This window comes from Callorhinchus milii, unplaced genomic scaffold (genome assembly GCF_018977255.1).
Source record: "Callorhinchus milii isolate IMCB2004 unplaced genomic scaffold, IMCB_Cmil_1.0 Scaffold1, whole genome shotgun sequence".
In the NCBI taxonomy this organism is placed as follows: Eukaryota; Metazoa; Chordata; class Chondrichthyes; order Chimaeriformes; family Callorhinchidae; genus Callorhinchus; species Callorhinchus milii.
The window spans coordinates 26,762,539-26,875,046 of NW_024704742.1; the positions used below are offsets into that span (position 1 = coordinate 26,762,539).

The 112,508-nt window shown below is 41.8% G+C and overlaps 2 protein-coding genes and 1 long non-coding RNA gene across 6 annotated transcripts; 1 reads left to right on the forward strand and 2 right to left on the reverse strand.

Moving 5' to 3' along the window:
• Positions 1–15,771: 15,771 nt before the first annotated feature.
• LOC103181321 lies at positions 15,772–32,071 on the reverse strand. The gene is made up of 4 exons (XR_488199.2): positions 31,831–32,071; positions 31,251–31,438; positions 17,059–17,339; positions 15,772–16,399 (listed from the first exon to the last, which is right to left on the reverse strand). It is a non-coding gene; the product is annotated as an uncharacterized LOC103181321 (long non-coding RNA).
• Positions 32,072–35,815: 3,744 nt separating this feature from the next.
• Positions 35,816–96,006, forward strand: kiaa0232 (KIAA0232 ortholog). Of its 3 annotated transcripts, none has more exons than XM_042338863.1 (9): positions 35,816–35,877; positions 54,118–54,619; positions 58,483–58,623; positions 78,921–78,990; positions 80,376–80,460; positions 81,368–84,641; positions 87,941–88,052; positions 91,126–91,220; positions 93,415–96,006. In XM_042338863.1, the coding sequence occupies exons 2-9, from the start codon at positions 54,389–54,391 to the stop codon at positions 93,586–93,588; spliced, it is 4,182 nt and encodes a 1,393-aa protein (XP_042194797.1). In that variant the 5' UTR covers positions 35,816–35,877; positions 54,118–54,388; the 3' UTR covers positions 93,589–96,006. The 3 variants fall into 3 exon arrangements, with proteins under 3 accessions (XP_042194797.1, XP_042194803.1, XP_042194800.1); XM_042338869.1 differs by having other exon boundaries at positions 93,418–96,006; XM_042338866.1 differs by having other exon boundaries at positions 80,379–80,460.
• On the reverse strand, positions 47,319–48,518 carry LOC103181320 (actin-3-like). Of its 2 annotated transcripts, XM_042338877.1 has the most exons (2): positions 48,294–48,518; positions 47,319–48,191 (listed from the first exon to the last, which is right to left on the reverse strand). In XM_042338877.1, the coding sequence occupies exons 1-2, from the start codon at positions 48,435–48,437 to the stop codon at positions 47,319–47,321; spliced, it is 1,017 nt and encodes a 338-aa protein (XP_042194811.1). In that variant the 5' UTR covers positions 48,438–48,518. The 2 variants fall into 2 exon arrangements, with proteins under 2 accessions (XP_042194811.1, XP_007895919.1); XM_007897728.2 differs by having other exon boundaries at positions 47,319–48,518.
• Positions 96,007–112,508: the final 16,502 nt, after the last annotated feature.

The window sequence follows — 112,508 nt, forward strand, 5'->3', positions numbered from 1 at the left end:
ACTCAAGCCCACGGTCCCTTTGCCTCGCTTCCTCCCTTGCCTCCTTTAAGGCCAGTCTCAAGACCCTTCTCTTCGATCGTGCCTCTCTGCCTTCCCTCACCCCTACACCACCCCTCCCCCATGCTCGGGCCCCAACATCTGACTGTTCAGCGCTTTGGGACGTCCTCCTGACATGGAAGGCGCTCTATAAATGTAATTTTGTTGTTGTGGGTAAAACTTATGATGTTTCAAGTGGTGGATTTGATACTAATCAAAGACACAAAATGATACTTATCAATGATTTGTGTCTCAGCCTGACGCAGTGATAGCACTTTCGCCTCAGCGGCAGAAGGTTGTGGGTTCAACCCCGGGACGTGGAATCACATAGTCTAAGCTGACACTCCAATACAGTGCTGGGGGGTGTTGCATGGTCAAAGGTGCTGTCCGTGGATGTTAAAGATTCCATGGCACTATTTGAAAATACAAGAGAGTTTCTCCTGGTGTCTTGGCCAACAATCCCCCAAATAAAATTAAACACTCCTTGGCTGTTTGTGGGACACTGCTGTGCGCAAATGGCTGTTGTATTTTGCCCACACAATACACAGTTAATCCACTTTACGGTAAAATCCTGTGAAGTGGTTTGAAACATCTCAACAACGTGATTAGGCACTATATTAAATGCGAGGATTATTTTATTTATTATTACACTCAACTACCTGAGGTGTGTGAAGTGGTTATTATGCGCAAGTACTCTCCTGTATTGCATATTTCCTCCAATGCTACTGGTCATATTGTGCAGGAGTAGAGCAGGAAAGAGACCAAAATGACAGCACCACCACACACAGCAGAATGTGCAAGGGGCAAATAAAAATCGTATATCAGGCAGACTGCACCCCCATACAGCCTCAACAATTTCCACCCGTCCCCCCGAGTGTCAACCCGGCGCCTCCTTGCCCAGTACAGCCCAATGGTTCATTAATTCTGGTCACAATCTTTGCACCATGACTGGCTTTGCAATCGCTGCAGAGCCAGATCCACCTTTTGCAAGAACTACAAGCCAGGTGCTCCTGCAGGACTAAACTACGTGGAGTTCTCGCTGCTGGTGATAAAAGGGTGCACCTCCTACTGTGGCTGAGTGCAACCCCCACCCCCTGCGCCCCCACCCCCCGCCCTGATCATGTCATTGAGAAGTCTGAAAGCGTTTCACAGAATATGTTGTAAAATGGATTGACTGTGTATTTTGTGAGCATACGTTCAACCTCTGGGGAATACCAAGCAGTCTGCAGTCCTATTTGCATAACTCAGGCCCTCTCCTTCATCACCCTCAGCTTTACTTTACCTTTATTGCATTGACCCACTTTCCCGTTTGAATCTGGATTGTTGCTGATAAGGTTAGATCTAAATTTGGTCCCCTGCATCCTTGTGTAATTGGTGCATTTAGCATTCTATCTGTCTGTTACACACTGCTGGGGCTAGTAGGAGAATACAAGAATGAGGAAATAAATCAGCTCGTCCAGTTCTATTTATAGAGAATGCTGATTAGATTCAAGCTATCTGTGCCAGCACATAGCAGTAAAAGTGATGGATTTACAGCACTCCATGAGTGTTCTGTCGCTGGCAAACAATGAGCGAACAAGACAGTAAAAATGCTTTGTGCCCTCAGCAAGATTAGGTTTGCAGACCACCTGCTCGTTCATTGTTTTTGATCAGAATAAAAAGTACTGACGTCACTTAATGAACAATTTTGGGTTTGCTGTATGGATGACGAGCAGGAACTGTCAAATACCAGGGGAGAAATACACACAAGATCCACTTTAAAAGCATGACTGCATTGATCAGTGTTTTGGGGACAGGCTATTTAAAGACCAGAAGGCTTGAAACTCCCTATCGTTTCAGCCATTTTGGCGTAGTATTTAATATTGTGAAACAATTCTGAAATTAGTCTTAATTTGAAAGCTGGTTTTGAATAATAATTGGCTTCCAAATACTATACCTTTTGCTAGAACTATCAGGGCTATCGGGGTCCCGATAGGGTTAGGGTTAGCCCGTAACATAAAATTATGTGTTGACTTTCAGGCTTTAGACTATCAGACCATTTAGTCTGCCCCACCAATTTTCCACAAGGTTCCTTCAATAATTTCCTAACAAAAAAAACATACATTCACACCACTGTACAGTGAAAAGCTTTGAGATGTCTCAAAGACTGATAAGGCGCTATATCAAATGCAAGGATTATTATTATTATGAATGTGGCAACACTGATTTTTTTTAAACTGGAGTTTCTTTGTTCATTCCTTCACTTTCTGCCACACTTCTGTAGTAAAGCTTAGCTGAGTCACATCTATGAATTTGCCCTGTCAGTTTGATTTTTTGTGAAGTGGAGTGATTGTGTATTGATAAACGAACCCTGCCGTCCAATTGTGCACACCAATAGCCCACAAAGAGTCAAAAAAGAAATGTCCAATTTTATTTGGTCAGTACACGAGGAGAAACTCCCTTCCTTTTTTCAAGTTGTGCCAAACAGGCAGATTGGACCTCAATTGAACATCTCATCCAAGAATGCAAAACACTTGCACCACTGCACTGGAGTGTTATCTTAGACGATGTGAGTTCAAGTCCTGGCAAGGGATTTAATCTCACAAGCTTAACGTAACATAACATGACATGTAGGAGCAGGAGTAGGCCATTCAGCCCTTCGAGCCTGCCCCGCCATTCAATCATGGCTGATCTTCTAATCTAACTCCAACTAATACCATAACCTTCTGATTTAGAGGTGAGAGTGCTACCAACAGGAGGCTATGGGAAAATAAGCCACACTTGTTTGCAATACAAGGCCCCATTCTCTCCTGTTTTAAGCCCCCATGACACTATATGCATAAAGCATGCTATACAAATGCAAGTTGTTGTTGTTGAATAGCTGTCTTGAATTATTAGCTTGCAACTGATTTTTATGCTGCCATTCATTAAGGTATTTCAGTCTTTCTAATCTGAACTGTATTCTCTGTGTGATGGGAGCCAGTGGAGTCAGGCAAGGATGGGAGTGACCGGGTCATGGAGCCTGGTTCAGGAGAGGACACAGGCTGCAGAGTTCTAGATGATCAGCAGTCTATGGAGGGAGGTGTTGGAGAGGTTGACAATCAAGTAGTTTGCATAGTCAAGCCTCGATGTAATGAAAGCATGTAATAATAATAATAATTCTTGCATTTGATATAGCGCTTTTCACGTCGGGAGGATGTCCCAAAGTGCTTCACAGAATATACTGTAAAGTGAATTGACTGTATATTGGTGGGCGAACGCGGCAGCCAATTGCGCACAGCAATGTCCCACAAACAGTCGTAGATTGAAAATGACCAATTTATTATTGTTTTTGGTTTTGGAGGGATTAATTAATGTATGAGGGTTTCGGCGGCCTGCAGTGTGAGACAATGGCGGAGCCGGGTGATATTGCGGAGGTGGGAGAAGGCAGAGCGGGTCATGGCACAGATTGTTGGGTAGAAAGGATAGTTGTGTGTCAAACAATACGCCAATGGTCTGGACTGGCTTAGTAAGGTGGAGTGTTCAACCATGGATGGTGATGCTGTCAGCACTGACGGGAGCCAATCAGGAGGGTCTCGGTCTTGTTGACGTTCAACTAAAGAAAGTTAATTCTTACCCAGAACTTGACGTCTGACTGACATTCTGTCAGGACAGCAATGGTCCTGGAGTCAAGGGTGGAGGCATAGAGGTACTGTTGGGTGTCATCCCCACACATGTGGAAGTTAACCCCATGTCTGCAGATGATATCCACCAAGAGGGAGCATATAGATATTGAAGAGGAGGAAACCAAGGACAGAGCCCTGAGGAACACCACATGAGATGGTGCGGGGGCTAGAGGAGAAACCGTTTGTGGAAATGCTGGATGACGATAGGGTGGTCGATGGTGTCAGAGGCAGAGGGAGCCCTGGTCGCAGATGGACGGCATGTCATTTCTCACTTTGATCAGGGTTGTTGCTGTGCTGTGGGCGGCACAAAAACCCGATTGTAGGGGTTCGTGAAGAGAGTGGCAGGAGAGGAGGAGAGGAAGGAGCGAAGCTGAGAAGCAACAACTCGTTCCAGAACCTTGGAGAGTAAAGGCAGGTAGGAAATGAGGCGGTAGCTTGAGATAGTGATGGGGTCCAGGGAGGGTTTTTTAAGGAACACTGTATAAATGCAATTTGTTGTTTTTCACTATTCTAACTTTTTTACACAAACTTTAAAACTATCACTTACCTTTCATCTCTCTTGTTCCCTTGTTCCTACATCTGTTTTAGAAGTGTGATGACTTCAGTTCTTCCTCTGGTATAAATCAGTTTCTAGATTGCAAACTGACAGGGGAAATTCATAGGTGTGACTCAGCCAAGCTTTACTACAGAAGTGTGGCAGAAAGTGAAGCAATGAACAAAGAAACTCAATTTTAAAAAAATTCAGTGTTGCCACATTCATAATAATAATAAACCTTGCATTTGATATAACGCCTTATCACGTCTTTGAGACATCACAAAGCTTTTCACTGTACAGTGGTGTGAATGTATGTTTTTCTTGTTAGGAAATTATTGAAGGAACCTTGTGGGAAATTGGTGGGGCAGACTAACTGGACTGATACACTATAAGCCTGAAAGTCACCAAGTAATTCTGTGTTACTCTCCTACTGGAATCAAAGGGTTGTAGTGTTTATGTAATCAACCCTGTTTTACTGTCTTTTAATTGACATGAACTTTGTGGCTTTACTGTGTTCACTTCTAATGTACCTGATGTCTAATGTGCTGTATTCGGGGGCTCTCATTTTATTTTATTACAGGCTAGGACCAAGGGGGCACTGGGCTGCACACATCTCAGTACTCTTCCTCTCTTGAGTGACATCCTCCTTCCATGTTGTGCCAAGACCAATGCCTCCCACACACGTCCAATTATTTTTCTACCATGGAAATCCAAACGGCAAACACTGTATTACTGTATTGTGCTAATTGCCTGGGCCCAATGATTCACGCAGTCGGAATGAGTCACAAGCCCTGTGCAGCTTTGTAGAGCTTAAATTCCATAAATAAACTCCTGCCTGCACAATATAATTATACAAGTGCAATAAAATATGGACTGTCATCCCTAAAACTGTGATATAATTATACATGCTGAGCTGGGAAAAATAAATCAAAAAAGATTCCAACGCATACACTGGATTTGGACACCTTTTTACATCTCCTTAAATCCGTGCTAATTTTGCAGCATCATAAGTGCACGTCAGTGGAGCCAATATTGTCCCCTAATTAGAGGTACCTAATTGAATTTGTCACAGTTTACAAGCTCTTGTTTATGTGAGGGCAATTAGGTGATTTTGAACTGGGAGTTCAATCCAATTTGAGCTGTTAATTTGCGCGTGGGTTTATCAAGCCCTGACCCTCAACTCCAAGTGAGCTCCTTGCCCATACACTACCTTGTAGAATTTGGGGGCCCTCTGCTGGCCCAGGCAGCAATACACACAATGTAATTGCCATTTTTATTGAAAAGGTATGGAGGGAGAAAGGAAATAGGAACGTAGAAACAGGAGTAGGCCATTCAGCCCTCGAGCCTTTTCCACCATTCTATTAGATCATGGCTGATCTGTACCTCAACTCTGATTACCTTCCTTTGCCCCATGAAGACGCCTCGTATTTCAAAATGTTTCAAAGCCAATTAAGTTCTTGTTAGAGGAGTAATTGTTGATAATAATAGCTCCACACAAAAATTAAAGTTTTTAATTAAGCATTTTTAATACACTATCTACAATGTGTCAGCCTGGCTCAATCGGTAGCACTCTTGCCTCTTAAGTCAGAAGGTTGTGGGTTGCCAGGACTTGCAATTCAAATAGTCTAAGCCAACACTCCAATGCAGTGCTGGGGGTGTGCTGCATTGTTGGAGGTGCCATCCTTTGGATGAGACATTAAAAAAAACAAGGCCATGTCTGCCTATTCAGTTGGATGTTGAAGACCCCATGGAAATATTAAAAATGAGAAGGGAGTTTCTCCCGGTGTCCTAGCCAACAATCCCCCAATTTAAAAATTGGTCACTATCTTCATGGCTATTTGTGGGAAAGACATGACTGTGTGTAAATTGGATGCCATGTTCACCCACGAAACATATAGTCATTCCACTTTGCCACTTTACAGATTATTCTGTGAAGTGTTTTGAGACGTCCTCCTGATGTGAAAGATCCTATACCAAATGTAAGGATTATTATTATAGTGGTTATGCACCACATTTTGGGGGGGCAAAATTGGTCCTTTGAGAAAAAATACAGAAAACGCTTCCTTGATAAGAAAAAGTTGATATCAAATGCCTGAAATAATAATAATAATAATAATAATAATCCTTGCATTTGATATAGCGCTTTTCACGTCGGAAGGACGTCCCAAAGCGCTTCACAGAACACACTGTAAAGTGAATTGACTGTATATTTGTGGGCAAACGCGGCAGCTAATTGCGCACAGCAATGTCCCACAAACAGTCGTAGATTGAAAATGACCAATTTATTATTGTTTTGTTTTGGAGGGATTATTATTAGGCTCTGTGTGGAGTAAGGAAACTTGCCCAAGGTTTCGCCCTCTGCCTGGAATTGAACTCAGGTCTTTCGTTTGCAAAGCGAATGCTCTAACCACTGAGCTACAGGACTCCACATGATTTTTATTTGAAATACTTAGTTTTACACTGTCTTCCCAAAGCGTTCTTTCGTTCTTTCATTGTGAGAATCTAGCAGTCGAAGAGGTGCACACTGCCATTCTAATGCTGAATGGTGGAATAGGTGGTGTGCTTAGAGGAGAGGAAAGCCACCATCATCACCAAGATACTGGTTAGGGGGGCAAGCAAACTGTCGCCATCCACCCAGCAGCTACCCTCACTCCGAGCCTGGGGGGGCCGAAAACAGCCGAGATGGGCCATGGTTCAGATAATACCTATATGAGAGGGCGTGTATATGCCTTTTTGCATTGTTTTATGCTTTTTGCTTCTGGTGCCCCCCATAAATCAGTGCCCCTATTTTCCATGAAAATCCCAAGCCCTTTCGGGGAGTCAGTCCAACACTGCTCCTGCACTCACTTGGGAAACCAATAAGAAGTGGGTATTGTATTGATTGATGAGATTAATCAGTCTAACAAATCAGTATAACAGGGTGGTTGCTAGGATAAGGCCAGCTAATTCTTCTGCAAGTGTCAGAAAAAAATTGAGGTAAAACAGGCTTGACCTTCAGTTAGACAATCAGAGCTTAAGCACTTTAAGTGCTGGGCTTAATTTCCCTTTTAAGCTCTTCACTGCATCCACGTTGTAACTGCACCTGCCGATGTGATGCTTGGTCAAAGAAGGTTGACCTGGAAGATGTACACCTTTTCTGTAAGGTTGGGAAGAAATATGTTGTACAATTGACATGTTATTGAAGAAATATGTCATACAATTGACATGTTATTTGTCAGGAAGGAAATGCCATGTTGATTATAATATTGTGATTAATAGTGTTGTGGTAAGGCTATTGTACACGTGATTCTTTTTGGTCAATACCCAGCTTGATTCGAGTTACTTGCAGAATAGTAGAGTTCCCTAAATAATAATATAATAGTTCTTGAATTTGTCACAACTCCTTATCACATGATTGTGACATCTCAAAGCGGATCACAGGATTTTACTGTGAAGTGACTGGTATACATATAGTGTATGCCTTAATTGGAAAAATTAATGCGGGATTTGATATTCAGCAGGCTTTGCATGCCTGTTTTCCCATGAAAGCATTCTTTTCCTTTGGTCAGCGGGTGTCTGCATGTGTCAGACACCCGACTAACCGCAAAACATTAATGCTTTATGCTGATCTTTAGCAAAGTGTCAGCAGCAGGACTCTGTTTCTGCAATGCCACAACTGTCTCGCTAATGTGAAATCTCCACACACTGCCTTTGCTTTGAACTCGCAAAATCCCTGCAAATAAAATGCATTTTTACAAACCTCTAAAATCATGTCGCACAGAACCTAATAAATCTGAACCTGTAATCACCAGAATCAAATAGCACAAAGCAGCACACACTACTTTGCTGTCAACTTGTTACTTTCAGTAAATGAGAGCTTGCATATTTATAGCATCTCATCACATTGAAACATGCTTTATACAGCATTGTTAGATTGTGGCCCAGTTGTTCATGGGTTCGAGGCCATTCGAGGGCAAGTCTACTGTGGACCAACGTACTGGAAACACAGTGCACCCTAGTTTTGGTGCTAACTAGCTGGCTTCTGGGTCAAGCTACTGTTACTTCCTGTGAGCTATGCAACCTCACAATGTTCAGGAAACATCACTGGCATCATTTCTTGCATATAGCCGCAGAGTAAATTAACTGCCACTTTCACCCACAAAATACAATCATGCCATTTTACAGCGAGTATATCATGTGAAGTGCTTTGAAACAATGTGATAAGGAGCTACATCAAGTGCAAGGATTATTATTATTATAGTGTGTGTGTGTGTGTGCAACATGCAGGAAATTAGATCAATGATATTTCTGGTGCACCGGACCTGACAATCTGACCACCCAGGAGTTGGCTATTTTTCACCCTTTGTTATAATGCAGCGTCTGAGATATTGGATCCAGATGACTGCATTATAATGGGGTCACTCAGTAGTAATTAGTGTGAAATGTAAGCAGACATAGCAGATCTGGAGGATTATTAGCTAGGACACTAGGAGAAACTTCCCTTTTCAAATTATGTTATTGGATCTTTAATACCCACCTGAAGAACAGACATAAAAAATAACGAACCTTGCATTTATACGTGATACAACTTCTTTCCAGTAACATGAAGATGTGTAATGAGTTGTCCAAATACATGTAACATGCTGTATTTAGCAAAAGCCTATGTAGAGTGACACCAATATTTCTGATCTTATTGACTGTCACACTGTAGCAGTGAGAGATGACGAATTGTAGCTTTGGCTACATTCCGAACCCTCAGTGCCGAAGAAAACCTTGAAGTTAATAGATTTGTTTCTCCCAGTCCACTCACTGAATGCTCAAGGGTGTGCAGGATAATAGTTATAATAATAACCAGCCTTACATTTGATCTAGTGCCTTATCACATTGCCAAAACGTCTCAAAGCTCTTCACGCAATTTTATTGTGAAGTGCAGTGACTGTTTTCAACAAGTGCTCTGGGACACTACCCTGTGTGAAAGGTGCTATACAAATGCAAGTTGTTGTCGTTGTTTTTGCTGTTTAGACTACTCCAGCAGCCAATTTACACAAAGCAATGTCCTACAAACAGCCATGAAGCAAATTGTCAAATTTATCCAGAGGATTGTTAGCCAGAACATTGAGAGGGACTCCCTTCTCTTTTTGAATAGCATCAAGGGATCTTTAACAAGCACACTGAACAGACAGATAGGACCTTGGTTTAATGTATGATCCAAATTAGATCAAGTATACAGTTGATTTGGTCCTGTGGAACCTGAGACTTGGACCAGCTCAGTTTTGCCACCAGCAGAGAATAAATAGTATTGCAGCTTTTTATTTATAAAGTTGCTATTAAATGAGCAAAATCCATCAAAAAGATAATTTTAATATTTAGTTTATTGTTATTTCCTCTCTCTCATTCATTTTCTCTTCTGAGCTGATCTCCTGAAGGAATTTGACTCTTTTTCCTTATCCTAGAATATAATAGTAATAATAATCCTAGCATTTGTTAAAGTGCCTTATCATGTCTTTGAGATGTCTCAAAGCAGTTCACAGACTATACTGTAAAGTGAATTGACTGTATATTTTGTGGGCGAAACCCAGCAGCTAATTGAGCACAGCAGCGTCCCACAAACAGTCGTGAATTGAGTGACCAAATTTTTATTATGTTTTTATTTTTTAAAGGGATTATTACCCCCAGAAAAGTGATCCACCAATCGACTAACAACCAGATTCCTATTTACTGCTAAGGTAAACAGACGTGTGGAGCAAGGAAACTTGCCCAACATTTCGCCCTGCTGGGAATCGAACTCGGGTCTCTCGCTTGCAAGGCGAATGCTCTAATCAATAAGCTACAGTGGGTATGGTGCCATGGGGGTCAGTCACTCTTCATTAGATTTTTAATGTGTGTAACTCTTTGTTACATTCTTCCCTCTTTACCTTCCCTGTTCACTATTCATATTTCCCAATTGAGAAAACTGTTCCCTGACTTTGTTAATGCCACTAACTGAGAAGCTACCAGGAAGTGCATAGAATGGTAATAGGCATTTTTGCTGTCCTTTCACGAGCAAAATACAATCTCCCACAGCTGGCCTGGGTAACATTGGATGCTTGTCACATGATGAACCACATGAGTGGACTTGTATGTTCCTATTCCACATGACACTGCTCTGTAACACCAATACATCATTTCACTGTCAAAATATATTGGAATTGAAAATACAACATTTGCAAACTGGAAGTTGCTGTGTGAAATTTTTGGTTTTGAAATTGTAATTACCAAATTTGATTTGAAAACAAACCAACTATCACATCGATTGGTAAAGGTTTCACTTTCCAAACTTTTACCTGGACTTTCTCGGCTTTATCTCGGTTGAGAAACAGACTGAAAGTGAAACCCAGCCGTGAGTGTACATCGGAAACATTGGTGAATTTCACATTTTCAACCACAACGTTTATTTCAATAAATCTTTTTTTCCTTTACACTGTAACCTATTCCAATTAATGGTTGTGAGAAGCATGGACCGTGGTCATTCTTGTGACTAATGTCAACACTTCGACAAACTACGGTGTACAGTTCTGCTCAATGCATAAGGGGGCTGCCCTTTAAATAGAGGCAGTTCAGGGGATGATCTATGCTATGTGCAACAATTAGAAAGCTAGGGCTCTTCAGAAAAACTGGAGGCCTGTTAAAGAAATGAGCATCCTCCCCCATCTATCGACCTTCACCAAGGACAACATGCTTTCAGCCTCCTGCCAATGCAATTCAGAAACTAGCAACTAGGAGGTGTACAAGAATGACCTAGATTTCACTTTATGATGTTCCCTTCCTCACAGCAGCTAGTCTCAGTACATTGGGTCTCACAAGATCACAAGAGAGGATTGGATGAAGAAAGCCCTTTGGCTTGCTCCATCTCATCCTTCCGTCCTCCCATTACAGCATCAAGCTGTGGTTTTAATTTAGTCCAGCTTCCCAGCCTCAACCACTCTTCCTGGTTTCAGGCATTAATTATCCTCTGTGAACAAAAATAACTTCCTGATGTCTGTCCGGAAATTTGCAAACCTAATTTGAGTCCTCTTGTTCTATGCATCTGAAGCTGTTGTTTCTACACAGGCACACTACAATTCCAGAATTCTGCACTGTTAAACCAGGTGGCATTTTATGCCACATAAAAGACTTGTAAGAAAAATAGAAGCTCATGGTATAAAAGGGACAGTGGCAGCATGGATCCAGAACTGGCTGGGAGACAGAAAGCAGAGAGTTGTGGTGAAAGGTTGCTTTTCTGACTGGAGGGAAGTGTGCAGTGGCATCCCCCAGGGATCGGTATTGGGACTACTGCTCTTCTTATTATACATAAATGATCTGGACTTGGGTATAGCAAGTACCATTTCCAAGTTTGCAGACGACACAAAGTTAGTAAACAGTGAGAAGGATAGTAGCCAACTGCAGGAAGACATAGACAGAATGGTAAAATGGGCAGACACATGGCAGATGAATTTCAATGTGGAGAAATGCGAGGTAATGCATTTTGGAAGAAAGAATGAGGGGAGGCAACATAGGCTGGTAATAAAATCTTAAGGGGGGTGAAGGAACAGAGAGACCTGGGGGTTCAGGTAAATTAATCCTTGAAGGTGGCAGGACAGGTAGATAAAGCTGTAAAAAGGGCATATGGGATACTAGGCTTTATAAATAGGGTATAGGGTCAGGAGGTTATGATTAACCTATATAAAACACTGTTAGGCCTCAGTTAGAATTCTGTGCCCAGTTCTGGGCACTACACTATAGGAAGGATGTTAAGGCATTGGTAAGGGTGCAGAGGAGATTTACGAGGATGGTACCAGGAATGAGGGACCTTGATTATGAGGAAAGGCACGAGAGGCCGGGATTGTTCTCATTGGAGCAGAGAAGGTTACGAGGAGACCTAATAGAGGTCTTCAAAATCATGAGGGGATTTGATAGGTTAGAAAGGGAAAACCTGTTTCCACTGGTGGGTGTGTCGGTGATTCGAGGTCACAGATTCAAAATAGTCTCTAAAAGAAGCAGAGGGGAGGTGAGAAGAAATGTTTTTGTGCTGTACAATCCTATGATTCTATGATCCTCAGGAATAGTAAATATTTCCCCATTTTTAACATCATGTTTCTCCTAGTGGGCTAAGTGTGACATATAATTCTTCTTCCCTGCCAGAGCAATGGCTTTAGGTTTCAGCTTAGCTCAAGTGGTAGTACTTTTATCTCTGAGTGAGAAGGTTATGGGTTCAATCCCCATATCGGGACATTGAACTACTGAAAACTGCCATTTTAATATATCCCCGGAGGAACTCTGCATTATTGGAGGTGCTATAGTTTGGATGAGATGTTAAATGATGTTCCATCCATTTGTTTAGATGGATGCTAAGATCTCCAGGTGCTATTCTAAAAGAGAAGGAAGTTTCTCTGGTGTCCTGGCCAATAGTCTCCCAGAATAAAATTGGTGATTCACTTTGTAACTGTTTGTGAGACATTGCTGCATGTAAATCTGCTGCCAGGTTTACCTACAAAATACAAAGTCACTGCAACTTTCAGTAAAAATTAATGAAACAGCTTCCTGATACGAAAGGCACTATATCAAATGTGAAGATTATTATTGTTATTCACCCCTTTTTCAGAAACCACTGCCTACTTCCCCAATATGAGCTGTTTATTTTTTCCTGTCACTCAGCCCATGGGCTTCTCTCAGCGTCATTTACCAATTTAGTGTCAAATTATGAAAATTATGAGCAGTTCCGCTGGGCACCTGTGCCTATCAGGAACTAGGTCGACCCTGTTCAGACTTGTTTCATATAGGACGTACACAGCTACCAGTGACTTTAACCCTATAACTCTGGATTGGATTCAAATCTAGAAAAGTAAAGTCAATCAAGAATAAACATAGGAGACCATTTGACTCTTTGTACCTGTGCCATGTTAACTCTTTCACTGGAGCACACACTTCTAATATATTTCCCTGACAGTCTCCTGATTCATTTTAATATTAAAAATTATGACAAACATTGTACTTATTTCATTTCACTTGGTTGAGACAACGCACAAGGTTTTTAATGTGTCCTCCCAGCGTAAAATAAAATAAATAAATGCAATGTGTTCATTTGCAGAAAATAAACTGTGCAAGAACACATAATAATAATAATAATAATAATCCTTGCATTTAATATAGCGCTTTTCACGTCGGGAGGACGTCCCAAAGCGCTTCACAGAACACACTGTAAAGTGAATTGACTGTATATTTGTGGGCGAACGCGGCAGCCAATTGCGCACAGCAATGTCCCACAAACAGTCGTAGATTGAAAATGACCAATTTAATTCTTGTTTTTAGTTTTGGAGGGATTATTATTAGGCGTGTGGAGTAAGGAAACTTGCCCAAGGTTTCGCCCTCTGCCTGGAATTGAACTCAGGTCTCTCACTTGCAAAGCGAGTGCTCTAACCACTGAGCTACAGGACTCCACATAGTCTGTGGTAGATCATTTACAGTAAAATTCTATGAAACAGCTTTCTGATCATTTCAATCCACGTGTCCAGTTTTGTTTTTGAGGATGGTTATGTTGTTTTACAATCTCAGCTGTTGGTTGAACAAAAACTAGGGCAAGTTTTTGCTCTCTGAAAGTGCTAGTATAAATCACAACAGATTTGGCACAGTGGCATTTGTCACATGAGTATTCTGTGCTGTATGTCTGTAAGTTGTTTATCTGTACATGAGGGTATGTGATACTGCTCCATATTAATTAATTACTACTTCAATTAAGCATGATGATTGAATATAAAGCATGTTGTACTCACTGAAAAGCACTACCTCACTGAACATTACATTTTACAATACAAACCTGGGGAGACATCTCAATTATGTGATAAGCCTCCAAATCAAATGCAAGGATTATTTATATAAAGGGGTAAGCCTCCAAATCAAATGCAAGGATTATTTATATAAGGGGGTAAGCCTCCAAATCAAATGCAAGGATTATTTATATAAGGGGGTTGCGCTGATTAACATCAGCCCAAGTAGTGATGCAATTCAAACTTGTATATTTCCCATCTATGATGTTCAACAGGAAGCTCGCAGGGAGTTCCTGGTACTTGCCATCCCTAGTGAGGGCTCAAACCTATGCTCGTTGGATGTCAAATGACTAGCTAGTGATTATCCTCCTTGGGGGAGAGACAGTGGGGTATCTTTGGAGCCTAATTGCACCTTTTAAAAAAAACATGTTGGTGTATTGGAGTCTAACCATCTTAAAACCGCATAGCTTGCTATTGATATTGTTGTTTGGCAGCTTTCCCACTAGGATTACCCTACCCCTTAAGGCTTTGGCTTGCAGGGTTAACAGGAGCTGAATGGAATGATTCTCTGACCCCAGTGACTGCTCTACCCTTCCAGGTCCTGCCAAATCTAGCTCAGAATTTTACTGATAAAATTCACTTCACATTCACAGTACTCACAAGTGAGACTGCTTCAGACAGTCTTCTACCCCGCAGACAGAAGTATACAAAACAAAATTACTTCAAACTAAAAGTGCTGCCTTCTAAGAAATGACCTTATACAGCAAAATAAACTTTCACTTTCAAAACAAAATGAGCAACTAATTTGCTAACCGATGCTGGGCGCTGACCATTAAGTGTATGATAAATGAGGAGAACCTACTCTATGTCAAGATTTACTTTATCTTAGCATTTCAGAGCATTCATAATTTGTCAAATCGTCGAATTCAATCTTAACTTGAAGCCTGGTTTCTGCAGTTAAATTGTCTTAAAAATAAGAATTTATTAAATGCTGCACACTCAAAATGCTAGGAAAGTAGTATGAATTGTAACTCAATAACACAAGCGCTCACCTAATCAGCCTATGTGTCACATGGCTCGGTTGGTAGCACTCTCATCTCTGAGTCAGAAGATTGTGGATTCCAAGCCCCATTTAACAACGTTGAGCTCATAGTCTAGGCTGATACTCCAATACAGTGTTGAGGGAATATTGCATTGTTGGAGGTGCCGTCCTTTGGAGAAGATGTCAAATTCAAGTCTTGTCTGCCTATTCAGATGGATGTTCAAGATATCATAGATTTAAAAGAGAGAAGGCAGTTTCTCCTGGTGTCCTAACGAACAATCCTCCAAATAAAATTGATCATTCACTTCAATGCTGCTCTTGGGACGTTGCTATGTGCAAATTGCCGCATTTGTCAACAAATACACTGTCGCCACATTTTACAGAAAATCCTGTGAAGCGATTTGAGATGCCCTAACATAAAAGCTTCCATATTAAATGCAACAATTATTATCATTTATCATTTCAATTCATTGTCTGTATCGCATCAACATCAAGTTCATTCATCAACTATGAAAAATTAGTTATGTTGATCAGGGTACTTAATGTATTTCAAAATAATATTCCCCTCTATTACTTAGCAGTGCCTATGAGTTATCTATTTCCCAGCCCCATCTATTTCTTTTTTAATATCTTTCTTCCAGATCTATATATATATTGTCTTTTAATTCTGTGTCACAACAGCATGATATATAGTTCTGAAGAAACAATGCTATCAAGTACTAATTATTAACTCAAATAACAAATCCTTTGTGTGTTTAAATTTTCTGGGAATTTAATGAAACCTTAGGTAAAATGTACCTAAAATAACCATCAGCACAGATGCCAGGGATGTCTCTGCGGTGACTCTTAGGCATTAAATCTTGTCTAACCGGCAAGATTTGGCAACCTCCACTATAATTATACTGGTATTTCAGAACGACTCATGTGATATGAATTCTTTAAATGTTTAAACAATACAATGAAAGAATTCCACAAACAGGGTGTTATTGCAAGTAATTGTCTGCTTATAAATAGGGAATTTACTTGTTGGTGTAAAATAGTCACAAGTCTACTTTGGTGTCTCCTGCATGATTAAACTGCGTTAATCAAAACTGAAACCCAAGATAATAATAATCCTTGCATTTGATATTGCGTCTTATCACATCTTCGAGACATCTGAAAGCGCTTCACAGAATAAGATGAGGAGATTCAAGACGAGGAGAGGCACAATGTAAAGGAGCTTGGCTGCACCATACATGAACTGAGTTCACAATCTGTGTTGTCAAATAGAGGTGCTGAGGAGAAACCAATTTTGTTCCCCAATTGGGGTTGGGGGCGTCTGGCAGCAGATCTCCTCTCCCATTACCATCTTGGTGGGAAATTATTTCTAGAACAGGGCGACCTAAAGAGGAGAGGAGGTGAAAGGAAAAATATATCAACTAACTAATCGTAATTGGCAAATCCTTCAAACAGAAGGTAAAAACTGAATTAGCCTAATAAGAGAATTATACCATAGATTCTTCAATAGAAATTATGCTATTAGTGTTATTATTGAATATCCAAATAACTTGTCAAAGGCTGTGAGAGATTTTTTGGGGCAGACCAGGTGTCTGACTCTTGCAGAAACCCATCGCCATGCTTAAGAGTATTAAAACCAAACTGAGATTTCCATGCATCCCACCTACATCTGGAGTAATATCGTTGTTGCCCACACACACATATATGTATTTAGAATGAATGTATCTCTTAATATTGGACCACAACAAGGATTCAGTTTTGAAAACAATTGTGATCTCATGAAGCCATTCTAAGATCCTCTTTTCAAACAAAAGCTTGCAAGTGTGTGATTTTTCCAAAATAAAAGACCAGAGGTCAAATCCAATATTTCCAAAATGTTTGTGATCTTCTGGTAAAATAGTGCAGTTATGAGTATATTTGCCACTCAAAACAGTCACTCCACTTTATATATCCTATGAAGCACTTTGACAACCTCCCAGTGTGAAAAGCACAATTCAAATATAAGGATTATTGTGTCAGCTTGGCTCAGTTGGTAGCACTTACCTTTGAGTCAGAAGGTTGGTGGTTCAAGCCCCACATCGGGACTTGGAATCACATAGTCTAAGATAACACTCTAATGTAGTGCTGGGGAGAGTTGCATTGCTGTCCTTCGGATGAGACGTTAAACTGAAGTCCTGTCTGCCTGTTCGGGTTCAAGAGACCATGACTCTATTCGAAAAGAGAAGCGAGTTTCTTGTGGTGTCCTGGCCAACATTCCCTCCAAATAAAATTGGTCACTCACTCCATGGCTGTTTTGCGGGACATCGCTGGGCACAAATTGGCTGCTGCATTCACACACAAATGACACTGTCATTCACTTTACAGTATATTCTGTGAAGCGCTTTGAGATGTCCCCCGGTGTGGAAGACACAATACCAAATGTAAGGAATATTTCTTAAATCGCATTTATCAAAACTGAAACAGTTTTACTGCAGTCACATCGGTGTAAAGAAGGACTTCTACTTAGGTTTAGATTTCAGCATCTCACAGTTAGGAGCTTCAAGGGCTCTAAAGAAAAAACAGGAAAATTGCTAAAAAAAAGACAGGTAAGAACACATTTCCAGACATTACATGGCAAAGAGCATGATATGAGTGTAATTATCTAATTATTTGCTTTATTGTAGCAAAGGACTGAGCTGTGTTTATAAAGTGTCCGTAACTAAAACAAAGCTATGTCCTTGACTCAAAACCTGGAGCTGGAAATCTCTGAGCCAAAGACTGAGTAAAAATGAGATACATATTATAGTACTAAACACACAGTGAGAAACATGTAGCAAACCCAAAGCTCCAGATATGTGAATATTGGCAGTACTGAAATTATATATTTTTTAACAATTATAATTCAGTTATCATATACAATTTGCATTTTATGTACATCTCAAAACACATAACAGCTTAAGTGTTTAGTGACTCTATTTGTAGGCAACTAATTTGTTCACAGCGATATTCCATAAACAACCATGACGCTTTTTTTTGGTCAGTCCGGTGTCTGGCCCATCACCATGCTTAACAGTATCCGAAGACTGTGAGTTCCACATATGAATGTCCCCAACACATTGAAATGTTGCTACGTCAGCAATGGAATGCACATTCTCTCTCTGGAGAGGCACACCCTGCTTACCTAATTCCGGAGAATATTCAGTGCAGGTTGAAAAGAGTCAAAGCTTCGAGACCCCGTAGTGTGTTGAGGTAAGAAGCTAAGAAGCTAAAATCACATACGTTTGCCATCCAGAGATTTAGCAAGTTAACTGGTTTTTTTTTCCAGGTCGGAACACCTTACCCATTAATGCTTTGCCTTGAGGGGCTAACAGCAGCTGAGTGGGAAGAATGCTTCTAGAGATAGGTCTGCTTCTCTAGGTCCTACCGATGAGCCAAGCTGTCTGGTCTGTCATCTGTAGTACCCTGGTGTACTGTGGACTTAGCTGACTCAGGAACTACACTACCAGGACCACCACAGAGGATTTATTCAATTCCAACATGCCATTGCCAACCACTTTATCTCAGCCAACTCAGCTAGAGGGATCCATGAAGTGAATTTATTTGGAGATGCAGAAACTTTCAAAGCAGGACCTTAGTTTAACATATCATCTGAAGGACAGCACCACCAATAATAAAGCACTACCCCATTGCTGGGCTGCAGTGTGAGCCGAGCTTTTGAATTAAAAGTTCCAACCGGGTAGAGGGGATTGGAACCCATAATCTTCTGAACCAGAAGCAAAAGTGCAACTGACTGAGCCAAGCTGACACCATTTGAGTGTGTGTGTGTGTGGGGGGGGGGGGCGATGGGGCACAAACTTTTTTATATATTTTAAATATATAAATATTTTTAGAAATCTGTGTGGTAGAAAAAAACAACTATGCTGGCAGTGCAGCACTGTAATACAGTTGGAAGCTACAATAGTTGTGGAAAATGTTATAACCCACAAAAATGTATCTGTCTGCAGCATATCTGGAAAATCAACAAATATACGGAGGAAGCCCGGGATGTTGTGCTCTGACACTACTGACACCTCAGGATGGGTTAACAGTAACACTAACAACACTTTATTTTGCTCTTACCCTTATGAGGAGTGTTTATTAGGTGACAATATTCACAGATCTGGAGCTTTTAATTTGCTACATGTTTCTCACTGTGTGTTTATTACTATAATATGTATCTATTTTTTACTCATTCTTTGACTCAGAGATTTCCAGCCCCAGTATTTGTGTCAAGGACATAAAGTTTTGTTTTACTTACAGATACTTTATAAACACAGTTCAGTCCTTTTAACAGATTCAACAATTAGTCTTGTTTATACTTTGTAAAAATGAACTTTTTTCTCTTCTAAACTAAATTTACAGCCTTCCTCCCACCTTCCACCATTGAGTTGCATCATGGAATGAAGTGTGGTCAATCTTCAAGAATAGAAAGTACAGAGTACAGAGGTTCTGTTCTTTTGTTTATTGCTAAATTGTTCTGCGACAATAAGGTACAATATAGCAATATTGGTACTTCAGCTGAAATGATTCATTTTTACAAAAAACAGTTTGAAATATTTGTAAGGCTTATTAAGAACACTTGTGAGAAGACCCTCACTCAATACAACAAAGCCCTGTAGTAAATTTATAAAAGTTGATTCTTTTCCATCTCATGGTTCCTATAACTCTCAATATTTTTTGCGACTGCATGGGAAACAAAGTGAAGATGCTGGGAAAAAGATAAGAGTGAAACCTGGAAAGGACAGGATCACAGAGATGGTGAAGAAGTATGGAATGGTTGATGAAAGCAACCGTAGGATTGCAGCAGGTATTTGTTTGGGAGAACCAGTTAGTAGTGCTGCTTTTTTATGAGAGGTCCAAGGTTTTACTGATGTGAATTCTGATCATAGTTGTAAAGAGACTAAGCTTCCGTTCACTAAACTGGAAGAGAAGGAAGTGTCTACATTCTTAGCCTGGCCACTCGCATGCACTTTCTGTTAATTTGAGTGGCTGACGTTGACTCAAATCATCATTATATTTCAGTTTTCATTTTTTTAAATGAACTTGTTGACTCAGAAATTTTGTGAGACTTTGCGTGGTCCGAGCTCCCGAGACAATCAAGCTCACACAGACAAGTGAACATTAACTTTTCAACCTTTACCAAGGAATGTGAATAATACAGGAAGGTATAATTGCTGATCCGAAGAACAGAATGTACAGCTGCAAGAGTTTTATTGGTAGTAGTTTCTTAATAGTTTCTTCATTCTTTTCCTCAGGCTAGTTTGTGCCCCATTTTTATACATGTGAATACACAAGTTTTTCGTAACCTTTAAGACCATCTGGTTTATCTCACAGATACAATTTTCTTGTTTTTACTCCCAACCTAACAATGACCATTTCATTTGAACATTCTGCAAGGCCACCCAATTATTACACACAGACACCACTTCTTTGTCTTACTTCTCACATAGTGCAGGCCACCTGTTGCACATTTCTTTATTCACATAACTATACCAGACAGAGCAAGGAGATTAGATAAATAAAAGGCAGACACTATTCATTTAATAATAATAATCCTTGCATTTGATATAGCGCTTTTCACGTCGGGAGGACGTCCCAAAGCGCTTCACAGAACACACTGTAAAGTGAATTGACTGTATATTTGTGGGCGAACGCGGCAGCCAATTGTGCACAGCAATGTCCCACAAACAGTCGTAGATTGAAAAAGACCAATTTTTATTATTGTTTTGGGTTTTGGAGGGATTATTATTAGGCGTGTGGAGTAAGGAAACTTGCCCAAGGTTTCGCCCTCTGCCTGGAATTGAACTCAGTTCTCTAACTTGCAAAGCGAGTGCTCTAACCACTGAGCTACAGGACTCCACTGAGCTACAGGACTCCACAGGTAAACTCCACAGGTTTCTAGCAGGTAAACAAGTACAGCAGTGAAATCCTGTAGCTCAGTGGTTAGAACACTCGCTTTGCAAGCGAGAGATCTGAGTTCAATTCCAGGCAGAGGGCAAAACCTTGGGCAAGTTTCCTTACTCCACACAGAGCCTAATAATAATCCCTCCAAAAATAAAACAATAATAAATTGGTCATTTTCAATCTACGACTGTTTGTGAAACATTGCTGTGCGCAATTGGCTGCCCCGTTCGCCACAAATATACAGTCAATTCACTTTACAGTGTGTTCTGTGAAGCGCTTTGGGACGTCTAGAAGATGTGAAAAGCGCTATATCAAATGCAAGGATTATTATTATTATTATAACCATCAGCAAAACTTCACTTAGATGTACAGCAGTAAAATAATGCCGAGTTATAGTTGGCAAGCTACTGTAACATTTTTCTCCTCACCCTTCCTGTGTTCTTACTTCAACCAAGAGGGTATGCCTAGGCTACACAGTATTCCACAACCTTTAATGCTGTTTCATATCATCTCACAGGGTAAAGGGTCACAGGAAGCACACCTTGTACATAGTAATGGTAACTAGCACAAGAAACTTCCCCTCTGCTCTTCAGATAGCCCACCACACACTCCACTCTGAGATATTTTCCCAATGCGAAAAGCACTATGTCAAACATATGGATTATTATATTATGATTATTATTATTATTAAATTGCCCATCGAAGATAACAGAGTTCAAATAGAAATAAAACTGAGATTCAATCTTTGATTCAAAACAAAATATGGAATCCTACCTGTAATCCAATATGTTTATTATGAATGTAATTTAAATAAACTGATAATGCCACAGAAGAATTTTAGATATCGAGCAAAGTAACAAACAAACCGATCATTTGATCCAAAATTGACTGACTCTCATACTTTCATCCATTTTTCCCTGTACAAAATAAATTTGTGTATTCTCTCCAGAATTTTGGAAACCGAGTATCTGGATATAACACTTGTAATTGAGAAAACATATTCGTGTTGAAAGCTTAAGGAGGAATTTGAACTATTTCCTCATCAACGTCTCAAGAATTGGCAAATGCCCAACTGCCCACAGAGTAGTTTGTTAAACCTCAAGTCAGGCAGATACTATCACATTTAATTTTGTTTACTTTTCTCATTTTCAATTCCTAGTTGGGCTGACTGAATGGTTTGCTTGAATGATCACTTCACAGGGCATTGAGAGTCAATGATGTCATCTGGGACTGAAGTCACATGCGGGGTAGAATGGGTTAGGGAAGGAGATTCCTTCCCTCAAGGACATTATTCAACCAGTTAATTGTTTCACAATAATTCCCCAAATTTTGATCACTAATGTTTTTCTTGAATCTAAAGCTCACACAAATATTGTTTTGGTATAATATAATAGCAGAATCCTGCAAAAGTGAGGATTTAATATAAGTGCAGATGATGTCTGAATTTGTAGCACTCCAGCCTCTTGATCAGCAAGTGGTGGGTTCAAAGCCTCAAATTCGGACTTGAACTTATCATTTTGGTTGACATTCCAGTGTAATACTGGAGGAGTGCTGAACTGTCAGAGATAAGACAGTTCGAATCCCATAGTGTAGTGGTTAGTGAACTCGCCTCACAAGCAACAGGACTCGGGTTCGATTATTGGGCAGGGCAAAGCCTTAGGCAAATTTCCTTACTCCACATGCCTCTGTTTACCTAGCAGTAGTTAGGGAACCCAGTTGTTAGTAAATTGGCGAATCACTTCCAGAGGGTAATAATCCCCCAAAAATGTGGTCACTCAAAATAATTGTCGTGGCTGCTGCGTTTAACCCACAAAATATACAGTCAGTCCATTTTACAATATGTGCTGTGAAGTGCTTTGAGACATCTTAATGACATGATGTGCTGTTTAAAATGCAAGGATTGTTATTATTATTATTATCGCCCTTCGGATGAGACATTAAATTTCTGCCTGTTCTTCAAGTAGATGTTTAAAGATACCAAGATACTAGAAATTTCTCTTGGGGTTCCTGCCAAAAAATCTGCCAGATTAATTGGCTGTCTGTGGGATCTTGCTGTGCTTTCACTGGCTAATTACAAAACAGTCGAGAGAATTGTCAGTAAATATTGTGAAGTGTGTAACATGATAAAATGCTATAAAAGCCAAAGTTCTTTTTTCTCTGTAAATGTGAACCCCTTTGCTGGAAGCAAAGAAAGATCTGGAGCGATTACATTTAGAGTAAGTAATTATTGTTACTGATTTGCCATACAACAATGTTGTCCTGTCTTTAATCAGATAATTCACCACTTACCTTCCAAAACATAAGGCCATTCGAATTTATGTGAATTGTTTCTTCACTCAACCCATTTATCGGCCTTTCTAAACAAACTAAAATAATAAGGAAATAAAGAGACACACCTTCAGTACTTTCAGCACAAAATACTCCCCCCCACCCCCTCATCTGAATACAGTACTGTTGTTTAAATATAATCTCTGGGAAAATGCAAACTTGACAGAGAATAACTTTGATTTCATAATGTTCCTCCCATTAAACCCTCCTATATCATGTCTTTGCAGGCATGATAACTTAAGTGGTAGTGACAAGTTAAGATAGGGTCACATTATCAGGAGTTGTGTCAGGGACCATGATGGATGTCTTTTACAAATGGGCTAAAATATTGATTTTTGGTACATTACCATTTCTGTAGCCATAGAATCATAGAAGTTATAGCATAGGAAGAGATCCATTCAGCCTAAACTAGTGCTAGCTCATCTACTGTAGCTACTTTAATCCTAATTCCTTGCTCAGTCCATGTACATCAGTAAAATTATCTGAGAGGATGTTTCTGAACATTAAAGGCTGAAACAGCACAATTGCTGAAACAATACATGTCAAAAGATTGTACCTGAGAGAGCTGACAGATGGCCTTGTGGATAAAGGCAATGCCCGGAGGAATACTAGGCCACAATGTTGCCAGTTTGAATCCTGCCTTCAGCCCTTCTCCCCCCACCTTTTGGAACACCATCCAACAATCTCCTTGCCTCGTTCCCTCCTTCAAGGCCCGTCCCAAGAACTTCCTCTTCGACCGCACCCTCCTACCCCCACCCTCCCTGCCCTCCACCTCTCCGAATCTCAATCCCCAGCTCGGGTCTAATTCCTTGACTGTTCATCGCCTAGGGACGTCCTCCTGACTTGAAAATACAAATTAGTTTGTTGTTGTTGCTCTGTCAAGTTCCATGGGGTCCTGTAGCCCAGTGGTTAGAGCACTCGCCTCACAAATGAGAACCTGGGTTCCATTCTTGCCAGAGAGAAACATTGGGCAAGTTCCCTTACTCCACAAGTCTCTGTTTACCGAGCGGTAAGTAGGAACCTGGTTGTTAGTTGATTGGAGGATTGCTTTTCCGTGGGTAATAATTACTTCCAAAAAAAAATAATAAATTGGTCATTCAATCCAGGACTATTTGTGGGACACTGCTGTGAGCAATTGGCTGCCACGTTTTGCCCACAAAATATACGGTCAATTGATTTTACAATATATTCTGTGAAGCACTTTGAGACGTCTTGAAGACATGATAAGGCGCTGTATCAAATGCAAGGATTAATATTATTAAATTAGTTAATCTCAACCAAGGCAGCATTTGGAACTCTACAATTGACCTCAATGCTGAGAAAGGGGGGTTTAGCTGTCGATTTCACCCCCCCCCCCCCCCCCACTCCCCCCATGATCACAACTATGTTGCCCGAAACAGAACATTAGGTGAGGATAGAATCATGCTCAGCTGTGATACCTCATCGTCCAATTCCCCCCTCCCCCCACTTGGCCAGTTTTAAAAGCTTGGCAAGACCCACACTTGGACGAGAGCCTATGAAGAACAAAAATAAAGAATCAGGAGGGCATTGGAGAAGCAAATGGTGATTTTTAAAAAGTGACAGTATCTTGATAAATGTTAACTTGGCTTCAAGCACTCCAAGATGCTACCCCCACATGAAAGGTGTTATACAGATGCAAGTTGTTGTTGTTGTCTTGCTTGCACTGTGCGAGGCCAAATCACTTTGGTCCAAGAGATTACCAGCACTTGTGGTTAAAGCATATGCTTAAAGAGGGTAATGATACTCTGCCATTTGCTTGGAATAGACACACACTCAAATATTATTTAACTTGGGTAATGCTAACCATTATTTGGGATTCAATATAGATAACTAATCTTTTGTGGAAGATATTTTCCCAACAATATTTAGTTTTCTTTTTGTGGGTTTAAATTTACTAACTTTTCTGCCTCCTGGAGAAACTAGGCTCGTTCAGGGCTGAAACATGAAATGTTTTTTTCTCTCTCTAGAGTTAATTAAATTTGTGACTAATGTATTCCTCTGTACCCAGACACACAATATTGTGAAACAAAAGTAAATGTTATTTGATTCCAAGGAAAGACATGGTTTTGTTTATAACAATGGTTCAACAAATGGGATTATTGCTTTGCTTTTTGTTTCAAATCAAATCAACATAAAAGCACAAACACAAATTATCTTCTGAATCTTGATATCTTTCAGTTTGTTGAAACTTAGAAATTGCTACACTGCTTTTTTTAACGAAAGAATACCCAATTGTTCGACTTGAACAAATGCATATAAAGTGGATTGAATGAAATTTCTAAATTAACGGTAACAATGTCAGTCTTTCTCCAGTACTAATGGCTATTTTGTTACCATTAATAAATATTCTGTAGCTTTACTGCTGAGTATTTCACACTGCTAAAATACCATAACAACTTAATTTAGGTTTATAAATTATAAATGTGGAAAGTGTATGAAATTCAGTTTGTAGTAATAAATGTGAAAATAGCAAGATTATGCAAATTACAATGATTATGTCATGATGGGAGAGCGAATGTATTATCCAGTGGCTGACAATGTCCCACTTATAATAATAATAATAATCCTTGCATCCTTATCACGTCGTTGAGACGTCTCAAAGTGCTTCACAGAATGTACTGTAAAGTAAATTTACTGTATTTTGTGGATTGTCACCCTCTTTCTCGCATGCTCAAACTTGTTCAAAGTTCCAAGTGTAATATTTTTGTCTAGAACCTCAACATTGTGGAGCTCCTTATCTCTCTTTGTATAATCTAACTAGATCTTCGTGACTTGTCTTGTTTTCGATGATGCTGTTGCCAGCATTGTTGATGCCCTAACATATGAGCTTTGACCCATCGTTTAGGTTTTCATTTACAAAATAACATTGATTTATGATCATCAGCATGTGTATCATGACAAGTGAAAAATACACCAAATGGAAATTACTTTGATTTAACGCTTGTGCTCAGTGACAGTAACACTTTCCAGTATGACCATTGTGCGTCATCCTTTATCAAAACACTGAATAAAGAATGAACTTGCATTTTTTTATTATAATAATAATCCTTGCATTTCATAATGCATTTCACATTAGGAGAAAGTATCAAATGTTTCGCCTGGTTTACTGTAAATTGTGTTTTGTAGGCAAATGGTCTCTGATACAATAAAAAAAACTATTTTTACAGTAATTACTATCAAGTACAGACATGTTTTTATGGGTAAATTCCAATTTAAACAAAGCAAATCCACAGAAACAGCAAACAGTGAAAGGCCAATTAAACTGGGTATTTATTGGCTTGATCACCAGAGGTAACTCTCTTCTGTTCTTCTATAGCATCATAGGATATAATAATAATCCTTACATTTGATATTATGCCTTATCATGTCGTCAAAATGTTTGAAAGTTTGAAACAGGATTTACTGTAAAGTGTAGTGACTTGTGTATTTGTAGGTGAACATGGCTGTCAATTTGCAATGTTGCTCAAACAACCATGAATTGAAAGACCAGTGACTTTCCCCAAAGGAATAAGAAAAAATAAGTTACTCTGACTTGCTCTTTGACATTCCCCATTCAAATGCCAATTGAAATGTAACATATGTAGAAGCCGTTCCATCCTATTGAATGTAAAATGGTGCATGATGCTGGGTAACTTTAAGAGAGGGGTATTAAAAGTTATTTATAAATGGAAAAATCTTCCTTGACGGAATATTAGTTAAAGGCAATGCAGGAGCTGCACAGACAAGGAAAGAATCAGCCAGGGTCCCACCTCAGATCCTCTCCACTGCAACCGCATATGCTTCAAATGGCCTTTCAATGCTTCCTATTTATGCTCGTGATGAAGAATGGGACATGGGCAAAGTGCTGGGTGGGGGGGCTCCCAACCCCAGTGTAATATACCTCAACACAAGTAGCCACCAATAGGAGAAGGGAGAAAAGTTTGGGGGAAAAAAAGAGAAAATTTGAAATGAAAAGGTCCCATTGTCAGGAAAACAAAAAGGGGTTCATTTGCTCACAGAAAAATCCCCACAAGACTTCCACTCATGTTAATTAAATTATAAATAATGTTTTTGTGCAATAAAATGCACTTGCATTAAATATTAATGTTACTGAATGTTTTTAAGTAACAAATGGTAGATGCACAGCCACATACATTTATACGTACACACACACACACAAAAATCTTGCTGTCTCTGGTTAGTTAAGACTTTGAAACTGTTTATATGCTGTATATTATTTTAAAATCTCCTGAACTGCACAATCGATTCTCATAAAAGAACGAGAATATTAGTTTCATTAAAAATGACAGAACAGAGAGATTTAAAGGATTCCCTGTGGCGTGATCCCTAATGGATCACCTGCTAACCCATTTTGGGTTATTAAATCCCTCGAGTTATTGAACTGCCTGAAGGAAGGGATTAAGAAGGTTACTCACAATCTGCCATCTGTTAGGAATATTTCCTAATTAACTGTTGCAGGATGTAACATCAGATTTGTGTTTTGAAATATGAATAATGCATGTGGAATTGTTCTATCTACACAAATCATTCTGTAATCATTTTCCTATATTTTTCTACAATTATTAGTAAAATTTTTGTAAATTATCCATACTTTAAATTGTATTTCTGCCAAATCATTTGTTTCAGATGTACCTCATTTACATCTGAAACAAATAATAATAATAATAATCCTAGCATTTGATATAGCACTTTTCACGTGTTCTAAATGTCTCAAAGCGTTTCACAGAAAATACTGTAAAGTGAATTGACTGTATATTTGTGGGCAAAACGCGGCAGCCAAATTGTGCACAGCAGTGTCCCACAAACAGTCATGGATTGCAGTGACCAATTTTATTATTGTTTTTTTTTCTTGAGGGATTATTATCAGGCACGTGGAGTAAGGAAACTTCCCAAGGTTTCGCTCTGCCGGGAATCAAACCCAGGCCTCTTGTTTGTGAGGCGAGTGCTACAGGACTCCACAAATCTACCTATAATACCTCCCTTTAAGGTTTGAGTACAGGATTTGAGGTGCGGTGCAAAACAGAAATAAAAAGCTTAGGAACAATTTGGAGATAAGGTATCTATGTATGGTATTTAGTTGGATTTTTATGATCTGATCCAATGATATTCATTTGTTAGCTTTGTCATCACAAAGCATTCAATTTGAAAATATCAGCTACATTTCCTAGGCAAATATTAAACAAGGGATGGCAAATTCTTTTTCATTTGGTTGAGTGATCCCAGAGTTTTTTTACAGCACCCTGGATCTTTGTTGTGCTCTGCTACCAATTGGCAGGATGTTGTTTTGAACCTACAACTCAGTTATAGGATGCCAGGCCCTTCCCAACTGTGTGGAGACTCAGTGTCCCGGTCCGACATCACATTCAGCACTGCTCTGCCTAAGTGTATATTTCTGCTGCATTGTCAGGACTTGACATGATGACTTCACATAATCACAAGAGAGATTTGGATGAAACAGTGCTTCTTCAGGACTGTGTCCATGCAAACATTGGTGTCCAACACAACCTCTAGGTACCGATAAGAATCAATAATTGGACAGTTGGACAGTATCTTCCAATCAATACCCTTAATGTCTTCTTTTGAGTCTGCAGAAACATGATTCCGTATTTGGGGTCACTCACCATCATCTCCCAAGATGGTGAGTGCAGTGCAAAAATGAGTCAAGCACAATGTTGTCCGTAAACAGAAGTGTTGCAATCCTGTCAGAAAGATTTGGAACACAAAATCGACCCCTCAATGCCATCCAGCATGTCATCTATACACCGAATAGGATAGATGACATTGGGCTGCCCTTTCAAGAGGGATGGGCTCAGTGAGTCCATCAGCGATCTGGATCTCAGAGATAAAATTCCAGATAAAATCCAAGATTTGGCCATGTGACCCCATGGCTTCCAGTTTCATCATAGGAGCTTCATGAGGAACTAGGTCGAAAGCCTTGCGAAAGTCGATAAACGCATCATAGATGGGTTTCTCCTTAGTTTTACGACATTCTGCAATCTCATACAAAGCCACAATCTCGCTCACACATTCTTCACAAGAATGGAAGCCAGCTTCTTCCTTCCTGATCAAACCACGAGCCCCCAGTGTAAGCAGTACATACACAGTAACTACGCGAATAATAATTTGAAAAGTCAATAAAATCAGTGAGATTCCTCTGTAGTTCTCGTTGTCACTAGGGTCACATTTCTTTGTGGATAGAAACCAGAATTAGTGCATGCCTCAGAGAACGACTTGTTGACCAGCACTAGGAGGGCAGCTCCAAGGAGTGTTGGAGGTTCTTGTGTCGGATCTGTAAAATCCTGAATGTTCTCTGTTCTCTCCCCCAGCCCCCAGAGCAGCTTTTAGAAACTCGGTGTTAATGCCATCTGCACCTGCTGCCTTACCATTAGAAAGGCGCTGCAGTGTGAAGTCCACCTCCTCCCAATGGATTGAGTCGTTAAGGCCTTCAATCTGTTCTACACCTTCCCTCAGCTCTCCCAACAACAACTCTCTGCTTCCTTCCCTTCAGCCAATCTGTATCTATTTCCATGTCTTCCGCTTGATACCTAGTGACATGGTAATAGATACAAACTGGGGGAGTCTTTCATGTGATACTTCGTTAAAAAGCCTTTTGGATGTCCAGTCAGTCAATTTGAGCTGTCATCTCGTAGTAAACGTTTATGAGGTTGGTCAGACAAGATTGACCATTTCTGAACGCGTGTTAGTTGTTATTTATTAGATAATTTTTATACTTCCCAGAGGCGGAGTGGGGGGGGGGAGGGAGTCACTTTGAGGTCAGTCAAAAATTGGCCAAACCTCACTCACTAATCTGTACTTTTTCACAATTACCCACAGCCTGCCCACTGACTGACCGGCAGCCTCTTCCAACAATAACGGCCCCGTATCAATTGAAAGCCAGCTATCAGCCATAACTTGCCCACTGACTGCCCAGTCTGCCAATCAGTGACATTTTTGAAGGAAGTGGAGACGTGGAACTAAATCAGCAAAATCTTGACCTCGACATCCGCCCCCCCCCCCCCCCGCAACCCCCAACCCTCCTTCCTTCAACCCGAGATTCACCCCTGAATCTTCCACTTTGTTTCTAATGCTTGACTCCATAATATATATATATATATAGTATGCATGTCACATTGGATTTGAAAAGACAGCTGCAAGGAAGGTGAATTTCAGCTCATTTTTCAATATCTTCACTGTGGTGTACCTAAAATTTCTAAGAACTCTTCACGTAATTGAGTAATCATGAATAATACAATTATTAAATATATGGAGGGCATCACAACTGAGTTCAATTCTTTGACCACATACATATACACATTTTCCAACAGATAATGATCAGGAGCAAAGAATGTAGAGTAGGGATAGCACAGCACCAAAGTTTCGCTGGACAGGTTTTCAGTGTAAAGGTTACAGCATGTAAACAATAATACTGTACTAATGTATGTGCGATACTGATTTTCATTCCACCTGTGCAAGATACTAATCTGACATTTTTCACAAGCCATTGACAGGTGAGTTGCAAAATTAAATGTGTCTGCACTGTACACTCAACATTAGTGAGCTCACAGTTGTAACCATACCAAGTCGCACTTAGTTTCTGGCCACTTTGTGGAACTCATTCAGCGGAAATAGAAAAGAATGGCATACTCCAAATGTTTCATTATTTGCTGCCTGTCTCCCTCTCTGTGAGTATTGTGTCCAGTTTGGGCACTTTACTATATTAAGGATGTCAAGACCACTGGGGATGAGTTTGTTCTTATGAGGAGAAACTGGAGAAGTTAGGAATGCTTCACTTAAAATAGGGATAATTGAGAGGAGACCTGATAGAAGATTTTTAAAATTATGTGTTTTGATCGCATATTACAAAGATAAATAAATTCTACTGGTTGGTGAGTTGATAACTAGAGAGTGTAAATTTCAGGTAGTTAACAAAAGAGCAAAGGCAGAGGTTAAAAATGTTTACTCACAACATTGCTAGGATGTGGCATGTCCAACCTACAAGGATGGCTGAGGCAGAATCTGTATTAGCTTTCATTAGATTAATATCTGAAAAGCAGAAGTACGGAGAAAATGAATAATAATAAGAATGGGACTAACCATTCAGCTGTTTCAATCCTGGGAAGCAGGGCTTCTTTTCACTTGATTCTTGTTAACCCTGCAAACCAAGCATGCACCATTAACTGAGTAGCCTCCCATGATGTTATCTTCTATGGTTCTACGAATAGCTCCGTTCTTGAGTTGTGTGTAGACGTGATAAGGTGCTGTATGAAATGCAAGCAATATCATTATTTATGCAAACATGTTTGTGCGTGGGGGACAAGTGGGGGGGGGATCTAAAAAACACTGTACTCAATACATATTTGTGCGTTGAGAAACTTGAATGGTGATTTTCAAATTATGTATCAAACGCATGTAGTTTCTGCAAAATCAATAAAGATTATTTCCTTTGTAGGGCTTTCTTTAATCGTTAAATCAAAGGCAATGCTCCACACACTGCAAGCATTGGCATTGTTCATCTGTGGAAAATCACTCTCAGGAACAACTTACCTTTAAGATATTTTGGCAGCATAACATCATGAACCAGTGGACATTTGTTCCACGTGATGCCAGGCTCCCCTCACAGGCACTCTATTAAAGAAAACAAATATTTGTGAGACATGTCTGTTTTTTATCTTGTACCTTTCCCAAGTTGCCATAATTGTGAGGCTCAACAGTGAGGCCCACAAGCTATTTGATCACAGCACAGGAATATGACAGCTGAGCCCAATCCTGTCCTCAACCAGCACTCACAAGTGTGGGGATCGGACTTGCGCACTTCTGTATGACTCAGCTGTTCATTAAATAAATTTGCTGCGCAATAGTGGAGCTTTATTAACAAATTACTTTCAATTGTCATGCTTTCAAGAAAGAAAACAGTTGACAGTGTCTATTAGATATAGTCGCAATATTGACAGTGTCTATTGGATATTGCCCTGGAGTGTTCTGCACAATGCTGAATATAATTTGTTGAACACAATAAATTCAATTCATGATGAAAGCCATTTAAGTTAATGGAAAAGTGAAAGTATCAATTGCTACCAAAATAATATCAAAAAATGTATCCAAAGCAATAAAGGAATTCACGATAATCCACTATCTATGCATTTTTTTTGTTCTCAGCTGGGCCAGCAGGAGTGCTACCATTTCTTTCAGCACTTCCAAGCAGCAGTTCCTATGAGATTTGTGTATATCCTCAGAGGATCCTTCTGCAGCTGTCTCAGTAGCCCAGTTCCTGAGTCTGCATGTCCTTAGAGGTAGAGATTATTTCCACTTTACTCTTCATAAATATACAGTCAATTCACTTTACAGTATATTCTGTGAAGCGCTTTGAGATGTCTAGAAGATGTAAAAAGCCCTATATCAAATGCAAGGATTATTATTAATATAAACAAAAACAGAAGTCGCTGGGAACACTCAGCAGGTCAGGCAGTATCTATGGTGAAAGGAAAGTGAGTCAATATTTTGGGTCCATGACCTTTTGTCAGAACAGTTTCGTTTTGCATTTTATTAGTATAACTCTTCAAGCGTTCTCCTGTTCTTCACAGTCCTGAGCACAATTAGAGACTGGGATATGAATCCAAGTCACACAGGTCATCTCTTCAGGTTGCATGATTCTCACTTTTCACACACAAACACCCTTCTTGACACATTAAAACTTTGCATTTAACCACCCACTCATAGGAAGTTCAGGAGGAACTTCCTCACACAGAGGGTGATGAGAACATGAAATTCACTGCAGGAAGCCTTGGTTGAAACAAAAAGCATCAATGTGTTTAAGAGGAAACTCTAATCATACACTAGGAAGGGGATTTTTGGGTCAGTCCAGTGTCTGACACATTCAGAAACCCATCACCATGCTTAACCCCATCTCCACTACATAGCCTGGCTCCGCCACTGTCTCACACCACAGGCCGCCGAAACCCTTATACACGCTTTCATTACATCGAGCTTGACTATGCAAACTCACTGCTTGTCGTCCTCCCCAACTCCTCCCTCCATAGATGCAGACCATCCAGAACTCTGCAGCTCATGTCCTCTTCCACACTGAGCTCCGCTACCCCCTCGATCCCATCCTCGCCTGACTCCACTGGCTTCCCATCACACAGAGGATACAGTTCAATATCCTTCAAAGCCCTCCATGGTCTTGCTCCCCCCTATCTCTGCAACCTCCTAACCTGCTACCATCCTGTTTGTTCCCTCTGCTCAGTGTGCTCCGGCCTGCTTCATGTCCCCCGCCTTGCTCACCCCATTATTGGTGGACGGGCCTTCGGCCACTCTGCCCCAACCCTCTGGAACTCCATCCCACAGTCCCTCCGCCTCACCTGCTCCCTTTCCACCTTCAAGACCCATCTCAAGGCCCTCCTCTTAGACCGTGCTTTCGATCTCCTTGCTTCCCCCCCTGACCTCCACCCTCCCCGACCTTGACCCCCAGCTCAGGTCTGAAACTCTGTCTGTCCAGCGCCTTGGGATGTCCTCCCGACGTGAAATGTAATTTTGTCGTTGTTGTTAAGAGTATCCAAACCAAATAGAGAATTCCATGTATCTCACCTATACATGGAAATCCCAGATAGATTGTTGCAATGTAATGTGCGCTCTCTCCCTGGAGGGATGCATCCTGCTTATCTAATTCCGTAAAGTATTGGTTGCAGGTTGGCAAGTGCTAAGACTTGGGGACCCCAGAGTGTGCGTTGGAGTCTAACCAGCTAAAACGACATAGCTTGCCACTGATAGCACTGTCTGACAAGCTTTCCCATTGCTTGTCCAGCTAGGACCACCCTAGTTTTGGCTTGCAGGGTTAACAGGATCCATGATCCAAAATGGGGGCAGGCAGAATCCCCGCCCCCATTTTCTGCCCCCCAAGTGCTGCTGATGAGCCAGGCTGGCTGTGCTGTCGCAAGCAGTGTCCTGGAGTACTGCGGAACTGTCTGGCTCAGCAAGAGGACTACCGAGACCGCCACAGAGGGCTGGCTCAATTCTGATATTCCATTGCATTCTGCTTACCTCATTCTGTAAAGTATTAGGTGCAGGTTGGCAAAACCCTGGGGACTCCAGAGTGTGCGTTGGGGGTACTGCTGGAGTCTAACCAGCTAAAACCGCATAGATTGCCATGGATAGCACTGTCTGGCAAGCTTTCCTACTACTTGTCCAACAAGGACCACCCTAACCTAGACTCAATCACCAAAACAATTGTTTTGATTTCTCTTTTCTATTACTACAGCACTTAAGTTAAAAGAGCTTTAAAAGAGATAGAGTACATTAGAATATACAGCACAGAAACAGGCCATTCGGCCCAACTGGTTTATGCCAGTGTTTATGCTCCACATGAGCCACTAGTTGTTGAATATGTCATATCATCTTTTTTTTATTACTGTTGAAGTGAATTCAGAGAAGAAATTAAATGAATTGCATTCTCTTATTTCGTACCTTTACTGAAAAGTTAATACGTGAAGAGAGATAATAACCCTTGAAATTGACCTTTTATCGGGGCAAAGTCTCAAAGGCGCCTTACAAAGGTTTATTGCAAAATGTAGTGACTGCGTAGGTTGAAGGTCAATTTGTTTTTAACCCCTCCCTCCCCCCCCACCACCTACACACACACACACACACATTGAGCAACCTCGCTTGATCGAGTCTCTGGTGGCGAGCAGTGTTGCAAGCGAAGACGTCAATCAGCAGTTGCCAGAAATAAATGTACGCTTGTAGCCCAGAGTCCACCAAACACGAGCCCAAACGTAGCCCAACCGCACGCCTTGCCCGCAATGGGTAGCGAACGGTCCAATTTAGGCGAGTGCTTTTCGAAACGGTGCAAGAAAAGATCTTCGAGGAGGAGGAGGAGGAGGAGAAGGAGGGGGGGACGTTTTGCAGGTTTTAATGACTTAGGCACCCGCCCAACGCCGTGTGTTTTCTTTATACACACACACACACACAGTAATAACAACACAAAACCCGCCCCAATTGGGCGTGAACCCGCCCAATCGGCGCCCGCGTGAGCTGCGGGGGGCGGGGGAGCTGCCCATCAGCGGGAGCGGCGCGGGGCTCGCGCGGTGCGGGCGGCGGGCGGGCTCCGGCTCTTGCGTCAGCGCGTCGTTGACGCTGACGCTGACGCTCCGGTCGCCTACGTGCCTTTGCCCTGACGACGGGGGAGAGGGAAGGGGCGGGTGAGGCAGTCAGGCACAGGCGGTGGTGGTGGGGGGGGAGGGGGTGTGTGTGTGTGTGTGGGGAGGGGGGGGGGGGCTGGGCTCGCCTCGCGCTGGTGGAGGGCGGCGGCGGACGTTAGCGGCTCCTCGCAGAGGGCGAGGGGAGCGAAGGAGGCGGAGACGGTGGGAAGTGCCGAGGACGAACACACACATATACACACACACTCACTCACTCACCACACACACACACACGCAGCGGCCCGGCTTCCCGCCCACAGCCACAGCTCCCCGCCGGCCGGGCTCCTCCACAGGGTGGGAGGGAGGGAGGGAGGGAGGGAGCTGCCCCTCCAACTGCCGCCGCCGCCGCCGCTCCTCCTCCTCCTGCTGCTGCTGCTGCTCCTGAGGGGCAAAGAAACGGGTAAATAACCTGAGTGATACTGATGATGGCGGCGCCGGCGGCGGCGGTGGTGGTGGTTGTGAGGCGCGGGGATTGTAACGGCCCCGGGGTGGGTGGGTGGGGGGGGCCTGGGGTCTGGGGGGGCCTGGGGTGGGGGTGTGGGGGGGCCTGGGGTGGGGGTGGGGGGGCTGGGGGGGGGGGGGGGTGTGTGGGGGGGGGTTTGACGAGTGACTGAGAGGCCGCGTCTCGGTCGCTGCTTCTGTTCCTGTCGTCGTGCGATGATGTGGTCGCTCGGCGGGTGGTAACGGGAAGGGGCCGTTGACGCCGGTCGCTTCGCTTCTTCTTCACGCCTTTCGGCCGGAGAGGGGGGGGTGGTGGTGGGGGGTGGGGGGGCCCTCACCGCCCGCCGGTTCAGTGGTGCCGGCTGTCGGGAGGGAGGGGGGGGGCGCGGCGTTTGTGTTCAGAGAGGGAGAGGAGGGGAGTCGGTTGGTTCCCTGACCACAGGGCCCCGCTCGTCGCTGCTGTGATGTGGATTTTTTTTTTGGGTGCGACTTGTTTGGTGTTTTGTTTTTTTTAAAAAAATAAATAAACTCTCCCTCCTCCTCTCCCTCCCTCTCCTCTCCCTCTCCCTCTCTCTCCTCTCCCTCTCCTCCCCCTCCCTCTCCTCTCCCTCTCCTCTCCCCCCCCTCCCTCTCCTCTCCCTCTCCTCCCCTCCCTCTCCTTCCCTCTTCTCCCCCTCCCTCTTCTCCCCTCCCTCTCCTCCCCCTCCCTCTCCCTCCCCCCTCCCTCTCCCCCCTCCCTCTCCTCCCCCTCCCTCTCCCCCCTCCCTCTCCTCCCCTCCTCTCCTCCCCCTCCCTCTCCTCTCCCTCTCCTCCCCTCCCTCTCCTTTCCCTCTCTCCCCTCCTCTCCTTTCCCCTCCTCCCCTCTCCTCTCCTCCCTCCCTCTCCCCCTCCCTCTCCCTCCCCCTCCTCTCCTCCCCCTCCCTCTCCCCCCCTCCCTCTCCCCCCCTCCCTCTCCTCCCCCTCCCTCTCCTCTCCCCCCCCTCCTCTCCTCTCCCCCCTCCCTCTCCTCTCCCTCCCTCTCCCCCCCTCCCTCTCCTCTCCCTCCTCTCCCCCCTCCTCTCCTCCCCCTCCCTCTCCTCTCCTCTCTCTCCCCTCCCTCTCCTCTCCTCTCTCCCTCCCTCTCCTCTCCCTCCCTCTCCTCTCCCCCCCTCCCTCTCCCTCCCTCCCTCTCCTCCCCTCCCTCTCTCTCTCCTCTCTCTCCCTCTCCTCTCTCTCTCCTCTCCCTCTCCTCTCCCTCTCTCCTCTCCCTCTCACTCTCCTCTCCCTCTCCTCTCCCTCTCTCTCCTCCCTCCCTCTCCCTCTCTATCTCCTCTCCCCCTCTCCCTCTCCTCCTCTCCCTCTCCCTCCCTCTCCTCTCCCTCTCCCTCTCCTCTCCCTCTCCCTCTCCTCTCCCTCTCCCTCTCCTCTCCCTCTCCTCTCCCTCTCACTCTCCTCTCCCTCTCACTCTCCTCCCCCTCACTCTCCTCTCCCTCTCTCCTCTCCCTCTCACTCCACTCCCCTCTCCTCTCCCTCTCCTCTCCCTCTCTCTCCTCCCCCTCCCTCTCCCTCTCTCTCCTCTCCCCCTCCCTCTCCTCCCTCTCCTCTCCCTCTCCCTCCCTCTCCTCCCCCCCTCCCTCTCCTCTCCCCCCCTCCCTCTCCTCCCCCCTCCCTCTCCTCTCCTCCCCCTCCCTCTCCTCTCCCTCTCCTCCCCCTCCCTCTCCTCTCCCTCTCCCTCTCCTCTCCCTCTCCTCCCCCTCCCTCTCCTCTCCCTCTTCTCTCCCTCCCTCTCCCTCTCCCTCTCTCCCCCTCCTTCCCTCCCCCCTTCTTCTTCCCCTCCCCCCCTCTCTCTTGCCCCTCACTCCTCTTCCTCGCCATCCCTCTTCCACTGTTCCCCTTCCCTCTTCTTTCTCCCCCTCCCTCTCCTTCCCCCCTCCCTCTTCTTCCTCTCCCCTCCCTCTTCTTCCTACCCCCTTCCTCTTCTTCACCCCCTCCCTCCCTCTCCCTTTCTCTTCCTCCTCTCCTTCCACCTCCTCCCTCTTCCTCTCTCTCCTTCCTCCCCCTCCCTCTTTCTCCTCCTCTTCCTCCTTCTCTCTTCTTCCTTCCCTCTTCTTCCTCCTTCCCGCTTCTTCCCTCTTTTTCCTCCTTCCTCCTCCTTCTTCCTCCCTGATCTCCCTCTTCCACCTTCCTCCCACCACCCTCCCCTTTCCTCTCATACCCCTTCCTTTTCCTCCCATCCTCCCTTCTCCTCCCGCCTCCCTCCTTTCTCTTCCCCTCTTCTCTTTTCTATTCCTCCCCTCCCTCTTCTTCCTCCCCTCCCTCTCTTACTCTTCCTCTGTTCCCTCTAACCCCATCCTGCTTCCTCTTCGTCCGCTCCCTCTATCCCCCTCTTCTCCTCCTTCCTCCCCCTCCTTCTTGTTCCTCTCCCCCTATCTTTTCTCCCTCTCCCTCACTCTTTCTCCCTCTTCCTTCCCTCTTCCTCTCTCCCTGCCGCTCCCCTCCCCCTCCCTCTTTCTCCCTCTTGTAACCTCTTCCTCCTCCCTTCCTCTTCTTCCTCCTCCCTCCCTCGTCTTCCCCCCTCCCTCCCTCGTCTTCCCCCCTCCCTCCCTCGTCTTCCCCCCTCCCTCCCTCGTCTTCCCCTCCCCCTCCCTCTTTCTCCCTCCCTCTTTCTCCCTTCCTCTTTCTCCCTCCCTCTCCATCTCTCCCCGTCCCTTCTTCATCTCCCTACCGCTTCCTTATTCCTCCCGCTTCTTCCTCCCGCTTCTTCCTCCCGCTCTTCTCCCACCCCTCCCCCCTCTTCTACCCCACCCTCTTCTAAACCCCCTCTTCTCCCACCCCTCCTCCCTCTTCCCACTCCTCTTCTAAACCCCCTCCTCTCCCACCCCTCCTCCCTCTTCCCACTCCTCTTTCCCCTTCCTCCTCTCTCTGCCCCTCCCACTTTCTCCCTCTATCCCCTCCCTCTTCTTTCCTCTGCGCCTCCCTCTTCTCTCCGCTCCCCCCACTCCCTTCCTCTCTCCCTCACCCCCCCCTTCTTCCTGCCTCTCTCCACCAAGCCCCTCCCTCCACACCTCCTTTGGCCTCTGGGATCCCTCCCCCACTTCAAACTGATTTGTAATCGAGTATTTTATATCAGTTATAATAGAAAGCTATAGTGTACTTTTTAAAGAATTTCATTGTTTTTTTACAGTTTACAAACGCTGTGTCGTCTTTAATGTGATAACTTTTTTGGGTGTGGTTGTTTGCATTTGCGGAACTGTACAGAGACGGTCATGACAAAGCAGGTTTAACTTGCAGCAATGTATCAGGAAAGAAAGACTGTGACATTCACTTTCTGCTTCAATGTGATACTGTAGTATCTTGGCATTTTCAAGTTTCACTGTAAGTTTTATGCTTAAAATGGTCTTAAGCAACTAAGGTGACCTAATAGTGTCAATGGTGGTTCTATTTACGCAACTTATGAAGATATCACTTTTCTTATGGAAGAACATCTCAAAGTACACTGAGATACTCTTTTAATTACCCGATTCAATACTAATTGGAAGTGTTGTCTCATTTTCATTTTGCTAAAATAATACAGTGCATCATTAACTTTAGTGGCAGTCCATTGCAATTCTCCAGGATGTTTCATACATTTTATAGTTTTGGGAAAACTATCAGAACATGAACATTAGAAATTGATTGTTAGAAATTTGTGGTGTGGTTGCACTCTTACCTTTGGATAGGAACATTGTGGATTTGAGTTCTATGTTGCAACTTGGAGCTCACAGTCTTGGTGACAATCCAGGAACACCCAGTGGGTGGGTGGGGAAAAGCAATGGATTTTTGGATGTACCAATTTAACAATAATCGTTGCATTTGATATGGTGCCTTTTCATGTCAGGAGGACATTTCAAAATGTATCACAGGATTTAATGTGTAACACGGCAGCCTAGTTGTGCCCAACAGTGTCCCGCAGCTGTGGAGTGAATGAAATTATCAATTTTATTTGTGGGGTTTTTGAGAACAGAACATTAGGAGAAATTCCCTTCTCTTTTCAAGCAGTGCCATGGGAACTTTAATGTTCATCCGGACCAAGCAGGTGGGACCTTGGCTTAGTGTCTCATCCGATGGACAGCACTGACAAGGCAACACGACACCTGCACGACACTGGAGTGTTAGCGTTGACAGGGCTTGAACCCTTAACCTCTGATTAAGAGGCAAGAACCTTACCAATTGAGCCAGTCTGATAGCCATGAGACTATTTTCAGTCTTGAAAGGGGATGACCTTCCATATATAACATTTTAAATAGGATTGAAAAAGTAAACCCAGATTAATACGTTAGGATGTACCAAGAAAGTAGGTGAGGACATAGGTTTAAGGGGCAATTTAACGGCAAACATTGGGAAGCATTTTGTTTCTCAGTGGGTGATTACCAACTATAACAAGTGGTTGAGGTCAGGATGCTGGACTCATTTAAAAAGGTAGGAGGACAGTGCGTATTCTGGAAGGCTGAAATCAAATTTGACCAGATCCTGTGACAAACTGCAATTGTGTCGAACAAGGTTCCCCAACACTGTTCAAAAAGGGAGGTTCCTCCAGAACCTGATCAACAATCTTAAAGATAAATTCACTTCATTTGCTGTTTTGGGGTCATTTTTGTGCAGAAAACTGTGAGGTCATGGAAGTTGTATGGAAAATGTAGGTCACTTGTTTGGTTGCTTCATCCTCCGCCCTCCCGACAGAGTTTTGTGGATTCAAGCTGCAAAATGAGAGCTCATTCAACGTTTGAGATAGGATGAGCATTAACCATGGGACCAGATAAACTGCTACGGAGTCCTGTAACAGTTTACCTAAGCACTCGCCTTGCAAGCGAGAGGACCCGAGTTCGATTCCCGACAAGGTGAAATATTGGGCATGTTTTCTTACTCCACACACCTCTGTTTACCTAGCAATAAGTAGGAACTCAGAAATAGAGGTCCCAGACTTTTTCGCCTCAAAGATTGAAAATATCTGCTTGGCTGCGTTGTCCTCCTCCACCCTTCATGTCCCCTTCCACCCCATACAGACCATCCACACCGCCTTTTCCTTCCGCCACGGCTCCTGAAACTCCCTCCTCCCACTCAACCACAATCACCCGCATGAAGTTCACCACCTGCTGTCTCGATCCCTTCCCCACCCAACTGCTGGTCACTCAACTCCGCCTCCTCATACCCCCCTGCTGGCTGACACAGACGACCAGTTTCTCTCCTCGGGCTCTGTTCTATGCCGCCTGAAAACCGCTGTTATCACACCCCTCCTTAAAAAAACCCATCCTCAATCGCTCTAATCTCTCACACTACCGTTCCATTTGCACCCCTTCCTTGCTAAAGTCCAAGGAACGCATTGTTGCAGGTCTACTTTGGTCACACCTCTCCCTCCACTCCCTCCTCGAGCCCCTGCAGTCTGCTTTTCGTCCTGCCCACAACACAGAGACAGCGCTTGTCAAAGCCACAAACGACATCCTCTATCTGTGACCAGGGATCCATCTGTCTCCTCATCCTCCTGGATCTCTTTACTGCGTTCGACACAGTCAACCACGGCATCCTCCTCCACTGCCTCTCCTCCCTCATCCACCTTAGTGGGACCTCACTCGCATGGTTCGAGTCCTACTTAACAAACTGCCTCCACTTCATCTCGGCAAATGGTTTCTCCTCCCGCACCGCCCGGTCACCTGTGGGGTACCCTGGGGCTCCATCCTTGGCCACCTTCTTTGCTCATCTATATGCTCCCTCTTGACGATGTTATCCACAGACTTCCACATGTATGCAGATGACGCACAGATCTACTTTGCCTCCTCCGGCATCGAGTCCAGGTCCACCAATGTTCTATCAGCTTGTTTGGCAGACATCAGTGCCTGGATCAGTGCAAACTTCCTGCAGCTGATTGTGGGGAAGACGGAAGCCAAACTCTGGCTTCCATCAATGTCAACACAACAAGATTCCATTTATAAAGCGCCTTTCACGTCAGGAGGACGTCCCAAGGCGCTGTCTTCACTCCTGTGGATCAAACCCCTCAACTGCCCTAGGCTCTCTCTCAGACTCACCAAACCAGGTGCAATCTAGGCGTCCAGTTCGACCCCCAGCTGTTCTTCCTCTCCCAAATCCAGTCCCTAACCGGGACCACCTTCCTCCACCTCCCATCAAGTTGCTCACCTCCAACCGTATCTTATCCCAAATGCAGCCAAAACCCTTGTGCATGCGTTTGTCACCTCCCACCTGAATTACTCAAATGCACACTTCACCATTCTCCCCAGCTCCACTATTCAAAAAATCCAGCTAATTCAAAACTCTGCTGTCCGCATTCTTACCCGGACCAAACTCCATACCCCCATCTCGCCAGTTCTGGCCAGGCTCCACTGGCTCCCCATCACTGAACGGATCGATTTCAAGATGCTCACACTCATGTTCAAATCCATTCACTCTCCTGGCACTCTCCAACCTCCTCACTCCCCAATCCATCGCCCGGCACCTCTGCCTGACTGGCATCCACTTCCTATTTGTCCTCCGCACCCTCTGCTCCACCATTGAGATTGCGCTTTCAGCCACTATGCCCCGAAACTGTGGAACACTCCCTCAATCCCTCTGCCTTGCCCGTTTTCAAGTCCCACCTGAAAACCTTGCTTTTCGACCGTGCTTATGGTCACCTCGCCCCATCTCCCCTGGCTCTGAGTCGGGCTTCACAACTGTTAGGGGCTCTGAGGCGCCAGCCTGCGTGGAGGGCGCTATATAAGTGCAAGATGTTGTTGGTTCTGTGTTAATGTAGTTGGATTGGAAGGAAGACTGTGAATTTCATCACACAGACATTTTCCCAAACGTGGAATCTACTCTTGCAATCAAAGTTTGGGATAGATACCATGGGAAGATATTCAAAAACATTGGTAGATAATTTGTGTTTTAGGTTGATATTACTCTGCAGTTACATTAGCTCCATTTTGAAGCGAGCAGTTACATTGACCACCTTCATGGTGAAGGGAAATTCAAACAAATCAAATTCTATTTTCTTTGCTTTAAAGTTTTTAAAACATCTGGAGAACTGAGTGTGAAAAAGGCTGATTTTTGCAGAATCATACCATTCGGAAGACAATAAGGAAATTGGTTGCCAATAGTAGTGAGTGTTAGAAAGTGGCCAAAGTTGCTTTCTTGCAGTTCTCGCCCACAGTTGAAGCTTCAACTCAAACTCACGCACATGGCTATACAGCAATGTGACAAATTGATTGCACACTTGAAGATACGTTTTCAGAATATTGAAGTGCTCAATCAAGTACATCAGAAATGCCAGGTTGTAGACCAATATTCATTTGACAACTCAGGTGTATTAGAATGTGAAACATGCAGAAGGCAGATTTATCTAAGCCTTGAATGTGTAGAAACATTTCAAAATTGTATCACAACTCAACCAGCGAACCTCTGAACTGCACTGAATATAGACTGTTCAGTTCTTTCAGTAGGCTGAAATATTCTTGAGCATGGATGAAATTTACGATGTCTATTTTCTTCACTATTTTCCGACAAATATATTAACGAACAATGCATTAGTACGATGTGAATTGGAACAATGAGTTTTACAAACACAAAGTTTGTAAAAAAATATATATTTGATGTTGTAAATTCTAATATTCAATTATAAATTTAATATTGTAAAATGTTTAGAGAGAAAGTCAAATACTTCATATAGGAAGCTGTATTGTATTTAATGCAATAAATATATCATTTATATTAAAGAAAAGGCAAATGAACTGCTTCATAAACTTAACATTTGCCAAATTCAGTGCTATAGATTGCAGATAATTGCCCTGTTCCTATCTGACCCAGTGCCATTATTATATATTTTCCAATGGCTTACCTGGGCTCAACGGCTTTCCCGCTCAGTGCTGCTAAAGTCATTTTTGATGCATCGTAGGGTTCTAACCCTCATCCTCTAATTCTCATCTATACACTGCCCCTTAATGACATTCTTAACAAACATGGAGTTAGCTTTTACGATGTAACAAGAACATAAGCTTGAAATGTATATAAACTCTTGACCTTTGTGTCTAGTACTAAATGAGGTATGAGTAAGATGAGTTGGTGTGCATTGTTTTATCACCAAAACAGATTGTGCATAATCTATTGCACAATCATTTTTTTCCCCACAGTTTCTATATTTAATCACAGGTATTGCTTTGTAGCCTCTAAACTGATTAAAGTAAAAGGGGTCAATTGAATTCTGAGTGGTGTGATACATTTGAGTGAAAACCTGCAATACAAAGATGTAACGTATCCAAATGCTTGAGTCTATAGTACAACAGAGTCGCGATTAAATCTTTGTTAGAGTACTTTTCTTAGGAAGAAGTATTGTACTTAATTATATTTCCACCTGTTTGGATGTACAGTAGCCCGGCAAGTTGTACAGAAGAAACCCTTTATAATACACATAATGACATGGTTTAGTTTGTAACGCGATTGAGTTATGAACCATGATATTTTCTAAAAATCTAAATTCCTGACATTGCCCAAATCCATTGTTTTACAAACGTGCCGGTGCAATAACAGATGCACCCGAATTAAGTTGCTGACTTTACGTGCAAATGTGTTAACTTGATTGGTGACTTCACCATGTGGATGCAGATTGCAATTCTATGGCCCCCCCCAACTATACTTATAATATAATAATCAGTAGTTTGATTGATCAGTTTCTGCAGATGAGTTTTAACATTATTTTGGCTCTTATATTCACCAACAAAAGTTATATGTATTGCAGTTTTATAGCCTATATATTATAACCCACACCTTTTAATACGATTATATGGAATTTAATGCAATCTTGCATATTTCAAACCTTTCTAAACATTCCCCTGAAACCAATAATGCATATTATTATATAATATATTTGTATTCTTACCTGTTTGAAATATGCTTGTTAACAAAAAAAACTTAATTCGCTCACGAGGGAGAAGGGAATAGGAGGGTCCGGCTTGTGTGCAAAATCTGTCATGGAGTTTGTAGGTCAGATGGCCGTGTGGCATTCCATATTGTCTCATAGTAAACTCTGCACTCCCATCACCCCAGTGCATGCCAAGCTCCACTGGCTCCCTATTGCAGAACAGATCAATTTCAAGATCCTCACTCTTACGTATAAATCAATTTATGCCGTGGCACCTCCCTACCTCCCGACATGCTTACGCTACCCTTCTCTACCATCAGCAGCCGTGCTTTCAGCCACTAAGCCCCAAGACTTTGGAATTCCCTGCCTCAATCTTTCTTGCACCCTGCTTCTCTGACTTCAGATCACATCTGAAAACCTTTTTGACCGCCTCTATGGTCACCTCCTCTTGCCCCCTTGCTCGACATCAAGCTCCACCACGCTTAAGCGGTTCAAGATGCTATCATACTATGTAATTCTATGTAACAGGAGCAGTTTGTACCTGGTAGCTATGGTCACTTTAAACTGGATCTGCATTTATTGTACCTGTAATGATAATATTGCAAGAAATACATTTTCGCAACTCAAGATTGGTATATTGCTTTTAAGTAGATGTTGAAATGAGTTATTGTTATATTTAAAACATTACCAAAAATTGATTTATTTCATAGGGATGCACATTCAAACTACAATTCAAAATTTGTATTTATGAGCAAAAAATAGTGATACCACTTTTTGCATTATGAAATAATTATAATAATAATCCTTGCATTTGATACAGCTCTTTTCACGCCGGGAGGACGTCCCAAAGCGCTTCATAGAACACATTGTAAAGTGAATTGGCTGTATATTTGTGGGCGAATGCGGCAGCCAATTGCGCACAGCAATGTCCCACAAACAGTCGTAGATTGAAAATGACCAATTTATTATTGTTTTGGGTTTTGGAGGGATTATTATTAGTCGTGTGGAGTAAGGAAACTTGCCCAAGGTCTCGCCCTCTGCCTGGAATTGAACTCAGGTCTCACTTGCAAAGCGAGTGCTTTTACCATTGAGTTCCAGGACTCCACTAAGAACAGGTTCAAGCTGTTTTCTTCTCTCAGTACAGTCTGTTCTTGTATAGTAATTTGTCATATTAGTAGCAGTTTGGTTTTTTATCAAATTTAATAAGAGGCTACATCTTATTTCAAAAATCAGTTGTTCAAAATCACGTACATATTTAAAATGTGGAATTAAGAGGACAAAATATTGCACAGCATTTAAGTTAACCTGTTTTATTTACTCAGACTGGTTCCCTTTTTTAAATTTATATTTTTGTGTCCATAAACACTACCATTGTTTAATTTGTGAGTCTGAAGGATAGATACCATTGTGGCGAGCGTAACACGAAAATAGACAATAACTGAACCATATTTTAAGATGGTATAGAAATGTGCAACTAAAACTAATAGTATAAATTGAAGCATGAAGATTCAAAGTTAGGGTAGACTACAGAGACGTTTGTATAACTGTGCATTGTGATGGCTTATCATTCAGCCAAGGAGTAGTGACAACATAGAATCCCAAAAATTAATGTGGAAACATTTTGAAAATTCAGACTTTAGCCACAGGTTGAAGAAAATATGTAAAAGTTACCCGGTAGATGAACTACACTTCTTTCTTACTAAAAACATTTTTCTACTTGTCTGAGTTGGTAGCACTAACCTCTCGGTCAGAACGTGCAAACCACAGGTAAGTTCACCATCCAGGCTGATACTCCAGCATAATACTGGATGAGCACTGCACCGTCAGAAGTGCCAAGTGCTTTCATCTGAAGCATTAAAAGAGGGGTGCTGTTTGGGTAGATGTTAACAATCCCATGGCACTGTAGTATGGTACACTGACTGACAATCCTGCAGATAATTCACTTCCTGGGTACTTGTGGGACCTGCTGTATGTAAAATGGCTGCTTTGTTTGCCTGCAATTTCAGTCTCCACACGTAACAGAAATTCTCCTACATTTTGATATTATAAGCACTGTATCAAATACAAAGATTAATATTACTCTGTAAATTTATTATTTTGGGCGAGGCTATTTGATACAAAGTACATTTATTATTTTGAAAGTTCAATACATAGCTGAGCATCAACACTGTTGTACAGTATTTCTAAAACATTAGTCAATGAAGTAAGAGTAGTATTTTTAATTTTTTTATTTACTTTGTTATATAACAATGCTTTTTAAATTTACAGACTAAGTTTACAGCTTGTTAGCTAGCGGTGATTTAGTGATTCTCACCTAAATTATGAATTTGGCAGCATAGCTTATTTAGGATCAAATTTTCTCTAGATTTGTTCTTGGGCTCCAGGTAAGATGTAGATTCCTGTGAATATGCTCACAATTGCTAACAAGAAAATCCAGTTACTTAAGTTCACCCATCACTCAAAATACTTTGAATTTTGGACTATTTATTTCAGTTTAATCATAAATGTTGAATGTTTAATCACAACAGTCATATAAATAGTTCCTAAAAGCACCTTTTGTTAATGATAGCTGGTCCACATTCTCGGTAATCATTAGCAGTGACCCACATATCCTTAAACGCTGTCAGACTGGTTAAGATTGAGGCTCCCATCCAAACAGAATAGTTCCTGTTTGGTGGTGCGATGACTTTCACTTGTACTCCACTGGGGGTTTGCAATTTGATCTCCTTCAGCAGCCTTTCTTCCAGACCTGGAAAAAGAGTGCAACCACCAGAGAGTAATATGTTGCTAAATAAATCTCTGCGTAAGACTTTATCAAATTTTAAAATACTATTGCAGATCAGTTTGTGAATTCCAGGTTCTTCTAAACCCATGTTGACTGGTGTAAAAAGTGATTCTGGAGCTCTAAAGAGCTCCTTTTGGATCATGGTCACATTTCCATCAGGGAGCGTGTACTCCTGTTGAATATCTTCTACGTTCTTCTTATTTTCTACCTTTGGATCGAGAGCAATATAGCAAAGTGTTTCCTTGATGTTCTCAAATATTTCTTTATGTATTGTAGTTGAAAAGTTGTGTCCATTTTCCAACAAGAGTCTCCTTACATGTTCAGTGATATCATTCCCAGCCAATTTAAGTCTTTTAACGGCGTCAGGGAGGTAGTAGCCCTCATAAATGGGTACAGCATCAGTTATTCCAGAACCACTGTCTAGGACTATTCCTCTAGTGCGTCCCGATGCATAGAGTGCCAAAGTTCCAGGGATAGCTATGTACATAGCAGGTACGTTAAAACCCTCAAACATGATCTCGGCCATCTTTTCTCTATTACGGAAAGGAGTCAGCGGAGCTGCAGTCATCAAAACTGGTCTTTCTTTTGATTTGATATGAAGCTCAAATGAATAAACGTGTCTCCAAAGCTTCTCCATATCCTCCCAGGAGGTTATTATGCCACGTTCAATTGGGTACCTTAAGGACAAGAATTCTCTTTTATCTTGAGCTTTTTTCCCAAAATAATATTCTGCGTGGCCAGCCTCTCGCGTACATCCTTTGGCTTTGGAGGTACCCACAACGGATGGTATGACTGAGGCTGGGAAGCTGTCTCCAACTAACCCAGATTTGCAGAACCCAGAGCCGCTATCTATGATTACAGTGGTAATGTCCATCATTTGATAATTTCAGGCAATCTTGATACCTTGAGTGAAGAATGTCTAAATATTTGACCAATAATGTACACAGTAGACCACAAAACCTCCTCTGTACATGCAAATACACTGTCATTGCAACTCCAGATGAATACTTAATGCAGTACAGTTGGTTGCAATCAAATGACACAACAATTGGTATCTATGTGATGAGTGAAAAGAGCCACTTCATAAACCTGACCCTTCGTTGACCTATGACTCAATGGCTAAATGCGCAGGAACAAATGAGCAGTTTGTGTACGTTCGTGTCTATTGACCCACCATACTAAGAAAAAGGTTTCATGTGTTTTTTTAAGGGAGGTGGAATGCCTTGTGAGATAGTGAGGAAGCTTCTGCTAATATCATGAGATGTTGAGTCGATCTCCAGTTAAATATAAAATTAGCCCACAGATGGAAACTATTTAACATAATTGATTAGAAACGAGTTCTTTTGCTTTATGGACCTGGGTTTGAATCAAGCCGGGACTAATAGAATAAAGGAACATTCTTAGCTATAGCTACAAATGGAAACCAACTGGGCATCCTGAAATCAGTTTGGTTGGTTATGTAATAGGAATGTTTGGTGTTTCATGCCATCTGTAACTTTTCTGCTCTCAATGTAGTGGTTTACAGTAAACCTCAATACATCATATCAGTTTGGACCACACATTTAATATGACAAGCAAAGTATGAGTTGTGTTACACTGGCATAAGTGGTATAATTTATGACTTGTGTAAAGTTATGTATAAGTCAGATTTTATATAACTAACACACAACAGATACAGTATACGTGGATTGTACAATATTTACTAGTGAATCAAGGCAAGGTTTCTGTACCGTGTTTAGCCCATGCATATTAAAGTTATGGTAGCTCATTGTTTCTATATACAGGACTGCACGGTACTGTTCTGTGACAAAAACATATACTGTACGATGAATGGCACAACCAAACGTGTTTCAAAACAGAACTGTTTTATTAGGCTATAAATTCTTACAAAGATTGTTTAACATGGAGCAAGGTGGTCCAACCTTTTGGCGACTGAGGAACGGATGCCCTGTTTGAGAATCATGAAATGCTGCCCTTACTTCCCTCTCTCTTTCTCTCTCTCTCTCTCTCTCGCTCTCTCAATGACTCTCTCACCCTCTCTCCCTTCCCCTCTTGTGTTTCTCTCTTCCCTCTCCCTCAGTCACTCTCTGTCCTCTCTCCCTCCCTCTCTCTCTTTCTCAATCAGCCGCGCGTTCGTGTGCAGGAACAGCTGTCAGAAATTGAGCCGCGCAGTTGTTTGAGAAAGAGAGAGAGAGGTCCTCCCAACCGGCAACTCTCGGCGCTGCCCTGAGAGGACAGTGCGCAAGCGAGAGAGGCAGTGGGCGGCCTGAAGTTTTTCTCTTTCTTCTCTTGCACGATGATGTTGATGTTGGCCCCCAGAAGGAAAAGCGTGGTCTCCTTGGAGATGAACTGGCTCCAAGGTGATGTTTGGCGACGGAATGTTGGAATGGAGCCCACTCTCTGTGGTGGTCTCAGTAGTCCACTATCTAAGCCATGTGGGTCCACAGGTCTCCAGAGCACTGCTGATGACAGCACAGGCAGACTTGGAAGAGCAGACCAGTCATTGGGGTAGGGACTCTACCCGCTCAGCTCCCACTAACCCTGGAAGCGAAGGCCCTAATAGTTAGGGTGGTCCTAGCTGGATAAGGGATGGGAAAGCTTGCCAGATAGTGCTCTTCATTGCAAGCCATGTGGTTTTACCTAGTTAGACTCCAGCAGTAGCCCACGCACTCTGAGGTCCCCAAACCTTGATTCTTGCCAACCTTTGCCTAATACTTTGCAGAATTAGGTAAGCAGTTTGCTGTTCTCCATGGAAAGAGTGCGCATTCCAACAAACATCTCTGGTATTTCCATGTGTAGCTGGGAAACATGGAATTCTGTTTGGTTTGGATACTCTTAAGCAAGATGAAAGGTTTCTGCATTTGCCAGACATTCGGCTGACCNAAAAAAACCACTCAAAACCTATGTGTGTGTATATATATATATTTTCCAACAGGGGTTACTGGATAATTATTAGTAGTGAGAACTGTTTGATTTTTTTTCACTTTTCTCACACCAGAGAGAACCTGGGATTAATGATTTATATGACTTTTATTATACTGTGGAAATATTATTAATATTAATGATCCTTGCATTTGATATTGTGCCTTATCCTGTTGTCGAGACAACAACAACAACAACAAGATTCCATTTATAAAGCGCCTTTCACGTCAGGAGGACGTCCCAAGGCGCTGCACAGTTGGGTCATGACCCGAGCAGGGGGGAAATGGTCAGGGTGAGGGGAGGGAAGGGAGGGAGCGAGGAGGGGGGAAATGGTCAGGGTGAGGGGAGGGAAGGGAGGGAGCGAGGAGGGGGAAGAGAGTCGAGAGGGGAGCTGAAGGCACGGTCAAAGAGAAAGGTTTTGAGACCGGCCTTGAAGGAGGAAAGGGAGGAAGCAAGGCGAAGGCACTGGGGGATAGAGTTCCAGAGCCTGGGGGCTGAGAGGCTGAAGGCCCGACCACCGATGGTAGGGCGGTTGGGGCGGGGGACGTGGAGCAGACCGGAGCCAGAGGAACGGAGGGTACGGGCAGGTAGGTAGGGGGATAGTAGGTTGGAGAGGTAGGAGGGAGCAAGGCCGTGAATGGCCTTGTAGGTGAGGATGAGGATCTTGAAATCAATCCTCTGGGGGATGGGGAGCCAGTGGAGGCGAGCGAGGGTGGGAGTGATGTGGTCCCGAAGCCTGGTGCGGGACAGTACACGAGCTGCAGAGTTCTGAATGACCTGCAGCTTGTGGAGGGAGGTGGCGGGAAGGCCGGCGAGGAGAGAGTTCCCATAGTCCAGCCTTGAGGTGACAAAGGCGTGGACCAGGGTTTCAGCAGCGTGAGGGGTGAGGTAGTGCCGTAGTCTGGCGATGTTCCGGAGGTGATGGAAGGCGGTGCCAGTTGTGGTGCGGATGTGAGGGAGAAAGGACAGCTCAGGGTCGAACAAAACGCCGAGGTTCCTGACTGGCTTTGAGAGGTGGAGAGTGCAGCCTTGGATGCTGATGGTGTCAGCGCCTGAGGTGCGGAGGCGCTGACGTGAGCCAATCAGGAGGGCCTCGGTTTTTCGCACGTTGAGCTGAAGAAAGTTGTCTCTCGTCCAGGACTCGATGTCGGACAGGCAGCTGTCAGGACATCGGTGGTCGTGGAGTTGAGAGTAGAGGAGGAAAGGTAGAGTTGGGTGTCATCCGCATACATGTGGAAGTTAACCCATGTCTGCGGATGATGTCACCGAGGGGGAGCATATAGAGGGTGAAGAGGAGGGGACCAAGGACAGAGCCCTGAGGGACACCACATGAGACAGTGCGGGGGTGGAGGAGAAGCCATTCGTCGAGACGAAATGAAGACGGTGAGAAAGGTACGACCTAAACCATTCAAGGACAGTGCCTTGAAGGTTGAGGTGGGAGGACAAGCGGTGGAGTAGGATAGCGTGGTCGACCGTATCGAATGCTGCCGATAGGTCGAGGAGGACGAGGAGACAGAGGGAGCCCTGGTCACAGATGGTCAGGATATCATTGGTGACCTTGACCAGGGCAGTTTCTGTGCTATGGGCAGCACGGAAACCTGACTGAAGGGGTTCGAAAAGAGAATGGGTGGAAAGGAAAGAGCGCAGTTGGGAGGCGACAACTCTTTCCAAGACCTTGGAGAGAAAGGGGAGGTTGGAGACGGCTCAAAGCTCTACACAGGACGGCTCTAACCTTCACAGGTTTGTGAGACATTGGTTGTCATGTTTGCCCACAAAATACACAAGTGATGTGACTCTTGTATTTTGTGGGAAAACATGACAACCAATTTGCGCACAGCAGTGTCCCACAAACAACCTATAGTTGGTGACCAATTTTATTTGGTATCTGTTGGCCAAGACAACGGCCAGGATGAACTCTCTTTTCAAATAGTGCCATTGGAATTCTTAATGTCCACCTGGACAGACAGGAAGGAACTCGCTTTAACGTCTCATCCAAAAGACAGCACTTTAATTGAGAGCTTAATAATGATTCAAATATTTTGTCAATGCTTTTATAGTAGTTAATTCTATCCTGAGCTGCCTTGTTTCAGAAGTGCATGAGTATAAAATTCAATCATATGTTGATTTATAATAATTTATAATAATCCCTGCATTTGATATAGCACCTTATCATGTCGCTGAGATGTCGCTGAGGAGGGCCATTCACGGCCTTGCTCCCTCCTACCTCTCCGACCTACTGTCCCCCTACCTACCTGCCCGTACCCTCCGTTCCTCTGGCTCCGGTCTGATCCACATCCCCCGCCCGAACCGCCCTACCATTGGTGGCCGGGCCTTCAGCCTCTCAGCCCCGAGGCTCTGGAACTCCATCCCCCAGTGCCTTCGCCGCCTCCTCCCTTTCCTCCTTCAAGGCCGGTCTCAAGACCTTTCTCTTTAACCGTGCCTTCAGCTCCCCTTTCGACTCTCTACCCCCTACTCGCTCCCTCCCTTCCCTCCCCTCACCCTGACCATTTCCCCCTGCTCGGGTCCTGACCCAACTGTACAGCGCCTTGGGACGTCCTCCCGACGTGAAGGGCGCTCTATAAATGGAATCTTGTTGTTGTTGTCTCAAAGCGCTTCACTGTAAAATGGATTGATTGTGTACTTTGTGGGCGAAAAACGGCAGCAGGTCCCACAAACAGCCATGGAATGAGTGACCAATTTTATTTGAGAGATTCGTTGGTCAGGACAGTGGGGAGAAACACCCTTCTCTTTTCTAACAGTTCCACGGGATCTTCAACTGTAATCCAGGAAATGCAATGTATGTAGGGATTTAGCAGCAAAATAACACACTTCTGTTCCTAGACTTGTGGATAGTGTGTCAGGTTGCAAAGAAAGGCAAATTTGCCTCATGCCTCAAATGCCTTCTTTGCCATTCTCCCCATCTCCACCATACACAGGACCCAGCTGATCCAAAACTCCGCCGCGGCATACTTAACCGCACTAAACTCCGTACCCCCATCAAACCAGTTCCACTCGCTCCCTATCACCAAATGGATCGATTTCAAGATCCTCACACTTGTTTTCAAATCCCTTCATGCACCTCCCTGCCTCTTTGACCTGCTTATACCCACAACCTGCTGCCTCCACTCGACTAGCTCCGGCCTTCTGCATGTCCCTCATGCCATGCCGTCCCTTCCACCACTGGTGGCCGTGCTTTCAGCCACTACACCCCAAAACTCTGGAACACTCTTCCTCTATCCCTCCGCCTTGCCCCTTCCTTCCCCATCTTCAGGTTGTGTCTGAAGACCTTCCCATTCGACCATGCCTACGGTCACCTCCACCTACCCCTGGCTCTGCGTCATGCTCCACTACTGTCAAGGCTCTGGGATGCTGCCCTACATGAGGGATGCAATGTAAATGCAAATTGTTGCTGTTGTTGGCTGTTTGTGAGACATTGCTACATGCAAATTAGGTGCGGTGTTAATCTACAAATCCTATGAAGCACTTTGAAACGTCTTCCTGGTGTGAAGGATGCTTAATCAAATGGAACTATTATTATTATTTAATCATTTTATCTATGTGAGTGGTTTCGAATTTTGGTGTATTCAACCTCATTATTGAAAATAACACATACAAACCCTAATTGTATTTTTCAGGCTCTTCCACAAGCTGTCCTCCTACAAGGTCACCATGAAAGGCATCTGAAAGTTGTGCAAACAAGGCGATTGTTTTGCCAGTTGAGACGATTTCCTCCATCTGTCATGCCAGCCGAATGAAATTTCCATCTATTGACTATTTCAGCCAATATAAATGCTGGTCCAAGCGGTTGATCTTCTATTACAACTGGAGTCAGATAACCTCCAGATAATAGTTCAATACCAGTTGGAAAAATGCTGCGAGATTTAAGAATGCCCGCTACTTAGCTTCATGCATCCAACTTGTGCAGTTGTTGTGGAAGGCCCACCATCTGAGGGATCCCCAAGCTCTTACCAAGGCCCCACATCTGCTCCTGAAATGTCTCTCCTTCATGCTTTAGGTCCGGTGCAGACCTGGCTAGGACAAGAGTTGGAGAAATGTGGGATTGATGCCATGATCTACACTCGATATGTCCTAAGTCTTCTGCTTCATGACAGTTATGACTACGACTTACAGGAACAGGTATGCAAAAATCATTTTGTCTATGCATACATGTTAAATCTTAAATTACAATTTTTATTTATGTTGGGATCGAAGAACATATCATGACTCACAACTGTAGTAATTATAAAGGAATCATGGGGTTCCAACCTCATAACAGCAGTTTTGGCAAGAGTTGATGTAGTCAAGTCTGGATGTGATGATGGTTTCTGTGGCCCAAGGGGAAAGGTAGTGGCAGATGCGAGCAATGTTGCGGAGGTGGGGGAAAGCTAAACAGGTCAAGGTGGGGTTTAAAGGACAGTTGAGAGTCAAAACAAGAAACCTGTTTTGCACTAGCTTTGTGAAGTGTGCATCCATGTAAATTGATGCTGTCAGCACCAGAGGTGAGAAGGCACTGATAGGAGCCAAGCAAGAGAACCTCTGTCTTGTTAAAATTCAAATACTGAAAGCTAACTCTCATCCAGGACTTAATGTCTGACAGTTAATCAATCAAAACAGCAATAGTCCTGGAATCGAGGGTGGAGACAGAGAGAGAGTTGGGTGTCGTCTGCATACATGTGGGAGTTAACCCCATGCCTGCAGATGACATTGCTGAGCGGGAGCATGTAGATATTAAAGAGGAGAGGATAGAATCCCGAGGAATGCCGTACATGTACAAGAATAGTGCAGTCACAGTACCACATACAATGTGATCAAAGTGACACCAAACATAGTGGAAAATACTTTAGTCCATGTGTCACTACCTTTGTTTGCATTCATATGCTTGAAATAGCTTTCCTGCTTCATCTGAGTCTACTTTCACAATGCACGGGCTGAGCAACTTTCAATTCAAATTACTCTATAAGTCAGTGCCGCTTAGTAATGTATTAAGAATCCCAGTCCCAGTATTTTCCTTGAGGACCATTTTCTGAAGTGATGGGACTTAGTGCCTCTCGTAGTGAGCTGATTTGAAATGACACCCTGGGTTGTTGTCATGTAGAAATTGGGCATTCTTTGTTGCTCCACGCCCAAATAACGCCCCCCCCCCCCCGAACAGGAATAGGTAGTAGATGAGAAATTGGAGTAAATTTGCAAAGGAAATGTGTTGTTGCAGCTATAAAACTTAAGCTAATGCCCCGTTGCTGCCTTTGGTTGTAGTGCTGAAAGATCATTTCTCTTCACACACACCTCTGGACTCAGTAATTCAAATAGCTTCATAGAATAATAATAATAATCCTTGCATTTGATATAATAATAATAATTATTATTCTAGACATCTCAAAGCACTTCACCGAATAGATTGTAAAATGAATTGACTGTATATTTGTGGGCGAAATGCGACAGCCAATTGCACACAGCAGTGTCCCACAAACAGTCGTGGATTGAAGTGGCCAATTTATTCTTGTTTTTTTTCTTGAGGGATTATTATCAGGCGTGTGGAGTAAGGAAACTTGCCCATGGTTTCGCCCTGCTGGGAATCGAATCCAGGTCTCTTGCTTGCAAAGCGAGTGCTCTAACCACTGAGCTACAGGACTCCACAGTACTGCTGTGACAGTACTGCTGCTGAGTACTTTGCAGAGTGCAGCCCATCTGTACAAGTGGTGCAATTATTGTCTCTCTATCACCCAACAGTTCCCCCAAGTTTATTAAAACCCTGTAATTAGAAAATGATTGTCACAAATTGTCACTAAGTACAACTGTGCATGAGTTTGTGGAAGTAGTTTTTATTCTGTTACTGTAAATGTTTGGGATTTGCACCTCATTATGAATTCTTCTTCATCATACATCCTTTTCACACAAATGGAGACTTTGGTACTGGTTAATGTTTTACAATAAATGCTTTGAAGATTTAAACAGTGAATGTAAGATGTTTTTTTCAATGTGAAGCGTTTCACAGCAGCACTTCCAACTTATTTTCAACCAACATCCACAGAAGAATACTGTCATGAGTAACAATTGTGTAGATTCAATTAGACTTATGTTTAATTGTTCACCTTAATGTTTATTTTATACTGAAAGTATTGGACCTAAATCGTTGTGAAAAATTAAATGTAAATCTAATTTAAGATATACAGTCCAAAGCAATCTGCTAGATTCCTGCTGCTGAATCAGTGTTGAGGTGGTTTTACCCGGGCATTGATTCACACTGTTAGAGAGTGAATATAAGTATAAATTGATTCAGCCTGCACTCAAAATTTGTCTCTTAAAAGTTCTTAAAATAGAAAGAAATAGTTGCTTATGGTAAAGACTGGGTAGTTGTGCCTCTACAGAGATTCTCAATTGGCAAGAATGATTTGGAGCAGCAAAAATAAATCACCTTTTCCCCCTCAAAATCTCTACTGCTGGTAGCAAAGTCTTATAAACTAGCGTAAATATCTAAATATTGTAGTAGAACGATTAGCGTTTTCCTACAGATGCTGTTTTTGAAACGTTTCCAAATGGTAGCTTTGAGTGCAACCTCCTGCTTTTTTTTATAGATTTTTCAAGAAACTTGGAAGATTTACATAATTTCTATTTGTGTGTGATTAAAATTCAACACTTAACTCTGTGTAATTGTAATGTATTCTGCAGTGGTACCAATCGGTTTACATTACGGTATGACTACTATACCTTGATAATTGTGATTTAATGTGGTAATTCGACAACAGGTCAAAATACCTTAAAGCTGTTTACTTGAATAAAGCATTTATACTTTTCCCGATTAAAGATGGCCAGTTTAAGACTCTTTTTACTCTTATCTGTTTGAACAGAGAGCATAGAGATGTAAGGGTTGAAGTCCATAGATCATTAAAATCTAGTTTGCAATTATAGAAAGTATTCAATAAGGCAAATGAGATTTATCCATGTTACTTTGAACGTTAGAGCAATGTTTTAGTCAGATCGACCAATCTCAATTGGCTTGTTTTGCTAGCTTTCAGCCTGGCTATTGAACATAAGCAAGGATATCCATCCCAAGAGGAAGAATTTAACTACATTTGTGGATTAAACTCTCCTTGAAACTGCAAGGAGGATAATAATAAGAGGTTCAAGGCTCAAACTACCCCTACTGTTTCTTTTTAAAAGGAATTATCACATCTGATCCTCTGAGATTATGGTCGTGTACGCAACCTGGGCGTCAGGTTTGCTCCCCAATTATCCTTCCTCCCCCACATCCGGTCCCTCTCCAGCACCACTTTCTTCCATCTCCGACATATTGCCATCTCCGCCAATCATCGGCGGCCGTGCCTTCAGCCACAATGCCCCAAGGCTCTGGAACCCCCTTCCTCACTCTCTTCGTCTCGCCACCTCTCTTCCTTTTTCTCCGGTCTCGGCTGAAGACCTTTCTTTTCGACCGCGCCTTTGGTCACCTTCCTCCCCCTCCCCCTGGCTCGGCGCTGGGATCCATTGCTATGAAGCGCTCTGAGACGCCGTCCGGCGTGGAGGGGGCTATATAAATCCAAGTTGTTGTTGTAACATTTTCAAATATCAATTTTACCTATATTGTATTGTCATGTAAAACATCATCTGCATCTTAAAATGGCAACATCACCTTAATCTTTAAGCATTCAATTAGTTCTCTTATGGTTTTGAATTTGAGGGACACCCTTGATTCAGTAAGAAAATGCAGGACATTTTAGAAGCAGGTAAAAGTATTTTTGACCCAATAAACTTGTTCTCTATCTCATCTTCCCATTTGTGCGATGTTCCTTCATCACTTCATTCTCCAGAAACACATCCAGTTGTGTCCTGAACCCATTTATATTGCGTGCTTTCGATGGCCTTCCCTGATATCTTATCGATTCAGTATATTGTTCATGCCCAACAAACCATTAATTCTGTCCAAATTTAGTGGGGGTTTTTTTGCACTTTAAACATGGCATGGTGGTTTCTCTGTGTACTAATTACATCACTCTTCTGTCAATCAGGAAAATGACATCTTGGGCTGGGAGAAAGGAACCAGCAAGAAATGGGGAAAAGGAAAGAAGAAGTGCTCAGATCTGAGTCTTGAGGAAATGAAGAAACAGGCTGCTGTTCAGTGTCTGCGTTCTGCCTCTGATGAATTTAAGGTGTGTAGCTATACTTTGATTCATGATTTGCAAATTCCTTGAAGGCATGATGTACTACTTCTGGGATCATGCCAGAAACGCTGAAGTCAGCATTGTGACATGTCTAAGGAAACCAGAATTTGTTTCTGAAAACAAAAACAGAGATTGCTGGGAACACTCAGCAGGTCAGGCAGCATCTATGGAGAAAGGAAAGTGAGTCAACGTTTCAGGTCCTCGACTCTTCATCAGAACTGGGGCAGGTTAAGAGGGAGAGGCTTTTAAGGGCTAACAGAAAGTGGGGAGGCAGGGCAAGGAAGACAGGAGAAAATGGGGTAGAGGACAGCGGATGATGGGTTAAAAAGGTGTTAATGATGTAAAACAAGGAGGGATTGCAACAAAGCAGGGGAATAGAGGTGTTAATACTTTCCTCTACCCCATTTTCTTCTTTATCTTCCTTGCCCTGCCTCTCCCTCCCAACATGCGCAGTTCTGACGAAGGGTTGTGGACCTTAAGGTATGACTCGATTTCCTTTCTCCATAGATGCTGCCTGACCTGCTGAGTGTTCCCAGCGACTTCTCTTTCTATTTTCAGATTTCCAGCATCCACAGTATTTTGCATTTTGCAGAATTTGTTTCTGTTTTATTTTGTATTTTCACTTTGCCTTAAGAACGAAACCAAATTGTTGGTTTATTCCTGACATTTTGTTTAGCACCATTCACATCAGAAGAACATCTCAAAGTGCTTCACAGAATATATTTTAAAGTGTAGTGACTTTTTGTGGGTAAATCCTGGAGCATGTATATATTATGCACAATTACTACAAAAACAACAATTTGCTGTGCATTATATACAGCCCTTTGTGTCTGGAGGACATCTCAAAGCACTTCACACAGCTAACTGGCACCTTGAGCTGAGGGGTGGTGAGGAAGTTGGGGAGGAAAGTGGCTGAAAGGTTGATCAAAAAGGCAGGGAGGGAGGGGCAAAGTAGAAGGACTTGCCCACCATTGGTGTGGCAGATTGGGAGGGGACCTGAAGCAGGCTGGTGCTTGGTGATGTAAAATTATATTTGCAATTAAGGCTTTTAATTAATCTTTATATATTGTTAAAAATGTTTTAGAATGTAATCCTACCTATAATCCTTTATGGTATGACCACCTAATCTCATGAAGCATGATGGAATTGTGTTTGCCAGAAGCAACTAGTTTAGGGTTCCTGAAAGGATTGTGTTAAAGATATCTTGGCTGGTCCCGGTTGAGGTCAGTTTCTGATAACATTCTCCTTTCTCAAGGCTGAGAAACTCAGGCTGCAGAAAAGCTCCCTAAAGATGTCTGTCTCTCTCTTTCCCAATCAGTTATTTTCTCTGAGATGCTACCCTGCGTGAGGGGCACTATACAAAATGCAAGTTGTTGTTGTTTTCTCATGGGAAAATAGTCTGCTCAAGGCCATTAAAGATGGAGGGGGCTGCAGCTCAATTTTTTCAGAGGAAAAACTAGAGACAAAGGCGGGGATGCTTGTGAATCAGATGATGGAAGGGGAGGTGGAGTTAAAAAACACATTTAAAAAAAGATGCAACTTTGAAAGGGTCGAAGCCGGCATACAGGGTCAGCGTGCTTCCTAGTGGAATCGGGTAATAGCGAGTTTACTGTATCTGGTCTCAGTCTGAAGAATAAGTTAGGTTAGCCTATTCGACATGCTGCCTATTCGTATTAATTACTTTAATAAACTGTTGGACTATTACATAACCGATTGGTTGTCTCCTCCTGAATCTTTATCTCTTACAAATTTGAATCTTACAGTGAGCAGAGGTAGCGGTCAGGTGGTAGTGTGGAGTGAAGGCGTGGAAAGATTTAAAAGTGAGGACAATGTTCTTGAATTTGATTTGCTGGGAGCTGGGCAACCAGTGGAGCTGAGCAAGGATGGGGTAATGAGCTTGTGGAGCTGGTGCAGGATAAAACATGGGGTGTAGAGTATGGATGCTACAGCAGTAGTCTTAAAATCTTACTGATAACAAATTTACCCTCTATTTTGTTCATGTCGAAATTTTGCATTTTACATTTTAGTAAACCATTGGTGTAGCAGTATTTGTCCTAAAGCCAAAGGTCTATTTGGAGTCTTCCCTCCTTTGTATGTTTCCTCCAGTAGTGCGTGCAGGCATCTGTTTTTGTGTTTTGGATTTCATTTACATCCTGCACAGCAGTATGATGTTGATAAAGCTACATTTTCATGTAATTGTGCATCTGTTGGTATGCCACTTTTTCACCCCCTTCTCTCTGGCCCTAATAGTTTAAATGCTGGCCCGCAGCATCAGTTAACCTCCCAGATTGGATATTCCTGAAGGAATATCTTGTACCAATTATTTCTTGCCTAATGTCAGACAAATTTGAACCCCTTGCTCCTGCACCAACTTGCCAACCACACATTTAGCTCTCTAATCTTCCCATCTCTGTATTGATGAGCACATGGCTCAGGTAGCAATCCCGAGATTACGACCCTTGAGTAATCTGCTCCTAACTCCCGGAACTCCTTTTGCAGAATCTGCAGCCTTCTGCTTCCTATGTCACTGGTTCCAGTGTAAACCATGACATCTGGATGTTCTCTCTCTAATAGTCCTGTATTACCACAGTATTCCTGTCCTTTACTCACTTTTGCAATCATTTGCTCTATGGTGCCCTGGCTTTTACCATGGTCGTGCTTCCTGAACCGCTCTCTTTGCCATGGGTTTTCAATGCTGCATACCTTTGTGATAATTTATTTCCTGTGCTACTTTCTGTCTACTCTTCCAACCACAGTGGGCAATCACCCACTTCCCTTCCTCACCGACTTTTCTGTCTGGAGTGATCACCTCTTGGAATGTGAGGTCCAGCAACTCCCTCCACCTCCTGTATGTTATGGAGTGCCTTCAACTGCCCCTCAAGCTCAGCAACTTTGAGCTTGAGTTCAACCAGTCAGAGACACTTCTCACAAGTGTGTCACCCCAAATCCTTCACCCCTTCCTTCCCCCACTGCATACAAAGATCCTTGGAAGTTCCAACTTCTGCAGGTTCCACACAGCACAGGCACCAGTTCTTCCCCACTCCCACACTCATCTCTCCTCTAACAGTTGATAAGAAAAGATCAAGAAGCAGCAACGACACTAAAGAAACAAAAAACGTGAATAAATAAACTGAAGTGGTTCCCCTGTGCGGCAAAACCCACTGACCTTGCCCTCTCTCATTCCTGTTCTCCCACTGGCCTTGCCCTTTCTCAGTCCTTCTCTCCCATTGGCCTTGCCCTCTCTCAGGCCTGCTCTCCCGCTGGCCTTGCTCCCTTGCTGGCACCGATGCACAGCAATATCCCCAAAACAGCCATGAAGTGAATGACTAATTTTATTTGGAGGAATGTAGCCAGCATACTGCGAGAAATTCCTTTCTCTTTTCGAATAGTGCCATGAAATGTTTAAAGTCCATCTGAACAGGCTGACTGGACTTTGGTTTAACATCTAATCAGAAGGCAGCATATCTGACAATGTTACCCAGAACTGCACTGGAATGTCAGACTAGACTAGGAATTCAAAGTCCTCAGTTCAAAGTGGAGCTTGAGACAAGCTAGGGCTCTTCAGCCTTGAGAGAAGACAACCCAGACGGAACCTCATAGAGATGAATAAAATGAAAATGGGATTGAAAAAGTGTGTATATATATATATAATAATGCTTGCATTTGATATGGCGCCTTATCGCGTCTTGGAGGCATCTCAAAGCGCTTCACAGAATATACTGTAAAGTGAATTGACTGTATATTTTGTGGGCGAAACGCAGAAGCCAATTGCGCACAGCAGTGTCCAATAAACAGTCGTGGATTGAATGACCAAATTATTATTATCTTTTTCGAGGGATTATTATCCCCGGAAAAGCGATCCGCCAATCGACTAACAACCGGGTACCTCACCAACCTATTGTCCCTTCTTCTCTGTGGGGACATCTCAACTGAACAGCCTGGCAGAAAAGAGAAAAAGGATTCTCTGAGGAACCCTAAGCACAATGCACAGATGGTTAACAGCTGGAAGGGTTAGCAGACAGGGTGGTTGCACCCAGGACATCTGACCCATTTAAGAAATAGCTCAATGGTGCAATGGGAAGATGGTAAGATGGGTATTCTGGAAGGATAAGACCAAATGGGCTAAAGGTTCTTCTTCATTCATCTCTCTCTTGTGATCACCATTCTACAAGTGCCCAAATTGTACCAATTGTATTTGAAATACCTGAAACCATAAATAATCATGAACAGCAGGATGTATGGACAATGAAGTAATACTGTGAGTCAAAATTCAGCCCAGGTTTTGGCATCTACTGTGCCATTGCTGCAAACTTCAGAATGCTCCAACTAAACCTTAGTAAGCAGAGTCACCCAGATAAATAAATAAAGTAAACCCAGATCGATACTTTAGAATTCACCAAGACAATAGACAAAAGATTTAGAGTTGAAAAGGGCAATTTCGGGACAGATACAAGTAGTTTTCCTTTACTCAGAGGGAAATTAATGACTGAAACTGGTTGCCAGGACAAACTAGTCAGCCTGACCCATTGGCAGGATTTGAAGTGTAGGCAACATTCACTGGGGGCAAGGTTTCTTCCCATTCAGCTCAGTAAACCTACAAAGCCCTAACATGTAGGATGATTCCACTTGGACAAGCAGTGGGAAGCTTGCCAGACAGTGGTTTCAATGATAATCTATGGAGTTAATTCAACTTGTGATTGAAAAAAGAAAATTAAATCAGGTAACAGTGTTGGCTGTTTTTTATTTTTCAATTTCTGCTTTTATACCTTAAGCAAAAGTCGCACATTGACTAAAATTGTTATTTATATTTTATTTCTGTTGGAAAGCTCAACCCTTTTTTTCTCATTCTCCTTCCTGAGGAAAAGAACCTAGAGACTTGATGTTGTACAACTGCTTTATTTATTGCAAAGCTGCAAATATTTAATGTGCATTCAAAGTGGTTCAACTTGGAATGTTGCTAAAAATAAAGACTGTCACAGGTTCACAGATACATTATCAGTCTGGATATCACCTCTGCCCTTAAATTTACATGATTTTGTATCCTTGTATAATTAATAGAATTAATTAAGAGAATTGGGTTGTCTGTAGTTGAAAGGTAAGGTTATAAAACAAATCTACTGAAACAAAAATCTGCTCAATGTTCATTACCACGGCAATATCTCATACAGTTCCTCTCTTATATAGATTCAGTGCAAGTATTTCTCTTTAAATGTTTTAAATGCATTTCAATTTGGGATTTGAAATGAATGACTAAGTATTATCAAACCTAATTTGGAAGGCTTTTTGTTTACAAGTTGTATTGGGGTATGATGGAAAACCGGTGGACTGAATGACTGGGGTTTGTCATCGAGCAAAGGAGATCCATTTTAAAGAATTAAACTATAGCTTTGTTTTCACACAACTATCCTCACTTTAACTACTGTCTATGTATCCATTTATGTCACAGTTTCAGCTTCTGTTTAAGCCACTATATTGTTTTGTAGTCCTTTGGAGAGTTTAAGAATGTCTGAATTGTAAGCAATTCTGCCTGTTCAGGTGGAAGTTAAAGATTTAAAAAGAGAAGGGAGTTTCTCCCGGTGTCCCGGCCAACAACCCCACAAATACAATTGGTCACTTATCCCCATGGCTGTTTGCGGCTGCCATATTGGCCTGCAAAGCACACAGTCACTACTTTACAAGTATCCTGTGAAGCACTTTGAGACGTCCACCTGACGTTAAAGATGCTGTGCCAAATGCAAGCATTATTATCAAAATGGTTTGTCTACTTCCACTTGTTTTCATAGTAGTGACTGGATTGTCTATTAAAATTATGTTAACATCTCAGTAATGTAAAACTGCAACTTCCCAATATCCGTTTCAGAAACTTCTTAAAATGAATCTTCACTTTCTTGCTTCTTTTACCTCCTGATGGTTCAAAGCAAACCATAATCTCAACCTATTCCATAATTCACTTTATAGTATATTCTGTGAAGCGCTTTGAGATGTCTCGAAGACATGATAAGATGCGATATCAAATGCAAGGATTATTATTATAATCGTAGCTGATTAACTGTTCACAAAAAAAACTTTTTTTCCATCTAAATGTTTTCCCCTTTTCTATTGGTAGTTATTCTCACTTTGTTTATAGCATCATTTCAGTCAGTTGGACACTCGGATTTCTAAGCTATCTTGTAAAATGCTCTGAACCATAAAACACATAGAAACATAGAAGTTTTCAGCACAGAGAGAGGCCAATCTGTCCATTGTGTCAGTGCCACTTGGGTTTGCTGGACGCCCCCTGCCCTCTCCGCCACCATCGGTGGCCGAGCCTTGGGTTTCTACGTTCCTAATCTCTGTAACTCCCTCTAACCCTCTGTCTCGTCTTCTCTCTCACTGCCTTCAAATCCTGCCTTAAAATGTATCTGTTCGACCACAGCTATGGCCTCCTCCTTCTTACTTGGTGTCCGACCCTATCGCTATAGAGCTCTACAAGCCTTTACTGTACGTGAAGGGCTTTGTATAAATGAAAGCTGTTTATTCCTTATTTATTCCCCTTCAGAATCTTTTAATATGTTTATATGTCCTTGTAGTCTCCTTCAATCCAATGGAAAAGCCTCAATATGGTGATTAACTGGGGTCATATATGCTTGTTCAGATGGATGTTAGAGAACCCATAGCATTGCAATAGAGGGACATTTGTCTGCATTGGGCTCTGATGCAAAGGGGATGCAGAGTTACAAATCTGGCTGAAACATTCTGTAGTGTGGATTGGTGCAGAAGTGTACATGCATACAAGTGGTTGCTAAGAATGTGATCTAGTTGTGCAGCTTCACATTTGCTTACAAGAGGATTTTCTTCTGATGGTGTGAATGTCAGTCTTGCAAAGGTATCTATTATGCCGTACTTTAATAGGATTAGCGTCAGAAAGAGATAAAGAGAGAGATAAAGAATAGCTGGCACAGTGGTACTACAGTGACAATAATTAACTCTTGATGGAATAATTATTTAGTTAGCACTCAAGCTAATTTGTATTTTGCATAATGTCCAATTATGGGCATATTTTATCCACAGTAAGACAAGTAGTTCAGCTATTGGCTCTACTTGACTGCATTCGAAATGGGAAAGAAGTTTTCTCCCTTATGTTGGTCAACAATCATTAAGATATATTAGTTGTTCACTTAATGGCTGTTTATGGGATATTGTTGTACAAAATTGGCTGCCTACAAAAACAGTTACTACACTTGACAGAAATTCCCTGTGAAGAGTTTTGAGACATTTTCACTTTTTAAGGCGCTGTGTCAAATGCAGGGATTATTATTGGCTCCAATATTTTGAAAACATTTAAGTATAAGCAGGTGTATTTTGGTTTGAAGTATAGTTATAAATTTACTTTGAGGTATTGGATTTTACTGACTCATGTCAAATGATATTCTTATCAATGTTCTAACAAAGTGGTGGAATTAAGTGTATATTTTGATTTAATATGAAATAAAATTGTTAGTTAATTACTCAATGTTTGGAACTTCTATTTCCCGTGAAGCACACTGCTTTCAGTTGGTTCACGTGCCTGGACAGCTGATCACTGCACAACAGCTGCTTAATCCATTAATCTGACATTTTGCATGCCAGAAAAACTGAGATGCCATACTTAAGCAGCAGTATCAACCAACTACAAAAGTACGTGGAGTNAAAAACTAAGATACAACATACACGACTGTACTAATATTATATCTGGATATAATGCATGGATTAAGGATAAATGCATACAAGATAGTTTATTATACATCTTGACCACTGTTTCATTTTTAAGTAGGTAAATCGAAACCAAATATCTTACTTCAGTAAAGAATGTTCTCATATAGCGAACACAGTTTCTAGGCCCATGGTGTTTAAGGCCCTTAATAGATAAATTGTTCATCTAAGTGGAATACCTAACATATGTGGAAGCACCAGTTTCTTGACAGCTGCTCTGTAATACCTATTGTTCATGAATTTTAAGTAATCGATCCATTTACAAAGCTGTGATAATCAAACATTTATACAATCATACAGAAGACCATCCTTTGTCTGTGCTGCTGCAAGCTCCTCCACTAGAACTATACTATGCTAATCCCATTCCTTTTCTGAGTTAAGAAAATATAATAGTAATAATCCTTGCATTTGATATAGCGCCTATCACGTCTTTGAGATGTCTCGAAGCGCTTCACAGAATATATTGTAAAGTGAATTGATTGTTTTGTGGGCAAAATGTGGCAGCCAATATAACTAGATTAGATTCACATGCTGTGCCATGAGGACTCATTGAATATTTATATAGCAACTACAACTTTGGTGCGTTGGATAGGGTAACACGGAACAGATCTACACCATTAATTCTCAAGCACTTCAACAAGCACGATATACTTTTTTGGACTTTTGTTTTCCCAATTTGAAATTCACCCTTGTTTTGTTGATTATCCATAGTCGGGTTGAATTTGACATAGATTGAATTTGACATATTTAATCAAGACAACCGCAGATATTTGGTTCAGTGGAGTCACAGATTCATTTAAATTTTCCCTAATTAGTTTAACTGACACTTTTTAACCAAACGTTTGTGAGGGATTGAAAGATGTTGCCGATGCAGAAAGTAATAGTATGATCTAATTCTCCCTTGGTGAATTGCCAGTTCTATCTTGGTGGATAAGCCTACATATTTGATGGGTGATGTATATGCAGGCAATACTTAATAACTGCGGTAACGTTTGTTCCTAATGTTTGAACGTTGTAACTATTTAGCATAACAGAATACTATCCAATACCTACCAGTATTCCTGTCAATATTGAAATGATAGCCATTAGTCATTATTCCTTAACTTTTATTATACAATACAATACAAAATTACATTTGTATAGCGTCTTTCATGTCGGGAGGACGTCTCAAGGCGCTGGACAGTCAGGATAGGGATGTACAAATGGGAGTACAATAGATGAGAGAAGAGTTTAATTTTATAGATTTGGATCATTCCTCCTAAAAATAGTAGTAGTAATTCTAGGATTTGATAATAATGGCTTCAGCCATTCCTTACTCCCTCGCATACCCTTCTATTCCTCTCTCCCTTCTGTGTATATGTGGCTTTTTCTTGAATGCATCTACACTATTTGATTTACGACCACTTCAGGTAGCGATTTCCACAATTCACCACCCTTTGCATTAAATCATTCCTACTAAATTTTCATTTAGATTCTCAAGTTGCTATCATATATTTGCATCCCCTAGTTTCGGACTCCCCGCCCCAGTGGACAGCCTATTTAGGTTAATGTTTTTGAATCCTTTTATAATTTTAAATACTTTTTTTAGGTCCCCCTTAAATATCTCCTCGCAAAAACAGGTCTAATAATAATAATAATAATCCTTGCATTTGTTATAGCGCTTTTCAAATCTTCTCAATGTCTCAAAGCGCTTTACAGATCTAGTCTATCCTGATAGCAGTAACCTGCCATCCCTGGTATCATCCTCGTAAATCTACGCTGTGCTCTTTCTATCGTTGCTACATCCGTCTTGTAGAGTGGAGACCAGAATTGGACACAATACACCAAATCTGGTCTACCCACTCCTTCAAGTTGTCTTCTTGAATATACTCATCATATATGACAGAATTATCAGTGCTTCTGATAGGGCAAAGCTTTACTGTACAATAACAACTTGCATTCATGGGGTAGCATCTCGGAGTACTTAATAAATAGTCACAAATTGGACACTATTCCAAATCTGGTCTAACCACATTTTCTATAAGTTCACTTCCTCAGTTTTATCCATCTGGATATAGAGCCCAACAACAAGGTTACATTTGTATAGCGCCTTTCACATCGGGAGGATGTCTCAAGGCGCTGGACAGAGTACAGCATTTCAGACCTGAGCTGGAGTCAGGGGAGGGGAAGGGAGGGGAGGGGAAGGGGGGTGACCGATGGCATGGTCGAAGAGGAGGGTCTTGAGACGGGACTTTAAGGAGGGGGCGAGGCGGAGTGATTAGAGGATGGAATTCTAGAGGTTGGGGGCAGAGTGGCTGAAGGCTCTCCCCCCACTGGTGGGGCGGGTGGGTCGGGGGACGTGGAGCAGGCCAGAGTCGGCTGACTGGAGGGAATGGGCAGGTCGTTAGGGGGTTAGGAGGTCGCAGAGGTTAGGTGGGACGAAGCCATGTATGTGAGGACCAGGATCTTGAACTGGATCCTCTGAAGGATAGGGATAGATAAGAGAGAGAGAAAGAGGAGAGCGAGAGAAAGGGGCAAGCCCAAGGCCCCATTAGCCTCTTGTATACCCATGCAGGTACTTTTAGAAATTTGTGGTTCTGAATCCCCAGATATATTTGCTCCTCTACTATAGGCAGCTTCTTTATTTTACTTGCCAAAATGAATTACTTTGCATTTTTGTACAAACTTAATTTGCCATCTGTCATACCATTATAATTAGCTCCCCCCCAACCACCACTCAGTCAAGGACCTTGGTCCTTGTTTTCTCTATCTCCTTTTCTCTAATGAATTTGAACCTAATATTATAGTTACTGCCGCAGAGGTGCTCCCCCACATTTAAATCCCAGGCCTAATCTGGCTCTTTGCCCAGAACTATGTCAAGCAACCCTTCTCGATGGAGTTTCTACATGTTGGGAAAGGAAAGAGGTCCGCATCCATTGCNAAAAAATACCATCCCCTTCCTGCCTCCTACTCCTCTCTGCCAATCTATCTGGGATACTTTTTTATATTAGTTTATCACTAACCAGATAGATTTTATCTCTACCTCATTATTATATTTCTCATTTCCAGTGTGATGTTTCAAAGTGCTTCAGAGTCGTCTCTATACTGCAGTGACAGTAGGTGAACATAGCAGCATGGCAGGCAATTTGGCCGACAAACAGGCATGATGTGAACGACAGTTTTATTTTATTTGAGGGATTGTTGCCGGGAGACTCGGAGAAACTCCCTTATCTTTTCAATTAGTTCCATGGGATTTTTAACATCCACTCGAATAGGTAGATGGGACCTTTGCTTCATGCAAAGCATGCATCTCCACCAGCACTGCACTAGAATTTCTGCCTCGATTATGAGCGCAAAGTATTGACTTTGGACATACAATTGCATTAGAAGTAAAACAATCCAAAAACATTCCATGTTTTGTGATGCTTATTTTTTTACCAATATGTATTTTGGGTGCAATCTCGTACAGACTACGTTACATTCTACAAAACTTTATAATACTCGTATATCATGTTTGCAATAAATATAACTGAAGATTTAAGTCAAACCTGCCTATGTTCTACCACTTGTTCTTCTTGAATATACTTATTGTGTGCAACAGATTTATTAGTGTTTCTGGGCAAAGGTTTACTTACAACAACAGCAAAATTAAATTTGTAAAGCGCCTTTCATATCAGGAGGACATCCCAAGGCGCTGGACAGACAGAGTTATGGACCTGAGCCGGGGGTCGGGGTCGGGGAGGGCTGGAGGACGGGGGGGGGGAAGCAGGGAGATCGAAAGCACGGTCTAAGAGGAGGGCCTTGAGATGGGTCTTGAAGGTGTCAAGGGAGAGGACGAGGCGGAGGGATTAGGGGATGGAGTTCCAGAGGGTGGGGGCAGAGTGGCAGAAGGCCTGCCCGCCAACATTAGATAAGTCAGATACATGCAATACTCAGTACATAAAAGCAGATTTCTGCTGTGTTTGTCCAAATAATTCTGTAATTCAGTGTTGGTGGAACTCTTGTCAGCAACAAGATGTTTAATTTTTCAGTGATTTCAACCCTTTATAAGAAAATAGTTTTTATTTGAAATTGTCAATCATATACTTATTGGGAGGCATTTAGGTCCTTTAAGAAATCAATGTCTGACAGGCAAAACATCAGTGTGATGTTACAAACTACTTCAGAGTCTTCTCTATACAGTAGTGACTGTATTTGTATGTGAATATGGCAGGCAATTTGTCCCACTAACAGCCATTAAGTGAATGCAATATTAAGTACATAGAAGTAGATTTCTACTGTACTCGCCCAGAGTACAGCTGAAATCTGCAGAAGCCCAGAGTACAGCTGAAATCTGCAGAAGCCATTTACTGTCTAAACTAAAATTTTAAGGTAACAATGGATTAAAGTTGTAAAATATAATAAACGTTACAAAAAATTGGCACTTTACTAGACTTTGGAAATAAAAAATTAGCGTATTAGCATTTTGAACAAGCTACAAGGCTTCATCTAGTGCTATCAAGAAGTAGAATATCTGGTCCTTTGAGGCTTGGCATTCTGCACTGTGGGCTATTTTTGAAACAACTGGTTGCACTGGTTTGCTGTGAGTCAGTATGCAGCTTGTCAGCTGATAGTGTTATTGTAATGATGTAAAAGGAACTGCGGTGCCTATATTACACCATTTATTTTATCTGCTTAAACATGATGGTAAGGTGTTTTGAATTTCCCTATCTTTCTCTTACTCTAGTAATCTTTTTATTTTTCTGTTCATTAATTCAATTGAATATTGTGTGTGTTTTTAACCATTCCTACACTTGTGAAGTTAACAAAATGCTGGCTTGAAGTTCAAGACCTTCAAAGTCAGCACCCTGTAAGTATTCACAGTGAGGTTGCAAAGGATAGACGTTATTCAGCTTGCTTAATCAGTGTGTCAAAATAGAAACCAAAAGGGACTATTTGATATTTTTTGGCATGTTTGTGTTGAGTGGGAACAAAATATTTCTATGGATTATAAACACATGCTTATGAAATACTGGAGAAGTGGCCTGTCCCAGAGCAGGCAATAGGGAATAGGGTTTACAGGGCAATGCAGGTTTGCAGAAGTGAGAGGTTGGCAGCAAGTGTAACTATACCTATTGAATGCATGTCTGTCTTCTGTTTGTCTCCACATGTCTATTTATCCTTTTTACCCCTTTCTTCTGAGTGTACCCCTGTCTCTGTGCCTTGTGGAGGGTTTCTTGAAATTTCCAGGATTGTATTTTTTTTCTAGTGGGCCTATGTCCTTACAAAATGACTCAATTGAAGGGTCTTAAGGTTTGATCCAACTTTTGTTGCCTCAAAAGGAAGAAATATGAAAACTGGTCGATAACTTATAATAAAATTGAATGCTATGTCTCCAGTTAGAACTCTTTTTTATGTATACAGGAGGAAAAATTACCAGGTATATTAGTTTCCATTTTTTTTTGCCATTGGAATGTTTGAAATTTATGGTTTCAAATCTGCTGTGGGTGATCTCTGATTGTCTGCTGTTTACTACAACAACAACCACAACACCAAAACAACAACTTGGATTTATATAGCGCCCTCCACACCGGATGGCGTCTCAGAGCGCTTCACAGTAACTGATCCTGGGGCCGAGCCAGAGGGAGGGGGGGAGAAGGTGACCAAAGGCCCGGTCAAAAAGAAAGGTCTTCAGCCGAGACCTGAAAATAGGAAAAGAGGGGGCGAGGCAAAGGGAGTGAGGAAGGGAGTCCCAGAGCCTTGGGGCATAGTGGCTGAAAGCGCAGCCGTCGATGGTGGAGCTGAGGATTCGGGAGACAAGGAGGAGGCCAGACCCGGTGGAGGGAAGGCAACGGGCACTGTTGTGAGGAGAGAGGAGGTCAGAGAGGTGGGGGGGTTATCGGGGAGCAGAGTTTGGTGCAGGTAAGAATGCAGGCGGCAGAGTTTTGGATGACTTGGATTTTGTGAATGGTAGTGGAGGGGAAACCTGCGAGGAGGGCATTTGATTAGTACAGCCGAGAGGTGACAAAGGCATGGATCAGGGTTTCAGCGGCTTTGGAGTGAGATATTGGCGGAGATGGACGATGCGTCAGAGGTGGAAGAAAGCGGTGCTGGTGAGGGACCGGATGTGGGGGAGGAAGGATAATTGGGGGTTGAACCTGACGCCTAGGTTGCATACGGGTTCGGAGTGTTTTAGGGGGAAGTCGGGCAGGTGGAGGAGGTGAGAACAACAACAAACAATAACAAATTATATTTATAGAGTGTCTTTCATGTTGGGAGGGGTGGGGTAGGGGTGAGGGAAGGCAGAGATGTGGCAGGGAGACCAAAGGCACGGTCGAAAAGAAGGGTCTTTAGACCGGCCTTGAAGAAGGCAAGGGAGGAAGCGAAGCAAAGGGACTGTGGGATGGAGTTCCAGAGTGAGGAGGCAGAGAGGCTGAAAGCCCGGCCACCGATGGTAAGGCAGGTCGGGCAGGAGACATGGAGCAGGCCCGATGAGCGCAGGGATCGAGCAGGTTGGTAGGGAGCCAGCAGGCCAGAGAGGTAGGAGGGGGCAAGGCCATGGATGGCCTTAAAGGTGAGGACAAGGATCTTGAACTCGATCCTCTGAGGGATGGGGAGCCAATACAGTCGGGCGAGGGTGGGAGTGATGGAGTCGCGGAGCCTGCTGCGCGAGAGTACTCAAGCTGCAGAGTTTTGGATGATCTGCAGCTTGTGAAGGGAAGAGTTGGGAAGGGCGATGAGGAGAGAGTTCCCGTAATTAAGCCTTGAGGTGACGAATGCGTGGGTGAGGTTTTTGGCAGCCTGAGGGGTGAGGCAGTGGCGGAGTCTGGCAATGTTGCGGAGGTGGTGGTAAACAGTGCCAGTCATAGCACGGATGTGGGGAAGAAAGGACAGTTCAGGGTCAAACAAGACACCCAGGTTCCTGACTGGCTTAGTGAGGTTGAGTGTGCAGCCATGGAGGCTGATGCTGCCAGCAACTGAGGTGCGGAGGCGCTGGCGCGAGGCAATCAGGAGGGCCTTGGTCTTGCTGACTTTGAGTTGGAGAAAGTTGGTCCTCGTCCAGGACTTGATGTCAGTCAGGACCTCAGTAGTCCTGGAGTTCAGGATGGAGGCAGAGAGTAGGGTGTTATCCTCATGCATGTGGAAATTTATCCCATGTGTGTGGATGACGTCACCAAGGGGGAGCATGTAAAGTGTGAAGAGGAGGGGACCGAGGACAGAGCCCTGAGGAGCACCGCACGAGACAGTGCGGGGCTGGAGGAAAAAAACGTTTGCCACGACGAAGTGGAGGCGGTGTGAAAGGTAGGACCTGAACCAGTCAAGGACAGAACCTTGAAGGTGGAGGAGGATTGAGTGGTCCACGGTGTCAAAGGCAGCGGCAAGGACGAGGAGGTAGAGGGAGCCCTGGTCACACATGGTCAGGATGTCGTTTGTGACCTTGACCAGAGCAGTTTCCGTGCTGTGGGCAGCAAGGAAACCCGATTGGAGGGGTTCATGGAGGGAGTGAGAGGAGAAGAAAGAGCGAAGAACCATGTGTTTTTTGACGTTGACGAGAGCCAAAGAGTATGGCTTCCGTCTTGTCAACATTTAGCTGAAGGAAATTCACGCTCATCCAGCTCCTGAGATCAGATAGGCAGGCTGATAGAATATCAGGGGACTGGGGGTCGCAATGTGAGGTGGAAAAATAGAGTTGGGTGTACCCCGTGTCTGTGGATGCATCCCCAAGAGGGAGCATGTAGATCAGGAAGAGGAGGGGGCCAAGGATGGATCCTTGGGGTACCCGCAGGTAACCGGGTGAGAGCGGGAGGAGAAGCCGTTTGTGCAGATGTACTGCTGGCGGTTTGTGAGGTAGGACTCGAACCAGGCAAGTGCGGACCCACTGAGGTGGATGGCGGAGGAAAGGCGATGGAGGAGGATGGCATGATCAACTGTCTCGAAAGCGGCGGAGAAGTCCAGGAGGACAAGGAGGAAGAGGGAGCCCTGTTCATCGATAGAGAGGATGTCGTTTGAGACTTTCACAAGCGCAGTCTCTGTACTGTGGGCAGAGCGGAAACCGGATTAGAGGGATTTGAAGAGGGAGTGGGAGGAGAGGTATTTGCAGAATTGATTGGCAACAACGCGTTCTAGGACTTTGCCGAGGAAGGGTAAGTTTGAAACAGGGTGGTAGTGGCTGGGGTTTGAGGGATCTAGGGAAGGTTTTTTGAGGAGGAGGGTGATGACAGCAGTTTTGAAGGGGGCAGGGACTGATCTGGAGGAGAGGGACTGGTTGATGACATCATTTACCTTGGGCGCTGACAGCTATTCCAACTATGGATGCACTCTACATCTCATGTAGCCAATACGGAACCTAGGCGTCCTGTTTGACCCTCAACTGTCTTTCATACTCTACATCCGTGCCATGACCCGCTCTGCTTTCCCCCACCTCCGCAACATCACTATCTGTGACCAGGGCTCCCTCTGCCTCCTTCTCCTCCTGGACCTCTCTGCCGCTTTCGAGACAGTCGATCACGCCATCCTCCTCCACCGCCTTTCCTCCGTCATCCACCTCAGTGGGACCGCACTCACCTGGTTCTAGTCCTACCTCACGAACCGCCAGCAGTACACCACCTCCCCACCATTGTCTCACACCACAGCCTCCGAGACCCTCATACACACATTCATAACATCCAGGCTCAAGTATGCAAACTCCCTGCTTGTCCGCCTTTCCAACTCCTCCCTCCATAGGCTGCAGATCATCCAGAACTCTGCAGCCCGTATCCTCTCCTGCACCAGATTCCACAAGCCTATCACCACCAACCTCGCCCAACTCCACCGGCTTCCCATTACACAGAGGATACAGTTCAAGATCCTGGTCCTCACTTCAAAGCCCTCCATGGCCTTGCTCCCCCCTACCTCTGCGATCCCCTAACTCCCTACCAACCTGCCTGCTCCCTCTGCTCAAAACGTCGTGGACAAAAGTGAACAATTGTTATATTTTTTGAAGGAATTATTATCCCCAGAAACGCAATCGACTAAAAAAACAAGTTTCTACTCACTGCTAGGTAAACAGAGGATGTGGAATAAGGAAACTTGCCCAATATTTGTCCCTCTGGGAATCAAACCCAGATCTCTCGCTTGCAAAATGAGTGCTCTGCGATAAATGAGTGCACTGAGATACAGGACTGATTTCAATTCTATTGCCCCACTAGCATCATGTTAGGATTGGGATCAGTAGAAGCATAGCTCGGCCTCAGACCTTTCTGGTCTGCATGACAGAGTACCACAAACATGGTACGGATACCCACTGAATCATCAGGAGACGGGTGTCTACTTTTGTTTTAAATTGTATTAGAAATCTACTAAAACAATGAGGAGATTAGGGATGAATTGCCGCGGTTCAGAGTGACATGATCATAAGTTCAGTCCTTGTTTCAATCAATTCCTATTCTAAGCTATACCAAGTTGGGGGTGGGTTCCAGGAAAGAAAATATCTGAGAGGCTGCTTTGTAAATAGTAAATTAATTATATTATTCAAGTCATTGCTTTTTGGATCTTGCTCAGTTTTTTGGTTGCCTACAATATATGTCAATTTACATAGACAATCTGCCAGAGAGAGCATGATGGACGAAAAGTATATGAATTAATTCATTATTTTTTGAATATTTTGTAAATTGAGAATTTGTCCAAAAAGTCTAGAGTTTGAATGAAGTTAGTTTGTTCAGAGTTCCAGGTGCAGTTCCTTTCATCATCAACACTCGCCATAGTGTCCCATGCCTCACTTACAGCATGGGTAACCCACTTAAAGGGAGCTCAGGCATAAGAGTATGGGATCCTTACTTAACCAACTTGGTGCAGTTGAACTTTATTATCTGAGTAAGTGGCAAACCTGTATTCCACATTATCAATACTCTTTTGCCGAACACAGTGCTTGGTGGTATTGGTCCATGGATATCGCAATCTCAAACAAAGCAACAGGCGACATCAGTGGAACCTGAATTCAGTTATAAGAATACGTTTCCTCTTAGAGGATACAATTGTGATGATTTATTTGGGTTTAGGGCCATTTGGAGATGTTCTATAATGTGGCCACAGTCTACTAGAATTCTGTTTCTGTTTTTAAAATCTTGGGAGTAGTATAGAGCTTCAAGTCGTAGAAGCTCATATCACATATTAAGGTAAAAGAAATTACAATTTTCATAATTTATTGACTTGGAAGGTCTTTATTTGGACATTCTATCCTCTAGAGACCAGATCTTTATAAGCAAATCATACATAAATATGCATTTTTCTTAGTAATAGCTGTTATACCCTAGATGTTTTTGTCCCTTTTAGGTAATAATAATCCTTGTATTTGATATCTAGTGCCTTTTACCTAAGGAAGACTTCTCAAAGTGCTTTGCAAGACGTACTGCAAAGAAACACTGATCACAGTAGCCAATTTGGCACAGCAATGACACACAAAACAGCCCTGAAGTGGACTAATTTTATCTAGAGGATTGTCGGCCAGGACAAAGAGAGAAATTCCTTTTTCTTTTTTTGATTCATGCAATGGGATCTTTCTTGTCCACCTGAACAGATGGACAAGACCTCAGTTTAACATGTCATGGGAAGGATGGCATTTCTGAGAATGTAGCAGTGTGTCTAGACTGTGAGTTCAAAATCTGGACTTGGGGTTTGAACCCAGAACCTTCTAACTTTGGTAGTTGAGTTCCTGAACACGGTTTGTCTACAGGACTCCAGGGCACTGCTGAGGACGACGCAGCAAACTTGTCTCATCAGCAGTACTTGGAAGGACAGACTAGTCAACCTTAGCAGCCAAAGCCCTAATGGAGGGTGGTTCTAGCTGGATAACCAGCATGATAGCTTGCCAGACAGTGCTTTCAACAACAACAACAACAAAATTACATTTATAGAGCGTTTTTCATGTCAGGAGGACGTCCCAAAGCGCTGAACAGTTAGGTGTCGGGGCCCGAGCATGGGGGAGGGGTGGTGTAGGCGTGAGGGAGGGCAGAGAGGTGGGAGGGCGACCAAAAGCACAATCAAAGAGAAGAGCTATGTGTTTTTAGCTGAACAGACTCACAGCAGTACCCCAGTGCACATTCTGGGGGTCCTCAAGCCTTGGTTCTTGCCAACCTGCACCCTAATACTCCCTGGAATTAGGTAAGCAGAATGCAACCCTCCAAGGAGAGAGTATGTATTCCATTCTAATAAATGTCTCTGGGATTTCCACGTGTAGGTGGAATGCTTGAAGCTCTTCAGTGTGATTTGAATACTCAAGCATCATGATGGGTTTCCGCATGTGTCAGACACGTAGCTGACCAGAAAAAAAACCTCAAGAGGCAAGAGTTCTACCAACTGAATCAGGCTAACAGTATGATGCTGTTTTTTTCAAATTGTGGAGCTCAATCCCACAGTCCCTTCACCTCACCCCCTCCCTTGTCTCCTTCAAGGTCCGTTTCAAGACCTTCCTGTTTGACTCCGTCTTTGGTTACCCTCCTACTCCCATCGTCCCTGCACTCCACTCCTCTTGATCCCAACTCCCAGCTCAGTTGCAAATCCGTGACTGTCCAGTGCCTTGGGACATCCTCCCGATGTGAAAAGCACTATGCAAATGTAACTTTGTTGTTGTGAATGTTGAAATTCCTAACTTCATTCAACACAAAATCTGCAGAAAATAATGTCATCATTCTTCAAATAAAAGTTCTGTGGTGCTGTGGTACTATCAGAGAAGTGTTGAATTGAAAATGAGCTCTTGACTTGATGAGAATAATAATAATAATAATAATCCTTGCATTTGATATAGCACCTTATGTCATCAAGATATGTCAGAGCGCTTCACAGGATATACTGTGTATTTTGTGAACGATAGCATCTAGTGAGAATGTTTTGTGAAAAAAAACACTCAGCTCTATTGCCTTAAACTTTACGGCATATGGAAAGTTTTCATTGAGCTACAATTAAGTAGTATATCTTTTATATCAAATAAATACTGCCAGTTGCAAAGTGGCTACCTCAGTGCTTGCTATAAAAAATGAGTTGTGTGTGGCTGTTCATTAAAAAATTCAGTCTGCAGTAGATCAGGTGAATAAAAGGGTGGTCAAACTGGTGGGCCGGGTTTGGCCCAGGGGATGATGTTATCCTGCCTCCAAACCATTTCCAACTTCATTGTCTGAACAACAACAACAAAATTACATTTGTAAAGCTCCTTTCACATTGGGTGTACATCCCAAGTAGCTGAACAGTCAGGGATCCGGACCCGAGTGTGGGGGGCAAGGTTGGAATGAGGGAGGGCAGATGGGGTAGGCGGGCAGCTGAAGTCACGGTCAAAAAGGAGGGTCTTGAGTCGTCCCTTGAAGGCAAATACAAGTGACGGGCCCCGAGGCAATCAGGAGACGGTCACCAGAGGCTCGGGCTCTGCCTGGCAAGGACTGGCCAATCAGGATAAAATATTGCTCATGTGGCCCGCGGATGTTTCTCAAATCCGGCACCCGACCCTCAGCAGTCAAAAGGTTGGACCGCCCTGCCTGAGTGGATTATTATACTATTGTAGCATACAGTTCGCAGTCGATTATTATACTATTGTAACACTTACAGTGCATTTTCTCTTTCTCTTACAGAGTTCTGGGATTGAAACCTTGGTTGAGGAGCTTTGCTCCAAATTGAAAGACCTGCAGAATAAACAAAAGGGTATGTTTATTTCAAGTGCAAAGCAAATTTATCACTAAGTTGTTTTCAATTGAACATGACTGTTGTAAGACTGAATCTAGTTACTTGTTTGTAAGAAGGGTTGCTTAGCAGCCTAACTTTTGGCAATTATCGGATCCTTCTAATTCTATTAACAAGAATCATTCAAGGGACGGAGTTCATTTCTGTTAACCGTTGAAGTAGAAAAAAACTAAATTGATTGAAGTATTATTGCCATGCTAGTCACATCTTTAAAAGTATGAATTAAATCTTTTTATAAAAAAAAGCATGCATTTAAAAAAATGACATTCACAGGGGGAACTTGGTGTTTAATATTTCATCAGTTTCTTACTGTAGATAAAAAGCTTCTAAAGGGACAACAGAAGTAAAGATATGAATTTAAAAATATATATGTTTTAATTGTGTTTTGTGTGTTTTATGCCAACAAAAAAGTGATCCACAAATAACCAATGGACTCTTAACAGTGGTTGATCAATGGTTAAACGAAGCTCAGCAATATTTCAGTGAAATCTCTTATTATCATTATGCAGTGTAAATTCCAAACTGAAGCATAATAGCAATCATTGTGCTTGCATACACCCGGCTGGCTTGTCTAGCAGGTTTTCTTGAAGAAAAGTGATCGATTTTGGGGTCATCAGGTGAGGTTATCTATTTTAGCACAAAAAACAGCTGGCGAGTGAGTGAGCCACTGTGGCAGCATGCACAGTGATTGGAGACACTTTCATGCTGCAAAGAAATGCATTATAACGATGCTGCTCTATATTGTCCTGCCTCAACACTGTGACAAAGGGTACAAAAATAGTACCTTAATGAAATTATGGCATCAGACCTTTGTGTTGTGCAGAAGTCACTGTTATCAGGAAAGACAAAGTGTCCACTACTGCATTGGTCCAAGTGCTCTGAGAAGTTATTTTCTGTGAAAGGTTGAAATACAAATGCAAGTTTTTGTTGCGAGTTAATAATGATAAATGTCTTATTCTATCAACATTTTTCTGCCGGACAGGAAAATCAAATGGATGATTAGTATTTGAATTCTAGTGAAAAATTAATTTACTACCCAATTTAGAAGAAGCAGCTGTTTTTGTCAGACAAGTTGGCCTGACGCCTAAAGCAGTGGTGGCCAGCCTGGGGGCCACGGGTATATCATTCGTTCTTTACAAAATGAGGTGTTCTGGTATTGAATAGTATTGGAAATCTTAAGAATTTACGCCACCTGTCCCAATTCGTTTTGCCCACCAAAACAATATTTGCCTTGTTAAGCAAGGAAACTAATAAATGAGATTGTTTCAATGAACGGTCGCTTCAATTTATTTCTCTGTTTTTGTTTCCTTTTCTTTCCCCTTCTGTTCTTTCCCCATTAATTTCAGAAGAGAAGCAAGGTTGTAAAAAAACAGAAGGGTTTCAGTCTCCTGAAATTAGAGGATCTTCTTCAACCAAGGATCAGGTAGAAATGTAAGTAACATATTTTGCTTTGAGTACTGGTTCTTCAGGTGCAGGTTTATCACTTTTAAGACTGATAAAGAAGGGGCAACACAGAGGATTGAGTCGGGGAGTTCTAGAGGGTTGTGATTTAGTGGCTGAAGGCACTGTTGCCGATGCTAGAGCGGAGTGGGCAGAAACGTGCAGAAGGCCTGAGCTAGCTGAGCATAGAGATCGGGTAGAGGAGTTTGTGTGAGCAGGTTGAAGATTAAATCCAAGATTCTTGTTCTCACATTTAATTCTCCACAGCTTTGCCCCACCCTGGAGTTTTTCCGACCTGCCCCATCCCTACACAATCAACACCCACTTCTTTGACTTGCATCTTTAATTGTGCTTTAGGTTATCTTTCTCCTACCCTCCACGCCCACCCTCTTCAGTTCCGCCACGCCACTCTTTCCATTGCTTGGGTGTCCAATCAGTTGTGTAAAGCACTTTGAGACATCCTCCCAATTTGAAAGGTGATCAATAAATGTAAATTGTATTTTATTTATACAGCGGGTAATGTTAGAATCAGGCATTTTCAAGAAAAGCGCAACTGGAAATCCACAAGACTGAAAGATTCATATTTTTGGTGTAAACCTTCATCTGTCTTATTTAAAAGCAAATGTTTACTTTTTATTGGCAGACTAAATAAATTGACAGAAATTTAAGCCCTTTCGTGACCTGAATATATGTCTGATTGCTATGTAGACCTTTGTAGATGCCTGTATTATTTGTCTCTCAGGAGAAAATCAATAGGATGGCTGAAATGTTAAAAACGAGGAAATCCATTCTGTTATCATTTGAAATGTAATAAACAATTCAGTAAGTAATTTAAAACCTATGAATAAATATGTCCTCCTTTGTGGATCATTGCATTTGTTTTCACTTGTTTTTGTAGGTATTATGAAGCATTTCCACCCCTTTCTGAGAAGCCAATCTGTCTGCAGGAAATAATGACCGTGTGGAACAAGGCCAAAGCTTGTTCTTCATCTTCATCTGCTGCTCCACAAACAAGCACTGACACATCCTCTCCAAAAGATTGCAACAGTGAAGGTGAGGGGACAAGGGAACGAACAAACGAGGCTTCTGTTACAACAAGCAGCAGTTACACATTCAGGAGAAGTAAAAAGGAGAAAGAAAACAGGCACAACAACAGCTTGCCAGAAGAGAAACCTGCTGCAGGAAAAAAGCAGATCAGGCACAGGTCAGAAGGAAAGATGCGTCCTCGTTCCTGGTCTTCTGGCTCCAGTGAAGCAGGCTCCAGCTCAAGTGGGAACCAATATGAGTTGAAAGCTCCCACGAAAGCTGTTAAAATAAGACACAAGATGCGAGAAAATGCTCGGAACAATAAGGGGCGAAATGGACAAGTCAAGCTGTCTTTCAGATCGGTGGAAAAAGATGATCGAAGAAGTACCTGTGGGAGCAGCAGCAGTGGGCCTACCAAACAGCTGTGCAAAAGAGGAAAACGGCATCCGAAAGAAACAAGGAGGAAAGCAAACCGTGGTACAAGAGATCTGGGCAGTGAAAGTAAAAGGGAGCAGGAATTTAGAGAAGAACCGTTGTGGTACACTGAACCAATCATTGAGTACTTGTTGCCTCTGAGTAGAAAGAGCAAGCTGGAAACTGCATACCGCAATAGTGTGGCTGCAAATGCTGGTGAATCTTCCTATTTGGAAGAAATTTCAGAGACAATGCAGGGTCTTTGTATTAGTAACAATAATTTCCAAACATACCTCGCAGCAGGTACTTTCGTCGATGGTCACTTTGTTGAAATGCCTGCATTAATAGATGAGGCTAATGACCTCACTGGGACCTCAAGCTGTTCTAATCCTAAGAACAGTGACATTTTAGATGCTACGCATCTACCAGAATTTACTCACTTCTATGAAGTAGATATTCATCAATCCATATTGGATCCTAGTGCCTCAAATTCATTGCAAGGAGAGAGTCGAATTTTAAGCATGATTCGGCGGAAAAGTACAGAGCAAACTGATTTTGAGGCAGATGGTTGTATAGTGTTAGATGAACTACAGATGACGAGGGAAAGTGCAATATGGACAGATTCACATGCTTCTCTTTGTGCAGAAGAATTGTTCCTACAAGATCTTGCAAATACAGCTCAGTTTTGGGAGTGCTCCAGTTCTGATGAAGCAGAAGGGGAAAGCTTTGCTGGGGATTCTCCCATTACGCTTTCTCCTATTCTGGATAATACAGTGTGTGATGCAAGCAGCAGTACTGGCAATCAAGAAGAACACTTTTCAGAAGCCAATGAAGGGTCTGGTTTAAACTCCACTTGTTTCTCTCTGTTTGAAGTGCAATATGATAACTCTACTTCACCTTTCTGTTTTGATGGACTTGACCTGGGAAATCAGAATAGTGATATTGGAAGCTGGGTTGATTTTCCAGGGAAAACGCAGTCTCGTTTGCTTATATGGACCAAAAATAGTGCCTTTGATGAAAATGACCACTGTTCTAACCTTTCAACACGAACCTGTAGCCCATGGTCACATTCTGAAGAAACTCGTTCTGATAATGAAACCACCTTTGGTATTCAGTTTGAGGAGTCCACTAAGTTTAATGCAGACGAGATTGACTGCATAGTCCCTGGCATTTCGTCCAGCCTTTTAAATGAAGACCTCTTAGACTTATTACAAGAGGATGCTCGTTCACGGACAAATGGAGCTTTACGTGATATACCAAGCCTGACTTTCAAACAGAAATCTAAATTGGAGTCAGTATGTGGAATTCAGTTGGAAGAAGAAGAAAATAAGGAATATGAATTGACTGCAGAAACTTTCACAGATCAGATATCCAGTCATACAGAAGGCTATGGCTCAGGAGTTATAAAAGACATTTGGACAGCCATAGCAGAACACGATGCTGTAACACTAGAGGTAGAACGATCGGTCGAAGATTTATTTTCCAGTGAGGTGAATGGCTGTCAGTGCTGCTGTTTGGATATGGCAACAAAACAGGACCTGCTTCAAGAGTCTCATGAAAAGGCTGTGCAAAGGTCTGAGTATCATTTGTGGGAATGCCAGAAAGAAAACCTGGAAGCTCAAGCTGCTGCAACTGGTGAACTTGCAGAGCTAGAAGTGGGTGATTACACTGCACCATCAAAACCTTGGGATATTGGCACTGACAAAGAAAGTGCTTTTATTCTTGGTGGAGTCTATGGGGAACTGAAAACGTTCGACAATTGTGGTGACTGGGGAGTAATTCCACAGGACCCTGCAAAAGGTACTTTATTGCAGTGTGCAGCTTCTGATGTTGTGACCATAGCAGGCACAGATGTTTTCATGACACCAGGTAGCAACTTTGCTCCTGGTCACAGACCATTGTGGAGATCTTGTGCTTCATTCGGACAGTGCGACCAGACAAGAAAAGGAGAGGACAGATTAAACACTGAATTCTCGCTTATCTTCCATGAAGACTTATTGGGGAATTGCAGTAATTATCAGACTCAAGAGCCCAGTGTTGAGTATTCATTTTCCTCCTTTGATCTGAGCAATCCTTTTTCACAAGTACTTCATGTGGAGTGCTCATTTGAGCCAGAAAGACTTGCATCATTTAGTCCAAGTTTTAAGCCCAAATCTATACTGTGTTCAGATTCAGAAAGTGAAGCCTTCCACCCTAAAATATATAGTATTGACAAAACGCAGTATCGAGCTATACGAATCTCGCCGCGAACACATTTCCGACCTATTTCTGCCTCTGAGTTGTCACCAGGTGGGGGAAGCGAGTCTGAATTTGAGTCCGAAAAAGAAGAAGTTGGCATTCCTATCCTTTCCCAGACTGATTTGTTTGAGGATCCTCAGGCAGATTTAAAGCCACTAGAAGAAGATGCTGAACGAGAAGGACATTACTATGGAAAGTCGGAGCTGGAATCAGGGAAATTCCTGCCGAGATTAAAAAAGGCTGGGATGGAAAAGAGTGCTCAAACTTCACTGGATTCTCATGAAGGATCTGGTGGTCTTTTACAGACAGAACAGCAATGCCCAGAGTGTCATTTACAGGCATCAATGGGATGCGCCAATGTGAATAGTTGTGAAACAGATTTAAAAGTAAAGGTACCATGTGATAAGCTGGAAGAGTTCCAGAATCGTACAATAAGCAGGGACCTTTCTGGGTTCAACGAGGGAGCTTATGTCATGGCACCATCACTGCAAGAGGTGAGTTCTGCAATTGCAGTCTATGTATGTTTACAATTTGTGATTCCAGATTGCCTCTAAATTGTTACAAATACCATTTTCTGTGTGATAGAAATGATTTGCAATTTTGCAATCTGTATTAATTACAATTACATTTTTCGCAGTTAACTTTATTGTAGGCCCAGCTGGACAATTTTAGGAATTCCCTTAAAATTAAAGTTTCAATCTTAAATTGGCGCAATAATAATTTGATACAGTGCCTTTCACGCCGGGGAACATCTAAAAGCGCTTTACAGGATTCACTATAAAGTACACTACAAAGGATAGTGATGGTATTTTGTAGGTGAATGCAACAGACAATTTGGGCACAGTAATATCCCACAAACAGCCATGAAGTGAATGTCCATTTTTTTTATTTGGGTATTGTTGGCCAGGACCTAGGGAGAATCTTCCTTTTTTTCCAAATAGTGCCTTGAGATCTTTAACGCTAAGTAACAAAGCTGCAAGACAGCACCTCCAGGAATGTAGCACACCCCCAGCACTGTACTAGAGTGTAAGCATAGACCATAGATTCCAAGTCCCGATGTAGGCTTGAACTCACAACCTTCTGACTCAGAGGCAAGGGTGCTGCCAACTGAGCCAGACTCCAGTGGCAAAAGCCAGGATTTATATAGCTCCCCTACCTTGCGTAAGGGTCGCAATATAAATGCAAGTTGTTGTTGTTTGCCTGAGTAATGTTCTATGCTATAAACATTCTGTGTGTCCTATGAATCCATTCTATTCATTGTATCACAACTTGCGACCTCCTAAACCCCTACCATCCTGCTCGCTCCCTCCGCTCAGCAGGCTCCGCCTCACTCGCCCCATTATTAGCGGGTAGGCCTTCTGCCACTGTGCCCCCACCCTCTGGAATTGCATCCCGCAGTCCATCCGCCTCGCCCCCTCCCTTGCCACCTTCAAGACCCATCTCAAGACCCTCCTCTTTGACCGTGCTTTCGATCTCCCTGCTTCCCCCCCCGTCCTCCAGCCCTCCCCGACCCCATCCCCCAGCTCGGGTCCGTAACTCTCTCTGCCTTGGAACGTCCTCCCGACGGAAAAGGCGCTTTACAAATGTAATTTTATTGTTGTTATAAGATAATATGTTTTTACAATTGATTGTAGTCTGCCAAAAAAATTGATCAAGGTGACTTTTTTAAAAAAAGAGTATATGATCAATTGTCTGAGTCTATACTGTTTAATCTAAAATGTAATTTATGTAAATTCATTCAGCTATATATAGCGAACACCATAAGGTAGCAATGGAATATCATAGATAACTCCTCTTATGTAGCTCTGTGGTTGTGGAGTGCTGTAGCTCAGTGGTTAGAGCACTCGCCTCGCAAGCAAGAGACCTGGGTTCAATTCCTTCAAAAAAAATAATAAATTGGTCACTCAATCCACAACTGTTTGCTGTGCGCAATTGGCTGCCGCGTTTCGCCCACAAAATATAGTCTATTCTCTTTACAGTATATTCTGTGAAGCTCTTTGAGACATCTCGAATATGTGATCAGGCGCTATAATCAAATGCAAAAGCATTATTATTATTATATCTGACCGAATTATGTATGAGAGACCAAAGGCATAAGTATACTGTGTGTGGTCTTATATTTGCAGCCTCTTTGTCAAAAATACTAGTGGGCCTCAGACTGTAAAGGGTTGAAGATTTGGTTATATAATATTGTTAATCAGTCGCTGCGGAGGAAGTGGCAGTAGTCTTTGCTGAGGGCTCAGCGAGTTCAGTTTCTGAGGCAGGACCACATTCGATACAATTATAATGATATGATCTGGATTAACTTGTTAAGTCCTTTCATTGGCCTCTGTCAGTTTTTCTAGGTGTCCTTAACTGATGGGTATATCCTTTTCATTTAGGCACCTTTTCAACTACTTTTATCAATAAGTTGCTTACTGGAGTTATGGAGAAGACTAGGCAAAGGATAGTCATTGCTATAATACAATGTAATGGATCTCACGTGCAGGAACATGTGTCATATTTTGTAACTTCTGTGATACCCCCAAAACACAAGTGCAAGCTAAAGGCATCAATTCAGTTGTGAGCTGGCAGGGTGCGTCCCAGACACAAGAGACATTTCCATCTGTAGGTGGCTTACATCATTGGAACTATCAGTCTGGTTTGGATGCTCTTGAACACGGTGATAGTTTCTGCATATTGGCAGACACCTGGCTATCCCCCCAAAAAACTGGAATGAGTGGATGGTGGTGAGGTGGGATGTAGGTTTGAATAACACCATCCAGAGGATGGTTTGTCTTTTCTTTATTCACGAATATTTCAGTGGATTAGCCAAATCCCTTGGGAGTAGTTGTTTTGCACGTCCTTGAGCATTCTGAGAAATACCTGCCTTGCTTAGGGAACACTGCCTTTGACTCTCACTGAGTTATTCCTTCAACAGTCTTGGAAAAAAGCTTGTTCTGCAGAGTATCTTCCCATGTGAGTAGCAGGCAAGTGGATGAGTCAAAACTGCTTTAGATTCCCAGGAAGTCAAAGGTAGTTTTGATTACAAATGTCTAAAGAATGCTGATAGTAATTCTGAACACCAACTGCTTTCAACACGTCTTAATTTTGTTGACAGATTGATGAGAATATTGTTGATATTACTAGAAAAGCATGGGATTGTGAAATTAATTTGGCTGGACGAAAATATGACAGTAAATGGCGCTCCTGTGTTGGTTAACTATCAATGATGGAGGCAATTATTTTGATAAAAATACAGAAGTTTTCTTTAGAATTCTCTGGATTTTGAAGTTATTGCAATTGTGCAAGGTTTTGCTATCAACAATAAGATAAATTAAGCTAGAGTCATTTCTTATTGTGAAGATTTTTAATTTTGTCTCATTATATTCTCCCTCATTCCTTTTTATATATTCCGTCAGGTATTGAGTCTTGTTATTGAGTGTACTTTAATGAATAATCAGAACTCGGTTCTTAGCATTCAGAATGGCATATAACTCAGTGCCTGCAATAACTTTGAAAAGATATTAATAGGCAGAGTTTAACTGGAACCAAATTATAACTGAACCTGCTGAGCCCTCAGCAAGGACTACTGCCACTTCTTCCACAGTGATACTGGTTAACAGTATTACATAATCAAATCTTGAGCCCTTTACAGTCCAAGGCTCACTAATATTTTTGACAAAAGGGGGAGAAATTGGACAACACAAGAAAAACAATAACCAGATCGTAGCAACAAATGACCCAGCGAGATTCCTACACAGGAGAAAATAACTGTTTGTGGACTGTACCAGTGATTTATTTGTCATGACAGGTTTCACTATCAGATTTGAACCAGGAGGAAGGGAAGAATAACTTCAAGGAAGAAGATGGTTGGTGGCAGGAAACGCTATATCCACAGCCATTTCCTGGGATTGAGTGTGCAGGTAAATATTAAATTTTTTGTATGGTATTTGCAGTTACTGGAGAATAGTATATAACCAAATACCAGTACACAACTTTATTAACGTTGGAGCACATTAGAGCTATACTTAGTGACATGAACTAGAGGACACTATTCAGGGATTAATCAGTCAAGATTAATAGTCAGCTTCAAAAACATAACGCAGAACAAGGTCAGCAGGGGCAAATTAAAGAAAAATGCCCTAAAGAAGATCAAAAAGAAAATTAGAAGGGACATTTAAACCAGATGATGAGGTGCTATATCAAATGCAAGGATTATTATTATTATTTGATTTTCACTTCGGGAGGATGTTTCAAAGTGTGTCAGAGTGTAGGCCTGGACTGTGAGCTCAAATTCTCAACGTGGAGCTTGAACCAACAACCACTTTTGACTTAAAGGCAAGAGTGGTACCAACTGAGCCAGACTGGCATCTTTAGAGTTTTATGTAGCACCTTAGTTTTTAAGTGGCCAACTTGAGGGACATTTATAAGATCTGAGAGCAAATGTTACTCTCACAGAAGTAAATCCACCGCAACATTTATCTCCAAGATCTTTTGATGTTATTGTTATGGGGGGTGGGGGTGCAGATTGTCATCCTCTCCCCATCATTTTCATTCCACACAGTATAAATGTGCCTGCGCTAGAAGAAATTTTCAGTTTGTTTTCTATCAATAGTGGGTATTGCAAACTCGCAGAAGTTGATCATTTTACTATATTTTCTTTTAATATCTATAATTTACCTTCTTGACATAAAGAAGTACAGAGAATCATCTAAAAAAAATCTCCAGGCTTGAAGTGCAATCAATGTTTGATTGCCTTCAAGGGATGTTTGTCCGTTTAAAGTATAACATGCCGTTGCATAATGTCTCAGATTATCAGTCAGGTCCTACCCTGACAGACTGTAAAGTGGGTCCTTGCTGAAGTGTTAAGCCTGGGTAAGTCAATTGCTTCATCAATTCGATTGTCACTTTATCCCAGATTTTTCATAACCTCTGAAATCCAACTGCATATGGAAAGGATTAGTTTCAGCAGCTCTGTCAGGGCAAAACAGTACCGAGGCAACATCAGCCAGGTGCCCTTTGTGCTGGCCATGGAATAGTAGGGAAGTCTGTAACTTTCATTTCCCCACATGGGAATACGTGATCTGATGAAGCGAGGCAATTCCCCCAAATGGAAAGGAAGGAATATGTGATTTCTTCCACATTTTGTATATGAAGAATTCCAGGGCCTTATAAACTGAGCAAAATAATAGTGTGTGGTGCAAGTAAATCTAAAATAATTGGTGGTAGGGACAGGAAGAGATGATTGATGTCTGAGGATGATAATTTTCACTCATGCAGGAGTTTCTAGTAGAAATTCAACTAATTCATCTAATTACTTGGGCCAGTGCGGACATATTTGCCAATAATTGCGGGGAAATTTGGCAAATTTTAATCCTGACTGAGGGGCTCCAGGAAGTCATCACCTCCTGCCTCTTGGATCACCGCAGTGCACAGACACAGAGAGACACACACTCCCAGAGAGAGGTACATATCCACATCCACAGAGACACACACTCACAGATAGAGAGAGAGAGACCCACACACTCACTGACACACAGAGAGAGACACACTCGCACAAACAATTTCAACAGCAGGGCCTCCTGGTGAGAGAAGCCCATTTTCCTGCTCGCATGTGTGTCTGGAGCTGCTCTGCCCACACTAGTGCCGTCGCGTAAACAGCAGCACGCAGAGGCCCAGAACCGCGAGTTCACTGTGATTTTAGTGTTTTTTTTAAGCAGAGGGGGGTGTTTGTGGCGCACAGAAAAATTGCAGCCCCACTTTTCTATTGGCCCAGCCAATTACTAAAGTAGTTATTTGAACTAATAGGTGATATTTCATTCAAGTGGGAAAGTTTAGCCACCTGTAGAAAATTACTGTACACATCCTATGTAATACTAATTAAATATTGCATAATACATTAGAATAATTTTTCTGAGTGATGGCTATTTCAGGACCAAAATGCACACTGGCATGAACAAAATCGCCACTGCCATTATTGAAGTTAATTACTTAGTTATAGGATGACCTTGTTATAATGCACTCCAGGTTAGTACAACTTTTATTGTAGCCTGGATATACTATGCACCTTCACTATACCAGCAACACAATACACCCGACTGCCTGCGCTTAAAAAATAGTAACATTCCAGGTCATCAGATTGCCGCTATGGTCACTGCATAATCCACAGGAAGCATCCGAAATCCCTTTGGATAGGAAGTGAAGTCAGGGTTGCTTTCTGTGCAATTCACGCAACGTGCAGGAAGTAACATTGGAGACGATCCAGAAGTGGGACTAGTGGCCATTTTTCCTTGGGTGGTCATAACATGGGATATAATTTTATGGACCAAAACCGCCATGTTGTGATGGTCACCCTATGGTTTGAATAAAATATGCCTTGGCTTCCAAAGTAATTACACAATTCAACAACAACAACTTGCATTTATATGGTACCCTTCACATGGGGTAGCGTCCCTGAGCACTTTGACAGTGGTGGAGTCTGACCCCGAGCCAGGGGGAGAGGGAAGAGGGGGTGACCATAAGCACAATTTTAAAAAAAAGGAAATGTAATCAATTTTATAGAATACCTCACTACAGATCTATAATATTATACCTGTGGGGGATTTGAAAGTGGGGAGGGAGCAAAGCGGAGGTATTGAGGGAGGGAGTTCCAGAGCTTCGGAGTGTAGTGGCTGTAAACACGGCCACCGATGGTGGAGTGGAGGGGGCGAAGGGCAAACAGGAGGCTGGAGCCGTACGAGTGGTGGTGAAATGGGGGGTGAACAAACTGGATAGGTAGGGAGGTGTGAGGGCATGAAGGGATTTCAAGAGTGAGAGCCTCTTGAAGTCGATCCGTTCGGTAATTCAGTTTATTTATTTGAGTCCTTATCTCACCAAAGTAAATTAAATCCATAAGTAAATATAGAGTTAAATCATATAACTATATTGCATATAAAGCAAATGGATTTTGTACATGAAAGGTAAAATTTTAACTTTTTCTTAATTTTTGCAAACAAGAATGCTACACTGACACCAGAGAAAAGGATGGGATTGAGTGTCCAATTTTAAGAGGACGTTCACACAATGGAGAGTGTCTTCTGCAGTTGGATCTGGTAAGTTAAAAGTTTTCCCACTCAGCTCCTGTTAATCTTGGAAGATAAAACCCTCACGGGTAAGGTGGTCCTAGCTGGACAAGGAGAGTTGGAAGCTGTCTACAATGGCAAACCACGTGGTTTTAGTTGGCTGAACTGCAGAAGTACTTCAACGCACACTTTGGGATCCCCAAACCTTCTCTCTTGCCAAATTGCTCCTAATATTTTCCTGAATTACTTAAACAGGGTGAGTCCCTCTGGGAGAGAGTGCACACTCCATTTCAGACAAAGGGAAATTCCCATAAACGTGCAGATCTCTCCATCTGGTTTAAATACACTTTGAATGGTGTGATGAGTTTCTGTGTGTGTTAGGCTGACCAAAAAAAAGTTCTCATTTTAAGCATTCATTTCAAGAGATAACAATTTTGTTGTCTTACCAAAACAGAAATCCTTATCATAAATAGCAGTTACAGTGTACGCTTTAATTTTTTCCTGTTTTGAGAACTTGATGTACAGTGAATGATAATTATTGAAAGTGTATGTTTTGTTTTGGTGAGTCCTTGGGCAGATAAACTGCATATACTGTGTACAATTATTCACAGTTACTGTATACAACGGTTCACAGTTGCAGTGCTGTATTTGAAGACTGTGACTGGCCACAAAAACAGCTAAACATGTATTTAGAGTTTATTTTGTTTGCATTGGTATTAATGTTTATGTCCCTTATCACCCAAGACAACATTTAGTTTGTATTTCCTATTTGTCATCCTTTCTTAAACTAGCTGTTCATCGAGTCTAAAGTCAGCCAGGTAACTTGTGTTATAATTTCATGCACTCGAGTGTCCCACAAGCATTATATTATAGGTCTGTAGTGAGGTATTATTCTGTAAAATTGATTACATTTTCTTACATGACCATGCTTCAGATGTATTTCACTAGTTTTAGTTGACTTCAATTGGAAAATGGCAATTGTATCACTCCTTTTATTGTAATTTCTCTTCAGTTGCATTAATCCCAACTATTTTATGCATTGTTCTCAAGGGATGTAGTATGTATGATTAAATGGAATGGGTGCTCTTTTGGGTCTCATGAATGAGATTGGTGCTCTTTTATGGTAATTGCTTGGAATTCTAGTCATGTTGTCTTGAGACTTAATGATATGTCTGTTGGAGTATCTTTTTCCTTTCAAACTCTCCATGTTGGTTGGATCTGGTGCTGTTGCTGCTCATGTGGTTGAGCTGAAGGTAGTTAGTTCAGAGCCTTTTTGGTTTAAGAGAAAATCCTCAGCATTTTCAAAGTCTCCTAGGTTGATACAGGTGAACCTCCTAGTTTGAGCTACAAATAGTATGGAATATTTTGAATACTATTTTCCTGGGACTATTATTGTCATTGTGGTGCTTGGTTCTAGAAATCATTCACTATGTGAATTCCTTACCAAATGTTTTGAGCTAGAGAGTGTGTTTGGCTATACTTGCATGTCCTCCTTTATACGATTACCATACTGTTCTCTCATGTCCCTGGTTGGCAGCAATTTGGTGTCCTGTATGGTGGGTTGTGGGTTCCTGTGTGCTGCTATAGGGGTGTTGAATGATGTACCTGAGGCTGTCTATGTTTGTCTGCTTTTGTTCACGCTTGTGGCATTCTTTCGATGTCAGGTTCTCTGCTTTCCTTTATTGTGGACAGCTCCCAAATTGCTGAGTTCAATGGTAGTGGAGGTTTGCTCTATCTTTTAAATTGGAAGAGAATATTGAAGATGGGAAGAAACTGGTGGGGTTTTGCAACATGATGCAGAACCCGATTAAAACTTGGGCATATTTATGCCAGCCAAAGCAGATGTCAGGAAGTGTGAATGACAGAAACATTGTATTGTCTGATCTGTTTACAAACTGCCATGCACAGACTTCTGCTACATTTATCTGAAGGTTTTTTTTACATAATCAAATATATTGTGGTTTAATTAGTAGTACATTACACCCACAAAATGTATAGTCACTTCACTTTACAGTATATTTCTATGAAGTGCTTTGAGACGTCTCGAAGACGTGGTAAGGTGCTATATCAAATGCAAGGATTATTATTATGACAAGCCAATGCATTGGTGTTTAAATATCCATATTTCCTGCCCTTTAACAGATTCCCAATGTCATCTGGAAAATGTGCAATAGTGCAATTTTATATTACTTTTTTTAAAGAGAAGTTGTATTTTCTGTCTTAGCAGACGACAGAGGTGAACTGCAGAGCAGAAGGTGATACTAGAGGGAGGTCAGCTGTCATCCGCAGGAAACTTTTCTCCAGTGATTGTTCAAGCTCCGATGAATCTGCTTCAGAAGGCGGAAGTGACTGGGATGACCCTCCAGATGAAGAGCTTTTCTCTCGCACACATCTTTAATTCTGCTTAGCTGTTTCATCAGCGAGAAAAACAACTAATCTTTTAATAAGTTCACAACTCTTGTTGAGTTGAGAGCTTATTGCTCTGATATACAACTTTAGTTTTCTTTTCATTTAACTGCTTTAGATAGGTATTTATCTTTCTCTTCTTATAGGTTTCACTGTCAGGCATTGAGGCCAATCCTGTGACAGAAAAAAAACTGATTAATGATGATAGTTTATTGAAACCTTGGCTTTTTTCAACTAATGTAGGTTGTGTTTGTCAAAAGAATGTGCATGTGCCTATCTTACTAGCACCACTGCTTATTTTGCTGATTAATTACTTCTGCTTCCATTACTACTGTAGAACTACCATTGTTACTAGTATTACTATTTCTACTACTTCTGCTATTCAGAGGCTCTTAACATATGGCACAGTGTAACACTTTATTGTAAAAGAATTGGGAGATAAATACTTAAAGCTAAACATTTCAAATACTAGATCAGTGCCTTTCTGAATGCAGAACAGCATGGATGAATAGACTTAAAACATCTAATTGAAACCTGTTATCTCACTCAAAGTAGGAATGATAAGGTTGTGCTTTAGAGGATAAGTATAAAAAAAACCTTTTTCTCCTGAATGATTCTAAATGCTTTTTCATAAAATGGAGTATTTTAATGAGTATAACTTTTGAAATGCTAACTGTGAAAGTCCAGGATTTTATTGAGTTGTGGGAAAGGTTTCAGTTATGAAGGTTTGGTATTGTTGAAGTAGAAGGGACTACTTTGAGACAGATTCAAAAAAAAGATTTTAGGCAACAGTATTATACAGCAGGATGGTAAAAAAAACATTTAATCCATTGTACAGTCAAACGGTGTACACCTGCAGCGTATCAGTCGTACACTCGTCTTGTGAGAAATTCTGAGACAATTACAGTTAGTTCATGTTGTGGCTGTGATTTTATAGATCTTAGAGTTCATTTTGTGTTTTCGGAGGGGTGTGAGGAACCATTCTGGCATTTTACTTGTGCTGACTACAAGAACCAAGTGTAGACTTTAAAAAAAACTTAAGAATCTCATTTACATGTGTGACTGCAGTAGTGATTGTTGCTTCATGTGGCTTGCTTTGAGATTTTATTTCCTAATTTTGTAACACTGGTGTCATAAGTTCACTTTGACATCATAATATAATTGTTGAACATCTTTCACCTCCTTGTGCTTTGATTCTGGAAAATGAAAAGCCAAGGGGAGCAATATTCTGGTCACCAGGTATGCAAAGTTAAGAGAGGTTTTAGCTTTGACTTAGCTTGCCTGGATCCCATGACAGTAATACTGGGTTACAACAGAAACTGAAAATTCAACTTAACGTTTATTGAGCTTGAATTTACATGAGGAACACAGTAACCACTGAACTTATCATGGTGAAAATTGCTATTATAATGAGAAAGCAGAAGGATTTAGCTGAATCAGCATTGTGATAAATTCAGCATCCCAAACTGTTGAAGCTGCAGTATTCATTTTTAGTTGCTACTTGTATGCACAAATTGAAGTACTGAAGAAAAGTTTGACATAGATTCTTCAAAGATAGTTCATATGCTCTATACAGTAAAACAGTCACATATTTGAAGCATTATAGATTATTTTTCAAGATCCCTTTTGAAGACTTAACTTTTTTGAAAATTTAGTGAAAAGAGCTTTCAGATTTTTATTTTCTATTTTATTTGAAACATAGTATATATAAGCTAGCAAAAATCAATGCTGCAGCTTTAAGAAATTCATAACCATTGCTAAAAGTAGGGTTATCGAATTTTTTAATGGTTAAGGATGTCGTGAATAAGAACAGAGGATTGAAAGCCTTCTTTAAATCGTATTTGCTTAAGTTATGATTTATTTTTAGAGCTGCTTATACAGGCGAGAAGGACTTATGTCCGTTGATGCATGAGCCTGGCAGTAAAAGTAATATAAAATCGCATCATCTTGGGAAAAGGAGAAAAGGCTTGTGGATGGGGAGGGTGGGGGGAGGGGGGGTCCTAAGGAATAATGAAACGTTTACATGTCATCTGTACTTTTTTCCATATTTATGTGATTCAAAAACTTAAAGCAGCATTCAATTGGAATAGTTTGAGAAATGTGATTCAAGTTTCTTACGGTAAGGTTTTCAACTTGATTGATTTATTGAGGCAACGAGGGGGAAAGTTTGTAGTATGCACCATCCATTACAAACCGGCTGAAAAGCAACCATAAAGCACACCGTAGAATAAATAATGTTGTATGCCATAGCATTGAAACCTGAGTTCCCCATTTCTCAGTTGTTAGCCTCTTTCTAATTTTTGCTTCAAGTGGTTGTATTGTTCTCTGATTTCATGTACACTAGAGTAACTGATTTTGTTTCATTGTGGAATTACTTTACATCTAAATAAAGACTGAAAAGTAAAATCCAGTTTAAAGTATCTTGGGTTATTTCTGGTAATTTCTAAATAAAAAATTATCTGAAGTAATACTGTAGAATGCTTTCATATTAATTGTTCTGCCTGGTTTATACTGTGCTGTTTTCAGTGGGAAAAACTCAGTATAAATAGGTTGTGAGATTTGTGATGACATAATGTTCTGTGCTTGAGTTCAGCAGCTGAGAGCTCTTGAGGAAATAGTTTTGGTGGGCCATCGATTTACAATGCTGCCGTTTAAATACACGTGGTGCAAATTTGTTCAGATTCTCTTCAAAAATGGTTCCTTCATTGCTCTTGAATGTTTCAATGGTAGCCCAAGAACTTTTGAGAAACTATTTTTAATTCTATTGAAGAGTCAATTTAGATCAATTCATGAATAACGTTTTTTTTTAAAAAAACTAAAGTTAATTAGTTGATCTCTACATGCGTGTAGTTATGCACACAGAGATCTTCTCAGCCACTATCAAAAGTTTGGTCACTCAATCCACGACTGTTTGTGGGCCACTGCTGTGCGCAATTGGCTGCCGCATTTGGCCACAAAATAAAAAGTCAATTCACTTTACAGTATATTCTGTAAAGCGCTTTGAGATGTCTCAATGATGTGATAAGGTGCTATGTCAATTGCAAGGATTATTATATATTAAGAGGGATTGGGAGATGGAAGCATGAATCTGGCTTCCCATTCTGAGAATCACTCCACTAGAGAGATTTACCTTTAGATACATTTTTCTGCCATGTGCAAAATTCAACAAAGAGGTAATTCCTTCAAAATAAGGACAACATAGAACAGAAAATTCAGAATTCATTGTAAGAGGGTGATAGACATGTCAAACGGGTCATCAGCCCAATTGGTGAAACAAGAACAGGAAGGATTTCAAAACAGAACTAGGTGATTTCCTGTCAATTCAAAGGCTCAGGGTTAGATTCAAATAGAGGTGTCAAAGGAATCTTGTGGGAAATTGGATGGGTAGACATGATGAATTGATTATCTAATTCTGCTTGAAGTTGTTACTATGTTACCATCTGTAAATTGAAGAATGCAACAGAAACTTTTCAATAATCATCACCTTTTCCACAAATTATGCATTGTTTCAAATGTAGCACCATCGATAATGTATCCAAAAACATGCCAAAACCTTTTTCTCCAGTTATGTAATAAAATATTGTTACTGGTCTATTTTCCATATGCTTCCTGAAGCTTCCTAAAACGTTTGTAGCTTTTCAATTTAAAGATGTATGCTTAAGAGTAGTTTATGTTAATAGAAACTACTTAATATTTTAATTCAAACATCTACAAATTTTCCAGATTTCTCGTCATTAAACTTTTAAAAATTTGGGTAAATGATATGGTTTCCATCACAAATTAAACGAGCATAGCCATTCTTTCAATTGTAAATGCTTGATTTACACCTATTTTGTAATTCCACATACTGTATTTCATGTCTTTTACATTGCTCTAATATCTAGTTTTAGCATCAATAGTTACAATTTTGTTTACCCAGAAAAAATACACTTGGTAGCAAACAGCCTTTGAAGAGATTACCTGTATTTTATTAACAGATGTAGGAAATTGGAAGTCAGTCTGGAGGTTCATTGCATGTTTGTGACCACACTGCAATATTCTGGAAGAAAATAATACAAAGCAATTTTTCAGTATTTCACCCACTCGTCGTCTTTTGATGGTGGAAGATTATTAATCTCCCAATCGTTAATGGCAAATACGAGCAAAAGGTGATGGTTTGATACTTGATTTTATTAGTGCAGAAACATTTTTTGTAAGTTTCTGTACATGCTAAATCTAGTGAGAAATCTTCTGTACTTTTTAAAAAATAAACTATTGGGTTAAGATGCACAGTTGGTTTATATGGATAGTTTCAGTTGTACCAATACAGCAATAAGAGGTATATTTCTCTTTCTCATCAAGTGTTACTTTTCTGTATGTTACAAACTTATTTCCTAATAAAAAATTGCAATAGGTTAGGAAATTGTACGATTATCACATTTGGTAAATTAGATTTTTCCCTATTCAACTTCACAGAATATATGTAAATGCTTGAGGACTGTTCCACCTTTGTTTAATGTTTTTATAACGTGTATAATTAATATAGCACCTTTTCATGTCATCAAGACCTCTAAAAGCACTTCACAGAATATACTGTAAAGTAGATTGACTCCGTATTTTGTGGGCAAAATGCGGCAGCCAATTTGCACAGCAATGTCTCATAAATAGCCACGGAGTGAATGACCAATTTTATTTGGGGGACTGTTGGCCAGAACACTGGGAGAAACTCCCTTCACTTTTCGAATAGTGCAATGGGATCATTAATGTCCACCTGAACAGGCAAATAGGATTTTGGTTTAACATCTCACCTGTAGGACGAAAACTCCAGCAATGCAATACACCACCAATACTGCATTAGCATGTCCTCTTAGACTGTGATTCCAAGTCCCGGCATGGGGCTTGCACCTACAACCGAGGCGAGAGTGCTACAATATTGCACCAGGCTGGCACAATATGCGTCAATTTGTGTGTCAGTGCTCAGTAATCACTAGGCTCCATTCATGACACTTCAAAATGGTTTTAGTCTTGCTGAGAGTTCTGAACTTGCTTCTCTGTCTTTCATCCTGTACAGCTTGCTGGCCATATTTGAATAACTACACTTTAAGCACCCTAATTTTGATTGAAATTAATGTATCCCCAGAGTTCAGAAAGAAAATGGGTGTTTTGAAGACAACTTTGAATAAAAAAAGTTCATAAAATTAAACTTGCATTAATTTAAAAAAAAGATTGTGAGGAGGTGTGGTCCTGATCTTTAAGTGAAAGATAATGTAAATGTGAGTTTATTTCATTCAAAGCCACAATTACAGAACTTGTCAAGTTTTGTTATTTCTGAGTTTTATTTAGCCTTTATGCACATTATATATAGGTGTCAGCCTGGTTCAGTTGGTAGCACGCTCACCTCTAAGTCAGAAGGTTGTGGTTCAAGCCCCACAAAAGCACTTTGAATTTAATCCAGGCTAACTCTCCAATGCAATACTGGAGATGAGCGTGGCATCCAATTTACCTTGTGCAAATTGGATGCCATGTTCACCTTCAAATACGCAGTCACTAATCAATAAAAATGCTTTGGAGTTCTTTGAGGTGGCTCGATAAAGAGATAAGGCACAATATCAAAATGCAAGGATTATTATGTAAGCACACACATTTGTCGTGATGCTGATCCCATTACATTAAAATGTTAATGGCTTTGCTTTAAAATGATGACTACTTGGAAAATGGGAGAGTAAAGCAAAAGAAGAAACTAAAGGAAAGGAAGGGGAAATCTAGCTATAGAATTGCCACCAGTCCTATTTTTGACAGGATATTCCATATTTTGAATAGATTTTCCTGATAATTTTGCACCGTAAGAAGATACACTACTGACAGGTGCAATCACAGGCATGTGCACAAATCGTACAATAAGACAGAGATTTGGTCCATCAAGTATATTCCTTCCACAGAATAGAGAAGAACCCGGTTTCCTAAACTTTCAGAAGGTAGTTTATAATTGACCGCCAGAGGCACACAAGATATATAAATATATATGTGTTAAACTAAGGTCCCATCTGCCTGCTTCAAGGTGGATATGGCACTTTTTGAAAAGAAGGGAATTTCTCCCAGTGTCCTGACCACCATCTTTCACGTTATTTAGATTACCTACTTATACAGCTTGTGTGACCATACTGGCACAAATGCGTGCAGTGTTGCCTACAAAACAACAACAATAATTTGCCTTTATTTAGCGTCCCTCGTGTAAAGTAGTGTCTCAGAGTGCTTAAAATAGCCACCACACACAAAAGTAGTCACCACACTAAACTAATTACTGTAAACACTTTGAGATGTTATAAGATGCTCGATTAAAAAAGGCAAGTTCTGCTTTATATTCCCTGGTTGGATTGTTCCCCAACCAAAGTGACCCCAGCAAACACCTCTGTGAAATACCGCTCCAGTTGTAAGAGGTGGACAAGAGCAGTCAGGGTTTATTAACCTGCCAATTCCAGGAAGCAATTCAACTCCACAAAATAGACTTAATGCTCAAGCAGGATACATCAACAGCCCATTTTCTAGATTTGAACAAATTGGGTAAAATTAAAAATGTTAATATTTAAATTAAAATATTCCAAAGATAATTAATGAGCTAGTTATTCATAACATTTAAAATCAGTCCATGTAAGTCTGATGCTTTACATAGTTGTTTGATTAACAATTGCTGAAATGCATAAATTAACTGAATAAATAGTTAATGAAGCTGACAATGTTAAATTTGCAAGTAATTTAGAAAATATACAAGGACAAGAAGACATATACGTTGAGGTAAAAGATTAAGTGATGAATCTAAACGTGTCTTTTGACACATTTTGTTTAAAACTCAAATCTATTTCAGTGTTTGCATGTTCTAAAATATATAACATGAAAAACTATCAAGTGCGGGAAAATGATCGCACAGATTTATCTATTCTTTGTCGGTCTTGGCAAAAGTTGCAAAATAAATTCTCCATGCATTTAGTTTTAGAAGGGACATGGAATCGTGGGTGACAGCATTAATAAGATACCAACATGGAAGTTAGAAAAGAAACATCTAAATGCTTAGGTAAAATTACAATGAGTAGAACAGGATATAATGGATATAAAACATCGGTTAGGATTTTTTATATGCAGATCAGGAAAGTGTAGCAAAATGGGAAACTGAAGAATAATAACTGCAATTGGAAATATGTACTGTAGAAATAGATTTATTGATTGATTTAGTTTTATTAAAGCATCCAGTTTTAAAACAAACGAGGGAAAAAATATAGAAACAAGAGTATGCCATTCAGCCCCTTGAACCTGTTGTTCCACCATTCTATAAGATCATGGCTGATCTGTACCTCAACTCCAATTACCCGCCCTTGCCCCATATCCCTTGATCCCCTGCCCTAACAAATATCTATCCAACTCAGTCTTGAAAATGTGAATGGATCCAGCATCCACAGCCTTCTGGGGGAGAGAGTTGTATTTATTTAGTTATGAGTAATGAGCTACATACATGTGAATCTGATTGTAAATGAGCATTTTGAAAATACATGGACAGCAATAAATTTGCTATAAGATTGAAGACTGAGCAGACTACTGTGCTTTTTGGTTAGCCAGGTATCTTGACATATATAAACCCTTATCACCATGCTTGAATCTCCTAACAAAATTACTGAAGTTCCACATATGTATGGTTTCCATTTGTCTGGTATGCAGCACATACTCTATAAAGGGGTGCACCCTGCATACCTAATCCCAGAGAATTTAGGTAGAGGGTGGCAAGGACCAAGGCTTTGTGATCCCAGGATATGCATTTGGGGTTACTTCTGGAGTTTTACCAGTTTACCAGATAAATTGCAGAGAATTTGTGTAAGGTAAGCCCTACTTGTTAGATCTCTAACTTGCAGAGTTATCAGAAGTCGAATCCCACTTCCCAGGGAGTGGAATAACCCAGTGCTCATTGTTGAAATCAGTACATTTTGTTAACTGAGCAGAATAATTCCCATTGAGGTTTAGGAGAGGGTTCAGATATCAGGACATTTAAGTTCTGTTGAAAAAAACATTGAGTGTTTTTTTAAACTGCTGAGAGGAACTGAAAACAAAGTCAAGTAGCTTGGACTGGGTTCACAGAAAACTAGCACGTCAGCATAACATTAAAGTGGAATATTGTTGCTTCACCTCCCACGTGGATATTTACATAGACTGTACAATACAGAAACGGGCCATGTAAGTTAATCTTGTTAGTCTTTATACTCTGTGAGTCTCCATGCACTCTTTACTCCCATACCTTTCTATTCCCCTCTCTCTCGTATGTGTATATCTAAGTGGAACAGACTCAAAGTTAAGCAATTATATTTTGTTGGTTCAACACCTTTAAATAAGAACTGTATAAGTATTTGTTTAGGTTGCAGTAAAAGGTTGGAGAAGTATTCTGGAGATTTTGCTTAATTTGCCTTTGGGAAATTAAGTAGAAGAAACTTTGAAGGACCTTTTTCATCAGCAGATTAGGTGGAATGGGCAGAGTCTGAGACAATAGATTGTAATTAGTTTGTGGAAGGAACAAGCTCGATAGGCTAAATATGAGGTTTTTTTTTCTTTATTTAAGAAAAATTGTGGCCATTAAAGCGGAGTCAATAAAGTCATTTGAAAAGAATCGAATAAGCATTGAACAAATAAATATCTGAAAGAGCAGGAAAATGGGATTCTGGTACATTTGCTCCAATGGGGGAGATGTGGAACTCAGTGGGTCGAATTGTCTGCTGAGCTGAAATGTTAAGTTGTTCTTTTCAAAAGATCTTGCAGCGAGAGTAATAATATCCAATGTTAAATTCACATTCAACAAGCGCTCAGGCTTTGCTCTTATGTTTTATAGAGCCGTCTGACCCACTGAATTGTACATGTATCACAATTTTCAGTTTGACTCAGTTAGTCGCACTCACCTCTGGGATAGCAGGTTTAAGGTGAGGCTAATGTGAGTGTTTGATAATGGGAGTGTCAAGTTCTTCCACTGGGGAATGCCTTCACATAAGATGTTAAAACTGATGAGCCTCTGCCAGCTTTTCAGGTGGAAGTTAAAGACCCGATGTTATTATGATAGTTTCTCAAAGTGTCCTGGACAATGATCTTTCATGTATATTAGTCATTAAACTGTCTGCTGTAATTTTTCTGTGATAAATGGTTGCTGTGCTTACCTACAAAAACAGCTACTATACTTGACAGTAATTACTTGTGAAGCTCTTTGAGATGTTCATGGCATAAGACTAGTTCTTCTTCATACAAATTGTTCAACAATCTCACTATACTTTGCATTGTTCACATTTATTTGTGTACTATTATCTATTTTGTGTGTAAGAGTGTGATGATTGAGAACACACAATAGTAAATGATTGCCGTTTTAATTATATCCAAGTAACTGATGGCTACTAGCTAAGAAAGGCATCGTCAGAATTTACTGATGCCCTGTGAGTTGGCTAATTGATTTACCATGTACTGTTTTCAGAGATTTAGATTTATAAACAAATCCTATGTGACCCTTATATTAAGTTTAAGAGGATTTGGAGTATCAACATTCGATGTTCAAGAAGAAAGACCACTGAAAAGATATACAACTCAAATAAGGTGAAAGTCAACTAGACTCAGATCTTTACAGAAACAACCTCCCCACATCCACCTTGGTTCTAACCTTTATTCTGGCTCTCATGTTCCCCATTCCCACTGCCAACTCTTCTTACCCTCTCACCCAAGCACATCTCCATGCCTTCCCTAACAGCCCACCCTCCCAACAAGCTCACTTCCACTCCTTCTCTAACGTTCCACCTTCATCATTGTCCCTTCTCTATCCTCTCCACCCACCAACTTCTCTTCCTTTCTGTATTACCCTGCCCCTCTCCCAGTATTCTCTGAGCTGGGAACTTGTCCATCTTGCATTTCTACATCCTTAAGGAAGGGTACAGGATTCTGCACAAGTGATGAAAAGGAGCCCCCGATACCTGCTGGAGCGAAGTAGTTGACCATTCTCACATATTCTCATAGAGATTGAATTCTAGGCAAGTGCACTTCATGAAATCAACCATTTCCCGGATGACAAAGGAACTCAAATCCTTGGCTATGTGTGTCAGGATGCTCAGTAAAGATCCTGTTGGACCTTCACCCTGGTCCCTTTATTGACGTATTGTTTCTAGTTGCCAGTTCATTCCTTAGTATCAGCACCAGATGGGAATATCTTTCTGGATCAACTAACTTTAGAAAAATAGCACAATCTGAGAATGTAATGTTCTACCTGTGAATGGCCACAACCAAGTTGCAGTATAGCTTGTTCCTCTCTCAATTTCTGTACAAGTGTCTGGACAGGAGACCACAGTAATAGGGCTTGATTATCCACTCATGGTAAACTATTCCTGCTCCGCTCACTTAGTTCCATTACTGGTTGACTAATGTTTGGACTACAGTTTCCTCTCATTGGAATTGATTGTTGACAATTTCAAGGCTACATGTTAGATTATTAAAATCCAATATGTATTGGAAACTTTTTCTGATGCTCTTTATTTCAAAATAAACAGTTGCAAAGAAAAAAGTGGTCAGTCTCCAATGCTATTGTTTATCTACACTACAATAAAGTAGTGTACACTACACTTTACACTACATTTACACTGTACACTACGTTTTGCCCACAAAATATAGTTAATTCAATTCACTTTACAGTATATTCTGTGAAACACTTTGAGATGTCCCAAAGATGTGATAATCTATGCGTTTGCTATATCAAATGCAAGGATTATTATTATTAAAAAGTTTTGCCTCTTCTCGCATTAAATGAATCAGCATTAAAGCCTCATTTCTTTCATATTTCTTTTGTGTTTCACTAATTCTTTTCATGTCCTTTTATCTAATAATAACATAGTCAACTAGTGACTGTCCTTCTTGGGGGGAGGTAAGTAGGGTCTCCATAGAGCGGAGCTGGCTCCAAGATGGCATGCTTGGTAACTCAATGTTGCAATGACTCAATCCACTGTTAACCATTCAAGCCAAAGTCCGAACAGGTAGGATGGTCCAAGCTGAACAAGCAGCAGGAAGCTTGCCAGACAGTGCTCTCAAAGGTCTGATAGGTGTCTTACCCGGTTAAACTCCAGCAGTGGGCCACGGGAGTTTGCACGTAGACCGACAATTTTTTTTTCTTTTTAAATTCTGTTTCAGTCCTGGTCTGGCTAGGTACAAATTCTGGATACCCTGAGTCAGTAAGATCGGGGTTTATTGTATGTGGAATTCTGTGTGATTCAGATAATCAGAAACATGGTGATTTGATAGATTATTACACATGTCAAGAGACTTGGACTGACCAAACAAACAATGTCAGAACAGATTTCCAGACATGTAAAAAAAATGTCTAATCAGAAAACCTACTTTGGGACCTTACATTTTCAATCTCATACATTTTTCGTTGTTTCTCATCCAAAACAAATGATGCTCTTCAGTGCTTAAATAACTCTTCCTATCATCAGAACTGTTTTTTTCTTCAGCTTTTTTTGTCTGAAAATCCCAAAATGTTCGATCCACAGTTGTTCTTGCTTCCCCACATCTGGCCCCGATGAGGACTACTTTCTGCTTACATCCATCTCCCCCCCCAGGACTGCTTTCCACCACATCACCCACTTCCTACCATACCACTGTGTGTCAGCCTGGCTCAGTGGTAACACTCTTGCCTCTGTGTCAGAAGGTTGGAACATCAGAACTTCAACTCACATTGTCCGAGCTGACACTTCAATATAGTGCTTGGGTTGTCTTGCATTGTCAGAGGTACTGTCCTTCGGATGAGACATTAAACCAAGGACCCGTCTGCCTGGTCAGGTGAACATTAAAGACCCCATGGCACTATTTGAAAAGAGAAGAGAGTTTTTCCCGGTGTCCTGCTCAACAGTCCTATAGGTAAACAATTGGTCTTTTGCTTTATGACTGTTTGTGGGACGTTACTGTGTATAAATCAGCTACTGCCTTCACTCACAGACACATAGTGATTCCCCTGAAGTGCTTTGGGACGCCTTCCTGACACGATACCAAATGCAAGGATTACTATTATTATACCTCACACCCAAAGCTGCTCAAAACCTCATCCACACTTTTGTCACTTCCTGCAGTAATTTCTCCAATGTCCTCGCCAGTTTCCCTAGCTTTAGCATTTACGATGTCCAGGTGATTTAAACCTCCACACCCCATATCCTCCTGTACCAAACTCTACACCCCCATCACCCTAGTCCTTGCCAGGCTCCACTCTATTCACCTACAAATCACATAAGAACTTAAGAATTAGGCGAATGAAGACCATGATCCATCCAGTTCGCCTTCCTCCTGGCAGTCGCTAGGTATATTGTGTCTCATACTATACACTATCCCTAGACATGTTGTGTCCCACTGTATCCTGAGATACAGTATATAGCTTTATAGTGAGTTCTGGATATTGCAGTGATTAGAGGTACAGAGGAGGGCAACCAAATTGATTGAGGGGATGGATCATGGATCACGGCTGATCTATATCTTTACTAGAATCCAATTTCCCACTTCCTCCCCATATCCCTTAATACCCCGACCTACCAAAAATCTATCAATCTCTTTCTTGAATAGTTTGGGACACAACATATCAAGCGACTACCAGGATGGTGAAAGATGAACTAGATGGACCTTGGTCTTCTTTTGCCTAGCAAATTCTTATGTTCTTATATTATTTTCTAGCACAAATCTATCTGATTTGTTATCATGATCTACATTATCTAGTCCCTTCAGAATCTTAAAGACCGTAATCATATCGTCCCCTCAATCTTCTCTTCTCCAGTGTAAACATGCCCAGTTTTATCTAATCGTTCCTCCTCGTAATCCAGTTCATCCATTCCCTCAATCATTTTGGTTTCCCTTCTCTGTATCCTCTCAATTGCTGCAATATCCTTTTTATATTATGATGACCGGAACTGCACACAGTATTTCAAATGATTTATGAAGTGGCAGGATTACCCCATTATTTTGGCTCAATATTACCCTTTTAATACGCTGAATGCCTTAATGTCCTAACTCTTCAACCTGCTCACACACCATTATATGCGTGTCATTCAGCTAGCTCGGGCTTCTGTGCTTCAAACCTCTGGAACCCCCTCCTGAATCCCTGTACCAAGCCCACTCTTTAGAACTCCATCCCACAATCCCTTCGCCTTGCTCCCTCCCTTGCCTCCTTAAAGGCACGACTCAAGACCCTCCTTTTCGACCGTGCCTTCAGCCACCCTCCTACCCTCTCTGCCCTCCCTCACCCCGGACCTGCACCCGCCCCCGCTCGGGTCCTGATTCCCAACTGTTCAGCGCCTTGGGATTACCTCCCAACGTGAGAAAGGCACTTTACAAATGTAATTTTGTTGTTGCTGTTGCTGTTGTTGTTTAGCTGCCTTCAGATCACACCAGAAGACTTTCCTCTTCTTCCGTGCCTACGGTCACCTCCCCTTTCTCCCCTGCTTGGCATCCAACTGTGCCATTGTTCAGTGCTCTGAGACACCGCTCTGTGTTGTTGCATCACATTTTGCAGGTTCTGCTGTTCAGGATGCTGTACAATGTCACATGACTCATTACATTTTGGTCCAGTTTGCTTCCTTGTTTAAATATCCCCCTGTGGTTGACAGCACGTTAGTGTCTGCTCAATGCACCGAATCGGGGAACACATCACGATGACACAGCTGCAAAATCCACCGATGCAGAAATATGCACTGCACCACATATGCACCAATGTATATAACGTACATAAAGTAAATAAAAGTTACCCAGAATATAATTTCCTCTTTTTTGTTAGAAGATGTAAATTCAGTATTCGAACTGCCAGGCCATCCATCTATCCTTATGTTTCTTGATCGCTTATCTCTTATGTTGCAGCACCTTAATTGCTCTTAGGCTAAGCAATTGTTATTATTCCAAAACAAGCACTCCATTGCTGCATCATTGGAAATGCTGTCTGTCTGCTGACTCAGGGAGTAGTCTCATGCATCTTGAATTATTGTATCACAGATGCAAGGGTTTGCTTCCATTCATTCAAGATGATTCTTTCCCACTGTCAGAAAAAGAGAAAGGACTTTCTTCTAATGATTATATAACAATAAATAATTATATAACCATAAATAATCCTTGCATTTTTCAAGTATTCTAGACGTCTCAAAGCGCTTCACAGAATATACTGTGAAGTGAATTGACTGTACATTTGTGGGTGAAATGGGGCAGCCAATCGTGCACAAACAGTTGTGGATTGAAGTGACCATTTATTTTTATTATTGTGTTTTTTCTCTTGAGGGATTATTATCAGTCATGTGGAGTAAGGAGATTTGCCCGAGGTTTTGCCCTGCCAGGAATCAACCCCAGGTCTCTTGCTTGCAAGGCGAGTGCCCTAACCACTGAGCTGAGCTGCAGGACTCCACGCCACTGAGCCACAGGACTAATTGACCCAAACAATAATCTATGGATCCAAATGTATTAGTTATTCAGATGGCCACCTGTGGGACATTGTCTTTTAGCGACATCAAGTGGTAGAATATAGTTACTGCACCATTTTCTTCTAAATCTGTTTGCAGTTTTGAGTTTCTTTCCTCCGAACAATTTATTTTGACAATCTTGTAAGTCCACACCCAGAGACACGGAGAGGTGATTTAATTTAATTAAAGAAAGTTGATTAAAAAAAAAAGGGAGTACTTCAATAGTCTACCGTGATTTTATTTTTGCTCCAATAATCCAATAATCTTCTCCCCTTCTGAAGAAGAATTATCCTTTAATTGGTAACAGTTCCACAGGTGCAGTTTTACCCTCTGCGTGCTTTGCTTGTGATCATCAGTCACATGTGAGACTTAAAAGTGTGTCATCAAATTATTTGCCCATGGGATGGGGGCGGTGGGGAGGGGAGAGGAGGAAAGCTATCATACAGTTCCATCTGGTCTTCAACTTTTCTCCACCTACTTAGAGGATTGCTAACTCGAACATCCTCCTTCATAAATGAAAGTCGTCGTACACGGTGTCCACAAAGTCCTCTCACCCCATGTTTTTTTTCCATTTATCGTGCGCTGACCAACAACTGAAACATGTGGAAGAATAATGATAATTGTATTTAGAAGTACGTAACTGTATTCATTACAAGTGTTTAACCGTATTTAGACGTCCAGACGTTCAGTGTGAGCGCCATTGTTTTTATGGCAACATCTTCCATAACATGATGCAGCGACGATGCGAAATGTATCTCTGAGAGTTTGTTTCAGCTCCTCCATAATCTCATATCACTGTTTTGTAACAGGAGGCAAGAGGACTTTATGGACACCCTGTAGAGTTTAGTTACAACCTTCCACAGAGGCCTATCCTTGCATTACAACAGCTCCTAAATTAATAAGAAAGCAAAATACAATATGCTCTTCTCATTTGATATGTTTATAAATAGATCACGGAATATTAAATGCCGAAATTGTGTTGTAAGGCAGGCTAGTTTGCAGGACTTTCCATCCTTCGAGAAAATTTCGGAGCAAAGCTCCACCTAAATTCTTATTATCATGAAAATGATGTGCTCTGTATACGTGAAGCATAGGCATTGCAATGTCTGTTTTTGCCACAATTTGTGTTGTGTTGTGCTGCCCAGTTCAAGATCTCCTGTCAGTTCCTGCAGCAATAAAAATGGATGCTGCTATTTTTTTCTTCATGATTCATGCAGTCCGTGCTATTTCTGCAGCTATCTCGTAACAGAACAGTTCCAACGAAAAAGCTGCAACTCTCCAATCACCCCAGAGTGTTGACATTTATTATTTAGCTGTCAGTCATTATTTAGCTGTGGTGTCCTATAGCTCAGTGGTTAGAGTACTTGCCTCACAAGCAAGAGACCTGGGTTTGATTCCCGGCAGGGCGAAACCTTGGGCAAGTTTCCTTACTCCACACGCCTGATAATAATCCCTCAGGAAAAAAACAATAAATTGGTCATTTCAATCCACGACTGTTTGTGGGACACTGCTGTGCACACAAGCGTGCCTCGTTTTGCCCACAAGTAAGCAGTCAATTCACTTTACAGTATATTCTGTGAAGCATTTTGAGACGTCTAGAAGATGTGAAAATATCAAATGCAAGGATTATTAATATTATTATTCAGTCATCTTCCTATGTCTACGCTTCCTGCCCTTCACCCCCCACTGATCCCAACCCCCAACTCAGGTCCAAATCCCTGATTGTCCAGCACCTTGGGACGTCCTCCTGGCATGAAAGGAGCTAGAAAAAATGTTGTTTGTTGTTGTTGTTTAGCTGGGCTTTGTCTTAAGTTTAGTTACTGGTACGTTAAATACCACAGAAAGTTACAAATACAATACAGATACCTCTAACTCTGCTTCATCAAGAAAATTTTATTTTCTCCAAATTCTTGTGTAGCGGAAAGCTGTGTAATGTAAATTGCTTATAAATACATACTGCTTATTTCCATTTGACTGGCTTCAGATTGATTCGAACACATTTACTGATAGACTTTTCATTTCCAATGGATCAACTGGGTAAAATACTATACTCCATCCTACACAAAAGTTAGTGTGGCGTAAACATTAGTTCATTTAATAATGACTGGGAGCAATCATTTAAAATAATGAGCAAAGGAAGAGATAAGGCAGAATATTTTTACAGTTGTTAATATGTGGCACATCCTGTCGGGTGAGATAGCCAAGGCAGGACCCAAATTAGTTTTCAAGAGGGAACTAGATAAATAGCCAAACAGGAAGAATTTTCAGGGGTTATGTTAAAAAGACAAATTTCACAAGTAAAAGGGATTGAGATGTACAGAGTGGCTCATATACGTTGCACTGCAACAGATCGATTAATCCATGAGCATCTCAAATGCGATATCAGCCTGCAAACCTGAATAGTATATTCCCAGGTACAGTAACCATAGAGCGCAAGCGTGTTCTGATGACATGGTTAAACACTCCGAAGAACCAAGCAAATCTGTATCCATGCTTTGGAAAGCTAATATGAAAACACACCATTGGAACCAGAGATTAACATTCTTGTAGTTTTATCTTCTGCTGATCGACTACCAACCGAGTTCCTATTCACTACTAAGTAAACAGGCATGTGGATTAAGAAAACTTGCCTAAGGTTGCCTACAACTGATGTTGGACAGACAATTCCGGATGACATCGCAAATGATCCTCGATGGTTAGTTAGATTTGTAAGAGAGAACGGATATATTACTACAGCCCTGAGATACAAGTTATGTTGAATGGGACCAATGCAGACGAGTGAAAATGAGCATAAATCTGGTTTTCCTAAAGGTCCCGATGACAAAAGATTTTCTGAATCCAGGTACACCTGCATTCTAACAAATCAGGCTCGAGAGAAAATAGACTGTCTTGAATTTAACAAAGATTGAGGCGATATTTTGCTTTCCATGCAAACAAACCAACAAATTGTGTTTATAGTGTGCCTTTTGTGTCGGGAGGACATCCCAAGGGCCTGGACAGTGAAGGGTTTGAACCCGAGCCGGAGGTTGGAGTCAAGAGGGCTGGAGGGCAAGGGGTGGAAGATGACCGAAGGTGCAGTCGAACAGGGGCATCTTGTGGCAAGCCTTGAAAGAGGCAAGGGAGGGAATGAGGCAGAGGGAGTCCAGGGTGAAATTCCAGAGGGTGGGAAGGCTCTTTGCACGTGAACAAGTTGGCGAAAATGAAATAAATTGGATAGAGCAAGAAGTCAAAAAGTGGCAGAAAAGATTAGAAAAATTACAATTCATAAATCTGGTGAACCGCACACGTATGTTTTAAAATAGAAAAAAATTGTAAGGCATTGGCGTTGTTCTGAATGAAACCTTTCAAAACGAGACTGGATAAAATAGGGAAAGGAGGAGAGCCCTGAAGCCAAGAAAAAAAATGAGAAAACGGTAATAGGAGAGATCCTGAAATGGATGCAAATAGCTGAAAATAACAATAATAATAATAATCCTTCATTTGATATAGTGCTTATTACATTGTTGAGACATCTCAAAGCGCCTCACAGGATATATTGTAAAGTGAGTTAAGTGTATATTTTGTCCATAAGCAGCCGGGGGCTTCACCCCTGAACCTACACCAAGGCGGTGAAATCAGGACTTCAACCCTCCATCCTTTGACCTTAGCTCTGCTACAGCTAATCCCTTCTCTTATACCCTAGATTCCCTTCTCCCTCACTTATGCGGCGTTTTCTCTTAAACACATTGATGCTTTTTGCTTCAACCAAAGTTTCCTGCAGTGAGTTCTACATTTTCACCACCCGCTGCGTAAAGAATTTCCTCGTAAACTCTTCTTTAGATTTTATATTTATGCCCTCGCATTTTGGACTCATCAAGTAGAAGCGACCTATTAACATCCAGCTTATCAATTGCTTTCATAATTTTAATTTTAAACCTCTATCAGGTACCATCTCAGTAGGTTCATCTCCAGGGAGAAAAGCAACATCCCAGTATGTAATACATAAAGAGGTAATTATTATTATTAAATAGTATTATTAAATATAGACATGCAAATTTTCCAACAGGTATGGTTGGATAATTTCAGACTGTACAGGGTGTCCATAAAGTCCTGCTACCTACATTTTTTTTTGCTACAGTACACTGATCATCAACTGGAACATGTGGAAGAATGATGATAATTGTATTTAGAAGTACTTAATTGTATTCAGTACAAGTGTTTAACTCTATTTAGTCCAGAAGATCGGTGTGAGCACCATCAATCATGGCAGTTAATGATCCATCATCATGTTCATTGCGACATCTCCCACAACATGGATAAAGTGAGGAGGCAAAATCTCTTGACAGATTGTTTCAGCTCCTCCGTAGTCTCATATCGCTGTTTTATAATAGTGGAGGGTAAGAGGGCTTTTTGGACACTCTGTAGTTTGCATCTGATGGGTTTTTGTTTGCAATTGCAATTCTGAAATGTTCAA

Bases quoted from the DNA above. Each gene is read 5' to 3' on its own strand.
- LOC103181320 (XM_007897728.2), bottom strand. From the start codon at position 48,437: ATGATGGACATTACCACTGTAATCATAGATAGCGGCTCTGGGTTCTGC.
- kiaa0232 (XM_042338863.1), top strand. From the start codon at position 54,389: ATGCATCCAACTTGTGCAGTTGTTGTGGAAGGCCCACCATCTGAGGGA. The intron at 54,620-58,482 runs GTATGCAAAAAT...TCTGTCAATCAG, and splicing joins ACTACGACTTACAGGAACAG to GAAAATGACATCTTGGGCTG. The intron at 88,053-91,125 runs GTAAATATTAAA...TTTGCAAACAAG, and splicing joins TCCTGGGATTGAGTGTGCAG to AATGCTACACTGACACCAGA.